The sequence below is a fragment of the Podarcis erhardii genome, assembly GCF_964252035.2.
Source record: "Podarcis erhardii genome assembly, chromosome: Z".
NCBI classification, from domain to species: domain Eukaryota; kingdom Metazoa; phylum Chordata; class Lepidosauria; order Squamata; family Lacertidae; genus Podarcis; species Podarcis erhardii.
The window spans coordinates 31,778,520-31,922,698 of NC_138504.1; the positions used below are offsets into that span (position 1 = coordinate 31,778,520).

At 46.3% G+C, this 144,179-nt stretch overlaps 1 protein-coding gene across 1 annotated transcript; it reads right to left on the reverse strand.

Annotated features, from left to right (window-relative positions):
* Positions 1-49,915: 49,915 nt before the first annotated feature.
* EFNB1 (ephrin B1) lies at positions 49,916-118,741 on the reverse strand. Its single transcript, XM_081847212.1, has 5 exons — positions 118,333-118,741; positions 75,294-75,571; positions 55,943-56,035; positions 53,043-53,171; positions 49,916-50,960 (listed from the first exon to the last, which is right to left on the reverse strand). Exons 1-5 carry the CDS (start codon positions 118,476-118,478, stop codon positions 50,572-50,574), a joined length of 1,035 nt encoding a protein of 344 aa, XP_081703338.1. The 5' UTR covers positions 118,479-118,741; the 3' UTR covers positions 49,916-50,571.
* Positions 118,742-144,179: the final 25,438 nt, after the last annotated feature.

Here is a 144,179-nt window from a genome sequence, read left to right on the forward strand (position 1 = left end):
TAACCTCCAAAATTTCTCCGATGAAAATAGGGATGTCCTATTCAATTATTATATATAAAACATAAAAACCTTCCCTATACAGGGCTGCCTTCAGATGGCTCAGGGGTCAGATACCTCCATACCCTCCAATTTTTTTTCCTGAAAATGGGATCAAATCAGAAACTGTGACGGCTTCTGTAAATCCAGGACTGTCCCTGGAAAATAGGGACAGTCACAAGACAGAGAAACCAGTAGGAGAACATTTCAATCTCCCAGGACATTCTATACAAGATCTCAAAGTAGCTGTTTTACTACAAAGGAATTTCAGAAATAGACTGGAAAGAGAAGCTGCTGAATTACAACTTATCACCAAACTCAAAACCATGGAAAAACCTGGTCTGAACAAAGACCTTGGATTCTTATCTCATTATACATGACAAAGCCATTTTTCACCTTTTCACCCCTTGCTTTTTCCTGTAAGACCTATTGCAGTCGTTAAGAGTCATCAACAGGCTCATCACAGCTATCTGCCAATCACCCATTCCCACCACCCTTCTGAGTAATACCCCTCCCCACCTCCTCACTATATAGAAGGGTCTGGAAACTTCTGTTTCAGTGTATCTGAAGAAGTGTGCATGCACACGAAAGCTCATACCAAGAACTGACTTAGTTGGTCTTTAAGGTGCTACTGGAAGGAATTTGTTTTGTTTTGACTCCTGGAAAATAGGGACATTTAGAGGGTCTGTGCTTCTGATTTTCTTCACTTGCTGGGTCAGGCAAAAGGCACACCTAGTCCAGCATTCTCTTCTCACAGTGGCCAATCAGATGCCCCAAAGGGAAACACGCAAGCAGAATTTGAATACAGGAACACCTCACCCCTTCTGCAGTGAAGGCCTGGCACCAGCTTCCAATCCAACAGAGCAGTCTGGCTGGCGAATGGAGCTCCAGGCAGCAAAGGCCTCATATAAGATTTCCCTGAATGCACCATTGCACATTTATTTGTCTTTTAAAAAATATAATAGGAGGTTAAACAGTTTCCATACCAGCTTCCCAAAAAGGTTTGCACTACCTCAATGGAGTGTCACACTGGAGCAGCTCATCCAGTAACTAAAGAGCTCATAAATCTCCTGTTACATCGGCACACATGCAGCAGATTCCCAATCTCAGCACTTCGAGTAAAAGCCTCTTGTAAATCTCTGCATGCGTGGAAACTGCGGAGGGGAGGAGGGGACCCCCCCCCCGAAACAACACCAGCCAAAAAGAATCACTTTCTCCCATCTAAATAGAGCATGGGATCTTGGAAAAGAGGCACGTCATATACCTCACACTTGCCACCAATTTCAGCAGTTATTTCACAGTGGTGTGATACTTGTAACCCATCTAGGAAGTGGAGCACACAGTCATAGAATCGTAGAATTGGGCATCATTTAGCCCACCTGCTGCAATGCAGAAATTTCAGCTCAGAAATCCCTGACAGATGGACATCCACCTCAGTTCTTAAAACTCCAATGAATCATAGAATTGTAGATTTGGAAGGGACCCGCAAGTTTCATCCAGTCAATACATTTCTCCCTGAAGAAGGGAGAAAACAGAGCCAGCAATTTTACTGGGTCCAGAGAGCCTGTTGGTGCATTTGGGGCAGAGGAAGAGAAGGGTGCCCAAATGGGTGTTTGTTATCTTTCCCCCTGCAGGGAAACAAATGGACCAGGGGATGCAAAATTCTCAGCCCCTCTCCCATCTGTTTCCCCATCCCAGTGGTTACCATGCAAAACTAATCAGTAAGGCCTGTATGTGATTTTGGAATTTTGATTAGAGAAATCTCCCTTACAATAATAATCACTCCAAGGCCTGGCTAAATAACAGAGGCTCCAGGTCTGTTGCCTTGATGAAGTACCATGAAGTACCCACTCGCCTCTTCATCAATCATCTGCCTTTGTCCCTATTGTGGTTCTCCCCTTCTCTCTCTCCTCTTCTTCCTCTTCCTCTCCTCCTCCATCTCTTCCTCTTCTTCCCCCTCCAGCTTCTCCTTCTCCTCCTCTTCTTCCTTCTCATTCCCAGCCTAGTGCCTCATCCTGCAATGATGTTTCTCCCGCTCCCCCTCTCGTGTTCCTTCTGTTTTCTTTCCCACTCTCCAAAGCTCTGGTGGAATCTCGTAGAGCACAGCCATGGTAGCTAATAGCCATCAATAACCCTTTCCTCCATGAATTTGTCCAATCCTCTTTTAAAGTCATCCACCTTGGTGGCCTTCACTGCCTCCTGTGGAAGTCAGTTCCATAGTTTAATTCTGTGCTGTGTTAAGGAATGCTTTCTTTTATCGATCCAGAATCTTCCAATATTAATCTTCATTGGATATCTATGAGTTATAGTGTTATGAGGGAGGGAGAAAGCTATCCCTATTCCCTTTCCCAACACCATGCCTGATTTTATAAACTTTGATCGCCATCAGCCTTACTTACTTTTTCTGTAATCTAAAAAGTTCCAAACATTGCAACCTTTCTTCATAGGGGAGTTGCTCCATCCTGTCAATCATTTGAGACAGCCACCTCGGGTACCTGGACCCACTGGGAGGACAGCAGATCTATCTGCTGCAGCCTCTGCCATCCCCTCCTTCTCCACCACTGCCTCCTCTCATCCAAATGCAGATTTTCACTCCCCACTCATCTCTAACTAGCAGAGGGGGCACCATTGTGTCATTCTCCTGAGGAACCAAAATGTCTTGGGCTCACCTTGGTTTCATCCTTTTCTGAACCTTCTACAATTTCTTTTTGGAGGCGGTGACCAAAACTGTATACAATACTCAAAATGTGGTTGCACTATAGTTTTGTAGAACAGTATTACAAAACTGGCTGTTTTATTTTCAAATTTGTTCCTAATAATCCCCACCAAGAAGTTGGCTCCTGCACACAGATTCATCAGGGTGTAGGATTAGAGCCACGTCTTCTCTCAAAAATGTGCTCTATTTTATATGTGAGGGTTTGCTTTCCAGGATGGATAAAAGAAAGTCCTTTGTGTGCGGCAGAATTAAATTATGGAACTGGCTCCCACAGGAGGCAGTGATGGTCGGTCACTAAGGGGGTTTAAAAGAGGAGCAGACATATTCCTGGAGAAGGCTGCCATGGCTACTAGCCATGATGGCTCTGCCCTGCTTCCACAGTCAGAGGCAGCAATGCTTCTGAAGACTGGTTGCTGGAAACCATAGGTTCAGATCCTGTAATCAGATCCTGCTTGTGGGTTTCCCACAGAGAACTGGATGGCCACTGTGAGAAGAGGATGCTGAACTGCATGGGCCATTGGCCTGATCCAGAATACTCTTCTTACGTTCAGTCTGAAGGGGTATCAGGCTAGGAATGCATTTTCTGCTTAGCCTCCCCCCCAGCTGTTTTTTGTGTTTTGTTTTGTTTTGTTTTGTTTTGTTTTGTTTTGTTTTGTTTTGTTTTGTTTTGTTTTGTTTTGTTTTGTTTTGTTTTGTTTTGTTTTGTTTTGTTTTGTTTTGTTTTGTTTTGTTTTGTTTTGTTTTGTTTTGTTTTGTTTTTGGAGAGAGAAATCTCCCTCTGGAGCACCAAGTCTTCTTCAGGAAGACTCCCTCTGGAGAACCAAACAGGAAGCAGCCTGGGTCAATTTGGACATCACACACATGTTGCAGAAGCCATGTGCTTCTTGGCAGCCAGCTGACCATGTCTGATTGCTGGGTGGTGAACGGCATGTGACTGACTAGAGGAAAAGGGCTATATCTCTTGAGCAGGGAGGGGATCACATGTTTGCTGTTCAGTGACAGCATTGTCAAGAATCTCGATCATATGACCACCGATATTCAAAACAGGTTCTAAAGACCTTGCCACAATTCACGCCAAAGCAAAGAGGTAGCACAAGAGGGCTGTGAGAGAGATGGAAGCACATCAGCTGCTGGCCACATGGAAGCGCAACTAGTGATGTGAGGTGAGAATATTCTCCTGAGAATCTTCTCGAGAATGAGAATATTTTCGAGAACATTCTCTGCTAGAAAATTCTCCGGAGAATGTTCTCCACAAACCGTAAATGCTAATGTAAGAACCAGTTTTACAACCCACATTTAAAAAATCTAGTAAATAATAAGTCAAGCTGTGATATTGCCAGCATAAGTAATGAATAATGATTTTTTTTGATCCAGTTACATTGTGCATTGGGCATTGTGTCATTCACCATTGGCAGTTCTGAAATGTGAGCTACAGAAAACATTTTATTTATTTATTTAGTTTTAAAAATGCTATTCATTTAATTTGATGAACATTTGAATTCATAGGTATTTCAACTATGTGTAATAGCCTTTTTTCTATTTTGGTATGACCTTATTCTTAGCAATTCTATACCCTTGGCCATAGAGTGTGATTTAAAGAACTAGAAGATCTCTTTGAAAATGTGATGCCTTTGAGACCCCTTACAAAGCAAGAAGAGAAACAGCTGAAAGAGGCAGTTAAGAAAAGAAAAGAAATGGCATTGCAGCCAATTCACTTTGCTGCAAATATCCTTGATCCCAAGTATAATGGGGTTCATTTATCACAAGATGAACAAATTCAAGGTACTGAGTTCATTGATCTCAAAATATCAGCAAGTGCACCAAATGTTGCACAAGATATTTTGGCAGAGCTGGCAGCACACCTTGCTAAGGGAGATTGTTTTTAGCAGGTCATATGTACTGAAGTGGGGACGTGGGTGGTGCTGTGGGTTAAACCACAGAGGCTAGGACTTGCCAATCAGAAGGTCGGTGGGTCGAATCCCCACGACGGGGTGCGCTCCCATTGCTCGGTCCCTGCTTCTGCCAACCTAGCAGTTCAAAAGCACGTCAAAGTGCAAGTAGATAAATAGGTACTGCTCTGGCGGGAAGGTAAACGGCGTTTCTGTGCGCTGCTCTGCTTCTTCAGATGCGACTTAGTCATGCTGGCCACATGACCCGGAAGCTGTACGCCGGCTCCCTCGGCCAATAAAGCGAGATGAGCGCCACAACCCCAGAGTCAGTCATGACTGGACCTAATGGTCAGGGGTACCTTTACCTTTACCTTTACCTTTATGTATTGAAGTCGGTTGAAAAAGTGGATGCAGTGATTTGGTGGAAGGGAACATGCTTTGGTTCAAATCTTAGCGGAGCGGCTGTGGACATTTTAAATATGCTACCAACGACAGCTGCAACAGAACATAGCTTCAGTACTTACGGACTTATTCCTTCAGCAAAAAGGAATAGGCTTACTGTAGACAGAGCAGGAAGGCTTACATATGTAGCTCATAACTTAAAACTCCTAGAAGAGAAGAAAATGCAGCTTCTAACAAGCTCATTGAATTTTACACAACCATCAAGTTCGTTCTATGATCTCGCAGATGATCAGTGTGGAACTGAAAGCTCTGTTACCAGTGGAGATGAAGATGGTGACTTATCCTCTTAAGATGTTTAAGGAGTCAATATAAATTTATAAACATTTGAGACTTGTTACTTAAAGCCTACTTTTTAAAAGAATTTCTTTCTTGTGACAATTTATCCGTTATAATTTAAATATGCTGTGTGTTGCCTTACTTGTCTAAGCAGGTAGTAATTTGCATTTCTGATGTTATGTAACTTGTCATTACTGATTATTTGTGTTTTATTTTCTGGAAATAATAGCATTTATTTTAAACTTTATATTGATTTTATTTGTGTTGCACTGAAAATGCTGTACCATGTAGATATGCTTATTAAAGAACGTACTCATGTAGCGGACCTGAGGTTTTTTATATATATTCCTTCAAAAGCACGTCAAAGTGCAAGTAGATAAATAGGTACCACTCCAGTGGGAAGCTAAACGGCATTTCCGTGCGCTGCTCTGGTTTGCCAGAAGCGGCTTAGTCATGCTGGCCACATGACCCGGAAGCTGTACGCCGGCTCCTCGGCCAATAAAGTGAGATGAGTGCCACAACCCCAGAGTCATCCGCGACTGGACCTCTTGGTCAGGGGTCCCTTTACCTTTACTTTAAAAGCTACATTTCATACACACATAACATAATTAGAAATCAAAGTTGATGGTAAATATATAGTTAAAGGCAGGCTTAGTGATTAACGTGAGTCATTCACGTTGAATTTTCAATTTTCAGTTTGGTGCAAAAAGAATCAAAGAATGTGAATTCACTGCATTGCCCCATTGAATAAAAGTATCTGTACAGTTTTTGGTTGCCATCTGAACAAGTTTACCCTTGAATAAACATGTATATTAACTAATTATATCATCTTCAATGCATTAAAATTATATCATTTTCAATACATTAAAATGAATATTCTCCCATTTTAAATGAAAATTCTCTAATATTCTCATTAATCGAGAAGATTACATCACTAAGCGCAGCTATGGAACTCACTCCTATAGGTGGAAGCAGTGGCGACCAACTCAGATGGCTTTAAAAGTAAAAGGTAAAGGGACCCCTGAAGGTAAGGTAAAGGGTCCCGTCATGACCGAATCTGGGGTTGTGGCGCTCATCTCGCTTTATTGGCCGAGGGAGCCGGCATACAGCTTCCAGGTCATGTGGCCAGCATGAGTAAGCCGCATCTGGCGAACCAGAGCAGCGCACGGAAATGCCATTTAGCTTCCCACTGGAATGGTACCTATTTATCTACTTGCACTTTGACGTGCTTTTGAACTGCTAGGTTGGCAGGAGCAGGGATGGAGCAACGGGAGCTCACACCGTTGCGGAGATTCGAACCGCTGACCTTCTGATCGGCAAGTCCTAGGCTCTGTGGTTTAACCCACAGCACCACCCACGTCCCTTTCGGCTTTAAAAGAAGATTGGACAAATTCATGGAGGGCAAGCCTACTGATGCCTAGCAGCCATGATGGCTATTCTCTGCCTCTATGGTCACTGACTGTAAGGCTTCTGAAAGCTAGTTGGTGGAAACCACAGGAGGGGAGAGTGTTGTTGTATGTACTCGGATCCTGCTTTCGGGGTTCTCTTTGGAGCATCTGGCTGGCCGCTGAGAGGAGGAGGATGCACTAGACGGACCATTACCCTGATCCAGCAGATCTGGCCTTCCGTTATCAGTCCTTATTTTTAAAACCACAATGAAGATGACAGCAACAACTCCAGGACTAATTCCCTAGTCCTTTTAAGATGAGACTCTTAAAGGAAAGCGATACGCTGCTCTCTCTAATGTGGCATGGCCTTATTCCCACAAAGGCACGAGGAAACCCTGCATGAGGAGAGCGAACAAGACACACACACACTTTTATATCTGATGGCAGCAGAAAAATATGTATTAGTTTTTCAGATGTTGAAAGGGAATTGCATCCAGATGGGTCCAGGGTCAGATGTGGTGACACCGGCTTCCTATTCCATGGTGAGCAAATGCAGAGAGATCCCTGGGCTTTTTCTTTCTTGCTTGCTTTAAAAGGGGGGAAAAAAGCATTCACGGTTTGGGGTTTTCTTTTTATGAGCTGTTTGTTTCAACCATCTCTTTGCTCACGACATTGGCGCTGTTGCCCCCTTTCTTGACCCCCTCCCCCCAAAAAATAATTCTTTCAAATGCATACACACTCCACCCCTGTGGCCAGTTTAGCTTTAGGGAAACCTTTCCTTTATTTCTTAAACCTCCAAATCTGATGCAGAAGACACATGAGATGATTTACTCTTTTCTTAAGCCTTCCTTGGGTTCTCCTAGCCACAATGGCCATGCGCTGTCCTGTTATGTTCTTATGTAGTCTTGCCATCACACCCTGAAAGAAGACTCATGACACAACTTTGGATGAAGCTTATATTTATCAAAATATCACAGGGATCTGCAAAAAAAACCAAAAACCGATGACCTGATTAACCAAAATATCATGATAGTGACATAACAGAAGTTTAGAAAGTGATGCACGGCACAGAGAAAGTTGACTGAGACAACTTCCCCCCTTTTTCATAACACTGGAACTGGTGGATATCCAGTTTGAAGCTGAACACTAGAAGATTTGGGACTGAACAAAGAAATCCTTATTCATGCAGTGCATAGTTAAACTGCGGAACTCCCTTTCCTAGGAGGCAGTGATGGTCACCAAGCTGGATGGCTTTGCAAGAAGATTGGACAAATTCCTAAGGGAGGCTATTGATAGCTACCAGCCACAACGGCTGTGCTCTTCTGCTTCCACAGTCAGAGGAAGCAAAGCTTCTGAATCGCAGTTCCTGGAAACAACAGGAGGGGAGACATGCTTTTATGTTCAGGTCCTGGTTATGGGTTTCCCATTTGGACATCTGGTTGGCCACTGTGGGAAGAGGATGCTGGTTTAGATAGGTCCTTGGCCTGGTCCAGTAGGCTCTTCTTATGTTCTTAGTCTGGGTAGGGCAGCTTACTAATTTGGAAGGGTGAAATCTGCCCGTATTGGGCATGTTTGCAGGCATTGCCTGTGGTGTCAGAGGAAAGGATTAGAAGCAATCTTCCCTCCTGGGCCTGAACATCTTGGGTATCTGGCAATAACAAGTGTGCTGCAACCCCACTGGTTCAGGTAACCAGTTTTAAAGCAGGGGTTATGTGAGATCTAAATGGAACCCAAGCCAGGAATCTGTTGGCTGCATTTTTGACCAGTTGAAGCACCCAACCAGCTGGAGCCAAGGAAAGGATTATCAGTTCTTGATCCAAAATGATTCTGTATCCAATCAAAAGAGGTTGTCCCAAAGGGTTTGGGATTAGGCCTTTCTCTAATTCATCCCTGCAAATTAATATTGTATCTCAAGGACAAGCAGCTTACTGAAAATAATCAAAATTTGAGCTGCTGCTTCATTTTCTTTCTTTCTTGTTTTCATTCCCCCTTCTAGTTTTTCTTTTGCGCCAAACTCTGCCAGGCCTCCTTAAGCCTCTCTACAACCATAAAGGCTAGCCACCTGCTTTGTAAGTAGCAGATACCAAGATTTCACATTTGCTCAGCACTCCAAATTGTGGAAACCACAAGACACCATAACTAGTGACTTGAGTGAATGGAAACAAGGAAATAGAAGCCATTACTTGGATTCTATACTTTTTACAGGCAGTGAACATTTTGTGCACATCCAACTGACACGCGACCACCAACATGTGTGGTGCTTTTGGCCCCGGAAGGGGGCAGAACAGGGCAGGGGCAGAATGGGCTTAAGCACAACCGCTGACACACACAATGGCCCTGCATATGTTGCTGAACCCTATCCTGCAACCCTGATGCCAGATACTCAAGACAATTCACTCTATCTGTGTTAACCAGAAAAGGCAAAATTGTGATTTACAAAAGAAACACAATTTGAAATGGCAAACTAAAAGGGGGTTGTGGTTGTTGCCTTCTTCCTTTGCTGATTCTCTGCTGTCGATATTGTCTGTTGTATTTTGCATTGCCTGGAGAAAGTGGATAGAGAAAAAACTTTTTATCATTCTCTCTTAACCCTTGAACATCCAATGAAGCTGAATGCTGGAAGATTCAGGACATATAAAAGAAAGTCCTTCTTAGTTAAAATATGGGACTTCCTCCCCCAGGAGGCAGTGATGGCCAGCAACTTGTATGGCTTTAAAAGAGGATTTGACAAGTTCATGGAGGAAAAGAGGGCAATTGGTGTCTACTAGCCACAATGGCTATGCTCTGCCTCCACAGCTGTGGTTCATCTAGTCCAGGGGGTAGGACTAGATGACACCATGGGATCCCTTCCAGCAAATTTGATGGTTCTCTGAATGCTCCCTGTCTGGGGTGAGAGATATAGAAAGGAAAATGATATCACAGGTGTGAAAGGCCTCTTTCTTTTACGCAATCATTTAATTGATTTAATTTCCTATTGAATGATACCCTAAAACCATCTTTTTTTACCCAGAGACAAAAGCAGCTTTCACACCTGGGAGAACCTTGAACCTTCTGAGCATGGCCCCAGAACTGGGAAAGGCCCAAGGATAATTGTTCACCGGCTGCCAAACATCAAGAGGTTAGCCTTTTCCAAACAGCAATTTTGCAATTAAACACCCACCAATAATGTCTCTTCCATTATTCCTAGGAAGCGTGGGACTCTACGAGGCAGGAGTGCTGAGGTCTCCTTCAATGCTGCAGTTGCAAAAGGGAGGGTTTGGCAATGGTGAAATCACAGTTGTTAAGTCTCTTAGCCAGTCTCCTAGTAATTTTCTTTCTGGAGCATCTCAGCTTTATTAACTTTTATTTTATTTTCAAGTATGCAGATGAATGCAGAGATCAGCTTGCAAGCACACATCTGGGCAACAATGCAGAAATCCCAGAAGCCAGACTAAGAAAGTCAGGATTAGGGGCTTCATTAAATTATAGAATCTTACCATTGGAAGGTACCGCCTGGGGTCATCTGGCCTGGCCCCTCTGCAATGCAGGAATCGAAGCTAAAGAATCCCTGTCATATGACTGTCCAAACTCTACTTAAAAACCTCATATCAAAGAATAATGGAATTATACAATTGGAAGTACCCCCAAGGATCATCTAGTCCGATCCCCTACAAGGTAGGAATTATAGAGAAAGAATCCCTGACAGATGGACATCCAACATCTGTTTTAAAACCTCCACTGAATCCTAGAATTTCAGAATTGTAGGGTTGGAAGGGAACCCGAGGGTCATCTAGTCCAACCCCCTGCAATGCACTGCTTTCTTTGACTTAGTACCTTCCAAGTACTGGCCACGCCAGTTGGGACTGATGAGTACTTCATGATAGACTGGCAGGTACTTTTGGCTGGCACCTGGTTAATAGCCCTATTCATATTTTATATTTCTGACAATTTGGCTGATTGGCCAGGCTAAAACAAATACAAGAGACTCTTCCCTGTGCAGGGGTAGGACTAGATTACCCTTGGGGGTCCCTTCCCACCCTAAAATTCTATGATCCTTTAAAAATGCTTTCAGATCCATTTACCTTTGGCTGGCAGCCTGGACAAGAGGCTGTCTACTCCTCTTCCCATAACCATGTGTTTATTTAATAAGGCTTAGAATATTAATTTAGCCAAAATGAAGGATAACTACCAGTAGTCTGAATGCAGAGACTGGAAGAAATATGCCCAAGTTAGAGTTCCCAAACTCTTACCCTGCTTGCAATCTATTTTCAAATTCTGGGGCTAGATGAGCAAGTTCAACAGTTGCAGATCTCAGACAGAGGTGGCTGTGGAAGGTGCAGTGCACAGAATGATTTCTGCCACTCCCCAGAAGAAGAAAACACATGTGGTGGGGGTAAGTAAGTGACTCCCCACTGAGGGGCACAGAGGCAGCAGTGTGCGGAGGTAACAGGATGTCCCAGAAGGTGTGCTGTCTTCCAGGTGGAAATATTCGTGATGTGACAGAAAAGTTGGCAAGACTTATAAAGCTCACTGACCAAAACTCCTTCCTTCTGATTCATTTCGGTATACAAGATACTGCCAGACACAGCCTTCAACATATAGCCTGGGACTGTGGGACTCTGGGCGGGAAGCTGAAGTGTCTTGGGGCACAGGTGGTTTTTTTCATCACTCCTTCCTATTGAAGGCCATGGCCCAAGAAGAGAGGGGAAATTATTGGAAATAAACCACTGGCTGTGCATGTGGTGCCACCAAGAAGGGTTGGGCCTCTTGGACCATGGTCTCTGCTTCCTGGAGGAAGGAATTGAGATGGCTTGCATCTTACAGTAGATGGCAAGAATGTGTTTGCTAAGAGTCTCGCAAACCTGATCAGAAGAGCTTTAAACTAAATCCTGAGGGGGAGGGATATACAGAAGGCAAGATCTACAGAAGACAAGAGAACATGTAGTATTGGAGATAATAGCTTCAATGATGCACAGGAAAATGAGATGGTGCTCCAGAAACCTACTGAAGAGCAGAGAACTACAAGAAGGAAGCAGCTGGAGGGAATGTCTTGTGGTTTCAGTTGTTTCTATACTAATGCACAGAGTGTGGCAAATATGCAAGATGAATTGCTGTTAATATAGCATGGCAAATATGACCTAAGAAGGCGTTGTTGAAACTTGGTGGACTGGATTCATGACATGGAATGTAAGAATTGAGGAATATAACCTGTAGGCCAAACAGGAAGGGGGGAGAAGGAGGATAATATGTAAAGGATGTGTGCACTTGTAAAGAGATCCACGACTTAGAATCATAGAATCAAAGAATTGTAAAGTTGGAAGGCACCCCAAGGGACATTTAGTCCAACTTCTGCAATACAGGAGTCCCATGGAAGGCAGATTAAGAGAATAATAATAATAGTAATAGTAATAGTAATTATTATTATTTATTTATACCCCGCCCTCCCCAGCCAAGGCCGGGCTCAGAGCGGCTTACAAGCAATAATAAAAACAAGTTGAATGATTACAACTTAAAAACAAAATTAAAATACAACATTAAAATATTACAACATTAAAATAAAATGTAGCCTCAACGCAGGAGGAGAAGGAAAGAAAAAAAGAAAGAGAGGGAGGGAGGGAATCAAATTGGCTCCAAGCCAAAGGCCAGGCGGAACAACTCTGTCTTACAGGCCCTGCGGAAAGAAATCAGATCCTGCAGGGCCCTGGTCTCATGAGGCAGAGCGTTCCACCAGGCCAGAGCCAGAGTTGAAAAGGCCCTGGCTCTGGTTGAAGCCAATCTAACTTCCTTAGGGCCCAGGACCACTAGGGTGTTGCTATTTATGGACCTTGAGGCTCTCCGTGGGGCATACTGGGAGAGGCAGTCCCGTAGGTACAAGGGTCCTAGGCCGTGAAGGGCTTTAAAGGTCAAAAGCAGCACCTTAAATCTGACCCTGTACTCTACCGGGAGCCAGTGCCGTTTGAAAAGCACTGGGTGAATATGCTCCCATGGCAGAGACCCCGTGAGGAGCCTCGCTGCAGCATTCTGCACCCGCTGGAGTTTCTGGGACAGCTTCAAGGGCAGCCCCGCGTAGAGCAAATTACAGTATTCAAGCCTGGAGATGACCATCGCATGGATCACTGTGGCCAGGTCGGGGCGGGAAAGGTAAGGAACCAACTGCTTGATGCGGCGAAGGTGGAAAAATGTCGCCTTGGCTGTTGCTGTAACTTGCGCCTCCATGGAAACGGAGGCATCAAGGATTACACTCAACCTCTTAACGGAAGGCACTGGCACTAATTGGGCCCCCGCAAGAGAAAGGAGTTGGTCCCTCATCCCTATACCATCCCAACCCAGCCAGAGGACCTCTGTCTTCGAAGGATTTAGTTTCAATCGGCTCCCACGAAACCATCCAGCCACAGCTTCCAAGCATCTAGTCAGTGTGTCCGGGGTCGAGTCGGTGTGGTCATCCATCAGCAGATAGAGCTGAGTGTCATCAGCATATTGGAGACAGCCCAGCCCAAAGCTCCAGACAATCTGGTCAAGGGGGCGCATTAAGATGTTAAAAAGCATTGGGGAGATGATTGCTCCCTGCGGCACTCCACACACCAAGGAGTGGCGCGACAACATCTCCCCCCCCCCCCAAGCGCCACCCTCTGTCCCTGACCAGAGATAAAAGAGCACAGCCAGTTACGGACTATGCCCTGTATCCCCACGTCTGTGAGGCGGTGGTCCAGAAGATCATGATCGACCATGTCAAAGGCCACTGACAAATCTAAAAGGATCAGCAGTCCTGACCCGCCTCGATCCAGTTGTCTACGGAGATCATCTGTTAGGGCAACCAGAGCCCTCTTGGTCCCAAAACCAGGAGGGAAACTGGACTGAAATGGATCTAAAGCTGATGTTTCCTCCAGAAACCTACCAAGCTGTTCAGCAACCGCTCTCTCAATTACCTTACCCAGATATGGAAGATTTGAAACTGGGCGGTAATTGGATAGGTCTAAGGGATCTAATGAAGTTTTCTTTAAGAGTGGACACACTACTGCTTCCTTCAGTTCCCCTGGGAATGTCCCCGTGTCAAGGGACAAATTGATAATTTCAACCGGGGGGGTCCGCGCAACATCTGGACACTCCCTAATCAGCCAAGATGGGCACGGATCAAGGAGGCAGGTGGTGGGCCTACCAACTTGGAGGAATCTATCCACATCAGCAGGGAGTATCCGATCAAAATGGTCCAACACTGGACCTGAAGTCAGTCGAGGGGCCTCCAGTTCAGTAACTGTATCTAAATTGGCAGGGAGGTCACGACGGAGCAACAGGACTTTCTCCGCAAAAAAGCTCGCGAATGCCTCACAGCTCTGGGTCAAATTTGTGCTTAAATTTGGTTGTCCTCCTAAGGACGTTATTGACCTAATTATTCTAAAAAGTTGTGCCGGGCGAGAGCTAGCGGATGCAATGGAAGCTGCAAAGTAAGATTTCTTAGCAGCTTTCAAAGCCATCTCATAGGCTTTCATAAGCGTCCTATAAGATGTTCTTGAGGCTCCGTCACGAGTCCGTCGCCATACTCACTCTAGCCATCTGAGATCCCGCTTCATTTTCCGGAGCTCCTCAGTAAAGCAAGGGGCCTGGTTTCGACGGGGTCGCAGAGGGCGCTTAGGCGCGATCTTATCAATGGCTGCCAAGAGCCGGTTATTCCAGTCCTCAACAAGGTCATCTAATGAGTCACCAGGAGGAGCAGGGTCCCGCAAGGCTTGTCGGAATCTATCAGAATCCATCTGTTTTCGCGGACGAGCCCAAATAGGTTCGCCACCCGAGCAGGGGAAGAGCGGGAAGTCAAACTTGGCTTTCAGAGCGTAGTGATCAGACCATGGCACTTCCACAGGGGGAAGCATGATCACATCTATGCCAGCCCCAAAGATCAGATCCAGCGTGTGGCCTGCTTGATGAGTGGGGCCCAAAACAAACTGGGAGAGCCCTAGTGTTGCCATGGAAGTCAGTAGGTCCAGAGCCTGTGAGGAGGGAGCGGCATCGGCATGGATGTTGAAGTCTCCCAAAACCAGTAGGATAAATATATGTGGAAACCAGTATGTGGATAAATATTGTAGGAAAGAGAAACAACAACAAGTATACTGTGGGTGTCTGCTATAGATCTTTGGCAGATTGAAGACTTTGATGATGCAGATGACCAAACATTCAAAAATGAGAGATATACAGTAGTAGCAAAGAGAGACTTTAACTACCACAATATCTGTTTGAATTCAAACTCTGGCAAGAATGTAAGTATGAGGAAGTAGGAAGTATGAGGTGAGATCCCATGGTCAGAAATTCTCAGAGAGAAAGTAGTCCAAAATGGATGGAAGTTTCTTAAAGGTGAAATATTGAACGCACAATATTTTATGCCATAAAACCTATTAAAGAGAGCTCAATTCCCCCCTTCCTTTTTTTGCTCCTGGATAAACCCAGGCCATTCTGGCATAGCAAAACCAAAGTATGGGCCAAGCAGTAGGAAGAGTGAGGGCCAAGGGCTGCCTCGGAGGGCAGTGAGGGTGTCCAGGAAGGAAGGAAGGAAGGAAGGAAGGAAGGAAGGAAGGAAGGAAAAGAGGGAGGATGAACCAAACAAGTGCCTGCTTAATCAGTCCAGTGGCCCATCTCTTCCAGCATCCTGTTCTCACAGTCACCAACCAGGCTCTGAAATTCCTTCCTTCCTTCCTTCCTTCCTTCCTTCCTTCCTGCCTTCCTGCCTTCCTGCCTTCCTGCCTTCCTGCCTTCCTGCCTTCCTTCCTCTCTCTCATCTTGGACAACTCTCTCCTCTATGCATTTGTCTAATCCACTATTAAAGCCCTCTAAACTGGAAAAGGAGGAGGAGGAAGAAACAGGAGGAGGTGATGGAGCTTCTCAACTCCCTCCAGCTGCAACACCAAATCTCACAGGGGTGAGGCTGCCCCATAGACAGACCCATAAAAAGGCAATTAGAGAAATTGGACAGATTTATATGCACCCCCACTCCACCCGGTCGCTCCAAGGTCACTAACCTGTTGGTTTTATTTGCCTTTAAATGCTCTGAGCAATCAGTGGCTGGTATGAATAATGAATACAGAGGATTGCTTGGGGTTGGGGTGGATTGTAACATTTTGTTGAGAGGAGGGTCCTGATGGATCAGGCCAACGGCCAATCTCATCCAGCAGCCTATTCTCACAGGGCCTTCCAGGTTTCTTTCTATCTCATCCTTTCCTTTCCATTCTTTCACTGCACTTTTGCCCCTGGCCATCCTCCTCCTTTTCCCTGCTTCCCACTCTTCTCTTCCAGCTCTCACTTTCTCCAAGTTTTTCTAGCCACCCATTTTAGCTGTGACTTCTGCATTGCAGGGGGTTGAGTTAGATTGCCCCTGGGGTTACCTTCCAGTTTTAAAAATTGTATGATTCATTTGAGGTTTCTAAGCAGAGCTTGGATGGCCACCTGCCAAGGATTCTTTAGCTGTGATTCCTGCCTTGCAGGGGGCTGGGCTAGATGACTCCTGGGGCTCCCTTCCAACTTGACAATTCTCTGATTCTATGAGAGTCAGCTGGCCTCTGTCAGGGCATGGCTGGGCCACCTCCGTAGCTGTGCAGCTCCATGAAGCACAATGAGAGTTTCAAAATGCAGACTCCCCCTAATGGAATCAGCACCGCAGAAACAGCTAATGTGAGGATAATGCATTCCCAGCATTCCTGTGGCTACACAGATTCTTTCCATCCTTTCATCCTCCTGCATTGTCTTCTCTTGGCAGTCATCTGGGAAACAAGTAAATTCTGGGCGTAATTAGACTTAATAATCCAGTGGTTTTCTTTCTGCCCATCATTTACTGGTTAGGGGAGATACATAGATGATAGATAGATGGTAGGTAGGTAGGTAGATGATGATAGATCAATCGATCAGTAGATAGATAGATGATAGATAGATAGATAGATAGATAGATAGATAGATAGATGATATAGATAGATCATGTATTTGTGGGGGTGGGGAGGAGAAGGAAATATTGTTTTCTCCCATCTTTTGCTGAGCCCCGCCCAGCCCATTAGATTTCAATTTGCTTTTCATGGTTGCTAGCCGTAATGTACATTTTCTGCCTCCACAGTCAGGAGGCAGCAATGCTTCTGAATACCAGTTGCTGGAAACTGCAGGGATTGATAGTTGCTCTTATGCTTGAATCCTATTTGTAGGTTCCAAATAATGTCCATCTGGTCGGCCACTGTAAGAACAGGATGCCGTACTCGGCAGGCAAATGAGCTCTCCTGTGGTTTCCGGCAACTGGTGTTCAGAATCATGATGCCTCCAGCTGTAGTTATCGACAACCCTTTCCATGAATATGTCTAATCTTCTTTTAAAGCCATCCAAATCCATGGACAGCACTGTCTCCTGTGGGAGTAAGTTCCACAGGTTAACTGTGCACTGCACATTTACTCCTCCAGCAATACACCTAAAAACCTTCTTAAAAACCTTCAGTGAAGGAGTCTACCACCTTCTGAGCTAGTCTGCTACACTGCTGAACAGCTCAGAAAATCCTCTGGAGCAGCAGAAATCAGCCCCTCAGATATTTTAAGGTGGGTATTTCCCACACACACCCTCAGTCTTCTCTTCTGCAGGCTAAGTACAAATGAGATAATTCATACACAAAGTACTCTATCTTCCATTTGACAGCCTTTTAGATATCTGAAGACAGCCATCATATGTCCTCTCCATCTTATATTTCGTTGCATCTTATATTTGTTGCATCTGATTATTCCTGCCTAAAGGGACCAATTGGGACCAATGTAAAGTTCTGCATTTAGGCAGGAATAATCAGCTGAACAATGATAAGGCAGAGGACACCTGGCTTGCCAATTGTACTTGTGAAAAAGATCTAGTGGTCTTAGTGGACCACAAGCTTAACAGGAGTCAACAGGGTGATGCAGCAGCAAAAAAAGGTAAGGCTATCCTAGCTGCATCGATGGAAGTCTAGTGTTCAAATCAAGAGAAGTCATAGTCTGGCTCTATTCTGCCTTGGTCAGAGGCCACCTGGAATACTCTGTCCAGTTCTAGGTGCCACAATTTAAGAAGAGTATTAGCAACCTGGAACCTGTGCAGTGGAGGACGACCAGGATGATCAAGGGTCCGGAAACCAAGCCTTACGGGGAACCTCAGAGGCATGATTCTTACATTGAAAGGGATTGGACTAGATGACCCTTGGGATCCCTTCCAACTTGACAGTTCTGTGATTATATCATTCAATGTAGTGCCAGTTGCTCAGGGAATCTGTTCTCCAGAAGCCTTCACTCAACGCTTTTGGCAAGTCTTTGTCCCATTACATTTGAAACATTAAAGAATATTGCTGTTTGGAATTGAGTTTGGCAGGCAAGCTCCTCTGGGAGGGATCAGATTGATTTCCTAAGTGAAATGAATTTTGGGGAGGGGATTCAGTCTTGTTCAACACACTAATTGCCTGGTAATGTGATTAAATAATCAGTACTTAGGATGATGCTAAGAGCTTGTTTTGGGTGTTGCCTCTGGTGGCCCTTAATATGTGGGGGGCATCTGTGGGCAGGACAGGGATGGATAAGAGCTGTTCAAAAGTGGAATAGATTCCCTTGGAAAGTGGTGGACTCTCCTTCATCCCTACATATTAAATCTCTGCTTCTTAAATTCAGGTATGATCCCTGCATTGCAGGGGGTTCAACTAGATGACCCTCAAGGGTCTCTTCCAACTCAACAATTCTATTATTCAATACCCATTGGGAACCAAAGCTGGATTCACCCCAACACAATTGCATCAGGGAGAGAGAGAGAGAGAGAGAGAGAGAGAAACAGTGACCCCCAGTAAGATGCACAGTGCAGGAATTATTAGAGCAGGAAATTGCAAGTGATTTAGAAATAATATTCAGGGCAGGATTTGTTGTGGAACCTTCAACTTAATAATTCAGAACTCTGCAGCATTGGAAAGTGAAGTGACACAGGTGAGGAGACAGCACTTTGGGGTTCACTGCCTTGAGCTTTCAAGCCCTTCTCATCCTTCCTGGAATGATTTCCAGCACAGCAGAACTTTGGGTGGACTTAAGAACATAATATGTGAACACAAGAGCCTAACCCAAGCCTGTTGCATCAGACCCATGGCCCATCTAGTCCGGCCTCCTGTTCTCACAGGGGGCAAACAAATGCCCCAGTGGGAGACTGTAAGCAGGATCTGAGCACAAGAGCACTCTGCCCTCCTCGAATACCTCGAGTGGTATTCAGAAGCATTTCTGCTTCTGATCATAGAGACCATCATTGCCATTATGGCTAGTAGCCCTCAGTAGCCCTCTCCTCCATGAAGCTTCACAGAGGCATCTCTGTGTTGTTTGCACCTGGGCAGTCCTCTGGCGACAAACATTGCCAGCCACGCTTAAGGCTCCATGGGCTTCCCTTCTGCTGATTCCCTCTCCCCAAAAAGCCCAGCTGGTAGTCAAAGGTACAGTGTGTCTTACACTGGATATTCTATATGGCTGTTGCAGCTGGTCATTGTTAAGAAATGTTCCCCCCTTCTCCTTTTCCATAACATCATTTTGTCAGGCAGGAGTAATACAGGTTCACCACAGGTTCAAAGAGAACTAAACAGGAGCCAGCAGTCATTTTCGTGCCAGGGCCCCAACTCCTGGTTTAGGACGTCTGGGATGCTTCCTGCTTATTTATCTATCTGTTTCTTTATAGAATTATTTGCATACCACTGTATCATGACAATATATATCACAGAGAGGCAGAGCAATAGAAAGTCACAAAACCATACAGTAAAATCATAAAAAAATTAAAAAGAAATTAAAAGAAATAGGATTAACAACAAACATATGCAGACCATTGTGGGAGGGTGTCTTCTTAATTGCCTGCACAGGCCTCATGGAATAGCAAACCTTTCAGCAGACATTTAGAAGAAGACACTCACAAATAGTTGAACTAGGTGGACCCCGTCCGACTCTTCAGTTCTATGAATCACTGGAGGTTTTCAGTTGGAAGTTGTTTGGCTGCCTGTCAGGGATTCTTGAGCTGCAATTTCAGCGGTTGGATCTTGGAGAACCCTTCCGACTCTACTATTGCTTGGTGGCTGGCCTCTTCCAACAGGAGCACAGAAAAGACAATATGCAGCAGTCACACAGAGAGACAGACATTCAGGAGTTGCCCCCATCACACCCCGTCAAGGTTTCCAACCTGGGCCACACCCTGGCAGAGATAAAGTACTGTGAAAGAAATTTCGCCTGTAGGCCAAAGCCTCAGCATACCATCATCAGCCTGATCCAGCAAAAGAGGAGTGTCCAAACCAAGAAGGGGAATTTCTTGGTGGAAAAACCCAGCAGAGTTTGCTGGAGGGCAACCTGTCCCATTTCTGTCAAATTCCATATAAGGTATGAGGATACACCATGCAAGGCAGACTTCCAAGGCTTATATTGCTCTACAATCATAGAATTGTAGGGTTGGAAGGGATGCTGAGGGTCATGTAGACCAAACCCTGAAATGCAGCGATCACAGGAAAAGAACTTGGTAACTACAGTGGTACCTCGGGTTAAGTACTTAATTCGTTCCAGAGGTCCGTTCTTAACCTGAAACTGTTCTTAACCTGAAACACCACTTTAGCTAATGGGGCCTCCTGCTGCTGATTTCTGTTCTCATCCTGCTGCTGATTTCTGTTCTGCCGCCGGAGCCTGATTTCTGTTCTCATCCTGAAGCAAAGTTCTTAACCTGAAGCACTATTTCTGGGTTAGCGGAGTCTGTAACCTGAAGCGTATGTAACCTGAAGTGTATGTAACCCGAGGTACCACTGTACGTGACCATTTAGCATCCTGGTCTCCCTCCTCTGCACAAGTTCAACTTAATCAACTTGCCAATATCTGCTCCTCTCTCCCAATTAACCTCCATCTCCAGGGTTTGCCCTGTGACAGCACCTGGGGCCACCTCCAGGTCTCCAGTTTCGGCCCTGAAATCTCAGGATCTGGGATGTTCCTGCCCTGGCAATGCTAGCTCTGAATAAATGTTGGAATTGGCTCTGTTGAATTTTGGCACATTTCTCTCCCCCTCCAGCCCCCTACATGGGTGTTGTGTGATTCTTGCAGTGAGCAGCATTTTGTGAACAGGGCTGATCTATTTCCATCCGATGAGCTCATTGCTGGGCTGGAATTTGCCCCCAGGGGATGTTCTACTCACACGCTGATGTCACTGAGCCAAATCCCCCCCAAAAAAACAACTCAAGAGGGTCTTCCCTCCCTGGAGCTGTCAGTAAATATCTGTCAAACAGAAGCAACACTGGACGTTTGCAGCGAGGAGGGAACTCTGGAACCCGAGACACTGTTTTCAATCAAAGCCTGCTTCAAAGACTCACCACAACCTCCCTGGATAAAATAAGAACCCAGCTGCCTGCAACAGTTTTAAATCCATCACTGAGAGATTAAATTCTAAAGGGATTTGAGCTTTTCAATATACACAGCCCAGCCTTAAGTACCTCTTCAGTTTCTGCATTTAGGAAGTGGGGAGGGTGGGAGTGGGATGGAGAGAAGGCTCAGAAAAGGCCTGACAAACTCTTCATATGATCTCAACCTTATTCTGGTGATAGTCATATAACTTGCAGAGTCATATAATTGCAGAGCTGGAAGGGACCCCAAGGGTCATCCAGTCTGACCCCCTGCAATGCAGGAATTGCAGCTAAAGAATCCTTGGCAGATGGCCATCCAACCTCTGCTTAGAAACCTCCAAGGAAGGAGTGTCCACCAGCTTCTGATAAGACTAGTTAATACATGAAGGGGTTAAGATCACAGAATTGTGCTCCTAGACTCTGCTAGGTCACACAACTCACCTGGAAGAAATTTATGTTTCCTCATTTGTTCATTCTCCTTTCACCAAGCAAACTGACCATGCCTAAGATTGCTCCCTACAAGCTAAGACTGCTTGTGTGGAGCTAGTTCACTATCTTTGGTGTCTCAAGATTTCTGCCTGTGTTTACTTGCGCTGCATGGATAAATGCATGAACCTGACTTTTGAAACTTTGCAAGTAAAGAATTTTTAAACTTACTAAGGTGTGTGGTAGAAATGAGGAAGCTCTTGTAGTGACTCAGGATGGGATATTTAAAAGGTTTAACAGCCTATATTCCCATGCTACACAGCTGCTCGCTTTTGTGACTTTAAAACTCTGATGTGAGCTCTCTCTGGCTGGAGACTGTGTTTAACCCTGCATTTTGAATCTAGGGATCCAGTCTTTTATGAATCCCCCCATGCAGGTGATTTATATATTTCCTCCCATAAGTTCCACTGTCAAGCAGCTCATGCTGTCAGGAAGTTCTTCCTAATTTTTAGTTGGAATCTCCTGTCATGTAACTTTAATCCATTGGTTCAGGTCCTCGCTTTTGGAGCAGCAGAAAACAATCTCACTCCATGTTTCCTGTGACAGTCCTTCACATATTTGAAGATGGCTCTCATGTCACCTCTCAGTCTCCTCTTCTCCAGGCTAAACATCCCCAACTCCCTCAACCATTCCTCACAAAGCTTTGTTTATTCAGGGCCTTTATCATCTCTGGGATCCTCATGACATGTCAACCTTAGGTTTTTAGATGCTTTTGAAAGGCACAAAAAATGAAGACACCTAAAGGCAAAATTTTATATGTGTGCGAGTGTGTGGATGTGTAATTGCTTTAGAGGCAGACAGGGTGGGTCATCTTCCTCTTCCTCTTCCAACTCTCTACCTGAATCCTTTTCTCCATCCATTCCTCCACCAGGTGGAGGTTGACGGGCCCCTTCCCAAGTGCCAAAATGCAAACCTGTCAACCACGGGGGGGGGGGGGGGGGGGCTTTCCCCACCAACAAAGCTGCCAGTGAGGGTCACTGACATTGCCCAGGTCTTTCAGTTGCCATTCCAGAGGAGAAACAAGGTCACTGTTTCTTCACAGCGAAGTAAGGCAAAGAGAAGTGCAGGGGAAATTTTATTTATTCATATATTTTTTAAAAAATAATAATAATTTTATGTGAGTTATGTGATCCTTTTACATGTTTTTGTTAATGCATTGTGGTATTTTATGTATTTCGACCAGCTGTTCTTTTTATTGATTATAGTTCAGTAATGATTTTCTGTAGTTGTTGAGAGTGAACGTCTGCTTAATTATTATTTGCTGATATTCTGAGAATTAAATTTATCATGTGTCTCTGATGCATAATAAATAAATAAATCTTATTTAAACAAGCCTGCCCAGATGTTCAGAAAGTCTGCATGAGTTTTAATTTGTTTTAGTCTATTCTATTGTGGTGTTGAATATCTGTATGTTTCAAATGGTGGTTGTAATTCTTTTTAGTGATTTTATTGTTTTATCTTTTTTGTAATCCACTTTCAGTTTTTTTTGTCTACAACCACAAAGTGTATAAATTTCATGAACTAAATTATTGAATATTACCGGTACTTTATTTGTTACAAGTTTATTTTAAATTTATATTTTTATTATGGTTTTTTTTTGTTTTTTTTTGGTATTGGATCGGATTGTTATGGGATGTGTGGTCATATAGAATAATAGATCTGTAGAGTTGGAAGGGACCGTGAGGGTCATCTAGTCCAGCCCCTGCAGTGCAGGATTCTTGCTTAACGTGGAGCTCAAACCCACGACCCTACAATTAAGGGTCTCATGTTTTATGGCATGGGTAGGCATTGGATCCGGCCCAATGGCCTTCTCAATCCAGCTCGTGAACGGTCCGGGAATCAGTGTGTTTTTACATGAGTAGAATGTGTGCTTTTATTTAAAATGCATCTCTGGGTCATTTGTGAGGCATAGGAATTCATTCATTCCTGCCCCCCAAAAAATAGTCAGGCCCCCCACAAGGTCCGAGGGACAATCGACCAGCCCCCTGCTGAAAAAGTTTGCTGATCCCTGATCTATGGACTGAGCTATCTTCATTGCATCTTTTGTTGTTTCTTCAGCTCATAAGCTGCATTGTGCATAGTGATGTATAAAGGTAGTAGACAAACTTAAAGTGATTAAAATATTAATGATGATGATGAAGGCTGGCTTCTGGAAAGTTGCTGAGTGAAGGGTAGCATGCAAAACTCATGCAGCAGCAGGCACATGACAAAGACCAGGAAAGGGAGCTTTCTTTCACCTTCCTTCTTGACCCATTCCTGCTCCTGGGTGACCCAGAGAGACCACCCGCTCTTCAGGAGTGGAGTTGCCAGTCACACCTGCCAGCTTTTGAAAATCTGAAACAGCAAAATCAAAGCATGCAAAAAATAATGTCAGTTGAAGCTGTCCATGCTCTGAAGAGGGATCTGCAGGCAAATGTTTTCAAGCACATTAATTTTGGTTCCTTCATTGCAGGGGCTTGGGCTAGATGACTCTTGTGATCCTTTCCAACTCTACAATTCTATTATTCAGTGGACGTTTTTAAACAGAGGTCTTATGGCCTCCAGTGACCAGGGGCTGATGGAACCAGGGCTGGTGGGAGTTGTAGTCTAATACATCTGGAGGGCACCAAATTGGGGGATACATTCTAGCTCCACCTTCAAGCTCAGACTGGAGCATTCTGAGCTGTGGAATCCACCTCCTCCTGGAATCCAGCAAGGTGGGTTTTTGAGGGGTCGTTCACACCTCATTAAGGAGGTGTGAAGTGTTGGGATTAATCCTCAATTACCCCTGAACACATGTGTTCACACTTCCATGGAGACCCTGGGGTTTTGGAGTAGGCTGCGGTAAGCCACAAGAGGAAAAAAGACCTTCAAAGCAGGAGCAGACCTTAGTGCAGGCTTCCTCAACCTCGGCCCTCCAGTTGTTTTTGGCCTACAACTCCCATGATCCCTAGCTAGCAGGACCAGTGGTCAGGGATGATGGGAATTGTAGTCTCAAAACAAGCGATTGCCAAAGAAGAAGAAGACTCTGTCCAGCTCTGGGTACCACAATTAGGAATGATATTGACCAGCTGAAACATGTGCAGGTGACCAAGATGATCCAGGGTCTGGAGACCAAGCTGGATGAGGAACGGTTGAGGGAGTTGGGAATGTTTAGCCTGGAGAAGAGGAGACTGAGAGATAACAATAAAGCCATCTTCAAATATTTGAAGGGCTGTCCCAGGGAAGGTGGAGCCAGAGGGGAGGACCCAAACCAATGGATCTGAATGAGAGAGAAAAGAGATTCTGACTAAGCATTAGGAATAGCTTCCTAAAGGCAAGAGTTCTTCAGCAGTGGAACAGACCCTTTGAAGGTGGCAGATTCTCCTTCATTGGAGACTTTTAAGCAGAGGTTGGATCAGGGATTCTTGAGCTGTGATTCCTGCATTGCATGGGGTTGGGCTACATGATGCGTAGGCTTCCAACTCTACCATTCTGAGGCCTGCAGCCTGGGTCTGAACTGGTGAATCACCAGGCAGATCACAGAGGACTTATGATCCAAGTTAAGAGCTTGGGCTCTGTGCTGAAGGGAGATAATTGTAGAGTTGGAAGGGACTCCAGGCGTCATCTAGTCCAACCTGCTACAATGCAGCAATCTCAACTAAAGGCCACCTCCTTTATTGGGAAACTCAGGCGGTGGGTCCTGCTAGCCCTGCAATAGCAAATGTCTTCTTGACAAACAGGAGTGAAGAGGAGGGCTGTCAACCAAGCTGGGCAGATGCAGCCACCTTCCTCTTCTGCTCCGGGAGGCAATTCTGATCTTCCAATCTCCGCTGGCAGCTGCTCACCTTTTCTCTGGTTCCTGTGAGTGATTTCAGCCACACACAAAGAAAAAAGGTCAGGCATGTATTTTTAGCTATGCTGCCTCCGAGGCTGAGAGATGAAAATCTTGCCCGCTCATCTCATCAGTTGCATGTTGCTGAACTTTGCGAGTTTCAGAGCGGAATTTGCTTGTGTGGACCAGCCACCCAACAGATGCCAAGAATGCTGGCAGGAGGCAGGGATGGCCACCAACTTGGATGGCTTTAAAAGAGGATTGGACAAATTTAAACTTGCTCAGCGCGTCCGTTTGGCACAGCTCATAAGGACTTCCATGTGTCAGGAGACCGCCTGGGCCTCTCCCAGCGCCCCTAATCCAAGCCTTTTTGCAAGTCGGAGCGGTCTGAATGAAATCTCACACAATGCCAGGGGGTTATGTTTACAGGCAGTGATTGAAGAGCCAGCCTGGATCCTGCGAGGCTGCACACAATGGCCTCTTTGTCCCACTCGAGCCAATGGACCTTGGAACAAGCATTCAGAAGAGAGTGTGAGCCTTTGTGCGAGCTGCTGAGGGGGGAAGCTTCTCTCCCAGCCCCCAGGATAGAATCATAGCATCGTAGAAATAGACGGTACCACAAGGTTCATCTAGTCCAACCCTCTGCAAAGCAGGAATCACAGCAAACGAATCCCTAACAGATGGTCATCCAACCTCTGTTTAAAACCTCCACATTCCTTGATCATAGAATCATAGAATTGTAGTATTGCAAGGGATTCCAAAGATGCAACCCACTGCAATGCAGCAATTACAACTAAAGCATCTATGACAGATGACCATCTGACTTCTCCTTAAAACCCTCCAAGAAAGCAGAGCCCAGGGCATGCCCGATGCCTCTGCAGCCAGTAAAAGCTTTCCCCATTGTGTCTCCCCCGATGGGCATGGAGACGGTTGCCCAAAGACAAGGGCTAAATCATAGAATTGTAGTGTCAGAAGGGACCCCCGAGGGCCATCTATTCCAGTCCGCTGCATTGCAGGAATCACAGCTAAAGAATCCCTGACAGATGGCTAGCCAAGCTCAGCAGGGAGTAGGGATACCCAGTGCTGCTTGTGGTATCATGTGCACTCTGAGCCACAATTGTGTTTGGCAAAAAATGCCAGCACAGAGGATGCCTCACAATTGTCAGGGTCTTCTGTGCAGTGCAATCCCCAGTAGGAGATACAAAGGCTGTATTGCCATCTTTCATGGATTGTTTAGTTGTGATTTCTCATTGCAGAAGGTTGGATTAGATGACCCTTGGGGTCCTTTCCCAACACTACAGTTCTCTGGTTCTATAATTCCAAGCCCCATATTTGGAATGCAGCAATCGAAAGCTAGAACTGGCTCAACAAAAAGAGATAAAGCAGAAATGGGAGGCAGAATAGAATTACATCATCTGTCCCCGTCCCCACCCTGGGAGGCTGTGGTGCAAAAAGACACTTCAAAAAGTCCAACACCCTCCTACCTGAGAGCCAGTGTGGTGTAATGGTTAGAGCATCTGTCTTGGACCTGAGAAGGACCAGTGTTCAAATTCCCACTCAGCCATTAAGCACTGCTTCTCAGCCTAGCCTATGCCACAGGGTTTTTTATTAGAGATTAAATGAAGAGGTGGGGAGCCATGTAAACCACCATGAGCTCTTGGAGAAAAGGCTGGGATATAAATTAAATAAATAAAATGTATTAATTGCTTAGTGAAGGAATGGTGACATTTAGAATTAAAAGACTTTTGGAATTCGAAGGATAAGGCTTAAGGTTTGAATGGCACAGATATTTTTGGCATGATAAAAAGGTAAAGGGACCCCTGACTGTTAGGTCCACTCTGGGGTTCTCACTTTACTGACCGAGGGAGCCAGCGTACAGCTTCCAGGTCATGTGGCCAGCATGCCTAAGCTGCTTCTGGTGAACCAGAGCAGTGCACGGAAACGCCATTTACTTTCCCGCCGGAGTGGTACCTATTTATCTACTTGCACTTTGATGTGCTTTCGAACTGCTAGGTTGGCAGGAGCTGGGACAGAGCAACGGGAGCTCACCCCGTTGCAGAGATTCGAACCATCAACCTTCTGATTGGCAAGCCCTAGGCTCTGTGGTTTAACCCACAGCGCCACCCATGTCCTTATGATAAAGTCAATGTAAATTATGTAAATGTGGATGTTAAGAACCACTTTATTAAATGTGTTAAATTACTAATCTGGAATAGATATAAACTTAGGTGATGCACCAAGATACCATTATAGTTTTCACTGCAAGAAGCTTTCTGTAGAAAAGAGCTGATGGGTAAAGAGAAATGGTTAACTTATCAAGAGTTATTAGAGTGGAACCACGGATATTGCAAAATTAAAACAAGGGAACAATTAACAGTGGGACATATTAACTTCCAGTGGTTTTTTCAGTTACAATTAGCAGAGAGATTTAAGTTGGATAAAGAGACTTGGGGTATGGAACAAAGTAAGATGGATTTTGTGATACAATTGTGTAATAATGATGAACATGTTAAATTAAAAATGTATAAACTGTTGCTGTAAATAGAAATGGAAGAGGAACAAGTTAAATAATGCATGATTAAATGGACAAAAAATGTTAATAATACATAGATGAAACAGTGGGAACACATGTGGACAAAGGGGTTAAAATACACACTAAGTTATGATTTAAAAGAGAATTTTTATAAAATGATGTACCTTTGGTATCTAACTCCTGATAAGTTATTTAAAATGCATAAAAATGTTCCAGATGTTTGTTGGAAGTATCAAGTACACAAAGGGGCATTTTATCATGCTTGGTGGATGTGTAAAAAGCTAAAAAATATTGGCTTCAAATACATACATTGATACAAATGATTTTGAAGGTAAGTGTTCAACTGAAATCAGAACTGTTCCTGCTGGGACTACTGGATATAGAACTAGAAAAAGAGTATAAAAGATTATTTCAATAGATGATCACAAGGGTGAGATTGTTCTATACATAAAGTCAGAAGGACTTATTGTTGTGTAGTTTAAATGATGGATATTTATATTTTAGTAGTTTGTGCGACTTGGTTTCTATACCTTGTGAATGAGACTATTTTGGCACTGAATGAAATATAAATAGATTAATCATGTGATAATCAAAAGACATTTCCAGAAACAAATGACAGATATGAGCTGCAATTCCCGCCTTGCCAGAGGTTTCTCCTAGATTACACATTCGGCCCCTTCCAAGTCTATGATTCTATTATTCATTGGAGGTTTTTATACCAAACTTGGATGGCCATCTGTCAGGGATTGTTTAGCCACAATTCCTGCATTACAGATATTTGGTCTAGATGACACTTTGGAGTCCCTTTCAATCCTACAATTCTAGGACTTCAAGGAAGCAGCTAGCTATGAGGGACATAAAATACCTTGATATCTACTTGGAGACAAGCACTCTTAAAGTGTGTCATCACCAATGATATCCCAATATCCTCAAACCTGCCCTGAACCCAGACTGAAATAGGTAAAGAAACTCCATTTCCTCCAAGCAGATCTGTAGCTGAAGTCACTACCCTAATCAAACACTTACCCCCACCCTTCAAATGGGGTATTTGTCATTGTCAAATGAAATGGATTTGTAAAAATGTTATACGGGGAAAAAAAATACACGAGGCATTACACTTACACTGTAAAACAAGAAAACCCTTAATAAAATATATTAAAAAAAATAAAAAAAATAAATAAAATGGGGTATTTGTGACGAGGCAGTTGTTTTCAATTACCTGAAGATTTAGAGAGGACTTCTTTAAAAACAAAAGAGCCATCTGGATCAGGCCAATGGCCAATGACCGACCAGATGCCACAATGGGAAACTAGCCAGCCAAATTCTAGCACAATAGCTCCTGTGGTTTCCAGCAACTGGTATTCAGCAAGTTATTGCTACCTCCAACCATGGAGGCAGAACATGGCCACTGTGGCTAGCAGCCATTAACAACCTTCTCTCAACAGCCATCTCCTCCATGAATTTCATAGAACTATAGTGTTGGAAGGGACCTCAAGGTTCATCTAGTCCAACCCATTTGTGCAATCCTCTTTTAAAGCTATCCAAGTTGGTGGCCATCACTGCCTCCTGTTGGAGAGAGTTCCACGGTTGAACTAAGAAGGACTTTCTTTTACCTGCCCTGAATCTTCCAACATTCAGCTTTCTTGGATGTCCTCAAGTTCTAGTATTATGAGAGAGGAACGAATAAATTTCTCCATTGGCTTTCTCCATTCCATGCATCATTTTATAAACTTCTATCATGTTGTCTCTTACTCACCTTTTCTCTGAACTAAAAAGTCCCAAACGCTGCATCATTTTGATTGCCCTTTTCCGACTCTACAATATGAATATGTTTGTGGAGCCAAATTATAAATTAAATTTCAATCTATTTTTGTTGTATCTGCTGGGATCTCTTAAGGAGCTTTTGGACAGAAGCTTTTGGCTTTCTGTTGTAATCTTCTTGCAATAAGATAAGGCCAGAGAATGGAGCTGAGTCTTCAGGAGGAGTTCTTAAATGACCAGGGAAACTCTTGACCCCACTGCTTTTCCAAGCACCCACCCACCACAACAGAAGGGTCCAACCAAGGAGACCTTTTCTGTTTCTAGGTCCTGGGATTCCTTTTTCTCCCCTTGTATTTCATAGAATTGTAGAGTTGGTCCCCTAGGGTCAACTTGCCCAACTCCTTGCAACGCAGGAACCACAGCTGAAGAGCTCAAAAGCCTCTAACAAATGAGAGTCCACCACTTCACTGTCAGGAATTATTTAGCAGTGATTCCTGCATTACAGAGGCTTGGACTACATTATCCTTGGGGTCTCTCTCAACTCCAAGATTCCCTTATTCTAAGCCTAGAGTGATGGGCTCTGCTCACCAGATTCCAGTCATAATCTGCTTAAAGTGATGCCTTACTTCACAAGGTTTCACTACTGGGAAAAGTTGTAGCCCAAACCTATCTTCATTGTTAGTTATCTTATTTTATCCTATCTTTCCTAAAATATCATCCTTGGATGCTTTACTGTGGAGTTTAAAAAGTTATATGTGATTAGTTGCATAGGCATAGCCAGGATTTTTGTTAGGGGAGGGCAGGACTTGGTTAGGGGGGCCAGAACAAATGTGATTGATCAGTTAGTTTTTTCTATTGTTTTACTTTATCTAGTGAGGGCAACTGCCCCCCTGCTCCCCCCTTGGCTATGCCCATGATTAGTTGTGATTCCAGTTAGTTGGACAAAATGACCTGTGGGGCTATCTTCAATTCTACAATTCTTGCACACATCAGAAGCTGAATGTTGGAAGGTTTGGGACGAATAAAAGGAATTATACAGTGCATGGTTCAACTGCGCAACTTGCTGCCACAGGAGGCTGTGATAGCCACCAACTTGGACAGCTATAAAAGAGGACTGGACAAATTCATGGAGGAGGAGAGGGCTATTGATGACTACTAACCACAATGGTTATGCTTTGCCTTGCACAGTTGGAGACAACAATGCTTTGGCATGTGAGTTGCTGGAGACCACAGGAAAGGGGACTGCTCTTGTGCTCAAATCCTACTTGATGGTTTCCTATAATAGGCATCTGGTTGGCCACTGTGGGAACAGGATTTATAGGAACAGTATTTATAGGAACTCAAACACTGAGATCCTGCTCTGTTCCAGTAACAAGAAGCCGAAAGCACCAGCCTGAAGATGACGAGTGAGACCTCGTCGAAACGTCGCCTAGACACCCCAACTTTTACACGGGAAGACACCCGAGGACACCAAAACCTGCATATATATATATATATATATATACACTGTGTGTGTGTATATATATATATATATATATATATATATATATATATATGGTTCACTGCTGTAGCATCATAATGCTATCCTATTTTTTAAAAAAGAAACTTTCCTAATCATTGCAATTAACTACATTGCAAAAATGGCAATGACCCAAGATATATTTAAAATATATTAATTACCATTACCGTGTAATGGTACAATTGTGTAATAGCACTGTTATATAAAAATTAACAACATGTTAATTTTCTATTATTATTCCTCTCGTTAAAAATATGTAGCTGGGAAAGCATTTTAGCAATAATTAAAATACTGATTTTTTAAAAAACCAAAGGTCTTAAAATAGCACTGATCTCAAGCATTTGGGTGAACATGAGATCATAAGGAGAGAGCCAGCTTGCTGGATCAGGTTAGTGGCCCATGGAGTCCAGCATCTTGTTCTCACAGTGGCCAACCAGATACCGCTTATGGGAAACCCACAAGCAAGACCTAAAGAGCTCTCTCCCCTTGTGTGTCTTCCAGCAACTGGTATTCGGAAGCAATCTTCTTTTAAAGCCATCTGAGTTGGTGGACATCACTGCCTCCTGTGGGCATGAGTTCCACAGTTTAACTTTCTTTTATCGATCCCGAATCTTCCCTTGTTCTCCTTTACTGGATGTCCGTGAGTTGTAGTGTTAGGGGAGAGGAAGAAAGGCTTTTCTTCTCCATGTCATGCATAATGTTACGGATCTAAGGTAATAGAACTTAAACCACAGGTTAAACGAGGAAATCACCTGGGAGAAGGGCCATCCGGGTGTAATTACTGGACAATGGCCAGTCATTGACCCTCGGTCTGAGCTCTGAGCAGAGTTGGAAGGGGGAGATTTCAGGAGGCATGATGTCACACAGGAAAAAATGTGTCCATTTGAAAAACAGAAGTCTGGATAAGGGGAGCAAGCTGTCAGATGGGGAGCAATTACTTGGAGCAAGGGTTATTGGGAAGAAGACAGGAAGTGGGTGGAACTGATGACTGAAGAATTGATGCTTTTGAATTATGGTGCTGGAGGAGATTCTTGAGAGTCCCATGGACTGCAAGAAGATCAAACCTATCCATTCTTAAGGAAATCAGCCCTGAGTGCTCACTGGAAGGACAGATCCTGAAGCTGAGGCTCCAATACTTTGGCCACCTCATGAGAAGAGAAGACTCCCTGGAAAAGACCCTGATGTTGGGAAAGATGGAGGGCACAAGGAGAAGGGGACGACAGAGGACGAGATGGTTGGACAGTGTTCTCGAAGCTACCAGCATAAGTGAGTTTGCCCAAACTGTGGGAGGCAGTGGAAGACAGGAGTGCCTGGCGTGCTCTGGTCCATGGTGTCATGAAGAGTTGGACACGACTAAATGACTAAACAACAACAACAACATGAAGGCCAGAACCATCATGGCTGGCTGGGAATGAGGCATGAAGAAGGCATGCAGGATTCTTCGGACTCCACTGCTGTGGGGAACAAGCCCCTCTAGAGATGCAACGCTCTGAACTCTCTCCAAAGTAGACCCTGGTGTAAATATGCATGCAAGTTACAACAATAACAAACCATATTTCTTAAAGATACTAATCTCTGCTGAGCCTTGATTTCCCAATGGAAACACAACCCTTGGTGAGCTCTGGAATCCCCTTGGAATATTGCTACTGCTCAGCAGATATTAGGGGTGGCGCACGAAACTCTGCAGCAATAATTTTATACTCTTCTACCATGTTGCCTCTAACGCGCCTTTTCCCAAAGCTAAAAAGTCCCAAACACTGCAACCGTTCTTCATAGGGGAGTCGCTCCATCCTCTTTGCTTGCATATGCCCAGTGCAGAATCAGCTAGCATATGCCTGGAAAGTTGCCAGCTTCCCCATCACCCGAGCAGGGCTTGCTCCTTGGAGCGGAGTCGCGCTCTGACACATGGCTCCCAGCTGCCACGGCTGGATGCCACGTGGGCTTGGAGAGCTTGTGCATGAAACGGAGCCAGCCAGGGATGAGCCAAGCCTGGGAGCAACACAAAGAGCTGGCTTATTTACTTCCGTTCGGTGTTTAACAAGCAGGATCTGGTGCAGCGCCTTGTTTACAAAGGATCTTGGCTCTCAGGTGGCGGCAGAGGCGTCTGACGCTTTATTGCATTTCCTCGCAACTGCTGTCATAGAAGCCTAGGGTTGGAAGGGACCCTGGCCCTGGGGGGGGTCATCTAGTCCACCCCCTGCAATGCAGGGCACAGCTAAAAGATTCCTGACAGATGACCATCCAACCTCCATTGGAAAGCTCTAATGAATCATAGAATTGTTGAGCTGGAAGGGGTCCCAAAGGACATCTAGTCCAACCTCCTGCAATGTAGGAATCACAGTTAAAGAATATCTGACAGATGGCAATCCAATCTCTTTTTCTTTGGGGTGGGGGGGTGGGAAGCTCACCCTTTACAGCCACACCTCTTCTGCTTGTAGGGCCCTCAGCAGAGCAGATGGTTTGTTTCCCCAACTTATTAAGGGCTAATTATCCCTTTGTTGGTTTTAGGGGAGGATACCAGTGATATTTGTGAATCAAGGCTCACCCCCCCCCTTTTCACCCCACCTGAGATTCATTTCCCCTTGACCCTCAAGCTGGATGACACACTTCCAGGGGGAAATTTGCTCACAGAGGAAGACAGTGAGGGCTTTGTTTGGACTGCCCTTTTGAACAGAGGATCACTTTTCTCATCAAAAGGTCCAAGTCCGCTACCGAATATCCAAGATAAGCAAAGGCCACCCAGCCTGGAGGATCATTTGAATCCAAGGGAGGAGGAGATCAAGCTCCATCTCAGTCCAGCCTCCACACACTCTATGCCTTCTAAGATTTAGGACAGATAAAAGGAATGACTTCTTCAACACAGCGCATAATCAAACTGTGGAACTCACTCCCACAGGAGGCAGTGATGGTCACCAACGTGGATGGCTTTAAAAAAGGGCTGGACAAATTCATGGAGGAGCAGAGAGCAATCAATGGTTACTAGCCATGATGTCTATGCTCTGCCTTAAAGGCCAGAGGCAGCAATGCTTCTGAATACCACTTGCTGGAAGCCACAGGATAGGAGAGCTGCTCTTTTTTGCAGGTGCTGCTTGAGGGTTTCCCATCTGGTTGGCCTCTGAGAGAAGAGAATGAGGGACCAGGTGGGCTTTTGGTCTGATCCAACAGGGCTCTTCTGATGCTCCTGTGGAACCTCCAGGTTCAGATACACTCTATCTAGAATAATCAAATCATAGAATTGTAGAGTTGGAAGGTACTCCAAGGGTCATCTAGTCCAACTCTGTGCAATTCAGGAATCACAACTAAAGCATTCATGACAGATAGTCATCAAGCCTTTGTTCAAAAACCTCCAATGAAGGGAGTCCGTTCCACTGTCAAACAGCTCTTAGCACCAGAAAGTTCTTCCTGATGTTAGTTGGAATCTCCTTTCTTGTAACTTGAAGCCATTGGTTCGGGTACTACCCTCCAGAGCAGGAGAAAACAAGCTTGCTCCCTCTTCCATGTGACAGCCCTTCAGGTATTTGAAGATGACTCTCATGTTATGTCTTAGTTTCCAGGCTAAACATGCCCAACTCCTTCCACTGTTCCTCCTAAGGCTTGGTTTCCAGACCTTTAATCATCTTGGTTGCCCTCCTCTGCACACGTTCTAGCATGTCAATTTCCTTCTTAAATTGTGGTGCCCAGAACTGGACCCAGTATTCCAGGTGTGATCTCACCAAAGCAGAATAGAGTGTTACTATTACTTCCCTTGATCTGGATGCTAACTTCTGTTGATGCAGCTTAGAATAGCATTAGCCTTTTTCATGCTGCAACACACTGTTGACTCATGTTCAGCTTATGGTCTGCTAAGACCCCTAGATCCTTTTCATATGTACTATTGGCAAGCCAGGTGTCCTCCATCTTTTTTCTTTTTCTTTTTTTGTGCAGCTGGTTATTCCTGCCTAAGTGCAGAACCTGACTTTTGTCCCTATTGAAATTTATTTTTTAAACAGACGTTTGGTGGCCATTTGTCATGGATGCTTCAGTTGACATTCCAGCATTGCAAGGAGTTGAACTAGATGACCCTCAGGGTCTTACCAACTCTACAATTCTATGATCTTATGGTTTGCTTGGAGGGACCTCATGCCTGAGGTTCAGTTCACAGGGTGACACTCCAAGGCCACACAAGAATCAGAACCTGGTCTTAGCTGTGATTCCTGAACTGAAGAGGGCTGGACTAGAGGACACTTGAGGGTCCGTCCAACTCTACCATTCTATTATTCTTTACTGGACCTTGGGGCAGGGTCCATCTGCAATCTCCTTCCCCACAGTGAAACACTCATGGGCCTTCAAGAGGTTCTTTGGACTAGCGTCTGAAATACTTTCTCTACTCAGGAGGACACTTGCAAAACCTGACCCCAGTAGGAGACCCCTCCACAATCCTGTTTCCTTTGGAATCAACCAACGTCTCTCTTCCTTTGCTGGAAGGAAGAGACCTGAGAGTCCTAACGACAGTCAATTCTGCAGCAAGAACGTGGCACTCAGCTCACTGCTGGGGGAAGTGGGTGGGGCAATTACACCAGCCTGCAAGAATTGGGAGTGGAGGTGAAATTCTAGATGCCTGCACTACATCCCACCAGAGTCTGAACAGAGCTGAGTTCCACAGCGGAGCAGAGAAACACAGTCCAAATAACTTCCAGCAGGATCAAATGGGTGAGTGGTGAGGTGCATTAGCTCTTTTGTCAAATTGATCAAGATGGGACAACCTGAACTTAATTAAGTGGAGGATAATCCTGCACCAGGAGCCCCCTAGTGCAGCAATGTAATAGGCAAGAGAGGTCACATCCACACCAGACATTCAGGCACTTGAAGAGTCACAGTTTCCCTTCCAGAAACCCCTGAGAACTGTAAGAACATAAGAAGAGCCTGCTGGACTAAGCCAATGGTCTACCTAGTCTAACATTTTGTCATCACAGTGGTAAACCAGGTGCCTCTTGTGGGAAACTAGCAAGCAGGATTTGAGGACAACAGCGGCTCTCCCCTCCAGCAGCACCTGAGCGAACTACAGTTCCCAGGGGTGGGGGTGACCAAAGTGATTGGGAGCGACTCCCCTATGAGGAAAAGTTGCAGCATTTAGTTTAGAGAAAAGGCAACTAGAAGTGACACAATAGAAGTTTATTGAATTACACATGGCTCAGAGAAAGTGGATAGAGGTAAGTGTTTCTCCCTCTCTCCTAACACAACCAATGAAGCGGAATGTGGGAAGATTAAAGACAATTAAAAGGACTTCTTGGTGAAGCTGTGGAACACGCTTCCACAGGAGGCAAAGATGACCATCTACCTGAATGGCTTTATAAGAGGATGAGACAAATGCATGGAGGAGGAGAGGGCTATTGAAGGCCAAGGTGGCTATGCTCTGTCTCCATAGCTGGAGGCAGCAATCCTTATGCTTACCAGTTGCTGGAAACCACAGGGAGGGGGGAAGAGAATGGCTCTTGGATCCTGCTATGAGTTTCCCATTGAGGCATCTGGCCATTGTGAGAACAGGATATTGGACTAGATGGTCCATTGGCATGATCAAGCAGGCCATTCTTACGTTCTTATGACTGGCCTGGAGGGCCTTGCTTACTTATTCATTTTCACTTATAGACCAGCTTTTTTTATGCAAAGAACTCAAGGCAATGCACATAGGTTCTCCCCCTTCTCATCCAGTCCCTGCAACAACCCTGCAAGGGTAGCTTAGACTGAGAGGCAGGGGCTGTAACCTAGCGTCACCCAGTCAACTTCATTGAGTCTGGATTTGAAACCTGGTCTCCCAGGTCCCAGTCTAATCCTCACAAGAACCCTATGAGGTAGGTCAGGCCAAAAGACAGCGACTAGCCCTCAACATCACACCCAGTGAGCTCCACAGCAGAATGGGGGGCTCTGCCCTGCTCTCTCACAGGTCCTAGTCCTGACACTCTATGCACTATGCCACACTGGCTTCTCCCAGGTTCTTCCACGCATGAACATCCCAGTGCAGCTTTGCAGGGTTGGCGGTCAGGTCAGGTCTTGCATGTTGCAAATGCACTTTACACCCCAGCCCTTACATTATGCTGGAGGAGAAAGGAGACTGGCCATCCTCATCCTTACTGCAACATCTGGCTTGGGGAAATTTATCAGCAGGGAATTGCATCATTTTAATCTTTAAAGCATCTCCCTCCTCCCCTGCTAAAACCTTCCCCCCCCCTGCAGAATTGCTCAAGGAAAGGAGGCAGGTTTTTTGGGGGGGGGGTGGAATTACTCCCCTCCCCAAATGCAGAGGCGGTAAAGGATCTCTTTACTGGCAAGCAATGGGGGGCTGGGAAGGGGCTCCCCAAATGCCACTGAGTGCTGAGACAGAAGAGGGGGGGGCCTGAACATTCATGTCAACGAGAGATTAGTGGGGGGAGCATTTTAGGTCTCTTGCCAGCGGCCAGGTTGCCATGGTGACCTGCTCAACCTTTCAACATCAAAGGGCTGCCTGTCAGTTTCCTGCCATTGAAGTGGGAGATGGGAGTCCCCCCTTTTTCCTCTTCTGCAAGCCCTCCTGTGGGGCAGGAGCGGTGTGTGGTGAAGAGCAAAGGACCCCCTCCTCCTTGAGCAGAAGGCAGACTAGCCTGGCACAAAGCCAGCCTCTACCCCCACCTTGAAACTGGCGGCCACTGACTTCTGGAAGCCCACAAAGGACCCTCACCTGCCAAGCTGGGGTGTTTGGGGGTGGGGGAATGGAAGAAAAAGAGCTAGCCCTGGGAATTGGGGGCAGGCTTTGTCCCTGTGACAGATGTCAGGATTTCCACTCAACTCAGCTTTCCACACCAACACAGGCCACCCCCACCCCCAAGGAACCATTTTTTTGCTCCTTTCAACCCTTTCTCTCCTCTCCTTCCTCCTGCTAAAGACTCAGGTTCATCTCGTGGGAATTGAGGGGGGAATGATGCTACTTGCCAGAAGAGAAGTAATGGGGCCCCAATTGGACGCTTGCAGCCAGAAAGAGAGAACAGCTGATCTGTCCTTAGAAGCACAGATCCCACTGTTGGTTTCCCTGATTGCAGGGTGGGGGGTGGCATGTGCGCATGAGGGTATGGCCACATTTTACATATAAGAGACATTCCTGCATTGCAGGAGGTTGGACTAGATGCCCCTCAGGGTACCTTCCCACCGTACAATTCTATCATTCCATGACATACAGATATAAGAAGAGGTTGATGGGCACATGTAGCCCAGCATTCTGTCCTCACACTGGTCAAATGCCCCAGAGCACCTAGGAAGCTAGGTAGGCTACCTCTTTGCCTGGAGCATCATAAGAGCCCTGCTGTGTCAGGCCAATGTGCCATCTAGTCCAGAATCCTGTTTTCACAGTGGACAACCATATGCCCATGGTGGGAAACTTGCAGGCGGGATTCAAGCATAAGAGCCCTTTCCCTCTTGCGTTTCCAGCAACTGGGATTCAGAAAATTGCTGCCTTCAACAGTGAAGGCAGAAAATGGTCATCATGCCTAAAGGTAAAGGTAAAGGGACCCCTGACTATTAGGTCCAGTCGTGACTGACTCTGAGGTTGCGATGCTCATCTCGCTTTATTGGCCAAGGGAGCTGGCGTACAGCTTCTGGGTTATGTGGCCAGCATGACTAAGCCGCTTCTGGTGAACCAGAGCAGCACACAGAAACACCGTTTACCTTCCTGCCGGAGCGGTACCTATTTATCTACTTGCACTTTGACGTGCTTTCGAACTGCTAGGTTGGCAGGAGCAGGGACCGAGCAATGGGAGCTCACCCCATCGCGGGGATTCAAACCGCCAATCTTCTGATCGGCAAGTCCTAGGCTCTGTGGTTTAACCCACAGCACCACCCACGTCCCGGCCATCATGCCTAGCAGCTGCAAATAACCCCTTTCCCCCTCTAATGTGTCTTTCTCCCTGGTCACCATTTTGTATCTCTGCACTCATTCCAGGGCTCGTTGTGGGGTGAAAATGGGAGCAGCCACAAAAATGAAATAATGAAATATTTTTGCAAATATATATATATTCTATGTGGGCCTTTTCCTCTTTTTCTTTTCCTGGAGGAAGGAGGGAAAGAAACATCTCTAAAATTCTAGAGAGTTTTCCAGAGGAAAGGACTTTCATGGAAGGACTTTGCCCGGCTGGTGAGCCTTGCACAGTGGACATTATTGAATCATGGAATTGTAGACTTGGAAGGGACCCCTAGGGTCATCTGAAAAAATGCTCTGCAATGCGGGAATCACAGCTAAAGCAATCATGACAGATGGCCACCTGACCTCTGCTTAAAGCCTCAAACAAAGGAGAGTCCACCACTTTCCAAGGGAGTCTGTTCCACCTTTAAACAGCTCTTCCTCGCAGGAAGTTCTTCCTTTCTTGTCATTTGAACCCATTGGTTTGGGCCCTCCCATCTGGAGCAGCAGAAAGCAAGCTTCTTCCATGTGACTCAGGTATATGAAGATGGCTCTCATGTTACCTCCAAACTCCCACAGCCGTTTCTCATAAGGCTTGGTTTTCAGACCGTCATCTTGAATCACCCTCCAGCTTATCAGCTGGGGCACCCACAACTGGACACAGTACTCCAGGTGGGATCTGACAAAGGCAGAATAGTATGGCACTAATGCTTCCCTTGATTTGGACACAATACTTCTCTTGATGTGGTCTAGAATTGCATTGACTTTTTTTTTGCTACTGCTGCTGCATCATACTGTTAACTCATGTGAAGCTTGTAGTCTAACTAAGACCCCAGGATCCTTTTTGTATCTGCTATTGACAAGCCAGGTGTCCTCCATCTCACATTCCTGCAGCTGGTCCTCCCTGCTTAAGTGGAGAACCTGACATTTGTCCCTGTCGAAAGCAGCCTTGGCAGACCTAAGGAATATGTGAAGGCAAATATGATTTTTGTCTAGTTATATTGATATTTTTGCAACCTCATTTTTCTTTCTTTTCAGCTCATTTCCTTTTATGAAGTAGAGGAGACACTAGATATTAATATTATCTATACTGCATCTGCTGTCCATCAAAATGTGATTCACCATTTCTCCCGCATTGTGTTTGTTTTATCGTTTTCTAAACTATGTGCAAAATTGATAAGATAGTATTTTTTTAAGAAGTTTTGTTAGTTTTGGCCCAGTTCTCCAATCTGTTAAGGTCATCTTGAATCCCAAATCTGTTTTCTGAGGCATTACATAGTTACCCCTCTCAGTTTGGTGTCACCTGCAAATTGGTTGAGCATCCCCTCAATTCCTTCACCTAGTAATTTATAAAGATGTTGAACAACAGTGGGCCCAGGACAGAACCTTGTGGCACCCCTCTTGTCCCTTTCACCATTAGTTTGGGTTCAGTCAGCCAACCAGGTATAAACCCACCTAACAGTTACCTCATCTGGCCCACGTTTCTGACACACAGCAGGAACCTGCTTTACACGAAACGAATGTGGCATCGTATATTCCCTCAAATCCTTTCCACCAAGATTGCATGTGACAGAAAACTCAGCCTTTCTTCACATCTTGCGTGGTGACTGCCATATTAATTTCGCATGCAAGAGCAAGCAGAGGCATGGGGGCTCTTCTCTGGATTGGTGTCACCAGAGACAGAGATGGATCTGGAGTGGAAGCGCAGCGTATGCTGAAGCAGGAGCAGAGGGCTGTTTACATTGCACAAACATCCCACTATGAGACAAAGAACGGTCTGTAAAATTGCACATCTAAAAATATGGGTTTTTTAAATATATTATTAGAATCATAAAATTAAAGAGCTGAAAGGGACCTGAAGGCTTATCTAGTGCAACCCCCTGAAATGCAGGGGGGTTACATGTAGTCACATCATTTTTTTCTCAACCCATAAGGGAGCAGCAAATCCAAAAATTCATAACATAAGAAGTTCCCTGCTCAATTAGGTCAATGGCCAATCTAGTCTGGAGTCATGTTTTCACAGTGGTCAACCAGATGTCTCTGGGAAACCCACAAAGAAGACCTGAGCACAAAAGCCCTGTCCCCTCTTGCAGTTTCCAGCAACTGAGATTAAGCATTGCTGCCTCCAACTATGAAGGCAGAGCATAGCCATCATGGCTAGTTGCCCTCAATAGTCCTCTTCTCCATACATTTGTCTAATCTTTTTTGGAAGCCATCCATGTTTGTGGCCCTCACTGCCTCCTGCCAAAGGAAGTTCCATAGTTATCGATGCACTGGGTGAATGACTTTATCTGTCCTGAATCTCCTAGCATTCAGGTTCCTGGGATGTCCATGAATTCCAGCACTAGGAGAGAGGAAGAAAAGCTTTCCCTATTCCCTTTCTCCAGGCTATGTGTATTTTTAGGATTTTTTATGATCCCCCTATTCGACTTTTTTTTCTAACCTAAAAAAAGTCCCAAACACTGCAGCCTCTCTTCACAGGGCAGTTGCTTCACCCTCTGTATCATTTTGGTTGCCCTTTTCTGAACCTTTTTCCCCCAACTCTGCATCATCCTCTAGATGCTGAGGCAACCCAAACTGTACTGAGTTTTCTAAATGTGGCTACACCATAGATTTCTATAATGGGGAGTCACTTTGCCCCCTTGATCATTTTAGCAGGCTTTTCCTATCACCACTGCACCTTGCTTTATCGTCTTTCTGCTCAAAGACTCATGGAGAGGCACAATTAAAATACGAGAGACAAATGATCCTTTAGGGATCTTAAAGTGAATGCAAAGGACCACAAGAAACTCACAAAGTGCCCTATAGATGTTAATTGTTGCTGTTCCCAAACCCCACTAATGCAGAGTACTGCCAATTAGGCTACAAATTATTTCCCAGGCCCAATTCAAAGTTCTGGTTTTGACCCTTAAAGCCTAATGCAGCTCAGGACCCCAATATCTTGACCCTTAAAGCCTAATGCAGCTCAGGACCCCAATATCTTGAGGGCCATCTCTCCATCTTCTCTGGCCTCTCTAGATCTGCAGGGGTGGCAGCTGATGTGTCTTGCCTTGGTAATGGACTGGATGAGAGCCAACAAACTGAAGCTCAATCCAGATAATACAAAGGCACTGTTAGGGGGTGGTTTCCTAGAATGGATGAATGGGAGGTTGCCTCCTCTTGGTGGGGTTACACTTCCTCTGAAGGAGTGGGTACATAGTTTGGGGACACTTCTGGATCCACTGCTGTCGCTTGAAGCTCAGGGTGGCCTCAGTGGTGCAGAGTGCCTTCCGTCAGCTTCAGCTGGTGGCCTATCTGAATAGGAAGAGGCTAACTGTTGTTAACTATGCTCTGGTAACCTCTACTGCAACATGTTATACATGGAGCTGCCTCTGAATATAGTTCAAAAACTTCAGCAGGTGCAGAATTTGGTGGCCAGGTTGCTCACTATACAATGCCAATTCTGGCCTGACTGCACTGGCTGCCAATCAGTTTCCAGGACCAATTCCAAGTGCTGATTTTGACCTTAAATGGCTCAGGACTGCAATACACCAAGAACTGCATCTCCCCATATGAGACCCAGACTCTGTGATCATCATCTTGAGGCCCTTCTTCATGTGCCTTTTCTGCAAGACCTGGAGGAAGGCAACATGAGAACGGGCTTTTTTGCAGTGGCTCCCTGACTGTGGAATGCTCTCTGGGGAAGCTCACCTGGCACCTCCATTACTTATCTTTAGGTTACAGACAAAAACATTCCTTTCTCATGATGCCTTTGTGTGCATGGGATGCTTTAATATTAAGCCCCCCCCCCCTTAAAAATGTTGATTCTAACATATATATGTGCTTGGATTTTGGTTGCTATGACCAAAAAAAAGGGTGACTAAGCATAGAATCATATAGTAGGAAAGCACACCAAGGGCTCATTTAGTCCAACCCCTTGCAAAACAGAATTCACAGCTAAAGAATAATAGAATTGTGAGTCTAATCTTCAACAGGTCATCTATTCCAACCCTGGCCATGCAGATACGACAGCTAAATTTATTATTTATTCCTTGACCCAGTTTCTAAAGGAGAACAACAACAACAAAAGACACAGAAGACCACCAAATTCCATAGGAAAAAATATTTTATTAAACAATATATCAGGCTCCATCATGGCACCAGGGAATCAAAATCCCGTTATTACTGATTTTACCAGTGACAATGATGTTATGATAACTGGGTGAGAACAGTGTATGTGTGTTTGTGTGCATTGAATGAATGTCTACGAAGTGACAAGAATGTCAAGGAAAAATTAAAAAGATGTAACTGTTCCATTAAGTTTGATGACACCCATAGGGCCCCCAGCATTCCCTGAGCCCCTGGCACAGAAATCTGACAATGCTGGAAGCCAGGATGGGATCAACCAGTGGCAGCCTAAGTTGCTGCATTCTATGCCCCCCACCCCACCCCCAGCATAAAAACCCAGGGGGGGGAAACCCTTCTGTGAGGGAGGGGTATTAAAGTAAAGCTTCAAGTTCCCCTACCGCCTGCCCACCCGCCCCCAGTGAAAACATAGTGAGGGAAATCACAAAAAAGGGGGACTGTTTTTTAAACCTGCGTCCCACGGGGGTGGGGGGCTGGCTGGATGTTACAAAATTAGGGTGGTAGAGTTGGCAGGGGTGGGCCACCCACCTGGACCACCCAGGCGACTGAAGGAGACTCACATCCAGGGGAAGGAAAAAACGGAAGGTAGCATTTATCACAGAACTGCAGGGTTGGATGGGTCCCAGAGGGCAATCTGGCCCAACCCCCTGCAATGTGGGAATCACAGCTGAAAGTGGCATGGGATGAGGTGGCTCACAAAGGATGTATGTGGATGGGTGCAAGGCATGGCACTCTCTCTTGAGAGGCTGTATGTACTAACACAGTAGACACTCAACCCCCCTGAGATGGGCTGGTTCACATCTCTGAAAGGTCAAAGATGCTGGGCTTGGAAGTGTGTGTGATGCTGTGAGTAGATGGCTAAGCTTTTAGCACACGTTAACACACACTCCTCTCTCAGCCTCATTGGCACAGCAGTCCTACCTCCCAGGGCTGGCATGAATGAAGGGGGTTCTGCAGTCCCAGGCGGGCATGGCTGGTGATATGCTTTGCTTAACATGTGGCCAGGGAATTGGGGGGGGGGGGAGAGACTAGCTGGATGCAAAAACTGCTGATTCAGGGAGAAGAGGAGACACTGTACTTAAGAATAGACCTTGGCTATCAATTACCAGAATTCAGGAGCCTTGCAGCTTCACAGTGCTCATTCGCACAGGAGCGGAATAAGGCTGTGGCCGTGACTTCTGCTCTCCCAAGTCTGACCTGGCAGGGAATGTGACCAGGACACAAAGCAGTATGTTGGAATTAGAGAACTGTAGGAAGGGACTCCAAGGTTCATCTATTCCAGCCCCCTGACCACTAGAAATTGTACAGAGCCAATTTATTTCTGAAGGGCAAGCAGGGAACCTAACAATTTCAGGGGGAAATGACCAGCATCCTAAAGGAATTTCAGCTCCAGGGAAGGCTGTAAATATTTATGAAATGCCATTCCAGCCCCATGCAAACTAGCCACCCACTTCTGCAGGGGGTGGGGGGAGAGGACTGTGACAGATGCAGGACTCCAAAATGAATCTGAAACAACCATTTTCAAGCAGAGGTTTTGTTTGCCAACCCAGAGATTGCGAAATGGTCAGTGCCCATCCAGTGTCTCCTCTCCTCTCTCTCACAGGACTGTAGAATTTGAAAGGACCCCAAGGGTCACCTAGTCCAATCCCCTGCAACACCATCTGATGATGCCCTTTTTTTGGGACTGGGACTGTTTTTTCCACTGTGGATTTCCCGCCTGGCTTTTGGGAGGGTAGCACACAGGCAATGACACCCCATGTTTGATGGATGAACCCTGCTAAGCCGGACTGCAGCATGACAAAATGTTTTACACCCGTTCTTGTGTGTTATTTTTTTTTTTTTAGGTTCTTATTTGTTTTGTTTTGTTTTTCTAAGAAAAAGCAACCAGAAAATAATCCAGAGTTTATACAAAACATCTTTACATTATATTTTTTTCCAAAAAAAGACTAGATATTTACACAAAATAAAACCTCAAAAATACAGAAAGAAATGTTCTTCTGAAGGGGCGGGGTGGGGAGAACAACAACAAAGAAACTGTTTTAGGACCCATTAAGTCAGACACACACACAAATATCTGATCCTCCTCCTCTCCCCTATTCCCCTTTTTTGGGGGGGCTGCCCACAACTGGATGAGTTTGTTCCCTTTTGGACGAGGACCAAAACTAACCTTGGCATTGGAACCTCCTGCAATTGATTGCGCACAAACCAATGGCGACAAGTGATATCAGGAAAGATCTTACTGATTACGGTGGCAAGGATCACGGACAGGAGGAGGGCAAAATTCCCTGCAAAGTCAGTTTTATGGAGGGGAACTGCCTCCCATGTTGTGGTGGACACGTACGTGTGTTTGACATATTTCCCTCTATATGCAAAGATGAAGAATATGCAATTTCCACGGTTTTCTTACAGGAAATCAAGTTTCTCAACGTAGCACATTCAAAGAGAGTGATTTCAGTTCTATTCAGCCTGCCATTTCATACCTTCCTGTTTCTTGTTTGCCTCCCCCCACAGGATCTGCTATCTAAGAAATGTATCTATAAACCCCCCCCCCTTTAAAAAAAATACCAAAAAGAAAAACCCTGGCCCCCTTTTTAAAATGTCGTTTTGAGTCTGACACAAACTCTCCCTGACTTGGAAAACAGTGTGATGACATGGTAAAGCCAGCCTGGATTTGGTAGTCCTTGATTTCCCAAAGTCGCTGAACAGACCCTGGGACCCCGCCTGACCTGCCAGTTAAATCAAGAAAATGGACAGATGTATTTGTCCAAGGCAGTATGATTTGAGAAACTAATTTGTGCTGCAGGGAAGGTAAGAAGCAAAATGCAAACCACAAAACCTTAGGCTGAAACCAGCATCATCCCTTCCAATCTAGACCTGGGGTTGGCATTTCCTGCAGATATATCTACCACCCATGGATGGCCCACGGCATTTTGCCGCTTGAGGCAAAACAGGAAACAGTTTTCCCTCATGCCATCTCCTCCACTGCTGCTGGAGGCGGTTTGGAGAAGCCCCAGTGAGTGGAAGATGAAAAAGGATGGAGAGAAGCAGGGATGGCAGCAGCAGAGACGATGGTGGAGGTGGGAGAGAAGCAGAGGAAATGGGTGGGAGTGCTTCTCTGGGCCAAATCTGCTGTCCCTTCCCAGCCTGCCACCTGAGGCGAGTGCCTCACTCACTATGCCTCATGAGTGTACCAGCCCTGCTACCACCCACATTCTAAGACAGAGGGTTCTCTCCCCTCAAACAAACACACACTGCTTTGAACAGCCTCAAAGGACCCTACATTTGTGGCACCAAGAAAGGGATCATTTGTATTAGGAGGAATGGAGAGATTTTCAAAAAGAAAGGAAGGAAGGGGGGAAAGCTTCAATTCTTTTTTTAAATAAAAAATAATAATAGCAATAACAACAACAACAATAATAATAAAAGAGACTGTTGGTTATTTGTGGAGTCCTGAGAAACCTGCCTCCTTGGCTGATCTCCACGGAGCATGCCTGAAAAAGTGCAAGGTTTACCTAAAGCCCTTACGGGGTTTCCCACCCACCAACAGCTTCCGGATCCTGCATAGAGATGGGGGGAGAGTCAGTGCATTGGGGGTGGGGGCAGTGGAGGTGGGGTGAAGGGCAGGAAGAAGCCAAACTGCATTGGACATGAAGAAGGTGCAGATGAAGTAGCCCAACTGGGGAGACCTCAAGAGATGGGTGTGTTTGGGTGTGGGTGTGTGATATGTGCACCTGCTCAATTCTTCCCAAGTCCATCAAGCCTCAGATTATTGCCTTGAGCAGGAGTTTGTATCAAAAGGGAAGGCAGAGAGGGTTTAAGGGCATAGCATGCTGGCAGCTGTAATGGGGGTGGAGGGCGCCCTGCTGCGGTGTCTCCAGCTCCCTTAAAAGGCCCTCCGAGACCACCTGGCCTAGTCAGTGTGAAAGCAAAATCTACCTATGAAGTGGAGAAATAAGGCTTTGATGCAAGCAGGGAGGGCAGGAAGCTACAGCCTCAGGCATGGGTGCTGGGCCCATAGGTGTGATGGAGGAACGATGTTTGTGTATCTCTCTCTCCCAGAGTAGTGGGGGCAAACCAGGCTTGGGCCTGGGGGCGGGGGGGGGTGTGTTCCTCCTCCCCTACACAAAGTAAGGCCTCTGGCATGACAAATTCAACTCAACAAATTGAGGGCAAATGGCTCTCATTTGGGGGGGGGATGCCCCAAAACCTTTAGAACATCACAGCCCAGTTGTGGATCAGGCAGATTAGGTGTGTTAGTAATCAAGTGGAATGCAGGGCTCCCCACCCATGGAAAATGTGCTAACCCATCTGGAGACATGGGACATGGGGACAGGTTGGTGGGGAGGTGTCTGTCGCCAGGCGACAAAAGGAAAAGGTTGGAGCAGGGTCTTTGATTGGCGCTTCTGCCCTGATCTGAGCACCCAGCTGGGAATGCTGGTGTGATCAGAGGAGGAGCTGAGCCCCGCTTCTAGTGCACAGCAACAGGGGCCAGGATTCCCGGAGTGCCAGCCGACCATCAAGATTTGTTCCCTCTCTTCCGCACGTGAGGCAAGCCACAGGACAGGCAAGATTCCCCACCCCAACCCCCAACTGTCCTAGGGGTTGTGGAAGCCACGGCTGTGGTTCCTTCCACTGGGGATGCGCCTCAAATTCAAGAAGTCTGACTGCAATGGGCTTCAGCTAGAACAGCCATGTTAAGTTGGGCTTTGTCCTATTGCAATAGTGTCTCATAAACTCAGGGCCCCTAACTGGATCTGATGAAGCTTGCTGTAATGCTCTTGGTTCTGTGTTTTATTTAAAAGCTGTTCCCTCACTTGGGTAATGAACTGGTGGTGGAGAAGAAAATTCTTACCACACCCTGGGCAAATAAGAACCTCAGTGCTGTTGCTAAATGGGCTAGCGGGCGACATCAGTGATGGGCTCTCTCCCTTCCACACCATACGGAGTTTGTCTGAGGGATGACATGGTCCAAAAGTCTGTCTTTTCCGACAGAATTTTTTTTGGGGGGAGGTGTTGCTGGGTTTAGATACAGACCTCTTGTGAGAACGGATAAGGTGACGGCTTTCTCTCTCTCTCTCCCAGCTCCCTCTTGGCCTCAGACAACTGGCTTTTGTCACTCAAAACCATTTGAGACTGAATCGCCCCTCCAGCCTCAAAGTTCGTCAACTCCTCTGAGCTCACTGCTTGCTGGACACACCACGCCAGCAATGTTGGGATGCCTGAGAGAAGCGCTTTTGCACACCTCAAGGCAGCTTCTGCAGAACAGAAAATGATTATCTGCACAGGCCTGCACATGCATCCCTTTGTTCTCACAAAATCCCTCAAAACTTAAAGCAGACTGTGTCATGTGGCATTTTAATTGGTGCCAAGAACCAGGAAGCAACGTGGTCTTCAGTGCCGGAGCCCCCTGCCTCTGAAAAAAAAAGGTTGTTAACAGTCCCTATCTGTACAACTTCCGAGAGAGATTAAGGGCTCATCCACATTTTTGCTTGACACCGTATTTTGATCATATCATGGACCGATTCATTCCCTCAGGTCTAAGAGCTTTTCTCGCCGTTCTGCGGCTGTACCTTGTGAAAATCCGGTCTTACCCAGTGAATCAGATCTTATCAGATATGTGGAAAATCTGAAGAGGGATTTTGCTTACCTGAGCTTCAGATCAGCGGGTGAGATTGGATTTTTGCAAGGCACAGCTGTGGAACAGCAAGGAAAGCGCATAGACACAGAGGAATTAATCGGGACAAGACGCATTCCAAATAAGGGCCAAGCAAAAGTGTGGACGAGCTCTAAGAAGCAGGATGAGGACACTAGAAAGGGTAAAACAGGGGGCTTGATTCCTAATGCCTAGGGTCACTGGGTTAGAGAGCAGGTGCAGGCCTCACTGTACAGTGGTACCTCAGTTTACAGACACTTCAGGTTACAGACTCCTCTAACCCAGAAATAGTACCTCGGGTTAAGAACTTTGCTTCAGGATGAGAACAGAAATCGTGCTCCGGCTGCGCGGCAGCAGCTGGAGGTCCCATTAGCTAAAGTGGTGCTTCAGGTTAAGAACAGTTTCAGGTTAAGAACGGACCTCCGGAACGAATTAAGTATGTAACCAGAGGTACCACTGTTTTGGTTTTTCGTCCATGGAAAACGGAAGTGCTGAACATTGTGATTCTGCTTTCCTTGCGGCAGCAAAACACGCCTTGTAAGCCAGTGGCTCAGTTCTCCCCGAACGGACCCTGCAGAGGAGGAAGGTGGCAGCCCATGTCTCGGACAAGATACAAGGCAGCATCCCAAACGACCCTCCCCAACACCCATTACACACATGATCAAAACTTTGACCCTATTGCCTAACAAGCCTGGAGGTGAGGGCTCTTTCCTGTTAAGGTTCCTTTCCTGTTCGTTACAGAACCTGGGCCTTTTTCTGTCTGTCTCTCGCTGACTACTGCAGACCTTTCTTTTTATTTTTTAAATCTTTTTCTGTTTTCTAAACTAAAAATAAAGAAGACAGACCCAAACTGGAGAGAGACGGGGAGAGAGAGAGAGCTGCCCCAAACGTCCAAGAGCAGAAGCTCAAAATGGCAAAGAGGGTCATTGAAGGAGAGGGGAGGATGCCAGTCTCCAGGGCCCTGGTGCAGCTCCCGTCTGGGGGAGTTATGTGTGTAGCAAATAGTTAAAAAAAGCTTGGGAGGCTGGTGGCAGCGACTCCAAAAGGAAGTTACAAAAAAGTTAATGTCGCAGGAGAAAGTCAGGACCAGACACCTCCCCTCGCTTCGCAGGTTCTCCATCTTTGCCACACCGGCAAACAGCTCCCTTTCCCAACTGATCCTGGAGACCAGGTTTAAGGACAGCTGACCTGGCGTGAACAAACACACACACATTTACACCCCACCCTGAGAACACCTGAAATCATAAAAGCTTGGAGTAGTGGAATCGAAAACAAAAAGGGAAAGAGTAAGTGACGGCGACGGCAACGGCAACGTTCCCTGGACATGTCCGAAGAGCAAGGGAAAAGGCACAAAGCCCAAGCACGGACAGCAGTACGTGCTGGGGGGGAGGGTGGCGGTGAAGACCTCGGCACTCCCGAGGCAGGAGGGTCTGCTGGCGAGGTCCTTCTTCCTCCTCCTCCTCCTCAACTACAAAATCTCCGAACTACAAAACTAAATTACTGGAGAAGAGGGAGAAGGGCGTGAGGGACAAGGGTGCTCTGCACTTCACCGTGGCAGCGGGTGGACCGCCTCTCGCCCTCTGCCGTGCAGTGCAGTCGCAAGCACGTTTCGGGCAGGAGGGGTTCCTGGCAGAGGCTGCCCTGCCCTCCTGAGCCCCAGTTTCTAGAAAGCATTTCCAAGGCTGCTGCTCCCTCAAACCTTGTAGTAAATGTTTGCCGGGCTCTGCGGGGGCATCTCCTGGACGATGTAGACGGGGTGCCCGTAGTCCCCGCTCACTTTCTCGTAGTGAGGGCAGTAGTTGTTCTCTGTAGTCCGCAAGGGGATGATGATGTCGCTGGGCTCCGAGCCGCCGCTGCCGCCGCACTTGGGACTGGCCAGGGTGCTGAGCGACAAGGCCTGCGCCCGCTGCTGCGTATGCTTCCGGTGGCGCTTGCGCAGCTTGATCAGCAGGACCACGAGGAAGATGATGATGAGGATGAAGATCACGCAACCCGCCCCGATGGCGGCGAAGACAGCCACCTTGGAGCTGAAGAAGCCGTTTCCAGGGCTCTGGCCATCCTGGCCGTCCTGGTTGACGTGGTCTGCGGGTGCGAGGGGAGGAAAGAGAAAGATGGGGGGAAAGAAACTTTGGTGAATTGGCTCTGGGCTTGGAAGAGGTTTCTAGAACAGCAATCAACCTAAATCTACTTACAAAACAAAATTAACCTTAGCGATCTTTAAAAGAAGCTGGATTTATTTCGAACCGAATTCATAGTTTTATTATAAAGGAGCATGAAAAAATGCAAGCTCTGATACCCTTAACCAAGTTTTGTTAAGCACAATGGGGGAGGATATGTGGCATTTTGACTTGGGAAGGGTTTGTGTGCCAACATCTCATTCCAGTATCTTTTTAAAGGGCTGAACTGATCCATCAGTTACATTAAGCAATGTAGAGTACAATTTAGAAACTAATCCTCTACTACCTAATTGTTGGAGGGGCTGTAATAAACTTGGTACAGGCATCCCCTTCCCACTAACCTGCATCCTATTATGTTTCAAAACCTCCAATTAATCATGGAATTGTAGAACTGCAGTCAGAAGGGACCCCACAGGTCATCTAGACCAACCCCCTGCAATGCAGGAATCACAGCTAAAGGATCACAGGATTGTGTGTTGGCAGTAGGCCACAGTCAAAGGGGCTGCAAATTTGCTGTGCTGGATTCAGTTTGGGATCTTGCAATTTTGACGAGCTCATGTTTGTTTGTTTGTTTTTCTTTTAAAGGAAAGGAAGTTACTAGTTGACATGATTGTGTGTGTGTCACTATATTACAGTTTGTCACCAAAACTATTATGTATTACCCATCCTTGTTTCTCAAGAAGAAAAAGAAAACGAATGCAAGAAAAATAAAATATAATGGCATGGGGTGGAGAAGGATCATATAAAATTCTATAGTGCTGTGAATGAAGTAAAAGGAAACTTGATTGTCATTTACATTGTCATTTTTTTTATGGTTGTGAGAACTAGTATGTTCCTTTCCTTTAAGAAAGACCCCCTGCCTGACCACTTTCCCCTTCTTTTCCTGCCACCCAGCACCAAGCCCCTCTTGCTTTGGATCTCACACCACGGCACACCCTCTTGACCAAGCTACTGGTTTCCTGGTTGCCGCTTTGCACAAATAATAAGGCAAGGAAGGCAGTAAGAACGCTCTAAATAGGGAGGAGCTGATCCAGAAAGCGTGTAGCATTGAAATGAAACTGCGGGATCCAGGGACTGATGGAAGATCCGGACTGCAACAGGGACCAAGAGGTGAACTTCCTGGAATATGTCACTTTCCTGGGTGCCTTGGCAATGATTTATAATGAAGCTTTGTGTTCGTAAAAGTGGGTCCCAGTGGTGTCATGGTTTCACGTCCAATAAAATGTAAGTTTTGAAAAATTGTTTTTAAAAGATGAAGAATACCCTTTCCTGAAACCATGGAGAGTCACTGCTGCCAATCCATGTAGACAAGATTGAGCTAGATGGATCAAGACTGTGACTCTATACCAAGGCAGCTTCCTATGTTCCTATTTAAATTGGGCCTCTATTCATGAGGACTGGAGCCTTATTTTTAAAAGAAGGGTCATGGTGAAAGCAGCTATCTCTATTCCTATGGGGAAGTAGCTCAGTGGGGACACAGCACTTGCTTTGCCTGCAGAAGGTCCCAGGTTCAATCCCCAATTGGCATCTCCATGTAGGGCTGGGAGAGAGACCAATTCCTGAAACCCTAGAGAGGAGTTGCTGCCAGTCAGTGTAGACAAGGCAGAGTGAGATGGACCAAGGGTCTGACACTGCAGAAAGTAGTATCCTATGTTCTTTTACAGCAGGAAAAACAGTTATTTTGTGAACAGACAACGTACATAAAAATGACTCTGTGGACTAACGCAGAAATGCTGCTTTGGAAACTAGAGGCAGGCAGACCCAAACTGACCATGCTGAAGATCCTAGTGGGCAAAACCTGTATTTTCATAACTTTATACTTGCAAAGGGCTGGGTGTTTCCAGGAATGAGTACTTTTGTTTCATGGAAACACTGCACCATGAGGTGTATAGTCTGAAATATCTCCCTGCATCATGGGATTTATAGTCTCAAACATTTCCCTGCATTGTGGGGCTCATGGTCTGATTCCTATGCTCCTGCTCTGTACCTGGCTTCCCAGGGTCCTCCACAGGTGGGAGCCGGTTGCGTGGGCTCTGTGTGGCAATTTTGACTGTATTGTCAGAGTCCTTGCTGGGCCGGCTGGTCGTCAGCTGCTCGGGCATCACAGCATTCGGATCTAGGTACAAAGACAGAAAAAATCGGGATGATAAACTGGGCCCAGAAAGAGGACATAATCTCTCTTGCTATGCACCTGACCCTTTGGGAGGTAAGTACCAGGCCGGATTATTTTATCAGCAGAGGAGCATGCAAGGTTAGAGCATGCAAGGTTTGGTTGCTGCTGGGTGTCATAGATCAGGGGAGTCAAGCAGGCAATATAGATCAGGGAAGTCAAGCAGGTGACATGCACTTAAGAGGTGGAAGGAATCCATACAACACTAAAGGATAGGAGTCTGACTTTGAGTTTGACCTGCCACTCTAAAATCACATGATTCTGTGGCCTCTGTGCTTCTAGTTCTCATGATTGCATATTCAATAGCTTAGAGGGCTGTGCAATGTCTATGAAGGTCTCAATGTCCCACAAAGCAATGGGGCTGATTCATTTGGTCTGAATTCTGGGGTCTTAGTGTGTGTGCCATGCCTCATACACCGGTGGCTATATTCCCTTCCCTACTTGATATATCAAAGTCTCACTGAACTACCAACTTTCATTTCAACCTGTTGAAAAATAAAAATAAAGTTTCAACGATTGATCCTTGGAAGTCAGTGTGTACCCATGAAGCTGAATCATAGAGTTGGAAGGGACCCCAAGGGCCATCCAGCCCAACTCCCTGCAATTCAGGAATTGCAGCTAAAAAATTCCTAACAGGTGGTCATCCAACCTCTGCTTAAATACCAACAATGAAGGAGAGTTCACAATTCTGGCAATGAAATTAGGTTTTGATGCAAGCCCAAATATCCTGAGCCACAGTGCTCTCAAGCCCATGGACTTCCCAGTTGGTGGGACCCTCTCTTCTGAAGGAAGCAGGGTTTCCAGACAAGGGGGTGGGCAACAGAGGTGGTGGAGGCAGCACTGGGAAAAGTCTGGTGTCTAGCGGCAGATCTGATTGCATGCGGTTTCCACTTGGCAGGTCATCTGGTTCCTCTGCCCTCTTTTCTTTTTTGAGGAGCAAGACAATTTCTCTGCTATTTCAGAAACTGCTGCGGTCTCGCCTCCCTGCCTCCTCAGTGTCCCCTGAGCCTGAGCAAAGGGAGTGTCAGAGAAACAGGAATCTGTTTTTTTGGCTCCTGCAACTGCGGCTGATACTTTAAACAATGAAAGAACACAAGAAGAGCCTGCTGGATCAGGCCAGGGGTGGGGGTGGGGGGCATCTAACACAGAATCCACTTCTCACAGCAGCCAGGCCCATTATGGGAACCCTGAAAGCAAGATGTGAGCACCCTTCCCTCCTGTGGTTTCCATAGCAGCATAGTAATGTAAGAAGAGCCCATCTAGTCTGGCATCTTGTTCTCACACTGGCTGCCCAAAAGCCTAGTATGTGAAACCCACAAGAGGGATCCGAGAACAAGAGCATTCCCACTCCTGCGGTTTCCAGGAACTTATATTCAGAAGCATTGCTGCCTCCAACAGCGGAGGCGGAGGAAAGCCATCGTGGCAAGCAGCCATTGCTAGCCCTTCCCCCCATGGATTAGAGCCATCCAAGGAGGTGGGCATCACCGCCTCCTGTGGGATGGAGTTCCCTGGTTTAACTATGTGCTGTGTGGAAAAGTACATGCAGGTCCCCCTATCCGCCCGCTTGTTAGCCGCAAACATAAACGCCCAAATATCGCTCTATACACACAGCAGATTCAGATATTTGAACAGCCAGACCTTTGCCCACTTCCTTACTTCCTTGCTTCTTAGTTGGCAGAAGCCATTTTCAGGCAGAACCCACAAGGAGGGAGGGAGGGAGGACGCAAGATCGGGTGAATCAGGGAGCAGGAGAGCGAAGGCAAATCGTTTCTTTCCCCTTTCTCTCTCTTTTGCTGGTTGGCTGCAGCCATTTTAGAAGTCTTCAGTCAAAATACTCTGAGCCTCCTCTTAAGTCAGTAAATAAATGCAGCCGGTGAAGAAGAAGAAGAGAGCACAGGGTTGGGGGAAGTGGGGGGGCAACGGCTGCCTCGTCCTCCTCACCTGCCTGCTCAGAGTGGAAGACTGAATCTGTTCCAGATTCCAAAGTCCGGAGGGAGGAAAGCCTTCAGCTGCTGGTGGGGGCCCTGTTGCTTTGCCTTTTACACATAACTGCCCTTCAATTGCTGCTAGTTTACTGTGTGGCTTTAGCTGTAATCTCCCTCACTCTTGTGAGGTATTCCTCAGATTCCCCAGAGGGCAGGTATGTGCAATACAAACAGAACAATTAACGAAATGAGGTCTTCCTTATGACACCTTGGACACACGCATTAAGGCAGAAGCTCCCACCGACTCCTCAGTATTCTTATTAATATTGTTATTTGCATTCCTAATTGGCTGCTTACATTTGAGTAGGGTGAGTGGGTTTACAAGCATGCATTGTTTTTGGAAGGAAGGAAGGAGCCCTTCTTCCCAGCAACTTCCTCGATCGAAGTTGTGCCTTCAGAAGGAGAGGAGAAACCAGCAGAGCTACCACCCCAGAAGCCCCAGCAGTGCAGATTCCCTTCCTCGGAGCTGGCTGTGGAGTCACCCCGCAAGGATGCTGCAGGATAGAGCGGCCTGCAAACTGCCCTTTTCCCTGGTCCACAAGAAAAGGCCTTGCATGCATGTTAAACCACCCTGTTTTATAGAATCACAGAGTTGGAAGGGATCCCCAAGGGTCATCTAGTCCAACCCCCTGCAATGCAAGGATCAGGTACCCACAGCCAGCCCCGAGGACCGATTCTTGACCAAGTTCCTGAACCACAGGAGAAATCACATGCAAAGGCTTGGCAACTCACCCTGGCCCACTTTCATTATGATCTTCATGGAGCGTGTCTGGCAGACCCCGCCTTCCCGGTTCTCCAAACCCTCCAGAGACCCATTGGATGTAGCTGCAAAGCAAGAGGAGATTAAGTAAGGGTTAAGGTGATGCTACACACCCCACCCACCCATATTATTACTAAGTCAAATTTGTTCGTTTGTTTACTTCAGAATTTATACACAGCTTGCTTGCTTTAAAAAACTCTCAAAGGGGTTTACAAACCCATAATAACACCATCAGGGAAAAGAACCTTAAAAGTGACTCATGTAATTCTTTCAAAACATAAAATCAACAGTAAACTGAAAACAGAATTAAAAACATCCCTCTACATTCTACAAAATTAAGTCGCCTTGCCTAAACAAAAAATGTTCCAAAGTGTATAGGTTCTACCATACTAAAAGAACAAATTCTCACAGGCGCTGAATGGGCATTATGTGACAGCTGTAACGGTGCCATTTCCGCCGATTGAAGTGGTCAAGTAAGTGGGATATGGTGATCTCACAGGTAAACTGGTCCTCAGTTCTTAAGGACTTTATATATTAATAGTAACGCCTTGAACTCAGCCCACATAGAGTACATAACTGGAAATGATCAGCCATGTGTTAGAGAAATTGCACATCACTGACTCATTCATCCACAAATGGTGGTGTTAAAAGTGGCAATGCCCCAAAGTCTTTTTGTTTTAGGAAAAAGCTTTTTTTGTGAAACATGCCTTATCACAAAACAAAATATCGCTTTGGATGCCAAAATAGCACCTCTATTGTACTACTCAGAAACGTCTCAACAATTTCCCCATAAGGATCTCATTGCTCATCTGATCGACTGCTGCACAGCTTACTATTTCATGGTAATGAACAACAGAATTGTATAGTTGGAAGGGACCCCAAGGGTCATCAACTCCAACCCCCTGCAATGCAGGAACCAAATGAAAATGCAGACCTGTTTACAATCAATCAACACACGTGCAACGCAGGAAAACATGGTTATGGGCCTCTGAGAACAGATACATTATCTTAACAACTGAAATGTAATTAAATAGACATTTGGTGCTTCTGCGGCAGGTGGGGTGGTTGAAAACAGACTGTTGCTTCTTGCATAAATATGGGAAAATAACAATAATTTAAAAATTTGGGGGGGAGAGATGGTGCAAAAGAAGGAGAGATCTCAGGTATTGATCTCTTGCAGGTGGCACCAATGGAGGCACTGCATGGGGCACAGAGACACTCACAGGTGTGGTGTGCAAAGGGAGAGGAGGTATGGCTGGCAGCAGTGGCACTGGCGCTCCAGGGAATGGTGGATTTCAAATGGTACACCCAAGCGTCATCTAGTCCAACCCCCTGTAATGAAGGAACCACAGCTAAAAATCCCTGGCAGGCGGCCACCCAACATCTGCTTAGAAACCTCCAGTTTCATAAAAAATGCTTTCTAAAAAAAGAAAAACCCACAGGTAAAACACAGAAAATGAAAAACATGTAAAATATAACAGTTCAAAAGTAACTAAACCACAACAGAATCGAAAAGATCAATTTATTGAAATAACGTTAGTAAAAACGGCAAAGCACTATTAAAATGCCCTTTCCTTAAAAAGAACTCAGTTCCCACAAACCCAGAAGAAGGGCTTTGCCTGCTAGTGGAAGGATAGCCAGGAGGGAGCCAGCCTGGCTTCTCTAAGGAGGGAGGTCCTAAGTTGCGAGAGAGCAGCCACTAAGAAGGCCCTGTCCCACATCCTCACCAATCATGCCTGTGAGAGGGGTAGGTCTGAGAGAAAAGCCGCCTCCAAAAATCTCAACGCCCAGGCAGATTCATGAGATACCCTGCTTTCCAGATATAGGTCATAACTATCCCTTTGAATTGTGGCCGGGAGCAGACTGGTAGCCATTGGAACGGTTGCAGCAAAGGAGCTCCTATAATCAGCCCCAGTCAGTTTCTAAGCACTTTTCAAAGGCAGTCCCACATAGAATGTGTCACAGTAGTCCTGACGGAATGCAATTAAAGCTTGGGCCAATTCAGATATCTCCAGTTAACTAGGGCACTGAAGCAGATGGAGCGCCAGGTACTTGGGGTGGGGTGGAAATCTAGGTTCAAATCAGAATCTTGTTGGGATACCTTAAGGTGTAGGAAAGTGATTTTAAAAAAACAAAACAAAACAAAACCCCTGCAAATACATTACAGGCGGCAGCCATTTTTGCACGTGTGACATCCACTGACGCATACATCGCTTTCGGTCCTGGAAGGGGGCGGAACTGAGTTACGTGAGACCACTGATGCACGCAACGACCTGGAACGCAACCCCCGCAAAACACACAAACACAACCCAACTCATGCTTGCATTCACAATCAACAGCATACACACATCCATCTCAATTTGCACATGCAGGTCAATATATATGCCATCCGAAAATGAATCCCAATGGTGTCTAAGTTCATTCAAATGCAGCAAAAATACAAGAGAGAGGTTTTCTTTAAAAAAGCGGGTGGGTGGGGAAGCAACCAACCTCTCGGTCAGCTTCCAGTATTATTGTCCGTACACTCCAGGCTCCAGCAAATGCATCCCAGACACAGAACTAAGGGTGGGACTGCGCAGAGAGGAGAAGGAGCAGGAGGAGGAAAGGGCCAGTAGAGGCGTACAATTGGAATGGAACCTCCAAGGGCAATCTGGTCCAACCCCCTGAATCGCTGGAATCATGGCTAAGGATTCCTGGCAGACATGCATCCAATCTCTCTTTTGAAAATAGAATTGAGTCCTGCTCATGGGCTTCCCAGTGGGGCATCTGGGTGGCCAATGTGAGAACAGGATGCTGGACTAGGTGGGCCTCCTTTGGCCTGATCCAGCAATGCTCCTCTCCATGGTCTTTTGGTGCTGATTTCACACTAACGCAGGGGGTTGGACTAGTTGACTCTTACCTTCCAATCCCACCATTCTATGACTCTAAGAAGAACTCCACTATATGTTAGCAGAAACTGACCTGTAGCTTTCTGTGGAATAATAATAATAATAATAATAATAATTTATTATTTATACCCCGCCCATCTGGCTGAGCCTCCCCAGCCACCCTGGGCGGCTCCCAACCAGTATCAAAAACAATACAGCATTACATATTAAAAACATCCCTGAACAGGGCTGCCTTAAGATGTCTTCTGAACGTCAGGTAATTCTTTATCTCTTTGACATCTGATGGGAGGGCGTTCCACAGGGCGGGCGCCACTACCGAGAAGGCCCTCTGTCTGGTTCCCTGTAGCCTCACTTCTCGCAATGAGGGAACCGCCAGAAGGCCCTCGGCGCTGGATCTCAGTGTCCGGGCTGAACGATGGGGGTGGAGACGCTCCTTCAGGTATACAGGACCGAGGCCGTTTAGGGCTTTAAAGGTCAGCACCAACACTTTGAATCGTGCTCGGAAACGTACTGGGAGCCAATGCAGATCTCTCAGAACCGGTGTTATGTGGTCCCGGCGGCCACTCCCAGTCACCAGTCTAGCTGCCGCATTCTGGATTAATTGCAGTTTCCGGGTCACCTTCAAAGGTAGCCCCACGTAGAGCGCATTGCAGTAGTCCAAGCGTGAGATAACTAGAGCATGCACCACTCTGGCGAGACAGTCCGCGGGGAGGTAGGGTCTTAGCCTGCGTACCAGGTGGAGCTGGTAGACAGCGGCCCTGGACACAGAGTTAATCTGTGCCTCCATGGACAGCTGTGAGTCCAAAATGACTCCCAGGCTGCGCACCTGGTCCTTCAGGGGCACAGTTACCCCATTCAGGACCAGGGAATCCTCCACACCTGCCCGCCTCCTGTCCCCCCAAAACAGTACTTCTGTCTTGTCAGGATTCAACCTCAATCTGTTAGCCGCCATCCAACCTCCAACCGCCTCCAGGCACTCACACAGGACCTTCACCGCCTTCACTGGTTCTGATTTAAAGGAGAGGTAGAGCTGGGTGTCATCTGCATACTGATGAACACCCAGTCCAAACCCCCTGATGATCTCTCCCAGCGGCTTCATATAGATATTAAAAAGCATGGGGGAGAGGACAGAACCCTGAGGCACCCCACAAGTGAGAGCCCAGGGGTCTGAACACTCACCCCCCACCACCACCTTCTGGACACGGCCCAGGAGGAAGGAGCGGAACCACTGTATAACAGTGTGGAACAACCTCGACCATTGTATTATGGTGCCCAAAGTTTAGCTTGCACACAATCACTGCTAACTCTGACAACCTTTGTAAACCCTCCAGTTTTCCAAAGTGGCTGTAATTGCAGAACAGAGGGCAGCTCAACTCTCTGTCACCCCTCTCCCCTCCACAATCACCAGTCCAGACCGGAGCAACCCAGATGGAATCTCTCGTTCTTGATAGGCTGGACGGAGCCACCATCCACAGACCGCAGACCTCCTGGTTCGGGGAAGCAGAACTAAAACCACAATGCCAGTGCGGTCGACAAAGGCTCCTTCTCTGATTACAAGCTCATCTGCTCAATGCCCAGGGAGGGAGAGGCAGAGAAACAGGGTCACAGAGAACTGGAGAAATGGGGTGGTTCCACCGATATGGACTCCTTCCAAAAGATTTCCCAGACAGAAGGCAGATCTCGACCAAAGATCTGAATGGTAAGCAGGACTCCCTAGCTGGGAGCAACAGAGAGAGATCAGTTGCTGTTTTGCTCAAAGCAGCGAAGTACATAAGATCTTGCTGAATCAGGCCACTAAACCACCTAGTCCAGCATGCTGTTCTCACAATGGCCAAACACACCAAGAACCTAGGAATCAAGATAGTCTGCCTCTGGACCTGGAGGTTCCATAAGAACATCAGAAGGGTCCAGCTGCTGGATCAAGCCAGTGACCCATCTGCTCCACCCTCCTGTTCCCACAGAGGCCAACCAAATACCTTAATGGGAAATCCAAAATCAGGATTTAAGCACAAGAGCACTCTCCTCACCCCCAAAACCTAGGTCTCCAGCAATTGGTATCCAGAAGCATTGCTGCTTCCCACGATGGAGGGAGAACATAGCCATCATGGCTATAGCCACCAGTAGCCCTCTCCCCCATAAATGTGTCCATTCCTCTTTTATAGCCATCACTGCCTCCTGTGGAAGCAACTTCCAAAGGTTAACTATGTGCTGTGCCAAGAAGGACTTCCCTTTTATCTGTCCTAAACCTTCCAACCTTCAGCTTCATGGGATGTCCACAAAGTTCTAGTGTTATGAGGGGGCCAAGGGAAAAAAATTCTCCATGCCATCCATAAGCTTATAAACTTCTATAATGTTGCCTCTTATTTGCTTTTCTCCAAAATGATCATTTGGGTTGCCCTTTTCTAAACCCTTTCCAACTCCACTATTTCCTTTTTGATGTGAGGTGAAAAGAAATGTGCACAGAATTCCAGATTCACCCCCAGAGCTCCCCTCCCCACCCTGCCCTACCCAATAAAAACGGGATCCGTTCCGGAGCCCCATTTGCAACCTGAGCAGAACGCAACCTGCGTCTGCGCATGCACGGGTCGCGACTCACGGCTTCTGTGCATGCGTGTGATGTCATTTTGAGCATCTGCGCATGAACGAGCAGCGAAACCTGGAAGTAACCCTTTCCGGTACTTCCGGGTTGCCGTGGGACGCAACCTGAAAAGATTTAACCTGAAACAAACGTAGCAAGAGGTATGACTGTATTCAGAATAGTGGTCTGCATGCCCCACCCACTAAGGAAGGTAACAACACAATAAAACTCAGGACAGTAGCAGTTGTTTGCACATGTATCCCAAAAATGAATGTGTGAAAAAATAAATATATACACTCATCTAATCTTGCAGCAAAAAAAAAAAAAAAAGGATAGACAGCAAAGAACGTTGCATTGAAATTACATTTATGCATTTATATTTCATTTATAATTGTATCTATATTTGTATTTTTATATAACTTCTATTTAGCTGTGATTCTTGCATTGGAGGGGGTTGGACTAGATGGCCCTTGGGGGTCCCCTTCCAACTCTACAATTCTATGCTTCTATGACCTCAGAAGGTGGTGGACTCTCCTTCCTTGGATGTTTTTAAGCAGGTTAGATGGCCATCCATTGGGGATTCTTTGGCTGCAATTCCGACACCGCACATGGTTGGACTACGTGACCTGGGGGGGTCCCTTCCAACAATTCTATAATTCTAAATCTAACAGCAACAACATAAGCAATTGTTTTATAAGGTCATTTGGGTGGAAAACAGTAGCTGGGGGAGATGGGACAGTGGATTTCTACCATAATTGGCTCACTGCTAGAGCTTCACATTTTAGCTTTTTTGCTGGACGCTTTTCCTGGTGGCAGAAAAAGGCAGCTCTTCTTGCTAGACACTTCTGTTAGAGAACGCACTTTTAAGTTAGAGGTTGAGATAAAGGACGAAGGCTCCCGAAGGCAGGTAGGGTATTCTTCTTCTTCTTCTTTTTTTTAAGGCTACAGCGCAAGGCATGAAATGAATTCTAGCCAAATCACATGGGTCACTTCTCTTCACTTTCCCTGCTTGGAAGCACCGGGGTGATAATTCTTCTAGACACGGAAAGCGCACAGGGCAGAGGCAGAAGCAGGAGGGAGTGCGCTGGGCCACACAAAGCATGGACATCAGCATTGTTGATGCCTGAACTCGCAGAGCTGGAAAAGGTTCGGAAAAGGGCAACCGAGATGATACAGAGGACGGAACAATGCCCATGTGGGGGGAAGGTTGCAGCATGTGAAGAAAGACTACAGCGTATGGGGCTTTTCAGTTTAGAGAAAAGGTGCTGGAGAGGCGACATGACAGAAGCTTATACAATGATGACCAGCCTGGAGAAAGTGGAGGGAGAGAAGCCCGCCCACCCACCCACCCTCATGCAGCCGCTTCCTAAAACTGCAACTCATGGACATCCAATGAAGCTGAATGTCGGAAGATTCAGGACAGAGAAAAGAAATCACTTATTCACGCATAAACTATGGAAGTTGCTCCCGCAAGAGGCAGTGGTGGCCACCAAGCCGGATGTCTTGAATAGAGGATTAGACAAATTCATGGAGGAGGGGAGGGCTATCAATGGCTCCTAGCCACAGTTGCTAGGCTCTGCCTACATGGTCAGAGGCAACAATGCTTCTGAACACGGGTTGCTGGAAACTGCAGGAAGGGAGAGGGTCTCTTGGGCTCAGATCCTGCTTGTGGGTTTTCCATTGGGGCATCTGGCTGGCCCCTGTGAGAAGAGAGTTCTGGACAAGATAGGCCATTGGACTGATCCAGTAGACACTCCTTATGTTCTCACAAAGAAACCTGCTAAGTAAGCATCATGCTATCATCCACAGAAGCACTTTTGCCTCCCGAGAACTACATTAACGAGTAAGAACATACTACCTGTTTTATTTTATTGCATATGTATGTAGCCCTCCAGGGACATGGGTGGCGCTGTGGGTTAAACCACAGACCCTAGGACTTGCCGATCAGAAGGTCGGCAGTTCGAATCTCCGCGACGGTGTGAGCTCCCGTTGCTCAGTCCCTGCTCCTGCCAACAGTTCAAAAGCACGAAGTGCAAGTAGATAAATAGGTACTGCTCAGGCAGGAAGGTAAACAGCGTTTCCATGCGCTGCTCTGGTTCACCAGAAGCGGCTTAGTCATGCTGGCCACATGACCTGGAAGCTGTACGCCGGCTCCCTTGGCCAATAAAGCAAGATGAGCACCACAACCCCAGAGTTGGTCACGTCTAGACCTAATGGTCAGGGGTCCCTTTGCCTTTTATGTAGCCCTCCTTTTTTCCTCCAAGGAGCTCAAGGTGGTGCACATGTTTCTCTTTTTCCTTTCATCCACACAACAATCCTGAGAAGTAGCTTAGGCCGAGAGGCAGAGACTTGCCCCCAAGGTCACACTCAGTGAGCTTCGTGGCCAGGTGGGGATTGGAACCCTGGTCTCTCCCAAGTTCAAGCCGGACACTCTAAGAACTACACCACTTGGGTACCACATAAGAACATCAGAAGAGCCTGAATGGCCCATCTAGTCCAACACCCTGTTCTCACAGTGGCCAACCAGATGCCCCAATGGGAAACCCACAAGCAGGATCCGAGCATAAGAGCCCAACTCCTTTTCTATGGTTTCCATAAAAATGCAAGAGGTTGGATGGCCATCTGTCTGGATTATTAACTGTGATTCCTGCATTGCATGAGGTTGGGCTAAGTGACACTTGGGTCCCTTCCAACTCTACAATGGTGCCATTCCATGAGTGCATCAGTGCAGACTTGCACAGTCCCTCCTCCCCACACACTCAGCGAAACTGAAACTTTGGGGTGGGGTTTGCGTGTGTTATTTCCATCTTTCAAAGCAAAATGTGATCTGGGCAGGTTGGAAGATTTGGAACGTAGAACGCTTGGCGAAAGATAAAATGTAAGGGGGCTCTTAAACAGTAAGCTTTGGACAAAATTAAGCATTCTGAGCTGCCTCCCAGGTTCCCTTTAGCAGGTCTCTGTTATGATTTGGGCTCCAGCGCACCATTAACGTGCCGTGGCTGCAGCAAAATCCAAGCTGCTGGCCTTTTTATGGGGCTAAATGACTCTTGCAGCTGTGCAAGCTGTCTGGGTACTTTTAAAGGCGCAGGTAGAGCAGAAGCAAAACTCCACACATCTTTCCCTTTCCTTTGCATTCAGATCAAACCCAACAAAATCATTAAGTAAATCATATGAAATTCTTTCTGAGTTTAGGTCCTACAAGAAATCTGTACCAAAACAGCTGGGGGGAAAGGTATTTCAGACAGGAAATTCCTTTGGGCTCCCGGACCCAAGAAAATAAGAAGAGATTGCTGGATCAAGCCAATGGCCCATCCAACCTGTTCTCACAATGGCCAAATGGCCCAAGGAATCTAGGTAGACTGCCACTGGACCTGGAAGATCCATAAAAAGAAAGGAAGAGCCTGCTGGATCAGTCCAATGGTCCATCAAGTCCAGCATCCTCTTCTCACAGTGGCCAACTAGATGCCCCAGTGGGAACTCCACAAGCAGGATGTGAACACTAGAAATCATGGCATCTAATGAAGCCGAATATTGGAAGATTCAGGACAGATAAAAGGAAGTCCTTCTGAGTTAATGTATGGAACTCACTTCCACAGGAGGCAGTGATGGCTACCAACCAAGAGGATTGGGCAAATTCATGGAGGAGAATCACACTATCAATGGCTACTAGCCAGAGAGAAAAGCCAGTGCCTCCAAAGCCAGAGAGAAAATAAATGTTTCTGAATACCAGTTACTGTAAACCACAGGAGGGAAGAGGGTTCTTGTGCTCAAATCCTGCTTGTGGGTTTCCTCTTGAGGCATCTGGCTGGCCACTGTGAGGACAGGGTGCTGGACCAGATAAGCCATTAGCCTGATCCAGAGGGCTCTTCCTTTAAGCAGTGTCTTCTGCTTTGCCCATTTTAAAGCGTGTTCAACAATTCATTTCCTGGGCTAGATTCAGACATTTGATAGTTTAAATGCCATGCTGACCGTTTTCATAGAACATCAGCCTGCAAGCTATTTAATTAAATATAAATACACTACATTTCCTCACCAGTTGGACTTCAAACACCCTGATGGGCACTGACATTTGCATCTGCCTTCAGGAGCCTTCATCCTTTATCTCATCCAACTGAATATTTAAGGAGGGGTGCGTGCAAGCAAATACTTTTTCTTGGTGATTTAGCAAATTTTTCATTTCCATGTTCTGCATCAGTTCCAATTCCGTTTCTACATTCTGCAAGGCACCCTGGGAATTTTACCAAAAGGCATGGGATGAATCCCTTAAAACACACACTCACAGAACAGTAGAGTTGGAAGGGACTCCAAGGGTCATGTAGACAATGCAGGAATCACAATTAATTGCAAATATGTAAAATAATTTTCAACATTAGAATTGCAACATTGCAGTCCATTTTGAAAGGACCGTGGCCTCTCAGCTTAGGAACCAGAGATGCTCAAAATGCATTTCGGCACAGACAGATTATTTCTTAGGCAGAAATAATCAGATGAACAACTATATGATGGGGGACACCTCCCTTGACAGCAGGACAGGTGGAAAGGATCTGGTGGTCTCAGTAGAGACTACAAGCTTCACATGAGTCAACAGTGTGATGCAGCAGCAAAAATGGCTCATGTAATCCTAGGCTTGATCAACAAAAGTTTAGTGTCCATATGAAGGGAACGAATAGCAACCTATTCTGCCTTGGCCACACACCACCTGGAGTCCTATGTACAGTTCTGGGCACCCCGCTTTAAGGAGGATACTGACAAGCTGTGCAGAGGAGGGCAGCCAAGAGTTGGAAAGGACCCCAAGAGTCATCTAGCCCAACCCCCTGCAATGTAGAAATCACATCTCATGAATACCTGACAGGTGGCCGGCCATCTGACGTCTGCTTAAAATCCTCTAAGGAGGAGAGTCCATGACCTCCTGAACAGCTCTTACCCTCAAAAAGTTCTTCCTAGTATTTAGTCAGAATCTCCTTTCTTGCAATTTGAATCCATTGGTTTTGGTCCTCCCCTTTAGAGCAGAAGAAAACAAGTTTGCTCCACCTTCCACATGACAGCCCTTCAGATATCTGAAGACAGAGACCTTTAAAAAGAAGAAGGGGGCAACTTTCCAAACTCATAAAAACCCGCAGTTTGCCTTTATCTTATTTTGTGGTATCTGAATGCTTATTTGTTTTCCGGTAATTTTCACTTTTGGAAAGCTATGCCGGGAACCTCTTGAAGGGGGAGGGGATCCAAAATAAACTAAAAACCGGGGCGAGAGGGAGTGCTTTTCCTCAAAAACCTCGGTATCTCACAAAGCAAAGCCTTCGCAGAAGTTCAAGGTGGTGTCAGCCAGAACATCTCGTTGCAGGGTGCATTATTTGGGGCCATGTTCAGAAGGGCAGGGAACTGGGAAAGAATAACAGAACTGAAGTGTGGGAAGGGATCTCCAAGGGTCCTCTAGTTGAACCCCTCCATACACAATGCAGGAATCCCAGCTCAAAAATCCTGACAGATGGCCATCCGACCTCTATTTAGAAACCTCCAAGGAAGGAAAGAGACCACCTTCCCGGCAGGCTTAAGCTTCATGGTTCCCTTTCAGGAACTGACCACCGGACAGACGTCCAAATCAAGCATCCTCTCACACTTGATCGTCTTGGCTCCGTCGAACCACTTGGCCCGTGCGCTCACTGCAACTTGCCAGAACCTTTGCATTTCTTTTCAAGGAAGCAAATTAAAAAGAAAAATCCTCTCCCTTGCCTCCTTGCCTAACACCTTGGAGAAAAGAAGCCTTTTAATGAAAGCCGTTTAGCATTCAGAAGCTTGATGTTTCAGGGACTCCAAGAGGATGGGGAGAAAATGTCACATGAGGCTTTTGCAGGCCTTGCCGGTTGTTTGGAAATCCAAGCTCCAAGCAATGAAAGAAGAAGGAAGAGGAAGATGCGCCCCCAAACACGAGAACATAAAAAGGGCCTGCTGGATGAGGCCAACTAGTCTAGAAAACTGTTCCCACAGTGGCCAGATACCCCTAAGAGCCTCAAAATCTAGATAGACTGCCCCTGGGACTGGAGGTTCTGGAAGAACATAGGGAAGAACTTGTCTGCTGGATCAGGACAATAGCCCATCTAGTCCAACATCCCTTTCTCAGTCCCCAAACAGACGCTCCAAAGGTAGACCAACAAGCAGGACATGAGCACAACAGCTCTCTCCTCTCCTGTGGCTTCCAGCCACTAGGATTCAGAAGCATTGTGGTCGATAGCCCTCCCCTCCTCCGTGAATTTGCCTAATCCTCTTTTAAAGCCATCTATGCTGGTGGACATCACTGCCTCCTGAGGTTAGGAATTCCAGAGTTTAACTCTGCGCTGCAGTGAGAAGGGACATTCCTCTATCTGTCCAGAATCTTTCCATATTCAGCTTCATGGGATGTCCACCAGTTCTAGTGTAATGGGAGCTGTTTGATAGTGGAACACACTCCCTCAAGATGCAGTGGGCTCTCCTTCATTGGAGGCTTTTAAGCAGAGGTTGGATGGCCATCTGCCAGGGCTTGTTGATTCCTGCATTGCAGGGGGCTGGACTAGATGGCCCTTGGTGATCCCTTTCAACTCTACAATATTCTATGATTCTATGAGAGAGGAGCATTTTATAAACTTCCATGCATAATTTTATAAATATCTATTGTGTCCCCTCTTCCTCACCTTTTCTTTAAGTTAAAAAGTCCGAAAAACTGCAAGATTTCTTCATATGTCGCAACGGTTTTTTTATTTGCACTACAACCTGTTTTCAAATGCTGCAACTATTCTTCATAGGAGAGTCTCTCCATCCCCTTGATAGTTTTGGTTGCCCTCTTCTGAACCTTTTCCAACTCCACAATATCCTTTTTGACGTTCTCGGCAGGAGAAGAGGGGTAACAGTTGTGCCCGGGGTGTTTGGCAGCAGGTGAGAGAATGATGAGCCCCAGGAAACTGCCATGGTCCAGAAAATGCAGCAGATTCTCCACCTGGGTTTTGGAAACCAGGGGCGGGGGGGCACAGCGGAAGAGAACAGCCCCCACCCACCCTCCTTTTAAGCTTCCTCTGGGCTTAAATCCTGCCAGTAATAGAAAAGGCAAGGGGAGAGGAGCTTACATCTCTCGAGGTTTCAGGGGAAGACAAAAACGTGGGTGGTCCAGACTTGCTTTTTACGGCGATCTCTGGAAGTTGGCAGCAGAGAGGTCTTGGGACTCGCGGGGGATCCGAGATCAGACGAAGATCTTTGGCCCACCCAGAGGCTGAGGATCAGTGCTCAGTGGATGCAAGGAGGAGAAGTCAAGGAAGATTAAGGTCAGGCATGAGACAGGACGAGAGACAAAGGAACACAGGAAGCAGCCTTATATTGAGTACTTGGTCTATCTTGCTCAGCACTGTCTATGCTTTCTGGCAGCAATGGCCCTCCAGGTTTTCAGTTAAGGGGTCTCTCTCCCGGCCCTATCTGCAGATGCCACTGGGGATTGAACTTGCAAGGCAGATGCTCTGCCACTGAGCTGTGACCCTTCTGCTAGGAATAAAGTAAGATTCCAGTCCTCAAGGTTCTCAATAACAGGTTCAGCTGACTAGGAACATAGGAAGCTCCCTTATACTGAGTCAAACCTTTGCTTCTCTTGTCTACACTGACTGGCAGCAATAGCTTGCCAGGGATTCAGGCAGAAGTCTATTATAGCCCTACCTGGAGATGCCATTGGGAAAGAGATTTTTCTGCCTTCAAGATCAATGCTCTACCACTGAGCTATGGGGGCCTTTGTTGGGCAATCACTGCCATGGAGGATCCACTCACCCTGCTTCCCTTTTGCAGGGCTGCTTAAACTCTTGGGTTGCCCTTAGAGGAAAGAATATACAGGCATTCCCCCACTTAGCGCGCATTCTACTTGCACACGACTGCTTTTACAAGGGTCGCCGCAAAGTAAGTAAAGAATTTGAATGAAACGGCATGCTTTCCCTTGCTCAGGTCAGCTGCCTGGAAGTCGCTCTTGGCCACTCGCTTGCTGCGATGGCACTGAATGGAGGGAAGGCATGCTGGGCAGAGGCCTCAAGAAACTTCCAGGCAGCAGCCCCAGCTGCCCACATAAGTCTCTCTCCTCCCCACACATGCTCTCTATTAAAGGGGGGGATCCCCACTTTATGCAACTTCAGTGATGCACGCAGAGGCCCAGAACATAACCCCCATGTAAGCAGGGGACACCTGTATACAAAAGTATACAGGGCCTTCAAAACAGCAGCTCAGCTTAATGGATTTCACCCGATAAACACCACAACGCAGGGTGAGATTTCAGCCTACAAACGCCATGATGCAGGGTTCCTGCAAAGCAAAAGGCCTGGAAATTCCTGGAAATGTCCAGCCCCTCGCAGTTGTAAAGGAACAAGTTATGAAAAGACAGGTTTTCTCCAGTAAGATTTGGAGCATTACAGATTTTGGCCTGGCTGCCATCAGCTCCCAAAACAGCATTTCTGCTGTTCTGGGTGTATATTATATGTTAAGTAGTTTTTGCTACCTTTAAGATAGCAAAGGAAGATAGGAAGTTTCCTCGTACTAAGTCAGACCACTGGTCCATTTAGTTCACTACTGTCTACACTGACTGGCAGCGATGGTGCTCCAGGATTTCAGGCAGGGGTCTCCCTCCCAGCCACAACTGGAGATGCCAACAGGGACTGAAGATGGGAGTTTCTGCTTGCAAGGCAGGTGCTATAGCTCTACAGAAAGTGTTCAGGGGTCCCGTTCAAGCTTCCGACTCCTTCCCATCTCCTAAGCCCCTTGCTGTCCATTGCCTCCACTTAGCCCTGCAGAAGGCAGGAACCGCTGGCTCCAGATTTGTTCCAGATTTCTACTGGTCTTGAACAGAAAGCCTGACATTACACAAGTTAAGCTAAATAGATTGAGCTACTCCTGCAAGCAGGATTTGAGAACAAGAGCCCCTCCCTTCCTGCGGTTTCCAACAACTGATAATCAGAAGCCTTACTGCCACCAACCATAGAAGCAGAGCAGAGCCATTGTGGCTGGTAGCCATCAATAGCCCCCTCTTCCATTAATCCAGTGTTTCCCAACCTTGTGCCTCCAGCTGTTTTTGGACTACAATTCCCATCATCCCTTGCCACTGGTCTTGCTAGTCAGGGATGATGGGAGTTGTAGTTCAAAAACAGCTGGAGGCACAAGGTTGGGAAACACTGCATTAATCTATCCAATCCCCTTTTAAAACCATCCAAGTTGGTGGCTATCCCTGCCTCCTGCAGCAGCAAGTCCCATAGGTTAACAAAGGAGGGCTTTCTTTTGTCTGTTCTAAGTCTTCCAACATTCAGCCTCACCGGAAGTCCACAAATTCTGGAGTCACAAGAAAAGGAGAACAGCTTTTCTCTGCCCGCCTTCCTCAGGCTATGCATGATTTCTTAAACCTTTATTGTGCTTCATCGCTTTTTCCCTGCGCTAAAAGGTCCCAAATGCTGCAACCTTTCCTCTTGGGGGAGTCATCTGATTGTTTGAGGGTGCCCTTTTCTGATCTTCCTCTTGATATCGTGAAGACTGGAGAGGAGGCATTTGACAGGGATCCAAAAGGCCAGCTTCCCAACCTTTCACATCAGACCCTTCACCTTTCACTGCTCCCCCTCTGCCTGAGGATCCACCTGCCCTTTGCGAGGAAGTGACCTACTCACAGCAGAAAGGGCATCGTTCTACTTGGAGCAGACAGACAGAGACAACAGGCCACCAATCACCCACAGGTGTGGGGAGAAGAGATACAACAGCTGACAATAGAGAATCCTCAGCAATGAATATCTGAATGTAAGTGCTGGATCAGGCCAAAGGCCCACACAGTCCAGCATTCTGTCCTAAACAGCCAGATGCTCCAATGGGAAACCAGCAAGCAGGATCTGAGCAGGAGAGGCAATGCTCTCCCCTCCTGTGGCTTCCAGCAACTTGCGGTATTTATTCAGAAGCATTGCTGCCTCCATCTCAACAGCCCTCTCCTCCACAGATTTCTCAAATCCTCTTTCAAAGCCATCCAAATTGGTGGCCATCCCTGCCTCCTGTGGGAGGGAGTTCCAGAGATTAACTAAGCTCTGAGTAAATAATGGATTTCTTTTTAGGTGTCCTAAATCCTCTAAACAGTCAAATCCTGGGATGTGGGGCCCAAAATGAAAGGGGAGGTGATGCCCTGCTTGCCTCCACGGAAGCTGTTCTGATTGTTCTACCCACATACCTCTATGGCCATTAAGTCCCACATCCTCCCCCCCCCCATTGCAATCAGGCTCATCACATTGAGCCCCCTGGTGCTGCTCTCCACCCCAAACAAGCATCCCAACAGGCTTCACCCCAGGATGTAGGTGAAACTGACAGGCCCGCTTTTCATTTTCACGACCGCCATAAAGTGTTATGTTGTTAATGCAATCTTGTTATATTTACACTGCTGAAATGTTGTTCGTTTACAATGTGTTATATATTTGCTCCTGTGTTGTTTTCCCATGGTGCTATTATGAAATTGCATTTGCAATGTTTGATTCTGAGATGCGTTCCTGTTTTTCTCTGCTGCTTTGAAAAGCAGCAAACAAAGAAATCTGGAAGATTCAAGAAGTCCTAACACAGCACATAGTTAACCTGTGGTACTCCCTCACGCAGGAGGCAGTGATGGCCACCAACTTGCTTGGCTCTACAAGAGGACTGAACGAATTCACAGAGGAGAGGGTTGCTGATGACTAACTAGAAACAATAGCAATGTTCTGCCTCCGCAATCAGAGGCGACAATGCTTCAGTGCCAGATGCTGGGAGCTGCAGGAGGGGAGAGTGTTATTGTGCTCGAATCCTGCTTGGGAATTTCCTATAGGCATCTGGATGGGCCACTGTGAGAAGAGGATACCATTGACAGCCCTCTCCCCCATGTCTAATCTTCTTTCAAAGCCATCCACATTGGTGGCTATTGGGGCTTCCTAGGGGAGCAAGTTCCACAAATTAAATATGTGCTGTGCTAAGAAGCCCTTCCTCCTGTCTGTCCTGAATCTCCCAACACACCGCCTCAGTGAACGTCCATGAGTTCTAGCATTTGAGGGGGAGAGGGGGCTTTTTTTCTCTCCACTTTCTCTAGGCCATGCATAATTTCATAAACTTCTATTGTGCTGCCTCTTCCACACCTTTCCTCCAAACTAAAAGTGAGCGAGCAGCAGGCTGTGTCTTTGCTCCCGCCTAAGATGCTCTCAAGTCCCCAGGCAGGCTTCCTCGCTAGGAGGGAAATCCCAGATCTAACAAGTCCTTGTTCCTCCCATATAAAGGAGCCCTTGAGAGAGATGTTACACGCTGGGACTCTTTGCTCTTGAGAAGCAATGGCAGCTGTGGGGAAGCCGGCAAGCAGAAGTGGGGGTGGGGCGGGGGCGGGGGCGGGGGGGCGGGTGAGACTCTCTCCGGAAAAGCATCCCTCGGCCATATAACTGGAGCAGGTGGCGGGGGCTGAACGGCACGGCAGCTGTGCAAACCCCAAGGAGCAACACAAGGCTCGGGTCTGTTCTAGACCTCACGACGGCCTGGGAGATGGCTCAACGCGGCAGACTTTTTGGTTTGGAGCAGAGGCAGCATGATAGAGATATTGTGTCCGGTTCTGGAGGAGGATAATGACCGGCTGGAAGGTGTGCAAGAGGAAGGCAGCCAAGAGGATGAAGGACCTGGAAACTAAGCCTTTCAAGGAATGGTGGGAGTTCTATCATGACACCTTTTCTCTAAACTACAAAGTCCCAAATGTTGCAACTGTTCTCAGTCAAACACATATTCAATTCTCTCCCGAGTTACCCCTGCTAAATATGTGGAGACATTTCGCCAAAAGGAAATGACATGGACTCCCCTATGAGGAACAGTTGCAGCGTTTGGGGCTTTTCGGTTTGGAGAAAAGACAATAGTAAGAGACGCGATAGACGTTTATAAATGGATGCAAAGCATGGAGGAAGGGGACAGAGAAATGTTTTGCTCCCTCTTTTCTAACACTGGAACTCGTGGACATCCCATGAAGCTTGTGTTGGAAAATTCAGGACAGATAAAAGAAAATCCTTCTTCACACAGTGCAGTTAAACTATGGCACTCACCCCCCGCCCCGCCCCCTGGAAGCAGTGATGGCCACCAACTTGGATGGCTTTAAAAGACTGGGCAAATTCACGGAGGAAGAGAGGGCCATTGATGGCCACCAGCCATGAGAGAGTCTCAGCTCTGCTGCCAGAGGCAGCAACCATCCTAATAACAGTTGCTGGGAACCACAGGAGAGGAAAGGGCTCTTGTGCTCAAAGCCTACCTGAAGGTTTCATAGAGTCACAGAATTGTAGAGCTGGAAGGGATCCCATGGGTCATCTAGTCCAACCCACTGAAATGCAAAAATCTCAACTAAAGCATCCATTGAGGCATCTGGTTAGCCACTGAAAGAAGAGGATGGCCTCTTTTGGCCTTGTCCAACAGGGCTGTTCTTATGTTCTTATGGAAGAAAAGCCAGCATTCAGTCTTCTAGCCCAATGGGCTTTAACTGGTCCAGACCTAAAACATGCCTCAGACCCACAGCCTGCAACACGAAATCCACTTTTACATTGTGACTTTTGATTAATACTAGCAATGCACACTGGTCGTGCCAAAATTGTGACAGACGGAGCCGCACCCCTTAGCGTTGCTACAGAACACAAAGAAATGATATGGTGCGTTTTTTATGCTGAATCTGAGTGGAAAGGCTGAGAGGCCATTGAAAGTCAGTGATTTTTGCATTCTGGGTGGTCTTGATAGCTAAAGACCGGCCCCATTCAACCTGTGCATGGGGTGCAGGGGGGACAACAGGGACCTTTCAGGGACCCAGCCCAGAGACTCACTCTGGACCCTGCCTGCAAGCATGGTGACATAAACACAAATTTCAGCTTGTGAATAGGGGTGGTGTTACATCTGATTTAGGATTAGGACTGGGATTTGGTTTGGGGCTGGGACAGGTTTAAGGCCAGAGCTGGGGCTTACCAGGATTTTGGGAACAGAATGTTTTTAAAGAAAGGGCTAGTGCTGTGATATTTTTATTGTAACAATACGTGTGTGTTTAAAAAAATATTTGATAGATAGACAGACAAGAGATACAGGCGCACACGCACACACACACACCATTATGCGCATTCCACTCAAGTGCAACTGCATTTACATGCGTCACTGCGAAATAAATAAATGATTTGAACCAGGAAATGGTGCCGAAAGAGCAGGAGAGAGCAGGGGAGCAGGGAAAACAGCTTGCACGGCCGCTCCAAGTGTCTCACTGCCGGCCCCCCCACTCACTCACTCTCTTTGGCCTTCTTCTTCCCGGCTATCAGGGTTCTCTTGCGGGGGAGGGGCATGCTCCATGCCTTCACAAGCCCCTCCCTCCCTTGCTCGTATCAATTGTGTTCCTTGGGCAGGGTTCGAAAGGGAAATCACTGAGAGGCCCCGTAGCGGCGCTGGGCACCTGGAGCCACCCAGCTACAAACCCCCAGATCCAGTTTCTGATCATCAGAAGCAGGCAAGGGCAAACTGCAGCCCGGGTGAAGGCGAATGGGATGGACAGTTATCAGCTGAAAGAGTGCTGCTTCCCAGCGTCTCTCAAAAGCACCCCTCCCCACGTTACACAAATTTCCCATATACGCGCGGAGTCCCTGAATGTAACCCCCGCGTAAGTGGGGGGACGCCTGTATATAAAAAAATTACACTAATGTTTGATTGCTTTTTTAATGGTTCCTTTCCCCCTCTCTGTTTCTAGCTATTTCTCTTTTAGCTATAAAGCCACCTTGAGTCCCTGTCAGTGGGAAAAGGCGGGATATAAATATGAATATACTAATGAAAAGTAGTTGGGCAAAATAAGACCAGAGGGCAAACACTGCAGCCGGGGAGACTCACAGGTGATGAAGTAGTCCTGGTGTCTCTTGAACTCCAGGCCCATGTAGTTGGGGCTGAACTCCTGGAACTTGATGGTGAAGCGGATCTCCTGTTCAGGCCGGTTGCAGGTCACCAACACATTGGGGTCCATGATGGTGCTGCAGGCGTCTGCCTGGCCGCGCTTCACTAGGTACAGCTTGTAGTACTCATAGGGCCTGGAGGACTCAGCCTTCGGGCAGATAATGTCCAGCTTGTCCCCAATTTCTGGGTAGATGATCAGTCCCTTTCCAGACACAAACCTGAGAAAAGAGAAGGAAAGATATTACAGCAATGATGATTATGATGGTTACAACCCAACCTCCTACAATACAGAAATCACAATTGTTGTTGTTGTTATCCCACTTTTTGCCTTAAGGTCCCAGGGCAGGTAACATCATTAAAACAAAACATTAAAAGCAGTTTTTATAAATGTCCAAAATGTTACAGGAGGGGAAAAAACATTTTTGACATTTTAAAAACTGCTTCTAATGTTGTGCTCACATGTACATATCTGGGTATAGATAACCTAATTGTCATAGGGGCTGCAATAAACTTGGTGCAGGTGATCATTTATGGTGGACTTGCTCAGTCAGTACAGCATGAGATTCTTAATTTTGGGGCTGTCGGTTTGAGCCCCAAGTTGGGCAAGATTTCTGCACTGCAGCAAGTTGGACTATGACGATCCTCATGGTTCCAACTCTACTATTCTATGATATGATTCCATGGCAAGAGTTATCGAGGGATGAAGGCAAGGAGAAGGAAGAAGTGAACATCAACTTAGGTTCTCAAAGGGTGTGACTCACCACACTGGTGTGGCGGGAGAGGATGACAAGTGTGGAGGGGGAAATTCAAGGGCAATCAAATAAACATTTGAACATTTCAGTGTAGTAGTATAGTATGAATACACACACACACAACCCAGAAACAGTATGAAAGATCAGAAGAGAGGAAGGCTTCTTTGTGTTGAAGAGGAGATGAGAATTTGTCTGCGTCAAATTAGACCTAATATAAATGAGATTACCTGGCAAATGCAAGTTCACACCTCTCATGGAGTTTGTAGATGTACTTAAGGTACATATGGAAGAGGCTCATTTATAATTACATTTTGGGAATGATTCATGTTCTTATGTCGCCAGATTGTTTTATGCTTTCTGCATATCCTATGATCATATTATAAAGTAATCCTGTTCTATGGTATAATCAAGAACTGCTAGGAGCTGTTTCTTTTTTGCTTTGCAATGCATTTCTTATCAATAAAAAATTGGGTGTGGCACAAGCAAATTTTTATTCTGAAAGTGTGACCCAGAGGAAAAAAAAGTTTGGAGAACACAGACTTAGGCTAACGACCATAATCTGCTCCTGGTGAAAGATAACTCAGGAACAGATGTGAAGGCAAAATTATCCTGACTGCTGCAGGGCAGAAACAGGGGGCTCCAGGAAGGTGGGGGGAATAGTGGTGTGGGCCCAGACTGCTGGCTGCATCCTCCCAGTCAGGCTGCGAGGCATTGCCTCTTTCCTAAAGCAGGGGGGATGGGGGAGAAAGGGAGAGGAGGGGGAGAGAAAACACTTTCCACAAATGCACAACAAGGATGCAGAACTTAAGAATGGCTGAATGTAAGAATAGCCTTCTGGATCATGCCATTGGTCCATCTAGTCCAGTTCTCACAGAGGCCAAATGCCCCTAACATCTTAGGAATTGAGATAGACTGCCTCTGCAGCTGGAGGTTCCATAGGAGCTTGAGAAGAGTTCTGCTGGATAAAGCCAAAGGGGGACTATTCAGTCCAGCATTCTCTTTTCAAGGTGGTTCACGAGATGCCCATTATGGGAAACCAGAAAGCAGGGTCTGAGTAAAAAAGGCCTCTCCCCACATCAGTTTCCAGAAACTGGACTTCAGAATCTTTTCCATAAGGTAAATATTTTATTATCTGTTTGGAGCTGAGCTGTGCTTGTATTTCTGCTCCTCTAGCCTGTGATTCAGAATATGTTCAGAATGTCTAGAAGGGGATGTAGGAATCCTATAAAAGTAGAGTTGGAAGGGACCCCCAGAGTTATCTAGCCCAACCCCCTATAGTGCAGGAATCACAGCCAATTGCAGAGAGGGCAAGAGAAAATAAGGTCTAAGTATGCTATGTTGCAGGTAACTATGACACGGAGCCCGTAACGCTGCCCAGAGCTTTTAAAAGGAAGTTGTTCAGAGTGTCCCCTCCTCACTGCCTTCCGACAAACCCCACCCATGTACAAAGGTCCCCTTCCATGCCTTTTGGCAGCCTGGTGACTCACCCACGAAACCACCCCGCAGATCATGGGACTGAGGCCCGTTTCTCAGAAGCAGCTGATAAGGTGCGTAAGCATTCTGTCCCAGCTCACAAGACTGAACACTCCTCCGTCCAAAGAAATGAAAGAAATAAAAACCCAGCAGTGGGAGAGATGGGATGCAGGAGCCTCATTCCATCAGCTTTGCTGAAAACCCAGCTCTATCAGTCACTGAATAGTTTAGAAATCAATGCCAGAATTTTTATTTTTCCTCTTCCCTCCTCCTCCCTTTTTCTTGCGTGTGGTTAAAAAATAAAGACTGTAAGCTTGCGTGGGCAGGGACTGTCATTTTCACTGACTGCATGTAAGATGAAGAGCAGGGTGCAAATGCTCTGAATAAACAGATTAAAAATGCTTTGTCAACCCATGCATGTAGATGAAACACACTGGATATTCAAAAAACTCAATCTAGAATGCCAAATGCAGGAGTTGCAACACTCACATCCACAAAAATTAAGACAAATTTAAAGTAATTGTGGAGAGTTATACTCTGCAGGGATTATATTACACAAATCCACAGCCCCACCCCTTGACCCAAACCCGTGGGGCTGGAACACAAGGAAGGAGAGGATTCTTTGCCCACCCACCCAAGGGTGGGTCCTATAAAGGATTTTTAGCTGGGATTCCTGCATCGCCTCATCGCACTAGATGAGCCTTGAGGTTGCTTCCAACGCGACAGTATTATTCTTCTGACTTTATGCATCACAATCCTGCGTGATTAACACCAGGGTTCCGTCCTGGGCCCAATGTGTGCACAACCTGAAAGAAGGAATTGAGAGCAACCAAGATGATAAAGGGTCTGGAAACCAAGCCTTAAGAAGAGGAACAGTTGAGAGATCTGGCGATGATCAGCCTGGAGAAGAGGAGACAGAGAGATGGAATTACAGCCATCTTCGAATATATGAAGGGCTGTCCCATGAAAGTTGGAGCAAGTTTGTTTTCTGCTGCTCTGGGAGGATCCGAACCAACAGATTCAAATGACAAGAATGGAGATTCTGGCTAAATATTAGGAAGAAAACCTCCTAAGGGTAAGAGCTTTCTGACAGTGGAGTTTTTAAGCAGAGGTTGTATGGGCTACCTACCAAGGATGCTTTAACGGAGATTCCAGTTATGGATGAGATGGCCCTCAGGGTCCCTTCCAACTCTACAATTCTATGTTTCTGTGTCCCAAAATCTTTGCTCCAGGTGATAAAACTCTGGCAGAAATGAAGGGAATGTAGACTGACTTAAACTAACTGGGAAAAGTCCACTCAGGCTTCCGGACATCAAATCCCACCCCCTTCAACGCAGGAATCCCAGCTAAAATATCTTGGAAAGACAGCCCTTAACCTTTGCTTAAAATTCTCCAAAGGAGGAAGGTGTGCCTCCTTCTTCAAAGGTTGTCTGTTCCAAAGTCCAATGGATCTTACTGGGTCAACATATTCCTCAAGCTGCCTACTAGCAAAGTTCCCTTATATGCTTATGTCCCCTCTCCCCCCCCCAAAAAAAGGTGTGGAGGGGGCTCCTTGCTATTGGTTTTGGCCAGTGCTTGTGCTCAAGACCAAGAGCCCCCCTTCCTCCAAAGACTCCTTTGTGCTCAAACTTGGGGGGCAGGGAACAGATATGGAAGCCTCTTTCACCTTGGAAGGAGGTGTCAGGTGCCAGGTGAGGATTTTCATGTTGTTCTTAGAGGTGTTTTCTGGTGGTTAAAGTGAAAGTGCCCCTTCTGAGACCACTGAGTTGAGTATACAAAGAGAGCTCTGTTGGCCAAGGGGCCTTGGGGGGCAGGCAGCAGACACTCTTGCAGAGAATGGGGGTGGCGTTAAGGGCAATGGAGAACCTCAAGCTCACCACAGGCAACCCGACCAAGTGGATAATAGAATCATCCCTGCATTGCATGGGGCTGGACTAGACGACCCTAAGGTTCCCTTCCAACTCTACATTTCTATGATTCTATAAAAGCACAGAAATTCACAGATTATTTAGCTGTGGTTCTTGCATTGGAGAGAGTTGGACTAGATGGCTCTTGGGGGTCCCTGCCAACTCTATGACTCTGTACCTAAGATCTATACCTTAAATCAATGATTTCCAATAGTGGATCTAAGCAACCCACCCAGGGTCCATGGCACATACCTATCAACTGCCCAGGACATCCTTTGGGGTGGGGAGATGCTCTCATGTGAGAGCACGGTGCCAAAAAAGCGTGACTTGTGCGGTTTTGGGCACCGTGCAATCACAGGGGACGTGGGAGCGCAGCCCAAAAGTTGTGCATCTCAGTTTTTACACTTGCATTTGTTGGAGGGTATGGTGGCACCATTCACATAAAAACTACCACAGAGATAACAACATTTTAAAAAGTAGGGGATCCATAGCCTGGCTTTTGAAAAACAGAGGGCCCACTGCCCTAAAGATAGCAAATGGGGCCCAACAGCTAATGGCTTATGACCATCAGCTTCTCATGGGGGCTCAGGATGAAATCTCTGAAGAGCGCTGAGCAATTCAGCTTTAATCCCCACTCACTCCACACAGTGGTTTACAGATTCCCAGAAGGGGCTTAAGCGGAATTCGATCTCACAGCCTAAGTGCTGCATCTGGCTTGATAATCTGGGGACTCCCAAGGATATACGTTAACAGATTGCGCTGGGACAATCCTGTCTCCATTAATAGAATCACAGAATTGTAGAGATGGAAGTGACCTCAAGGGTCATCAAGTCCAACCCCCTGCAACGCAGGAATCTCAGCTAAATCATGCATGACAGATGGTCATCCAACTTCTGCTTAAAAACCTCCATGAAAGGAGAGCCCACCACCTCCCGAGGAAGTCTGTTCCACTGTCAAACAGCTTGTGCTGTCAGAAAGGTCTTCCTGGTGATTAGTCAGAATCTCCTTTCTCATAACTTGATGTCATTGGTTTGGAGCAGGAGAAAACAAGCTTGCTCCATCTTCCATGTGAAATCCCTTTGGATAAGTGAAGATGGTTATCATATCTCCTTTCTTTCTCCTCTTTTCCAGGTTAAGTGTGCGCAACTCCTTAAATCATTCCTTATAAGGCTTGGTTTCCAGACACTTGATCATCTTGGTTGCCTTCCTCTGTACAACTTCCAGCTTGTCAATATCCTTCTTAAATTGTGGCGCCCAGAACTGGACCCAGGACTCCTGGTGGGGGTCTGACCAATGCAGATTAGAGCCGTACTATGACCTTGGGATGCGGGTGGTGCTGTGGGTTAAACCACAGAGCCTCGGACTTGCCGATCAGAAGGTCGGCGGTTCGAATCCCCGCGACGGGGTCAGCTCCCGTTACTCGGTCCCAGCTCCTGCCGACCTAGCAGTTCAAAAGCACGTCAAAGTGCAAGTAGATAAATAGGTACCGCTCCGGTAGGAAGGTAAACAGCATTTCCGTGCGCTGCTCTGATCTGCTAGAAGCGGCTTAGTCATGCTAGCCACATGACCTGGAAGCTGTACGCCGGCTCCCTTGGCCAATAAAGCGAGATGAGCGCTGCAGCCCCAGAGTCGGTCACGACTGGACCTACTGGTCAGGGGTCCCTTTACCTTTACTATGACCTTGATCAGGACACAAGACTTCTGTCAATACAGCCTAGAATAGCTTCCCCCTTCCCTCTTCCCCCAGCTGCATCACACTGTTGACTTGTGTTCAGTTGTGGCCTATTAAAATCCCCAAGATTATTTTCACATGTCCTACTGGCAAGCCAGGTGTCCCCCATCTTATATTTGTGCAACTGGTTCTTCCTGCCTAAGTGCAGAATCTTACATTTGTCCCAACCGAAATTCGTTTTGTTCATTTTGCCCCATTTCGTATGTTCTTATGGATCCAGGCCAGAGGCTCTCTCTCTATTCCTAAGTTGTGTGGAGCATTTCACCACTGTGAAAACCAGATGCTGGGCTTGATGGGCCATTGGTCTATTCCAGCAGCCTCTTCTTACATTCTTATGAAACTGGGGAGCTGTTGCTCTTAAAAGCATCCTATTTCTATAGAATTCTTCCAATGCTTCTGCCTGTCCTTGGGTCCAGGATGCTGGGTTTGGGAACCACCAGAATGAATCAGAACAGCAACACTGTTTGATTTTTTGACTTCCTCTTCAGGCAGTTTGCTGGCTCCAAGTTCAGGATCTACCTAAAAAAACCTTCTTATCCCCCTTTCCTGCCACCTTCTTCCTCCTCTGAGTCACAAACAACAATGGCATTATTTGATTTTTTTAAAAAAAAAAATCTTGGAATTGCTACCTCACCCGCTGATTTTCCATCTTCCTCCACCGACTCAACATTAATCCTCAGTCCTGCTTATTTTAGGGTGCTAAACCTCCCACAAAAGCAGCTACAATCACCCAGCAGGTGACCATGTGTTTGTAATCAGCTCATGAATATTCACTGGCCTATTAGCATAACTGTACGTCTTGGGAATATATTTCCTAATGGGAATGAGTTTTATAAAGGGCGGGGCGGGGGGAGATGTTGAATCAAGCTCATCCAACAGGAAATAATGTCTCCAGAGGCAGCCCCATATTTTATACTGCACTGTAAAGAGCTTCTCTCAGCATTTCATCAGCACCTGATTTGAACACAAAGAGCTGAAAGGCTTCTCCCATCCATTCTCCTGCATTGCAAAAAAGGGTTAAATCACAGCAGCAAATGCCTTCTGAACTAAAGGCTTCAACACATTATTTCTGAGAGATGGCCCTTGGGATTCCTTCCAACCATGCAACCATACGACTGCCTTTCCCCCATTTGAACCAACCTAGATTCTGCGTTTATCATTTGAGGTCCGTCTCTGTGTGCCTCCTCTGCGAGAGGTTTGGAGAATGGCAACACAAGAACAGGCCTTTCCTGTGGTGGCTCCCAGCTTGTGGGATGCTCTCCCCAGGGAGGCTTGTCTGGCACCTATCTTTAGACACCAGGCAAAAACATTCCTCTTCTCCAAGATTTTTGGCTACAGCCTTTAGAATGCGATGGGAAGGGAGAACTTTTGTTTGTTACTATGGTATGTATTTTTATACAGCCCAGTGATCTTCAGATGAAGGGAGGTTGGGAAAGAAGGAAAGAAGGAAAGAAGGAAGGAAGGAAGGAAGGAAGGAAGGAAGGAAGGAAGGAAGGAAAGACAGGCAGGCTTTGGAAGGTAGAGGAGTCTCCTTCCTTGGAAGCTTTTCAACAGAGCTCAAATGCCCGTCTCTCAGGGCTTCTTGAGCTATGATTTGCGTACTGCAGAGGGTTGGACTGGAAGACCCTTGGGGGTCCCAATCTACAGTGCTATGATTCATTTGAGGTTTTTAAACAGAGGTTGGGTGACCATCTGTCAGGGATCCTTTAGCTGTGCTCCCTGCATTGCACAGGCCTGGATTATATGGCCCACGGGGACAATTCCAATTCTCCAATTGTAGGTGAAATGCTGCTAGGTGTGGCAAGACACAGAGACCCTGCTCCAAACCCAGCCCTCCAACCCCAATGCTCCAGTTGTCTGGGGAGCAAGGGTGGTGGTTAAATACTCCTCTATTAATAAAGTCCAGGGAGCTAAGGAGAGGCTATGGGGCTGCCTTTGTCCCCTGCTGCCCTCTCTACTCGACCTGGACCCCTGGACCCCTCTGAGACACACTTTGAGGCCATTCTTCCCCCTCCATGTTTTTTCACTTTTAACGAGGCTCAGAGACAAAAGGGGCCCACCTCCACGTCCTCCCTAAATGGATTTACAAGATGCATCAATGGGGCACAAAAGAGGTTCCCTTGGCAACCCCTAAGCTCCCCCCTACACCCAAACTCAGCTCCCCTCCTCTTCTCAGCCCCAAACACAGAGATGTTTGGAAATCTGGGAGGAGGAAAATCCCTCGGTGGTTAAGGAAAACCTGATGCTTTGGTTAACCCCAGAAACCTCCCCCCCCCAATAAGCAGCTGCCATTTTGTTACTTGATTAAACCAACAATGCTCTCCATCCCCAGTCACATTGGGGTCCCCTTTGTGTGCTTGAAAGGCACCTCATTTAAAAGGAAAAAAATAGGCATTGGGGGTGCCAGGACCGACTCGCCTCTGCCCTCCCCCTGGATGCCCAAGCAAGAGAATTCTGGGAAAGGAAGAAAGAAAGAAAGAAAGAAAGAGCATGAAGACCTCCATAAGAGCTTCAGTAAGAGGGATAACAGCAGTGGAGGTGGACGCACAAGAAGCTGCAGCAACATATAGCACTGATTCCTGCATTGGAGGGGGTTGGACTAGAAGACCCTTGGGGGCCCCTTCCAGTTCTAAAATTCCATGATACACAGAAAGTACCCAAATGGAACACCCATGTGGAACAAGGGTTTGGAATTAGGGCCCAAGGGCTGACTCGTAAAGCCGTTTCATAGAATCCTAGACTTGGAAGGGACCACTAGGGTCATCTAGTCCAACACCCCGCAATGCAGAGGGGAATACCAGCTCAAAAATCACAGAATCCTAGAGTTGGAGGAGAACTGGCCTAAGGGACAGAAGATTTGGAAGGGGTGATTGTACCCTTCACGTAACTCGAGGGCCGTCAGATGGAAGAGGGGAAAGACGAACTATCTCGGCAAGGGTAGGGAGACCAAGGACCCAGGAGAGAAAGGGGCAGATCACGTTATTGGAGAAAAAAAATGACAAAAGGGATGCAGTGGTTAAAGCTGGGTTCTCACAAAGATAAAATGAGGAATGGAACCTGGGAGAGACCAGGGTTCAAATCCCCCCTCAGCCATGAAGCTAACCAGGAGTTCTATTTCCAGGGTGGTGGCAAATCTTGTTTCTGGGCTTTGCATTGTTTTGCAGACACCACCAACCACTTCAGTAAAATTCACACATTCAGAGAGGCAACCACACTGCAGATGACATAGATATAACATAGACACATGCAAACACACCCTTCCTAAGCAAATCCAGGCAGTTCCCAATGTCATTCCAGAACACACACTCAGTAAAAAAAATTAAAATTAAGCCTTAAGGGCTTTCTTCTGCAAAGGACCGGGGCTGAGACGCAGAGCGAGAGAGGATTCCCAGGCCAGGATCACACCCTCACGCCACAAGCCAGTCAAAGCCTCTGGGTAGCACAGAACCTCACTGGGGACTAGGACCAGGGAGGAGAGACCAGCAGCTGCTTCAATAAGACCTGTGGATCTTTGTGTAAGGCAAGGACATAAAAAGAGACCTCTAGATCAAGCCAGCTGCCCATGTAATCCAGAATCCTCTTCTCACAGTGGCCAAATGCCATAGCAACTTACATATCTGGGTAGACTGCTTCTGGGCCTAGAGGTTCCATAGCAGCACCAGAAGAGAGCTACTGGATCAGACCAAAGGGGCCCTTTAATGCAGAAATCACAACTTAAGAATCCCTGGCAGATCACCTTCCAATATCTGTTTTTTTTTCAGAAGGAAAAAAAACCACCAATGAAGGAGAGATGGAGGTTGAAAATATTCCAAGAAACTTCACAAGATTATCTTCCAAGAGGCTGTTTTTGACCTGAAAGCAACTCTGCTTTGAAAATGATGCACTGGATTTAAGAAACGTAATTTTTTTAATGACATAGTAGAGCCAAGTATTGGAGACCTCTGAATGTGGATTAGAAATTTTACTCCCTGGCAGGTTGCCGTCCAACCTCTGTTTGAAAACCTCCAATCGTATCACAGAATTGTAGAGCTTCATTCAGTTGCACACAGTGGCAGCATTAAGGGCAGGTGCTTCCGTCTTCCCATGGGCCTCTTAGAGCTGTGTGGGTGTCCTGGGTGTGGGGAAGGGTTTGGGTTTGACGAGGCAGCACTTTGAACTTTGCAAACAGGGTGTGAGCACGCAACGCATATATTACTACAAGGGTTTGGCAACAGCATGCACAAGTCTTCAAAGTGCTGAAGGGCCATTTGATGGAGGACTGGAAACAGGTTTAAAAATAAAGCAGTGTGAACTTGATTGGCTGTGTGTCTCCTTTTCCAGACAAGCATTGAGTAAGCCGCCTGAAGATGGATCAAGACCAAGAGAGGACCAGTGCAGGCTTGCAAACTCACACTCCCTTGGGGCTGGTTCCGACAAAGATCTGTACTCAGCCTTAGCAAAGCCTAAGTTGGAATGCTGTCCTCCCCAATGGAGTCAAAGAACAAGGGGGGAAAGCTGGAAAGAACAGCAGTATACTTGACTGGAGGTTTGGAGAAAGTGATGGTGTATGTGCACATTACTGAATATTACTGAAAAAGAGCCTGTTGGATCAGGCCAACGGCCCACCTCATCCGGCATCCTCTTCTCACAGTGGCTGAATACATGTGGGGAAGCTGCAAGCAGGATTTGAGCCCAACAGCAACACTTTCCCCTCCTGTCATTTCCAGCAACTGATATTCAGAAGAATTGCTGCCTCCAACAGTGGAAGCAGAACTAGTAGCCATTTCATAACCCTATTCTCCATGAATTTGTCCAATGGTCTTTTGAAGCCATCCAAGTTGCTAGCCATCACTTCCTCCTGTGGGAGTGAGTTCCACAGTTTAACTATGTGCTGCATAAAGAAGGACTTCCTTTTATCCATCTTGAATCTTCTAATGTTCAGCTGCAATGGATGTCCATGAGTTCTAGTGCTATGAGAGAGGGACACTAGACTTCTGTGGCTACAGCCTAGAATAGATTAGCCTTCTTTGCTGCTGCATCACACTGTTGACTCATGTGAAGCTTGTGGTCTCCTAGGACCCCGAGATCGTTTCTGCATGTCTTGCTGTCAAGCTGAGAATCCCCCATCCTACATTTGTGTATCTGGTTTCTTCTGCCTACTTGTGGAATCCTCCCTCTGTGCTTGTTTTTTCCTTTACATCCCAGTCTGGAGAGGGGACTCTCCCTTCTTTAGCAAGTTCTCATCTGCATCCAGACTCATGAATAAAGGGGAAAGAGCAGCCTGGAACTGGTCCCACAACCGCCCAGTATCAGTGAAAGTGCTTACTCCAACGTAAGCTCAACAACACATCGGACACCCAGACATAAATAACCATCACTCTAAGTGCCTTGTGTAAGAGTGAGATCATTCACAGGATTTTTAAAGCACCTGAAATGTGCTTCCAGACTGGATTGCTGCAATGCACTCTATGTGGAGCTGCCCTTGAAGACGACTCAGGAACTTCAGTGGGTTTGAGGTCAACAGTCAACATTATTTTCTCACTGCATCAGCTGCAGGAGAAATGCCGAGAGCATAGACGCCCTTTGTACATCGCCTTCATAGACCTGATGAAGGCCTTTGACCTTGTCAGCCAAAACGGGTTCTTGACGCTACTCAACAAGATAGGGTATCCACCTAGGCTTCCACAAAAACATGTGCCGCACCGTCCAATATGATGGCCCATCCTCATCCACCTTCCCTGCAAAGAGTGGTGTGGAACAGGACCATGTTCTTGGCCCAACCCTCTGTGGCATATTCTTCTACCTGTTGCTCTCATATGCCTTCAGCTTGACAGAAGACAGTTTGTACATCTATTCATAGAGGTTTGTTCAACCTGGCACATCTCTGCATCAAGACGAAAGTATGGCTGGTCCTTTTCTGAGAAATGTTTGCAGATGAAGCAGCCTTGACAGCACGCTCCAATGAAGCTCTATGGAGGCTTGTCAACCATTTTGACTAAGCCTACAGAAAGTTTGGCTTTACCGTCAGCCTGACAAAGACCAACATCGCCGTCAGCACTTCATGCATCAGCATTGGTGACCATATGCTTGAGATGATAAATGATTTTGTGCTTCTGGGCTCCACCATAATCAGCAGCCACTCCACTGATGCTTAGCTGGGCAAGAGTACTGGCACGGCAGCTCTGGCAATGGCTCGCCTCTCCAAAAGGGTATCGGAGAATATGTTGCTAATGACCAATACCTAGATGAAGGTCTACCAAGCTTGTGTCTAGAGCATGCTGCTTTATGGAAGTGAGTGGTGGGCAACCATCAGGAGCGATGCCTCAACACCATCCCCAAGATTTGGGGTATCGCATAGCAGGACAGGGTTTCAAACAAAGATGTGCTCTCCCAAGCCCACAATCCCAGCATGTTTACACTCCCGTCTCAGTAACGTCTATGCTGGTTTGGTCATGTCCAAATGGAAGATGTTCTATGGGGAGCTAGCTTCAGGCACCAGGTCCATTGGCAGATCACCTCTGTGTTACATACATGTCTGAAAGCGAAATATGAAGGCTGGCAACATCAACCCCACCATTTGGGAATCCCTTGCAGACAACCACAGTGCCTGGAGACAGACAGGTTGTGTATCTGCAGCAGTGACCAAAGGAGGAATGACCACTGGGAGGAGCACAGACAGAAGAAACTCCATGGTGCGTCTCTAATGGTGAAACCAGATGCCTTCATCTGCCCCAGCTGCAACAAAACATCTCTCTCCCTTATCAGCCTCTAAATTTGGCTTGAATCCTAAATACCTGAAAGTATTCCCTAAAGTACCTCTCAGATGCTGAGATTGGCAGAGCTAGTCTTGGTATCCCTCCACTTTGGGTGGCAGGGCTGGCCAGGGGCCTTCTCTGTGGCAGCCCCTGAGCTGTGGAACAACTTTCCCACAGAGATGCATCAGGCACCATCATTGTACAGCTTTTGGAGAAAGATGAAGAGGCACCTCTTTACCCTGGTCTTTAAAGATCCTAAGAAGAGCTGCTGGATAAGGCTAAAAGGGGCCCATCTAGTCCAGCACCCTGTTCTCACAGCAGCCAACCAGATGCACATTATGTGAAACACACAAGAAACACCTGAGTGTAAAAGCAACTGCCCCCTCCTGTGGTTTCCAGCAACTGGCATTCAGAAGCATCGCCGCCTCCAGGCCTGGAGGCAGAGCATAGCCACTCTGGCTAGTAGCCATTGACACCCGAGATGTGTGTTTTCTGAACCCACCCAATTCTTGTGAACATAATGCAGTTTAACAGCTTGTAATTCTGTATTAAAAATTCTTGCAACCCACCCTGGGGCCCTGCTGGTGAAGCGTAGGTTAATAATTCAACAGCAACAGCAACAATTGACGGAGATCCACTTGAATCCCAAGGTTCCTGGCACGCCGTCAAACACACTTTTTCTTAGACCTCCAAGCTGTGCAGTTGCTCTTTAACAACTTCTGGCCAGCAGCCCCACTACTTCTCCCTTCCTCCCCAAGTGAAATTCCAGAGCGCAATCCGCCTCCCAAATAAAGACTGGGTCCCTTTCCAGCACCTAACAGGCTAATTTCCTGGCCCAGCTACCAAGGGCTAATGACCACCATTGTCCACTCCGGATCCCCAGATTCCATTTGTTCAGTTCTCGGCCTCCAAATAACCCAGCAGTTAATTATTTTCCGGCCCCAAACAAAGAGCTTCGCCTCCTGAAACTGGTCCAAAGTCTTTAGCAGCACCTCAGAAGAAGGTGGCATGCTCTCCTTTGTTGGAGGCTTTTAAATAGACTTTGGATGGCCACCTGTCAGGGATTCCTGAGATGTGATTCCTGCACTGAAAGAGGTTGGAATGGATGACCATTGGGTCCCTTCCAACTCTGCAATTCTCGGATTCTATGATTAATTGTAGGTTATTCAACAGAGGTTGGATGGCCATCTGTCAGGGATTCTTCAGCTGTGACTCCTGCATTGCAGAGGACTAGACTTAATGGGGGGGGCGCTTCCCAACCATACAATCCTATAACAGGAGTATGACCTCTCCATTCCACCTTTCTCAGGTAATTCCCTCCCCCTCCTGATCTCCCCCCCCCCAAAGGAGCTGGCTGCACAACGACCCTGCATGGAGTACAGCCCAATTAAGACTGGAGCCGGCTTCCCACCCCACCCCATCCTGACTTTCCTCCCAACGGGAAAGTGGGGGAGAAGTGGAGAGTGTCCGTCTGGCTCACCCCCTACCACATCCAGCAACCCCCTCACACACAAAAATATAAAATGGGCATGTCAATGTGATTATCTCCATCAATGGGTCCCCCATGCTGAGAATGAGGTAACAGGCAATTCAAAAGAGAGGCCTTTGTTAAGAGGTTTTGTGGGGTGTGGGGTTTAATGGGGGGGAGAACAAAAGAGGCTGATGAGAACTGACGGAAGCCTGAACAAAAACCGCCTGAACAAAACCCGTAAGGCAGCTGAATGCCGACATGGGGCGATAATTGGAAAAGTGAGACAATGAGGCGCTGGGCCTGGTTTTAAAGTCCCAGCCTGCCCATGGAGGTGGTGGGGGTGGGGATGGGAGAAAAGACCCCAGGGCTCTGTTGAGATCGACAAGGAGGGAGGGAGCCCCCTACCCAAATACACAAAAGACTGGATTACTGCAAAGAGCTCTATGTGGGGCTTCCCTTCAGGATGCTGCAGGGTGATTGCTGACAGGAGTGAGGCCTTGTCAACATATGACACCTGTGCTCCAGAGATCTGCACTACTTGACCACTGGCTACCAGGCCAAGTTCAAGGTGCTACTGTTAGTTTATAAAGCCCTTAACAACTTGGGACCAGATTACACCTGTGCGATTGCCTGATCCCATATGTCCTCCCTCAACTGCTTCAACCAGTGGAACTGGCGACGGTACAGGTGCTACGTAATCCTCACTCTGCTTCTGTAAAGACTTGATCCTTTAGTGCAGTGGCTGCTACACTTTGGAACTCCCTGCCTATTCATATCAGGTAGGTTGCACTCTTTTCAGCGCATGCAAAAACACTCCTGTTTATGGACAAGCCTGCTTGTCTTTGCTTACAAAGTTTACAAGTAAGCCTTGATTACAAAGTTGATGCATGTTGTAAGCTGTTCTCAGTCTATTGTTACTTTAACTTAATGAGAATTAAATTATTGTTGTTGATTTGTCTTATTGATAATTCTATTGTTTTATAGTTTTCTGTAAGCCACTTTGAAGTGTTTCTTCTTCTTCTTTTAATCTTCTTTTAATTATGCAGTGCATAATTTTATGAAATAAATAAATAAATAAACAACATTTCTCCCCTGCAAATGGGAACTTGCTGAAGAAAGGAGATTCCCTACTCCAGACTGGGAAGGAAAGGAAAAAGCAAGCAGAGAGAAGGATTTTTGCACCTGGGCAGGAATAAATCAGATGCACAAATATAAGATGTGGGGCCACCTGGCTTGATGGAAGGACATGTGGAAAAGATTCAGGGGCCCTATTAGGTCACAAGGTCAATATGATTCAACAGTGTGTTGTATCAGCAAAAAAAAAAAAGCTAGTGCAATTCTAGGCTGTATCATCAGAAGTGCACTGTCCAGATTAAAGGCAATAAAGTCCAACAGAAATAGTAGTAGTAGTAGAAGAAAAATCTGATGATTCCAAAATCTGGCTACTACTGTCCCAAAGGAATTGACAGTATGCTCATCAAATTTTCAGGGGACACCAATCTGGGAGGGGTAACCAATACTGCAGAAGATAGAATGAGGACTCAAGATGACCTTAACAGTTAATAACAATAACTCTCCTTCATTGGAAGCTTTGAAACAGAGGTTGGGTGGCCACCTGTCAGAGAGATTCGTGAGCTGTGATCCCTGCATTGTAGGGGGCTTCTCTAGATGACTGTTGGAACTCCCTCCCAACTCTACAATTCCATGACTCTATATTCTATAAGGGAAACCAGAAGTCCTCTTCTCTTTCCACCCTAAACTGCATCCAAAAGCACAAAGCTTCCCAAGCTCCCTGGTTATGCTTTCAGAAAGCACAAAGGAGAATGTGCTTTACGCACACGCACACATGTTCTGGCTCTTCTTGCAGGCTCCCCGCCAGAGAAAACCTTTCCCCGTCCCACCACCCAAAATTCCAAATGAGCATAGATTCCTTTGCAAAGCAGCAGGGCTCCAAACACCAGTTAAATGATCTGACAGAAGGGGATCAGGTTCCTCTGTTTGCATTTGGCTTATGAAGGCCTATGGAGGCCCTTCTCCAATGATTTTTGGGAGGGGGGGGGAGGGAAGGTTAGATGGGAAGACCCAGTATGATTCCCACTCCTTACTTGACCCCCAAGAGAAAGCCAAAGAGGAAGGCAGCACACACACACACACACACACACACACACACACACATATCCAGCTTCCAAAGCAAAGAATTTCTTTGGCATCTAATGTCAGCACTGGCAGCTGAGCGCCTGGTTTGGAAGATGGGGTGAGTCTCGGCAGCAAAAGTAGTTGGGGAACTTGATTAGGAGTCTAGTCTCCAGAGTATTGTAAGAACATAGAATCGTACAGTAGGAACTGACCCAGTAGGAACTGGCCAGTGGCTCATCTGGTCCAGCATCCCCTTCTCACAGTGGCCAAATACCCCAAGCGACCTAGGAACCTATGGGACTAGAGATTCCACCACAGCAGGTGTTGGCAACCTAAGGCCCATGGGCCACAAGTGGCCATGGGGTCATTTAACCGACCCCCGAGCCACCCGTTCAGCGAGTCCCCATGCCAATCACATCTGCGCATGTGCAGATGCCAAAAACCGCGGGTGCGTGCACCATCCGGCCCACGGAGGGATCTCCACTGGAGTGAACCGGCCTAGGCAAGGTAAACCTTGCCGACCCCTGAACTACAGCATCGTAAGAGACCTGCAGAACAGGGCATCCTATTTTCACCATGGCCAAGCAGGAATTGAGCAGAAAAGCACTCTCCCCTCTTGTGGTTTCCAACAATTAGCATTGCTGCCTCCGAGCTAAGATGTCCAACATAGTCCTCCCCTTCCTCATCCAATCCCTACAACCCTGCAAGGTAGCTTAGGTTGGGAGGCAGTGACTTGCCCCAAGTTCATACCTAGTAAGCTTCATGTCCAACTGGGGATTTGAACCCTGATCTCCAATGTCCGACCTAATCCAAAACTCTGACCACTACACCACACTCTCTCTCATTTTACCTCTTGTTGTTGTATGTTATTTTAAACTACTTTTAATGCTGCACTGCCATGAAACATTTAATGTAGCAGGGTGACAAAATTCACTGGAGTCATTTCCAAATAAAAAAAAAACTCCAACAGCCAGCTGTGGGGGGGGGGAGCAGTGTTAGAAACTCAATATATTTAAGCTAATTGCCAAACGGCACCTTAAATCTATGTGTTACAGCTGCCAGAATGAGATGTCTTGATGCCATTTTTCCCCTGGTGAAATTTGTTTTTGTTCATTTCATTTCTATGCCACTATAAAGAAAAAATCTCAAAGTGGTTTATAACACATTAAAACACCAAATCAAACCATTCAGAATATTTCAAGATAAATATTTCAGTTCCTTCTCTAAATGTCATTTTACTTTCTCTATATTGATTTACCTAGTTAATTTATAGAGCTGCCCCATAGCAGAAATACCCTAGGGAGTCACTGTGGTGTAGTGGTTAGTGTGTTAGACTAGGACCTGGGAGATCAGGGTTCAAATACCCAGTCATGAAGCTCACTGGGTGACTTTGGAGTGAGTCAGTCACAGCCTTTTACCCTACCTCAGAGGGTCATTGTGGGGATTAACCTGGGGTGGGGTGGGGTGGGGTGGGGTTGAACCCTTTACTTCTTGGAGAAAACGGTGGGGTATAAATGCAATAAACAAGCTCTTCTGCTTACCTGCTTAAGAAAGCTAGAGGGGAAAGGCTAGATGGAGATGTCAGTCGCCAATCCAGCATCCAGAGATCTCCGTGTGGTCGCAATTGAACCCACACCAGTAGCAAAATGCACCTGGTGCCTGGCTAACTACAAACACTGGGGAGGAGATCCATGTGTGTGCACCCCACCCCAAAAAAACTCATTGCAATTCAACAGGTGGGATAAAGCGGCAGGATGAACAACTCCCTCTATAAGAGCAGACCATAATACCCCTTTTTGTCCCCTCCCTGAAGTAGCTTATGGCTTCTGATTTGGGAAAGGAGAGAGAAGAGAAGGGAAGGAGTGCAGAATTCAGATAGGAGAAATGAGATTTATTCCAACACAGGGGAGAGTGGTTTGTGGGGTTTTTTTGTTTTTTTGGCATGCCAAAGAGTCCTCTCCAGTTCTGAGGCCTCTCAGAGCCTCAATGGGAAAATGGGGCAGAAACCTTTTTTTGCTTCTGCATCACACTGCCGACGAAAGTTACGTTTGCATTCCATTAAGACCCCCTAGATCATCTCGATCTCCCTCCGGTGTTAGAAATTTCCCAAGTGCCAGGTGCATTTTGCAACTGGCATGGGTCCAACTGTGACCTCATGGAGATCTCTGGGTGCCAGGATGGTGACTGACACCTGCATTTTGCAGGCCCCTCCAATTTTCTTAACCAGGTAAGCAGAAGAGGTTATTTATTGCATTCCTCTCCCACCTCTTTCTCCAAGGATTACATGGTTCAAGCCTCTCCCTACAAAGACCCTGTGAGGTAGGTTAGGAAGTTCGAAGTGGCCCAAGGTCACCCAGTGAGCTTCATGACTGAGTGGGGACTTGAACCCTGAACTCCAAGGTTCTGGTCCAAAATCAAATCACATCACTACACTACACTGGCTTCCTGGAGTACTTCTGCTATGTGGCAACTATATAAATTAAGTAGTTAATAAATAAGGGAAAACAAATTGTCACTTACAGAAGGATCTCAAATATGCTCCTTGAAGCTTGAATTTCTTTTATTCTGAATCATTTTGTTTGATGTTTTAATATGTTGCAAACTGCTCTGAGATTTATTTTAAAGTATATAAAGTGATATATAAATGAAAGAAGAATTTTCATCCATGGGGAAATGATGCCTAGACATTCCATTGTAGTGACCATAACTTAGGCTTAAGGTGGCATTTGGTGATTAGTTTATGTACCTGAGTTTCTAACACTGTCTCCTTCCTCTAACCACCTTGCAGCTTGTCAATATCCTTCTAAGGAGAAGTAGGGTGGCCACCTGTCAGAGATTCTTTAGCTGTAAATTCTGCAATGAAGAGGGTTGGACTACATGACCCTTGGTGTCCCTCCACAATTCTATGGTTCTTAAAATGGAGTGACCAGAACTGAACACAGGACTCTTTATGGACTTGGAGGTTAAAGCCACCCAAAGTGCAGGTTCACAAGAAGCCAGGAAATCTGGTTCTGGGTTTTGCACACATCTCAGGTGCATGGAAACCTTAGCAACAGTGAAGTGACACATCACAAGTGGCAGGTTCTTACCAGAGAGGACTACAAACATCCAGATTTACTAGCTGCTCTTCCCTCTGTCTCCCCAAGCAAGTGTTGGGAACTCTGGAGGAGGCCAAAAACCTCCTTGTTTGTTTTGGCAGAGACAGGCAGGAGACACACAAGCTGCTGATCTTGTCACCATTTTGGCCTTCCCAGAACACCTATAAATTCATACTGAGCTCCCTCAGAAAACAGGAGTCACCCGTCTTCCTGGAGGGTGGCCAGGCATCCCCAATTGCAAAAAAAAAACCCCAAAACCTTTCTCCTGAAGCAGAAAAGGGCTTGATTCCTCAAGGATACACTGAACTGGCAAGGAAATAAATACAGCCTTTTTCACTTAGCAAAGATTATTCGTACAATCAAATTTTTTGGCGATGCACCCGTGGCTTCAGATTTCAGCCTCCTGTACGTCTTTTGTTTCACTCACTGCGATTTGTGATCATGTAACAGTATCATAGGGTTCTACATGTGGAAGGGACCCCAAGGATCATCTAGTCCAACCCCCTACCTTGCAGGTATCACAGCTACAGCAACATGACCACATGGTAGCACTGAGCAATTGCAAATCATATCTGGGTGTGCCATCAACCCCTCCCAGCCATTTGGCTTGATCTTTGGGCAGTCCTGTTCGGTTACCAGGTTCCATTCATTGCTTGTTTCATTCATTCACTGGGAGTTCCTGGATTGACATCACTCCATATGGAAAGGATTTGTGGGTCTTCTGGTAGACCAAAAAACTTAACATGAGTCAACAGTGTGATGCAGCAGCAAAGAGGATGGAGGAGAGGGCTATTGACGTCTGCTGTCCATGATGACTGTGCTCAGCCTCCACTGTCGGAGGCAGCAATGCTTCAAAGTACCAGTTGCTGGAAGCCACAGGAGGGGGAAAGGGCTCTTCATTTGGGTCCTGCTTGTGGGCGTCGCACAGGGATAAGTGTGAGATCAGGATGCTAGACTAGATGGCCCAGTGACCTGATCCAGGAAGGCTTGCCTTATGTTAGCTGTGATTCCTGCATGGCAGGGAGTTGGTCTGGATGACCCATGAGATCTCCTTCCAGCTCTCCAGTTCTTGTTACTTACAGCAATTGTGCCCCACTCTTCAGCCAAGAAGGCTCCCAGGGGACCTTACATGCCATCAAAGCAGGCTTACAATCAAAAAGACACACAAGGGAAGAGAAGAGAAAAATCAAAGTTCTGCATATGTGATCCAACCAAGGGGCTGCCCATTCAGCTATAGGGGATTTCTTTCTTTTCCCCCCCTTTTAGTGCCCAGCAACAGATTTTAAAACTGACTCTCACAGTTCAAAATAAAACAAGCAAGTTTTCCTATAACCTCTGTAAGGCAACAGTTGCTGCACCTGCAACCATTCAAAAGCTCAATAAATCCAGCCATAAATACAGATTAAAGGACAGTCAAAGGGAAAAACAGCAAATGGCTTTGAAGGCTCATGAAATGGACTGTCCAGATAGTGAATCACTCTCCCCATCTGCAATGCTGAACCCTGATGGCCACCTGTCAGGGATTCTTGAGCTGTGATTCCTGCACTGCAGGACTTTAGGCCACATGACCCTTGGGGAATCCCTTCTGACTCTACAATTCTAGAATTCTATGGAGGCGCTGATTAATCATGTGCCTCAATATACGTGTAAGAAATAAAAACATGCAATAAATTTAAAAAGCACTTTGTTTCAGGGCGTTATTGCGGACTATTCTGCTTCCCCGCGTAGCCAAATTTAAGGAAGGAAGCAGGGGAAAACCTCAGGTCACATTTCTGTTCTGCATTCTCTTGAGGCAAACACAAACAGGGTTGTTTTTCTTTTTGTGAAATCCTCATATCTGGGCAAGCACCTTTTAAGCCAGTGTGTTATAGTGGTTAAAGCATTGGACTAGGACCTGGGAAAGACCAGGGTTTAAATCCCCACTCAGCCATGAAGCTCACTTGGGTGACTGACCTTAGGGGCCAAATCACTGCCCTTCTCTGCCTAACCTCCCTCAAGGAGCTGTTGTAGGGAGAGAACTACGTATGCCACCATGAGCTCCTTGGGAGGAAAAAAGGTGGGATATAATTGCAATGCAAAGAGTCTGTCCACATGAGTTACAGACAGTGGTCCTCAAATCAATGCTATTAAATATACTGGGCACTTGGTCTCTTGCCCATTTTCCCCATCTAGTCCGGCATCCTGTTCTTACAGTAGCCAAAACCTCTAGGAATCTAGATATTAGCAACTGGTATTTGGAAGTATTTACTGCCTCTGCCCATGGAGGCAGAGAATAGCTATCCTGGCTAGAAGCCAACAATAGCCCTCTCCCCACGAAATTGCCTAATCCTTTTTTAAAGCCCTACAAATTGGTGGTCACCCCTGCCTCCTGTGGGAGAGAGTTCCAAAGTTTAGTTTGAAGTGCTTCCTGGGCTGGATTCAACCAGAGATAGTGAGTGAGTGGGAGGGAGAGAGGGAAGGGAGGGGGAAAAGAAAAAGTGGGAGACAAAGAGAAAGAGGAAGAAAGGAGGGAGGGAGAAAGAGAAAGAGAGAAAAGAGGTTTCCCAAAATGTCCGCCACCACACAGAAAACAACTTTGCATGTCAACAAATCCAGCCTTCTGTCGCAGCCGTGAACTGGGAGGATTTTCTCCATGGCAACCATTTCCCAGGAGAGGCCTTGTGAAGTGGAGGCCGTGACCATTCTGAGCCTGCCGTTTGCAAAACCTGATCCCCAGCGAGCAAGAGGCTCCTTCCGGTCCTTGCAGGCGCCGCTGCTGGCCCTTAGCTAAGATCCTTACATTCCCTTTAAAATCAGCTCCTTCAAGACTGGAATACCTCTGCTTACGTATCCCTCTGGATACGTAAACTTCGGGTTGCGAATGCGGCAAACCCATAAGTGTATACTTCCAGGTTTCGCCACGCGCGCATGCGCAGAAGCGCTCAATTGTGCCGCATGCGTACATGCGCAGAAGGGCACCTCCGGTTATGGACTTTTCGGGATACGGCCAGGCCTCCGGAACGGATCCAGCCTGTAACCGGAGGTACCACTGTACTGCAATGGGCTCTCAGTGGGGTTTTTGATGTGCTGGATCCAGAAGCTGCAGCCAGAGCAGGATTCTGCAGCCCAGTTGCTGCAAGGCCTTGTGGTATATATAATCGTTATACAGTACTCAAAAGATCTGCACTGGTTCTCCATTTGCTACTAGGGTGAGTTCAAGTGGTACAGGTGGCGACCATTATGCATGGGGGTTTTGTTTCTGACCCCAGTGCGCATCAGTGGAAGACACATAAACAGCACACCCACCCATATTCCACCCCACCAAATTTTCGGTCCATTTCCTTGTCAGCAGCAACAAGTGTGTGATTGCATATCAATTGGACATGCATAAAATGGTCACTGCCTATATACAAAGCCCTTAATAATTTAGGACCGATTTACCCCACAGGAGCCCACACAACTGCTGCAGTCCTTTACAGGTACCACATAATCCCCATTCTGCATTTGTAAGAACTCAACTCTTTTATAGTGCTGCCACCTATACTGTGGGACTCCCTGCCTTTTGATGCCTTCACTACACCATTTACTGTTTCTATTGTTGTTGCCCATGTTTCTAATGGATCTTTCTCAATATCATTTTAATTTCTATTAGTGTGCAATTACATTTTAATGTAATTTCCTGCGTTTTGAGCTTCTTCTATTTTATCTTGAATCCCGGACTGGTATTAATAGTAATAATAGTAATGGTAATAATAAATCAAAAATTTAGTGTGGAAGCAGCCAAACTTTGGAACTCCCTGCCTATTGATATCAGGCAGGCACCTTCGCTGTACACTTTTCAATGCCTGCTAAAAGCATTTTTTATTTAAAACAAACCTTACCCTGTTACCTGGAATGCTGATGTGGGGTTTTTTAGTTTAATTGAATGTTTCAACCATTTTTACCAATCATCCTATCGATTTTTAGTCTTTTTGCAAACCGCTTTGAGGTTTTCTACAATCAAGCAGGGCTTAAATTTTATGGAAAGGAATACATTTAATTGGCAATCACGACGATGAGAGCTATTATTGGCTCCGACTGCATGTGCTCAGTTTCTTTCAGCGGGAGAGGTCTCTAACCTGCCTCTACCTCTGTGAGGTCTATTTTTAAACCTCAGACATCCTTTCTACCTGAGTGGGTTCAGCAGATCTCCAGGGAACAGGAAAATGGGATTGCTGAGCTTGTAAAAGACAAAGACAAGACTCGCCCTCAGAGAGACAGCAGAAATTAGAGGTTAACACAGTTCTCTCCTAACCAACCCAAACCAAAAGCATTTGGAGAGGTTCCAAACAGTTCCAAGCAAATACAGATATCCATGTGCAAATACTTACAGTGTTAAAACAAGAAGGATATTGATAAGCTGGAAAGTGTGCAGAGGAGGGCAACCATGACGATCAAGGGTCTGGGAGCCAAGACTATGAGGAATGGTTTATCTGTGGGTTCTGCATTGTAGGGGGTTGGACTATTAGATGACTCTTGTGGCCCCATCCAATTCTATAACTCCATGAATGAGACAGTTGGGCATGTTTATTCTGGGGAAGAGTTGGCAGAGAGGGGATATGAGAGCCACCTTCAAATATCTGAAGGGCTGTCACACAGAATATGGAGCCAATTTACAGTGGTGCCTCGCAAGACGAAATTAATTCATTCCGCGAGTTGCTTCGTCTTGCGGTTTCTTCGTCTTGCGAAGCACGGCTATTAGCGGCTTAGCGGCTAAGCGGCCATTAGCGGTTTCGTCTTGCGAAGCAAGCCCATAGGGAAATTCGTCTTGCGAAGCACCTCAAAAAACGGAAAACCCTTTCGTCTAGCGAGTTTTTCGTCTTGTGAGGCATTCGTCTTGCGGGGCACCACTGTAGAGAACTTTTTTATGCCTTCCCAATGCTTAACATGGATCATCACAAATCTATTGCAAAAAAAAAAAAAAACCCAAAACAGAACAAAGAAGTTTCTTTTAAATGTTTATATTTTTATATGCACTTTCTGGCTAACTGTTTTCTTTTCCTGTTCCATGTTTCATTTGTATAATAAGCAGGGCATAGTTGTTTGGAGTGGGGGCTTGTACATCAATACAAATCCCACGTAAGGGTTTTTAGCTAGTCTGCACTTGTTGGGGAGCCTGGAAGCAGGGGAATTCACCCGGGCCCAAACCCACTCTTGGGTTTGGTGCGAATGACCCTCCCCTGGGATCTGTGGCTTCTCAAGGAACAGGCTGCTTGCTGATGCATTGAGCTGAGACAGCCTCCTCCTGCTTCAATGTAGTTTCCAATTTTTATTCCTCATTCTACAATAAGTGACTCATTGGCCATGTGCAACGCTCAAAGCGAATTCCAGGCTTGTACTGGCACGAAACATTCATTAAGCAAATCAGAGAGTTGCAGATTCAGCATAAGCAATGTGGGGATAAATTTCTAAGTGGAGATACCCAGGTCAGAATGACCCACAGGGACCTCCAAGCCCAAATGGAGCGAAGGAGTCCCAGACCAGAGAACTGGGCTACAGCTCATCCAATTACTGTATTTTTCTGTGTATAAACTAGGTTTCTTTTTACCCAAAAAATAGGTTTAAAATTGGGGCTCGTCTTATACACGGGTAGTGCTGAGGGGGTGTTTTCCTTAATTTGGAGTACCCAAAAATAAGGGGCGTCTTATACACGGGGGCAACTTATATACGGAAAAATACGGTAATTTCAATAGGGGCAAATGTCAGGTTCTGCACTTAGGAAGGAATAATCAGATGCCGAAATATTGGGGGGGGGGGCACCCGGCTTTATAGCAGGACATGTGAAAAGGAAGATGAGGTCTTGGGAGACCACAGGCTTAAAATGAGTCAACAGCAAAAAAAGGCTCATGCAATTACAGGCTGCATTAACTGAACTCAAGTGTCCCGATCAAGAAAAATCAGAGCACTACTATATACTGCTTTAATCAGACCCCACTGGGAGTGCTGTTTCTGGGCACTACAAAATTCTAAGTATTGTAGAATTGTAGAGTTGGAAGGGCCCTAAGGGTCATCTAGTCCGACCCCCTGCAATGCAGGAATCTCAATTAAAGCATCCTTGACAGATGGCCACCCAACCTCTGCTTTAAATCCTCCATGGAAGAGGACTCCCAACAGAGTCCATTCCACTGTCAAGCGGCTCTTACTGTCAGAAAGTTCTCCCTGATGTACAGTTGGAATTTCCCTTCTTGTAATTAGGAATCCATGGGTTCAAGTTACAAGGAGGATATTCAAGAAGCACATTGGCAAGGTTGATCGTGTGCAGCAGAAGGCAACCAAGATGATCAAGGATCTGGAAACCAAGACTTAGGCGGTTAAGCTGTGATTCCTGCATTGCAAAGCATTGGACTAAGATGATTCTCAGGGTCCCTTCCAGTTTGTTTTCTGATGCTCCAGGGTAGAAGACCCAAACCAATGGATTCAAGTTAAAATAAAGGAGATTCAGACTAAACAAGAAGAACTTTATTGATGGTAAAATCATTCTGAAAATGGTGTGTTAAGGATATTCAGAATTATCAAGTATTCAGAAGCATTCCTGCCTCCAACTGTGGAGGCAGAGTATAGCCACTGTGGCCAATAGAAATTAATAACCCTCTCCCCCATGAAGTCTAATCCTGCTTTAAAGCCATCCAAGTCTGAGGCTGTCATGAGCTCCTGCAGAAGTGAGTTCCACAGTTTAACTAAGAAGTCTTTCCTTCTAACTCTCCTGAATCTCCCAACATTCAGCTTTGCTGGATGCCCACTTTCTCTAGGCCACGGATAATTTCATAAGCCTCTATCATATTTGCATCTTACTCACATGCCCTCTAAACTAAAAAGTCCCAAACAATGCAACCTTTCTTCATGCACTGCAACTCTTCTTTTTTGGAAGTTTTTAAGCAGAGGTTAGTTGGGTGGCTGTCTGTCACAGGGGAGTCATTCCATCCCCTTGACAGTTTTGGTTGCCCTTTCCTGAAACTTTTCCAAATATCCTTCTTGAGGTGACGTGACCAAATATTCCAAACACACCAAATATTTGTATAATGCATTGCGATACTGGAAGCTTTATTTTCAATTCATTCCCTAATGACCCCTAGCACCAGGGAGTTTGCGCCCATCAAATAAAGGGGACCCAGAGTTGCCCTATTATCTCCAGGTTTTGGGGAGGGAGGGCAGCAGCACCTGGAGTGGGGGGAGGAAGGAAGAGGGAGCAGGCCTCATCCAATCACATTTGCCTCATAGACAAAGAAACGAGGTCACACAAGCTCAGAGCCTCTGAAAAGGAAAGGGAGTTCATTACTTGTCAAGCCCTTTTCAATGGGGTGGAATGTGGGAGGGCCCCCTTTTCAAGGGCCAATCCATCACCCAGAGCTGGGGGGCAGGGAGGTGAGAGAGAGGAGGCCCTTTGCAGACAACACACCACCCTGCCAGCCTTGACAGCTGGGATGCTCAGAGTGCAGATACAGATCCAGGCTCGCAGGGCAAAACATATTCTGGTGCGCCTCGAGGGAGAATGGCCCAAACCATGTAAATCAGGGTGGTCCGACGTACAGCTTTCCGCAACATTTGATGCCCCCCTCCTTCCTTCAATCTGCCTCCCCAAAGCCTGGTAAGTGGGGCAGGCTCTGGGCTTTGGAAAGGAGGTGGGAGGGTGTCAAATTCTGGCCGCTCTCCAGCACCACCAGCACCACCATAGTGAAACAAGGCAGTGTGCGGCCCGCAGGTTCTATGATGAAGTAATCTTGTGGCCTAGTTGTTATGAAAACGTGGACCACCCTAACGTAGAATGTAGAACTGTAGAGTTGGAAGGTAACCTGCAATGGTCATCTAAGTCCACTCCCCTGCAATGCAGGAATATCAACTAAAGCATCCATGACAGGTAGCCATCCAGCCTCTGCTTAAGAACTTCCAGCGAAGGAAGGCGCACCACCTTCCAAAGGACCCTGTTCCAAAGGAGCCTGTTCCACTGCCCAGTGGCTATTGCCCTCAGAAGGTTCTGCCTAACGCTTCGTTGTTTGCAGTTGGTTGGACTAGATGACCCTTGGGGGTCGTTTCCAACCCTAAAATTCTTTGATTCTGTGCAACAATTCTAGAGTGTTTCTTTGCAGGGGGTTTAGAGCTCTTAAAGCAGAAATATGATCCCACTGGGTGGAAAAAAATAATAATTGCTGGAATGAGGAAGGCTTCAGAAATTGAGAGGGGAGAATGAGCAATGTGTTCAGCAGACTAAGCAATCCAGCAGGACCCTGTTAAAGTGGGAAATGATCTGCAATAATTATTCCAGTCGTCTCTCTGGAACCAAAGTCCTGCTCAGAGAGAAAGAGTCTGAAGGCAGGAATGGATCAGGGACGCTCTACAGGTCTAGAGGGGCTGGAGGAGATCCCGGAAGGTATATGGGGATGCCAGCAGCAGGCTCCCAGCAAAGAGAGGGGCCACAGCAGGCTGGCAACCCCTTGTGGAAAAACAGTTCAAATTCCAACATGCCAGTATTCAGGTAGGGGCTGGAAGGCAGGTGGAGATGCCCTCTGATTTAGAGTCTGCTGGATCAGACCAAAGGGCTATCTCGGCTAGCGCCTTCATCTCACAGCGCCTAACCAGACAGATGCCCTTAATGGGAAACCCACAAGCAAGATTTGAGCACAGCAGCACTCTCCCCTCCTGGGGTTTCCAACAATATGCTGTCTCCATCTTTGGAGGCAGAGCACAGCCATTGTGGCTATTGATAGCCCTCTCTTCCTCCATGAATTTGTCTAATCCTCTTTTAAAGCCATCCAAGTCGGTGGCCGTCACTGCCCTCCTGCAGGAGCGTAACTAAGGAAGAATTTCTTTTATCCGTCCTGAATCTGCCAACATTCAGTTTCGCTGGATGTCCACAAGTTCTGGCATCATGAGAGGAATAAAACATTTCTCTCTCCAACTTTCTCCAGGCCATTAATAATTTTATAAACTGCCGCCATATTGCCACTTCCCTGCTTTTCCTCTGAACCAAAAAGTCCCAAACGCTGCAATCTTTCTTCATCAGGGCATCACTCCAACCCCTTGATCATCTCAGCTGCCCTTTTCTGAACCTTCTCCAACTCTGCAGTGCAGTTGCGAATTCCTACGTTGCAGGGGGTTGGACTAGATGAGCCTTGGGTTCCCCTCAAACTCCACAATTCTATGATCCTTTTTGAGGTGAGTTGCCCAGTACTTTGCACAGTAACTCACAGATCAGATTAGGGGTTTCTGAACTTTCTCTCCCCGCCCCCCCATCACAGCTGGGTAGGAAATCTATAACTGGTTTTATCCTGGACTTCGCCTCCAAGATCATTTCACTGACACTCACCCTAAGTGCGTCTGCCTACTTTGAAGTATTTGGCAACAGTTACGCAGAGATACAACCTTTATTGCATTTCCTATGAATCACTGTAACTGCATATATATTTTTCGTAACAAAAGTAATTTTATGCTTTTTACCCTTTGCGGGGGGGGGGGGGTTCTTCCATTTTTAATTGGGTGAGCTTTCTTTCAAGTTACTGGTTCAGTCTCCCATTTCTTCCTTCCAGATATATTTTACTGGCAGACAAAAAAAGGACTCTGAAAGCAGGAATTGCCGGGGGGGGGGCGACCAGATGCAGATTCATTTCAATAGCCCAGACACAGTGTCCTACCCTGTAGAGGAGTCGTTAGAATTACAGATAGCCAATATCATACAATTTCAGCACTTTAGCTCAGAGAAGAGCTGAGAGGTGATATCATCATCATCATCATCATCATCATCATCATCATCATCTATTTCTTTATCCCCTGCCCTTTTTCCTGAAAGGAACTCAAGGCGGCTTACAAATAAAATAAGAATAGCTAAAAACACAGGGAAGGAGAAGCAATAATTTAAAAACACTTAAACATTAATATAATTAAAATGACATATATAATTTGGAATAAACGGTATTGCGTCTAATATAGATATAAATAAAGCTCTATTTAAAACATATAAGCACAATAAAAGCAGCACAGCACCAGGCATTTCACTAAAGCAGCCAGTCCCCAAGCAGGCTGTTGAAACAAGGTTTTCACCTGCTGGGAGAAGGATAGCAAGGAGGGGGTCAGTCTGGCTTCTCTGGGGAGGGAGTTCCTAAGCTGTCTGAGAGGAGCCACCAGCGAGAAGGCCCTTTCCTGCAACGCCACCAAGTTGAGGGTGGTGAGACTGAGAGAAGAGCCTCCTCCAAAGATCTCAAAGCCCAGGCAGATTCATATGCAGGAATACAGTCTTCCAGATAGCCTGGGCATAAACTGTAGATATAAGCCACCTGAAGATGGAACAAGCTTGTTTTCTGAAGCATCGGACGGGAGGACCCAGATTCAAAAACAAGGAGATTCCAACTGAACATTAGGAAAAAACTTTCTGAAGGTAAGAGCTTTTCCACAGAGGAACACAGTCCCTTGGAAAATACTGGACTATCCCTCATTGGAGATTTTTAAACAGAGGTCAGCTGATCATCTGTCAGGGATTCCTTTAGCTGTGATTGCTGAATTGCAGGGGTTTGGACAATTCTAAGATTCTTTTTAGGAAAAGAGAAACCAGCCTCCAGGATCACACTTTCCCCCTAACACTTTTAGCTGCTTGCACATTTTCAGGAGCATAAGCAAATTATGGGGACTTCTGAGTTAAGGGCAGCTTTTCAGTGCTGCCTCGCTGACAAGTCAGGCATCTGTGTGCCTTTTGGTGGCCTCTGGTCAAGCTATTTCTGCAGGGCAAAGTCTTGGCCTGGGGGAGGCCAAGACAAGCTTGTACAAAAGAGCTTACTGGGTCAGGCCAGCGGCCCACCTACTCCAGTGTCCTGTTCTCACAGTGGCCAAACAGATGCTCCTCGTGCAAAACCCGCAAACAGGATTTGAGCACAAGAGTCACTCTCTGCTCTTGTGGCTTTCAGCAGCATTTGCTGCCTCCAACAGTGCAGGCGGAATACGTAGATATCCTGGCTAGTAGCCACCAATAACACTGTGCTCTCCTCCTTGAATTTGTCCAATCCTCTTTTAAAGCCACCCAAGTTGGTGGCCTTCATTGTCTCCCGTGGGAGCAAGTGTCGTCATTTAACTACGTACTAAGTGAAGAAATCCTTCATTTTATCTTCCAACATTCATCTTCATGGGATGCCAATGTATTCTGGTGTTCTGTGAGAGGGAGAAGAACTTTCCCCTACCCACTTTCTCAATGCCAGGCATGTCACCACCTACTTGCCTTTTCTCTAGGCTACAAAAATCCCAAATACGGCAACATTTCTTCACAGGGGAGTCGCTCCGTCCCCTTGATAATTTTGGTTGCTCTTTTCCAACCATGCACTATCCTTTTTCAAGTGAGGCAACCAGAACCGTACATAACAGTATATTGCAAGTGTGGTTGGCACCAAGAGATTTATCTAATGGAATTAGGTTACCAGTAGTTTTATTTTCAATTCCTTTCCTGATGTACAGCCATTAAGCTCCCTTAACTGGGAGGCAAACCTTGCTCCGAAGGGAAAGAAAGAAAGAAAGAAAGAAAGAAAGAAAGAAAGAAAGAAAGAAAGAAAGATCGTCTGGGCATACACAGAGTGAGCAACATCTTAAAAACACACTTCTCTCCTGGGAGAGTAAGGTGGCCTGAAATGGACTCCCTGCTTCCCTCTCACGGGAGACCGAGATCATGTTGGTGGCAAAACTAAACAAAGGAATCACACTCCTCACAAAAGCCAAGCTGAGTTTGCAGGCAGGCCTGCAGGCAATTGCACACTCTTTCTTTTAATTAGCATGGACATTTGCAAACTGCCCTCCTGTTCCAAGTGAAGACCAATCGCTCCCACTCCTGCATCTCCACACACACACATACTTGCCCTGTCTCAGCCATTTCAGGGGCTGCTTGCTTAAGAGACCATGTTTTTAATCAAAGGGAAGGGAGAGCTCACCAAGCAGTTCCCTCGCAGCCCTGCCTCTTTGGGGCCCAGGCAGAGACGGCAGTTTTGCAGAGCGAGAAAGAAGAATGCAAATGTTCAGAAAGGCTTGCAAAGACAGGACAGGACCCGGCTGGAGCAGAGAGCATCAGAAGAGCTCTGCTGGATCAGGCCAATGGCCCATCTAGTCCAGCCTCCTGTACCCACAGTGGCTGACCAGATGCCCATTATGGATTTGAGTGCAAGAACAAAAGAAGGTGATTTGTTAATGAAAATATATGGAACTCTATCTCTTCCTGCCATTACATGCCTCACTTTCTCAGCCTCCTTTCCTACAGATATTAAACAGAGAAACATAAGAAGAGCCTGCTGGATCAGGCCAGCCAGTTGCCCTAATGGAAAACCCCCAAGCAGGATTTGAGCGCAAGAGCTCTCTCCCCTCCTGTGGTCTCCAGCAACTGAGATTCTGTTTCCAGCTGTGGAGGCAGAGCATGGCCATTATCCTGGCTAGTAGCCATCAACAGCCCTCTCCTCCAGGAATTTCTCTCATCTTCTCTTAAAGGCATCCAAGTTGGCGGCCATCACTGCCTACTGTGGGAGTGAGTTCCATAGTTTATGTGTGAATAAGTACTTTCTTTTATCTGTCCTGAATCTTCCAACGTTCAGCTTCGTGGGATGACCCCACTGAGTTCTCATGTTATGAGAGAGGAAGGAAAACATATATCTCTCTCTCTGCTTTCTCCAGGCAACGCGTCGTTTTATAAACTTCCATCATACCTTCTCCTCACCTTTTATCTAAACCAAAAAGTCCCAAACTCTGAAACCTTTCTTCACAGGGGAGCCGCTCCATCCAACAGAGGTTGGAGAGCCACCTGCCCGGGGTTGGGCTAGATGACCCTTGGGATCCCTTCCAACTGTACTATATGCAACTATGATTAAGGAGCACCTTGCAGGGAATGGGAGGCTCTTAATTCTGAATCAACACATGGGGGAAGGGGCTTACTGACATAAGGGGGGCTCTCTCTTGTCCTCATTGTCTGTAAAAAGCCAAGCTGGGCAGCTTCCCAACTCTGGTTGCCCATTGAGATATTGTGCACCGACAGCATTCAGTTGCGCAGGATTGTGCCCATTACTGTAAAGAGACCTTTGTCAAGGGCCTCTGGCAAACGGCGGAGAGCAAATCTGACCTCAGTCCTGAGGGGGCTCAGTTGTCCGCCCTCAGGCTACTGGCCGGCAGGAGGTGTGGGATGTTCAGCAATGACAAACAGGGGAGGAGGAAGCAGGCTGTAGAACTTTAGAGTTGGAAGGCAGCCTAAGAGACATCTGGCCCAACTGGTAAAAAATAAAATATTATTTTAAAAAAATAGAAATCTGGCCCAACTACTGCAAGTTAGGAATCACAGCTCAATAATCCCTTCACAGGTAGCCGTCCTGCTTTCAAGGAATGGCATCCACCATCTTCTGAGGGAGTCCACTCCACTGCATATCAGCCCTCCATGATTGCTCAAGAACTTCGGATGGAAGCAAAAATCCATCCAGCCCACAATATTCTACTTTCCACAGTAGACAGGAGGAAGAAGGAAATAAGGAAGAATTCCACCCCCAACCACTTGCCAGCTTCCAAGCCCATGGCATTTAGTGGTAGAATTTTCCTGCACATGGAAGGTACGCTGTGGCTACTCAACTAGCTTGCAATACAACTGGGAAGTGGGGAGAATGGGGAAGGGGATCCAAGGGCCATCTAGTCTAACCCCTGTTTCCCTGCCCTGCCCCCCCAAAAATTCAGGAATCATAGCCAAGTTTATTTTGGCTTGCCTGGCACCACCATTACTCATCTTTAGGTGCCAGGCAAAAAATTCTTTGCCACGCCTTGGCTTTTAATCATCTATTGCCTTTTTGCGTGGGTGGGATGTTTTAACATAGGGTTTTTTTAAGGAAAGGACACACCTTTCTCTCTCTCTCTCTCTCTCTCTCTCACACACACACACACAAATGCTGGTTATCATATATGTATGTGGGGTGGGGGGGTTAGGTTGTTGTTGTTTTTGCTTAAAATACTGTAAATCACTTTGAGTTGCCCTTACACCAGCTACCTCAGTGGGAGAGATGTGGAGAAGGCTTATTCCATCATTTCTGTCAAAAATGCAGACCCATCAGCCCCTGAACTGTGGCAGCTGCCCACTGCAGCAACAACAGTTTAGAAACTGCTGTCTTGAGTTCTAATATTTCTGGTCCCTCCTTGTCACTTTTTCCTTGTGTGCTGTGTTTGTTTGTTTGTTTGTAAGATTCTTAGCCTCCATGGGCAGAGACTGTCTCATTTTTATTTTTCATTGAAGCTGCTCTGGGAGCCTTTTTGGCTGACGGAAGGGGATGAAAATGCTCTGAATAAATGAAATGAAAACGAAATGTAATGTAATGTAATGTAATGTAATGTAATAATATAATAATGGTTTCCCCAGGCTGCAACACCTCAACCTGGAGGCAGAAACTTTAAGGACCTGCTGTCTCTTGTCTCCCTGATATGGGGAAAGGTAGGGCGGCCACCTGTTGGGGATTCTTTAGCTGTGATTCCTTCATTGTAGGGAGTTGGGCTGGATGACCCACAGGGTTCCCTCCACCCCTAAAATTCTGGTTCTATGCTGACAAGGCCTCGCTTCTTTCAATAATAGCACCACAGCATTGCGGATTCAGCACAAGGGAAGCCCATATAGAGGGATATAGGGGGAGCAGCCAATCCTGCGATCCCACCCACCCCTCTGCCTGCAACCTGACAATGGTATGGCCCAGGTACACCTGATGTCTCAGGTGAAACAACACCCTTTTCCCAATCCCAGGCCCAGGAGCCCTTGGGTCCTGTCCAGCTCCTCCTCCACCAGCCGCTTTTCTAAAGTGGAGCGAGGCCGACATGAAGCCCTGCGCTCCTCTCAGCACCGTCATGGCTGCTGGATGAGGGAGGCATCCTGGTCTCATAGAGGCCAACCAGATGCACCAGGGTGAAACCAGCAAGTACAAGCAAGGGAGCCACTCTCCCGCTGTGCGGTTTCCAGCAATTGCCATTCAGAAGCATCAGGCTTTGTAAGCACACAATGAGATCCCATGTAGCCGAGCATCCTGTTCTCACAGTGGCAGACCATATGCCGTCTGCTGGGAAACCTGCAAGGAGGATTCGAGTAAAAATGAACTCCCCCTCCCGAGGTTTCCATAAGAACACAGGATGAGGCTGACTGGATCAGGCCAAGAGGCCCAACCGAGACAGTATCCTGTTCTCACAGTGGCCAAACAGATTTTCTCCATGCTGCGCCTAACTGAATACACCCTGTTTACTGACTAAAATGGCAAGAAGGAACTTTGAATTTTTGTGAATAGTGAGGCCAGTCAGGTGGGGAACAATCTCTGCGTGAAACCAGGTAACAGGACCCGAGCACAAGAGTCCTCTCTCCTGTGGTTTCCAGCAACTGGGGTTCAGAAGCAGTGCTGCCTCTGGAGGCAGAGCATAGCCATTGTGGCTAGAAGCCATCAATAACCCTCTCCTCCTCCACGAATCTGCCCAATCCTCTTTCAAAGATATCCCATTTTGTGGCCATCACTGCCCCCTGTGGCAGTGAGTTCCATAGTTCCACAGTCCCGAATGCTGCAACCTTTCTTCCTGTGTGAGTCGCTCCACCCCCTTGATCATTTCAGTTGCCCTATTCTGAACCAGCCTGAAACCTATTCTTTGTTCAGAGTCTTTACTTCTAAGAAGGGACACATGGAAGCCCATGTGGATCAACATTTACCCGATGCAAAACAGTGAAGAGCCTTGAGGAAGATCCTTAGGAAAGGAGTGGAAAACAAAAATGCCACATCATATTTTTTTTAAAAAAAAAAACCTATGATCTGTCCTCATTTGGAACAGTTCTGCTCACCTCAAAAACGGAATTGCAAAGATGAAAAAGGTTCAGAAAATCAAACAAGCAAGGAGGTGGAGTATCTCCCCATGAGGCAAAGTTGCTGGGATTGGGGCTTTACAGTTTGGAGAAAAGGTGAGTAAAAGGTAACATGACAGATGTTTCAAAAATTATGCAGGGCATGGAGAAAGTGGAGAGGGAGAAGTTTTCCTCCCTGTCTAACACTAGAATTCGTGGGCAATTTGGTGAAGCTGAATGTTGGAAGATTCAGGGCAGATGAAAGAAAGTCCTTTTTCACTCAGTGCAAACTACAGAACTTGCTCCCCCAGGAGGCAGTGATGGCCACCAACTGGGATGGTTTTAAAAGACGAATGTACAAATTCATGGAGGAGAAGACTATCAATGGCTACTAGCCGGAATGGCTATGCTCTGCCTCCAGTTGGAGGCACCTTCTGGGTATCAGCTGGTGGAAACTGCAGGAGGAAAGAGGACTCTTGTGCTCGGATCCTGCTTGCTGGTTTTCTGCAAGAGACATCTGATTGGCCATTGTGTGGACAGGATGCTGGAATGGAAGGATGGAACCTTATCCAGCAGGTTCTTCAGACGTCCTTATGACTTCTCCACAAAATTTCACCCCTTGGCTCCGAGATGTTACCCTGTTACCCCGAATTGAGCAACCCCGGACGTCTGGCATTGCAGAAAAAAGTATGACTGAAATCACCCAAGCAAGGCCATTGTTCTCCTTTCCCCAGAAAGATATTTGCTACGCAGACTTCCCCCTTCAGGCACGAGGGGATAAAATTAAAACCAGACCAGCGTCTGTCTGTCTGTCTGTCTGACACACTCACAGACACGCGCATATATACAGGGACTTTTCCTAGAAGGAAAATTCCAACAGACGATCAAGAATCAATAGCGAATTTGAAATGCAGAACGAATCGTAAGTATTTCACGAATTATTCGAGACATCTTCGCCCTGCAACTACAAAGAAATAAATGTTTAAATATGATGAAAAGGTAGAGAACTCCGATTCCATTATCTCTACCAAAATACAAAACAAATGACTGCCTGCTTACCTAGAAGCAATGCTAGATGTCCCCTTCCAACTCTACAATTCTATAAAACTGAAGATTTAAAACAGGTAGTAAAATCTGGTAAAGCAGCGTTTATTCCTTCCATCAGATATTTAACTCAAAAATGTTAGCCAAAGGGATGTTTTAAGAAAAGCTAAAAGTTCCCCCACAATCCTGGCTTGGGTGGCATTCAGACAGTTATAAACTACTGTTTTAGAGTAGCAGAAGTTATGTTGGAGCGAGGAAAAGAAAACTGGAGGCAGGAGTAGTGCACAGAAATTTGAAACGATTTCATTTTTTAAAATGATTTTTATTACAGTTTTCACAATACAATAAAATACTATTTGGAACACACAGAATCAAAAAGACAAGAAAGAGGATAGAGAAAGGGAACAAGACAGGAACAAGAACGGAAAAGAAGAAAAAGAAGAAAAGAACAGAGAGATAAGAAACATTAAAGATAAAGGAAGAAAACTTCTGGTTTTCCGTCTGCTGGTTACAATAGAAATAGATTATTTAAAGTGTTAGTATCCATCTTTTCTACATTCTGTTAAATCATATGAAATTTTGAACCATTTCAAGTCAGTTTCTCAACACCGCAAAGTGCAACACCATTTCTACCAGGTTGGAAAACTCCACACTTCTTGTTTTTCTTTTTAAAGGATATAGGCAATTTGTTCTGAAAACAAATATTAAATCACAGCACTTGTGGAGGCCAGTTAGGTGGGGGCAGAGAAGGCAGAACCACCATTATGTGCTCCAGAGAATCTTCTGAAATGAAGCACAGAATCAAAGGGTTGGAAGGGGACCCCCCCTCCGAGGGTAATCTAGTCCAACCCTGGCAATGCACAAATTGCACAGCTAAAGAATCTCCTACAGGCGACCATCCAAACTCTGCTTAAAAACCGCCAATGAAAGCAAGTTAGTGCAAGGTTTTTTGGAATTTGATTTTGACAGAAGTGATCAATATTACTAAAGAAGCTGCTATTTCTTATCCAGAATGAATGCTACTGATTATTTTCGATGATACTAGTATCAACAGAACAGCTTTTATATATGATCTTGGCAGCTCAAACGGTCATTACAATTCTATGGAAATCAGCCCAAAATCTTAACACTGGATGCTTAGTAGCTAGCACTTGCTCTGTAATAGAGCTATAGTGGAGAAAAATGCACATAATTTGATTTTTCAACAAGGGCAAGAACCTCCAGGCTTTTTTTTGTTGTTGTATGATTTGGCATTTCTATATGACATATACAACAGAAGCATCATTTCCTGAACAACCCTTGTCACAAGCCTGGCAAAACTGGAATAATCAAATAAAGGGGATATTCTTTAATTGGACATCGTTATTTTCACCCAAGCACAACCAGTCTCATTCTATGTGCCTTTTTTATAGCTTCACTTTTTGTCTGTCAATCTTTACCTGTTGTTATAACTGTTCTCTGTTTTATAGAATAAAATGGAAAGCTTTACAATAAACAAACCTCCATAGAATTGTAGAATTGCAGAGTTTGAAGGGACCCCCAAGGGTCATCTAGCCCAACCCCCATGTTTTCATGACGGTCTTCTCAAGGCATCTGGGAAGGGGGGTGGAATCCAAACTCCAGGCTTATCCACACTTCCTTTCCCCCATGCTTTCCACGCATAGTCCACACTTTAATTCTTTTTGTTTTCTCCAGAGCTCTCGCTGTGAAAACCCGCTCTTTGAAAGCTAAATCAGAGCAAACAGCAATCCACAGAAAACCCGAATTGCTGTTTGCTCCAATTCAGCTTCAAACAGTGGGTTTTCACAGAGGAAGCTCCAGAACAAACAAACAAAAAGAGTGGGGGGAAAGAGAGACTTTACAGCGCAGTAAGTGTGGAAAAGCTGGTCTTTAAAAGGTAAGCAGTTTGCTTGCTTTTAGTACACACACTTCCTCAGCTGAAGTCTCTGACCATATTTTGCTGGGAACTTAACAAGATCTCCAGCCACACAGAAGGGCAGGATGTTCCCCTGCAAGGTATTCCCTGCCTTGCCGACCTGCCCTGCAAGACAACCACAGACTGCTCCTGCCACATCCTCCAGCCACCCCAAATCCAAATGTGGGAAAGCATGGTGAATGCAACGTGCCACTGATTACAGTTCCAGCCACCTTGCCTTTAAAGTATACTGCAGAGTTGGGAAAGGTTCGCAGAAGGAGAAACCGAAATGACCGTAGGGATGCAGCGGCTCCCCTACAAAGAAAAGTTGCAGAATTCGGGATTTTTTAAGCGTAGAGGGGAAAAGGCGACATGACTGAAATTTAAAGAATTACGCCTGGCTAGAGGAAAGTTTTCCTTCCTCTGTCCTGACACTGTAGCTCATGGGCATCCAACAAAACTGAATGCTGAAAAATTCAGCAGAGAAAAAAGAAAGTGCTTCTTTTAAGTACATAGTTAAACTATGGGACAGGATGCACTGATGGCCACCAACCTAAATGATCATGGCAAAAAGTTCTCCATCTTTTGGGAGACCCTAAATGCAGGCTTGCTTTGAGAACCAGATCTCGCAACTCTGGGACTTCATGTTAACTGGACAAACTGACAACCCAACGTCCCGAGAGAGTTGAACAGCCTAGAAAACCCCGACTTTTCAATCAACCTGGTCTTGTTTTATTACATATGCAATATCGACAGAACACAGAACCCTGAATTGCATTGGAAGGGGTTCAAGGGCAATCTAGTCCCAAAGCATTCAAAAGTCACAGGCTTCTAAACACATTTACCAAACTATTTTTTAAAAGGACTTAAAATCAAATGCAATTAAATAGGCATTTGGTCTCCAGGCAGTGGGGGGGGGGCACTGTTCAATACTGATGGAAGTTTATAAAATTATGCGTGATCTGAAGAAAGTGCAAATAACACCTGGAACTCATGGATGCCCAGTGAAGCTGAATCCAGGAAGATTCAGGATAGAATCAAAGAAAGAACTTCTTAGTTAAATTGTGGGACTCGCTTGGCAGGAGGCAGTGATGGTCACAAACCTAGATGGTTTTGAAAAAAGGGTGAGACAAATTCATACAGGAGGACATAGCTATCAATGGCTACTAGCCACGATGGCTAAGCTGTGCCTCCATGGTCAGGGGGAAGCGACAATTCTGAATCCCAGTTGCTGGAAACCGCAGGAGGGGAGAGTTGCTCCTGTGTTTGAATTCTGCTTGCAAGCTTCTCATAATGGAAATCTGGCGAGCAACACTGATAACAGCAAGCTCTTCTTATGCTCTTATGTTGTATGAATAAGTAAAGAAAATAAAATATTTGGCAGAGAAGGTCTCCTATCACAGAGACACTTTCTAGCTGTTATTTGGCATGCTATCCCTTTTTTATTTGGAAGCGATGACCAATCATCCCACAAAGGGTCTCAAAACTTCAAGACCCACATCGGTCCAGTTGTACAGTGGTACCTCGGGTTACAGACGCTTCAGGTTACAGACTCCGCTAACCCAGAAATAGTACCTCGGGTTAAGAACTTTGCTTCAGGATGAGAACAGAAATCGTGTGGCGGTGGCGCAGCGGCAGATCCTATTAGCTAAAGTGGTACCTCACGTTAAGAACAGTTTCAGGTTAAGAATGGACCTCCAGAACGAATTAAGTTCTTAACCCGAGGTACACCTACCCCAAAGAAAAGAAACCCTCCACTCCCCAAAAGAGACACCCCCCACGAGAAAGCGTGAAGATTTCAGGCTCTTCCAGAATCCTGCTCACGAATTCCAGTTCCACCCTTAAAAACTGATCTGCTGGATCACTTGGGGGGGGGGGAGTTCTTCAATTTCATCAAAAAGTTTCCTCTTTTCAGGGATATCTAAATATGTCTTCCAACAACTTGATGCAGAATAATTCTTTTTGTCGCGCTCAGAGAAAAGTAGCAGCTAATAAATTTAATAAATGCTCATGATGATTTTGAAGGCTGGAGAAAAGGGGTCCTTTCCCAACTATGTGACTTGAAAAGAATATGACCCCCCCACACACACACCTCTCCTTTCCTCCACCTTCCGGGCTTTATTCCCAGACGGACAAAGTGGGGGTGCCGTCCAGAGGGTTAGTTCACCCTTGATTTTTCCCCCCACCCTAAAAGAGATAAACAGATTTATAAGATAAAGGATAGCCGCTCCCAAAACATCCTGATGAAATCAGTCTCCAAACGTCTCTGGATAATTAGCACTCCAACCGGGAATCTAAACATCTCTCAGAGGACTTTTTTTTTTACTGTCTCGCAGTTGAGAGGACTGTTTGGAAAGAAACATCTGCCATTGTTAACATTTCTTTTGCACAAACCAAGTACAGAGGCAGGCCTGGAATTGCACTGCAATTATTTTAATAAAAAGGAAAAATGTGAGGTCCCAACAGTGGACTTACAGGAACCCAGAAACAATGTTATTTATTTATTTAATACGGCTACATTATCAAAGCTATTGACAACAATATAAAGATAAGCAACAGCGCAGCTTTTTTAAGCGCTCCCAAGTTGCTGAGCCAACCCCCCCCCCTTAACTTCCATTAGCGTGGGTGCAAAAAGATGCACTTCCTATCATTATCACTTAGTTTTTAATTTTTTGTACGTCTTGCATTGTTGTTGGTAATTTTTCTTAGTGATCATTTTAGGAAACCACTTTGCTTTTTGGAAATCAAGCGCCTGACCACATATATTATTATTTACATTATTAGATTTAATGTGGCAGCACCTACACTTCGGAACTCCCTGCCTATCCTCCGCTGTCCTGTTTTCGGTGCCTGTCAAAAACATTACTGTATAGACAAGCCTCTCGAGATGTTTAGAATTTTAATCTGTTTTATTGTTATTTCAACTTTTCATCAGTCTTAAACTATCGTCCTCCTTTTTACTCAGAGATCATTTTGTTATTTTTGTAAGCCATTTTGAGGATTTTTATTTCTTTTACAATCGAGCAGTGTGTAATTTTTATGAAATAAATAAAAAATAAATATCACATGGAGGGAGGACCCACACATTTTTCTCTACATCCAAGGATGCTTCTTGCCACTATTAAAGTATTTTTTCATTATGCTGCCATGTGCAGGGCACTCCATGGAAAATTGTATTATGGGGACAGAGAAGTCTCTGCCCCAGGGAGGTTCCAATTTGCATTTTGATGAGGGAGAAGTGGAAGGGCTGAATCCAAAACCTGTCCTCCTTGCCCAGCACAAGCTAGTACAATAGGTATCTCAGGTTAAAATTAATGGGGAAAAGGAGAACCGGGAAGACTGGAAACCAGGCACTTAGTGAGACTTTCTGCAAAGTCAAACTCAGGAAACCCCACAGCCCAGTAAAGAGAAGTGGGTGATGTTTTGTGTCTGCAAACGCCTGGCAAACATTTCTGCAGCTGGGTCTGACAGACAGAGGCCTGCCAAGGCGGCATGCAGAAGGCCTGCTGGACAAATCAACACTACGCTGGCACCAATGTTTACCATCTATTCCTGGGTGTCTCAGTGGTTTTTCCAGAGCACAGTGGTTTTTCCAGGGTGCAGCTTCGACTCACTAAAAACTCAAAGTCTGGGTTTTGGGGTTCAGCTACTCTCGACAAGCCAGGTTTAGGGGTAGCCCCACAAACCACAGAGGTGCAGGGGATAAACCTGACCCCAGGGGTCGCTTGGTGCCAGACGAGGAGAGGAATAAATATTCCATTTGCAGTGGGTCAATTTCCATTATCAGAGTGGGTCAATTTTGGGCGCCCTATTCAACAGCATTCACCAGGAACAACTACCTTCCCAGCCACACCCAAGAGTGGGCGCCAGCATCCAGTTTGGGTGCAACCTGAGATGACACTCCCCCCAGGTGAAGTGCTCAGTGCCCAAACAGAAGCCAAGGAAGGAAGCAGGTCCCTTACGAAAACCCTCAAACACCTTAAGAGTGTGGCACTTAGGCCCCCCACCTTTAACTCAGCTCTCTGCCCCATTCCAACTCAGCTCCCTGCACACACACATACGCCAAGCCAAAATCCACTTTCCTGCAACAAAAGAACCCGTCACCCAATTTGACCCCTGCATCACAGGGGGTTGGACTGGGTGACCCTTGGGGGTACCATTCAACTCAAGAAGCCTAGTTTTAAAGTGGAGAGGAATGGGTGAAGAAGGGGTTTCCTGAGTGTAGCATTTAACAGGGGTGAAAGTTAGACAAGTCCTTGGAGGGGAAAGAATTAATCCGTCGCCTACTAAGAGAAAGAAACTCCCGACTGGCAGAGAAAAAATAGATGGATAAGAGGAGGCGCCCCCCCCCCCTTCCAACACACACCAGGAGACTCCTTTGTCTTCCACAATCTGGACAGTGCTGCCTTGATATTTCCTGTTTGCTCATTACGCGATTGAAAATCAATTAAAAATACATTTTTAAAGAACACACAGGCAATTCGGACTCACTTGGTTTTCTATTTCAGCAACAAAGAAGTGCCATTCTCCCCAAAGACAATAAATGAAAATTGGAGAGAGGGTTAAAAAAATTAAGAGGGAAATGCAACCACCCACTCAGGTGCCCTTTCTCCTCCCCGGGGAAAAAAACCCGAAACCGGACTCGGGACACGCCGGCGCCTTTCAGACGAGCGGGAGCGCCCGCTTCGCCCTCCGAGGCCGGTCAAGGGCGAAGGAACAACGCGGGGAGGGGAGAAGGGGGCTCCAGCGCCCGCCCTGTCCAACTCAGCCCCGGCAGAAGGGATTCCTGGACAGAAGAGCCCGACGGAGCCGCTCCCGAGTTGGGACTGAAGATGCAGCCGGTGCTCCCCGCTCCGGCCTCGGCCGGCAGCCTCCCCAGCCCGCCCTCCGTCCCCGTCGAGGCTGCACGTACTTTGGGTTGGCGGCGCTCCAAGCGACGGGCTCGAGGCTCTTGGCCAGCAGTGGCGGCGCCAGGCGGCACAGGGCGAGCAGCAGTCCCAGCAGCAGCCGACGGCAGAGGAGGCGGCGGCCGTCGTGGGTCCCCTCCGGGCGGCCCATCCTCCTCCTCCGCCGCCTCCGCCGCCGGCTTTCCGGCGCCTGCGCTTCCGACTCCCCCTGTTAAATCCACACCACGAGCGAAAAGTAAATCCCCGATCCTCCACGGCGCCTCCTGCGGCGGCTTCAGGCAGCTCCTATAGCCGGCTGCGATCCCTCTTCCTCCGGCCAGGCTAAGCAAACCCTCCCGGGCTGCTCCTCCTGCTCGCTGCGCTCCAACGCCGCACACTCTCCGGCCGCCAAACCCCGACTGGCGCGCCGCGCACCCCTTGCCGCCCTCTACACCCGCGAGCAGGCGGTCACCGAGGACAGCCCCCGTGCGTCGGCCAATGGCGACGCGGCGGAGAACGGGTCCTGCCGTGAGTGACGGCTGCTGGAGAAGGCGGGAGGAGCCGGAGGCCACGCCCAGCTCGGGGAGGCGCGGCCGCGGCAGACGCTCCCGGGGACCGATCCCGCGCCTGCTGTTGCTGCTACCGCTTCTGCCGCGACGGCGCTGACTCGCGCGCTGCACGGGCCGGCTCACGAGGAGACCTATTCCTACTCCGAGTCCTGACAGCTGCTGCTGCTGCTCTCACAGGAGCTTGACTAGCGAGGGATAAGGGGAATGGAGGCAGCCGAGCTTTAACATCATTATTACTGTTAATAATTTATTAGTGGTATTGTGTCATTGGGATTAATATAATAATACTAATTAATTTTGATATCTATTGTTTTATTATAGATTTTATTATTGGTGTCAATATATTGTTATTTATTAAGCAATAATAGTGTCTATACAAAGCATTTGTGAATATATTAATATTGATAAAATGTTTAAAAGATTTCGTATAGTATTGATGTATTGTTAATTTATTTACTGCCCACCCTTCACTGTCATGGTCCCAGTTGTAAAGGTACCTCTGCCCGTACGGGCCAGTCGTGTCCGACTCTAGGGTTGCGCGCCCATCTCGCTTAAGAGGCCGGGGGCCAGCGCTGTCCGGAGACACTTCCGGGTCACGTGGCCAGCGTGACGAAGCTGCTCTGGCGAGCCAGCACCAGCGCAGCACACAGAAACGCTGTTTACCTTCCCGCTATAAAGCGGTATCTATTTATCTACTTGCACTTGGGGGTGCTTTCAAACTGCTAGGTTGGCAGGAGCAGGGACCGAGCAACGGGAGCTCACCCCGCTGCGGGGATTCGAACCACTGACCATGCAATCGGCAAGTCCTAGGCACTGAGGTTTTACCCACAGCACCACCTGCGTCCCTTGGTCCCAGAGGAGACTGCAGCATTAAAACACAATATTTTTTAAAAAAAAATAAAACAACTTACAACCATAAAGGAGGAAACATGTCCTTAGCTTCCCTCACACTTGCCCTGCAAGGTAGGCATGGCGGCGGCACCAAGGTGCTTCGACAGATGTAGCAGCCTGCCAGGCCAGAGTGGAGACTTTCCTGCTTTAGGGAAGGGGGGGGGCTCGTACTCCCTGCTTCTTTCTTTTCCCCTTCCTTGAGTAGCCTTTGCTACCTGGGGGCTCTCCAAGGCATCAGAGGTAGGGGGTGCAGGCCCAGGCCCACCTGAAGATGGTGCTGTGGGGGGGGGGGAGATTGAGCTCTGGGCCTCCTGAAAAAGGTGGTCGGTCTGTCTGCCTCTTCCAAATGGGCCTAGAGTCATAGAATGGTACGGTTGGGAGGGACCCCCACAGGTGTCACGTAACCCATCCCTCTGCAATGCAGGAACCACAGCTCACCTGGTTCCTTTCAGGAAGCTTTCCTGAAGAGACAAGAAGCCTGCTCTGCTCCCACCTGGCTAGAACGCACTGCCTCCACTTTATTCATAATCACGTTTTTAGGGGTGAGCTGGGGTTTTCTCAATGGGTGCAGGGGCTAAGTCGCAGTTCAGATGCAGCCCTCTGCCCACCTGGCCAGGTCTCTTGGTACAACATGTCCCTCCCTCCTCTACATTCCCACCACCACCACCCCTTGGATGTCCCAAGTTTGCCAGTCCAGATCACACAGCATAGAATCATAAACTTGTCAGCTTGGAAGGGACCCACAAGGGTCATCTGATACAACCCCTTCAATGCAGGAATCACAACTAAAGACTCCCTGACAGGTGTCCACCCAACCAGATGACGTGACCTGTAGTCCACAGAGGCCTCTGCTTGGACAAAACCTGAGCTGCCTTTTTTCTCTTTGCAAGGAGACTCCCAATGAGGGGGGAAGCCTGGAAAAAAAAATCCTTTCCACACCTGGAACAACCTGGATTATACATACACAGTACTGATCAAATTCAGTGGTGAAATTTGGGGGGGGGGGAGGCTGTTCCAGACCCACATTCCCTTAAATTTTGGATTTTGCCTCTTTCCAAGCAAGCTTGCTTATTTATTGCATTTCCATCCTGCCATCATTTAGCACCTTTATAATAGCACCTCTTTACTCTGGTTTTTTACATTTGAGGTTTGTATTCTTATTTATTTTATTTTATTGCATTTATTTTGCGCTATTTCTGTGAAAGGGTGTATGTGGTCTTTTCCCTCATTCAATCCCCACAACAACCCTGTGAGGTAGGAGAGGCTGAGAGTGAGTATCTGGCCCAAGGTCGCCCAGTGAGCTTCACTGCCAAGTGACAATTTGAACCCCGGTCTCTCCCAGGTCCTAGTCCGACACTCTAACCACTGCACCACACTGTCGTCCTACAGAATGGCTTCTCCCCTGCAGAACTACACTACTCTGAAGCCCTGAACTGTGTTTTTCTTCAGTGAATAACTTTTTTGAGGGCAATTTTAACATGTAAAAGTGAAAATTTTCAGTGGCTTGTTGCTTACATTTGTATCAGGGATGTCCCATTTAAAGGGGGTCTAGAAATTCATCCCCCCCCCAAAAAAAAAATTATTGTTAGTGGGATTATCAAAAGGGAAGCCAATGGCACTCCTCAAAAATGAACCAATACCTCCCTCTCGTGGCCAGGAACAGCCACTACTGGCTTCACTTCTGCTCCCCCTTCAGGTGAGTCATTCATAAAAACCGTGGAAAGAATCAAAATATAAAACAAAAATACTTGTCAAATTACCTTCTTGCTGCCGCATGTCTATTGATTGCTCCAAAGAATATAGGGGAAATCATGACATGAAAAGCTTGCCTGGTACACTCATTTCTTGAAAGAAAAAACAAAGGCAGCCACTTTTTTCTCCCTTTGTTTGTTTGTATCTATTTCTTGTAATGGTAAAAAGATACAAGTTTGTAACATCTTATAAAAACTACAGTTTAAAAGTGCCAGGGTAATACACACCCTGCCCCAATTCCCTCCCATATAGCAAAATAAGTGAATTATTGAATACATTAGAAAAAGAATATTGGCATATGTCTCTTCCGCAAACTTCTTGAAAAATTAGTGATAAGCAACATCTAAAAATTGGTTGACAATGTTTCTTGATGTAGAATCATAGAATTGTTGAAAGGCACCCCAAGAACCATCTAGTCCATGCAGGAATCTATGTAACACAGACTTTTTTATTCTTGGTGCTGTTTGTGTCTGTGATGGTTTCAGGTACAGGTTTATGTTTCTGTATATCTTTTAAGTCGTGTGCATCACACCTCTTTCTCTCTCATTTCTTGTGATGGTACCCTCCACTGTCTGCATCTCATCACAAATATCCAGATAACCTGCTTTACCATTTATTCTGGTGAATGCAACGTCCCATGCTAGGCTTGTACTTAGTAAATCAATAGTAAGTAAGTAAATAAGTAATCGTAAGTAAATAGTAAGTAAATAAATAGCAATGCTTCCTTAATATTTACTTCCTTACTATTTATTTACTTCCTTACTATATATTTATTTACTTGCTTACTTACCGGTACTTACTATTGACTTACGATTACTTATTTACTTACTTATTTACTAGTAAGTTAATAGTATGTAAACAATAAATAAGAAAAATAACTAAATAATACATAACCAAATAATTAAATAACAGTCAAAGGGGATATGTCCAATGCTAATCCTACTCAGAGTAGAAACATTGAAGTCAATGGATGGGACTGAGCTGCCAGGAGTTGAGAAGTCTTCCACTCTGGGATGGAGGTGATAAAATGGATGAAAAGCTGATTGGGTAATTCTATATATATATATATATATATGCTTTCGTAGATTTTCACGGGTACAGGAATGCAGGTTTTGGTGTCCTCGGGTGTCTTCCCGTGTAAAAGTTGGGGTGTCTAGACGACGTTTCGACGAGGTCTCACTCGTCATCTTCAGGCTGGTGCTTTCGGCTTCTTGTTACTGGAACAGAGCAGGATCTCAGTGTTTGAGTTCCTATAAATACTGTAGAGGGGGTGTGGTGTATAGCCTCCAATGTTCTGGGCAGAGAGGAAGTTCCCAGGTTAGTGTGCCTTTTCTTCTTTTGTTCCTTAATTACTTGAGAGATATCTTGAGTGATTTCTTGAGTGAAATCTACTCAGGATATCACTCAAGAAATCACTCAAGATATCTCTCAAGTAATTAAGGAACAAAAGAAGAAAAGGCACACTAACCTGGGAACTTCCTCTCTGCCCAGAACATTGGAGGCTATACACCACACCCCCTCTACAGTATTTATAGGAACTCAAACACTGAGATCCTGCTCTGTTCCAGTAACAAGAAGCCGAAAGCACCAGCCTGAAGATGACGAGTGAGACCTCGTCGAAACGTCGCCTAGACACCCCAACTTTTACACGGGAAGACACCCGAGGACACCAAAACCTGCATTCCTGTACCCGTGAAAATCTACGAAAGCATATATATATATATATATATATATATCCCTCATTTGGATAAGAGTAAAATCGCCAGATTCTGTGACCTCAGAAGAGCCTCCTGGAACAGGGCAATGGCCCATCTCGTCCAGCATCTTGATCTCACAGGGGTCAGCCAGATGCTCCAGTGGGAAACACACAAGCAGGATCTGAGCATAAGAGCCCTCTCCCATCCAGTGGCGTCCAGCAACTGGTGTTGAGATGCATGGCTGCCTGGCTCCCAGAGGAGGCCATGTCTACTCCTCAATATCAAGCAGGTGCCTTACCTGTACTCTTTTTGGTGCAGGCTAAAAACATTCCCAGATGCTTAGGAAGTTGAAGCAATTTTAACCTGTTTTAGTATTTTAACTTTTGTACGTTTTAAAGTAGGGTTGTGGATCTTTCTGGATTTTATTTGTCTTATCTTTTGTAACCTGCTCTGAGGGCTGTTGTTGCAATCAAGGAGCATATAACAAATAAACAAACAAGGATGGAGCAAGTTTATTTTCTCCTGCTCCGGGGGCTAGGACTCAAACCAATGGATTCAAGTTACAAGAAGGGAGATTCCAACTAAATATCGGGAAGAATTGGCAGTAAAATCTATCTTAGAGTAAGACATACATCTTTGGAAAGTGGTAGGCTTTCCTTCCTTGGAGGTTTTGAAACAGAGGCCAGATAGACACCTGTCAGGGGTTCTTCAGCTGTGATGCCTGCATTTCAGGGGTTGTGCTGGATTTCAGGGGTTGTGCTAGGGGGGTCCTTCCAACTCCACAATACTTTGATTCTATCTCTTTGTGCACACAGCCTAGGAGGACTCAAAGGCACCTCGCTGGCCCCCCATCCATCCATTAGCTAATCTGTCCGCCCAAGCCCCCCCCCCCCCACTCTGGGATCCTCAGTACAGAGACTGGCTCAGAGCGACCCAGACAGGCCCAGCCTTGCCAACGTCAAACATTTCGGGAAGCAAGTCATAAAACCCAGCCAGGCTTCACAACAAGTTCAAACAGACCAGGCAAGGTCTGGCCACCTCATAAACATCCAAGATAAAAAAAGGGGGAGGGGGAAACACCTAAGTTCCTTCTATGCTGGTCTGATCTTCTCCCTCCCCAATAAACATCTGTGAGGGCTGCATTTGCAGAAACCTCATATGCGCTAGGATTCCCACAACCCTGTCACGGGGCCGATATGTAGCAGCTGAGTCTGGAGGACCAGAGAAGGCAGCAGGATTATGTAATGGGCTCTCCCCCCCCCCCCATAGTAGTCATAGAATCCTAAAATTGTAGGGTTGAGAGGTAGCCCCAAGGGCTAACAGGCCAACACCCTGCAATGAAGAAATCACAGCGAATGAATCTCTGGTGAATGGCCATCCAACCTTAGCTTAAAAACCTGCAATGAATCATAGAATCACAGAATTGTAGGGTTGGAAGGAACCTCGAGGGTCCTCCAGTCCAGCCTTTTGCAATGCAGGAATCACCACCCACCTCTGTAGTGCTGCAGCATTTTGGCCAAGCAGGATCAGGGCTATCCAGGGTTTAGGAAAGGAAGGTTCTCAGTGAGGGGAGGCCTGGCCTGAAAGCTCCACCATGGCCCCTTTGGGATCTACGGCATCTCTGTATAACAATATGAAAACATAAGAAGAGCCCTGCTGGATCAGGGCCAATGACCCATCGAGACCAGTACAGTGGTACCTCAGGTTACATACGCTTCAGGTTACCAACCCAGAAATAGTACCTTGCTTCAGAATGAGAACAGAAATCGCGTGGTGGCAGTGGGAGGCCCCATTAGCTAAAGTGGTACCTCAGGTTAAGAACAGTTTCAGGTTAAAAACGGACCTCCAGAACAAATTAAGTTCTTAACCAGAAGTACCACTGTATCCAGTTCTCACAGTGGCCAGCCAAAGAGAAACCCACTATCAGGAACTGAGCAAAAAAGCACTCTTCCCTCTTGTGGTACTCTAACCGCTATGTCCTGCCAGTTGCCCCAGTGGGAAATTGAGGGTTCTAGCACAAGAGCAACACACACCCCCTTTGCAGTTTCTGATATTCTTGCTGTCACAAGAATGTAATAATAACATGAGGATCAGGTGGATCAGGCCAAGGGCCCATCTACCCCAACATCCTGATTATAGATTCATGGGATTCATAGATTCATAGAATTGTAGAGCGGGAAGGGACCATGAGGGACGTCTAGTCCAATATTCTGTAAGGCAGGAAGGTGGGACTCAAACCCCAAAACCCTGAGATTAAGAGTCATGCTCTATTGATGGAGCTATCCCAGTCTTTCTCACAGGGGCCAACCAGATACCCCAGTGGGAAACCGGCAAGCAGGATCCAAGCACAATAAAAGCTCTCCCTACCTGTGGCTTCCAGCAACTGGTACTCCAAAGCATTGCTGCCTCCAACCATGGAGGCAGAGCATAGCCATGTGCTGTGTTACTTTACATGCTCAATTGTTTTTTCTTTCTTTCTTTCACACTGTGAATTGCTGGGATATTTGGCTAGTCTTGTTTGTTCTTCATTAAATTATATATATATAAACACTTTCTGGTTGCGAAGAGAGACCACAGGCTGCCTTGCCCGGCCAGTCACTCCCATGCAAGACAGAGTTCTCTTTTGTTCTTTTTTCCTGGGCAGGTCCCAACACCCGTAATGATAAGGTTGGGGCAGGTGAAGGAACGACAGAGGCAGAACTGGCAGCAGACCCAGATCCCGGCAGGAAGCTGGAAGGGGAAAGACTCCCCTCCTAAAGGATACGGAAGAGTTGGGGATAAAAGAACCAGTTCAGAAAAGGGCAACCAGAAAGTTCAGGAGGCTGGAGCAATTTTCCATACAAGGAAGCATGTGAAGAAAGGCTGCAGCGTTTGAGACGTTTGAGTTTAGAGAAAAGGCGGGTGGGAGGGGCCATGATAGAAGCTTATGAAATGAGAAAGGGGTCAGTTTTCCTCCCTCTTTCCCAACAGAAAATACTTCTTCCCACATCGCATAGTTACCATATTTTTTGCTCCATAAGACGTACCTGACCATAAGACGCACCTATTTTTTAGAGGGGGAATGCAAGAAAAAAAAATTTCTTTAAAGAGAGCACTGAGCAGAGCCTGTATGCACCCCAGACTCTGCTCAGCGCTCCCTTTCGCAAGCCACGTGGAGCATGTGTGCGGTGCTTGTGGGCTTTTCCCCGAGGAGGGAGGAGGGCAGCCCATCACTGACAGGCTGCCCTTCTCCCTCCTCAGGGAAAAGCCCCCAAGAGCCACACACACTCCGTGCAGCTCTTTAAAGGGAGTGCGGCTCTTGGGGGCTTTTCCGGGAGGTGGGGGAAGGGACTGAGGGGCTAAGCCAGAAGCCAGAACAACAAGAGGGAGCGCTGTGCAGCGATCTCTCTCGCTGTTCTGGCTTCTGGGATAGCAGCACAACCTGCATTCATTCCATAAGATGCACACACATTTCCCCTTACTTTTTAGGAGGGAAAAAGTGCATCTTATAGAGCAAAAAATACAATAATCTATGGAATTCCCTTCCACAGGAGGCAGTGGTGGCCACCAACTTAGATGGCTTTAAAAGAGATTGGACCAATTCATGGACCCAGACCTCATGGAGGAGGAGAGGGCTATTGCTTGCTACTAGCCAGGATGGATCTTGTCTGCCTCCATGGTCTGAATACCAGTTGCTGGAAACATACTCTCCAGCATTCCTCAGGTGAAAATAAGGACATTTCTCACTCTCCAAACAACTGTCCCTCCTCGACCCCCATTTTTTTGCCTCCCCTCACCCTGATAGAGCATTTTGCATCAGAAGAAGGGCGACAACACCAATGGGAAACAACACACACAAGAGAGAATTCCACAAGCACAGAGCCACCTCTAGACTGTCCCAGAGGTATTGTGGTCCTGAGCCATTTAAGGCTTTATAGGTCAAAACCAGCACTTGAAACTAATTGGCATGCAGTGCAGTCAGGCCAGGATCGGTGTAATATGTTCAAACCATCTTGCCCCGGTGAGCAACCTGGCACCAGCTAATTTAGAAAAAGGGAAAAAAAGAAAACACTCTAATTGAGAATGACACACAAGTTCCCCCCACCCACCCACATGTCTTTGGGTCCTGAGCCAAACGGGAGCACATCAGAAGAAGATTTAACCTGATATGAACCCTCTAGGCTGACAGTCAAAGGGACGCCCAGGCAGTTTCCCCTCCAACCTCTTCTGACAGAGCATAATTGGCAACGCAGGAGTCACAGCTAAAGAATTCCTGACAGGTTTTCCTTTCATGTGGCAGCCCTTCAGATATCTGAAGATCGCTATCATGTCACCTCTCAGTCTCCTCTTCTCCAGGCTAAACATCCCCGACTACCTCAACTGTTCATTTGGTGAGTTTGGGCGCGGTCCTCCATTCTAGTAAGGTCAAATTGAATCCCAATTCTGTCTTCAGGCTCATTAGCTCCCCCTCCCAGTTTGGTGCCATCTGCAGATTTGTTGAGCATCCGCCTCAGTTCCTTCAATCAAGTCATTTATAGAGATGTTGAACAACATTGTGACAGGATAGAACCCTGCAGCTTAGGAAACAACATAAGAAGAACCTTGCTGGATCAGACCAGTGCCCCATGTAATCCAACATCTTGTTCTCACAGTGGGAAAGCAAATGCCCCAAAGGGAAACCCATGATCAGGATTGGTGCACAAAAGCATTTTCCAGCTGCTGGTGTTGAGAAGCATTCACTGCTTCCAACCGTGAAGGCAGAGCTTAGCTGTCCAGCCATCAACAGCCCTCTCCTCCATCAATTTTCCTTTCTGGATGATCCCATACTCAGTCATGGACATAGCCAGGATTTTGTTTGGGGGGGGAGGCTTTATGATGGGGGGACAGAACCAAGTTATCTGTGATGCAATTGGTCAGTTAGTTAAGTGTTTTTATTTATTTACTTGATTTACACCCCCTGGCTACGCCCATGTGCTCAGTCCTAACAGATTGCGTGAGTGGAGGGAGTCAGGTGCGTGCATGCAACTGCTGCATACAGAAACTCATGGGGGGGGGGTCTGTCCCAGCAAGCAACCTGCCATGCCAAGCCCTCCCCTCCGGGCCCAGGGACTGCCACTCCAGGTGCCTGGGAACAGGATCCAAGCCTGGGAGCTGGAAACGCTTCAAAGCTGCCTGTAGGGTGGAGCAAGGAGGGGGGGCCCTCCTGGCGACCGCAGGCGGGAAGACAGGAATGTTGTGGGGTGTTGCTGTGAGAAAGGGTGTCGGCATCAGGAGGGGCCTGTCACTCAGGGAACAAAGAGGCAAAGAGCGGAGGCTTCCTTTCCAACTCCCAGGCCTGTGGTAAAAAGGGCAGTGGCAGCCCTGGGAGAGGTGGGGCTCTCAGAACATAGGAGCCCTACTGGATCAGGCCAAGGGCCCATCCAATCCAGCACCCTGTTCTCACATGGCTTTGAGAACCTAGGAATTGAGATAGACTTCCTCTGGGCCTGGAGGTTCCACAAGAACATCAAAAGAGCTTGCTCCCCACCCTCTGTGCTTTTAAGATTCCCCAACAAAAGTCCTTCCATCTTAAGGATTGTTCGTGGAGCTGGCCACCCTTCTGGGGACTTTTCCTGTGAACAATTCCCAGTCCTGTCCCATCCACTGCTCAGCGGGGCTTGGGATGTCACTTGACAATTGCTTGCAAAAGAGAGAGAGAGGAGGAGCTGCATGTCGCAGCGGCAGACTTTCTGAAGCAGTGCCTCAGCCAGAAGAAACTTTCTTCATGGTCTGGGCCAGGAATGAGCAGGTGGTGTCTAGGCAGGCATGTGAGGAAGAACCGAAGGTCATCATCTCGTCTCCCTGCAATTGCACTGAGGAGCTGGATGTGCGCAACAAATCACTCTCTTCTCACTCATCTTTGTTGATGCATGAACACCAGGATGGGCATGTCTCTGGAGGTTGGATATTGTCCCCATTTACGTCTGAGGAATGTTGGAGAGTATGCAAATGGCACTGGTTAAATGGCACTGGTTAATTTTTTTAAAAAGAAATAAATCCTGCTGTCAAAACTCAGCCAAGTAGTCTATAAACAAGGCTGGTTTACTGGGTCAAACAGGACATGGCTGGCTGCTTTGGCTATTGGATCTTTTCTTTCTCCTCCCAGCCTCTCACCCTGGGAGACCAACTTTTCCCTGCTCCCCACCAGGGTCCCTCCATCAGTCATATCATCATCATCATCAGTTTATTGTTTGTATAACGCCCATCTGACTGAGTTGCCCCAGCCACTCTGGGTGGCTCCCGGCAGAATATTAAAAACACAATAAAACATCAAACATTAAAGGCTTCCCTAAACAGAGCTGCCTTCAGATGTCTTCTAAAAGTCAGACAGATGTTTATTTCCTTGACATCTGACAGGAGGGCATTCCACAGGATGGGCACCACTACCAAGAAGGCCTGCTGCCTGGTTCCCTGTAACTTTACCTCTCACAATGAGGGAACTGCCAGAAGGCCCTCGGAGCTGGATCTCAGTGTCCAGGCTGAATGATGGAGTTATACAGGGCCGAGGCTGTTTGGGGCTTTAAAGGTCAGCACCAACACTTTGAATTGCACTCAGAAACGTACAAACAGCTAGTGTACATCCTTTAGGACCAGTGTTACATGGTCCTGGTGGCTGCTCTCATTCACCAGCCCAACAGTGTACAATCTCTGGAACCTAATAAAGAAAAAGAATAAAATGAAGAGAGAAAAAGAAAAAAGAAGAAGAGAAATAGAAAGAAACAGGCAGAAGAAAGGAAAGAAAGATGTGTCCATAAGACCACCCAGCAAGCAATGCTGAGCAGGAGTTTAATTTGGCAGGTCTGTCCCCAAAATGCTTGCCTCACCCCAGACCTCCTTGTCAACCTGGGAGGCTTCTTGGCGCAGCCACCTCCTCAGCTGTGCAAACGGAAGACTGTGTCTTCAGGCTTCCAGCCTGCAAGATGGGACACTTGTTTTACCAATTCTCTGTCACCAACGGCCTACCTGCTAAGAACAGAAGAATGTAAAAAGAGCCCAGCTAGATCAGGACAAGTACATCCCGTTGGCTAACCAGGTGCCTTATAGAGAATCCAGCAAGCAGGACCCAAGCACAAGAGCCTTTTGCCTTCTGACGGTTCCCAGCAATTGGTATTCAGCAATGTTGCTGCCTGCAACCAGGGAGGCAGAGCATAATCATCATTTATTGATGGTCCTCTTGTCCTCCCATCACTGCCTCCTGCGGCAGTGAGTTCTACAGTTTAACTGTGTGCTGTGTGAAGAAGTACTTCATTTTATCTGTCCTGATTCTTCCAACATTCAGTTTAATTGGATGCCCACCAGGTCTAGTGTTAGAAGGGACCCATCTCAGTCTCCTGCCTGCAGGGTTGGTGTGTTCCATGGAATCCCAAGAGTGGCCTTGCACAGTGCTGGTGCCCTAGAGGTGGGATGCTCTCCCTCCATATGTTTGACTAGAGCTACACAGGGGGCCTTTGACACCAGCTTAAAACAGGATGCTATAGAATGAAGGGGGACCCTCCCCTAAACCCTAGAAATTAATAAATGGTAGATTTTCGATTATTTGGATTATTTGGATTATTTGAAGGGAAAACGACAGGCCAAGCCAGGGCCTCACCTGGAACAGAGGTGTTAAAAGGCGTTGATGGCCTATCAAAGCAGATTCTTGGGCCTGGGCATACAGAGGTTACCATGGTGATGGGGTATGTTTTTGAGGCGACAGGAAAAGAGAGTCTTTGGGGCAAGGTGTGCTGGGAAGAAGAAGGGACAGAAGAAAGACTGGGATCCATCTTGGGCAGGCTGGCTGAAGGCTGGCTGGGAAGGATGCTTTGGACTTCAGGGCTGCACTGCTGTGGGGAACAAGCTCTGCTTGTAAGATGCCGTAAGATCTGGATGCCCTCCATGCAGACTGAAGGTGTGACTAGGTGAATAAACCATATTTCTCAAAGTTATGACAGTCTCTGTTGTGTCTCTATTCTCCAAAGGAAACACAGAGCCTGGGTGAGTGCCTGGAACCCCCTGGAATCTTGCTACCACTCAGCAGAGACTGGGGGTGGCACCCAACTTCTGTAGTACTATTTATTTTTCCAAGCTCTTAAGCACTTTATTGGGTATTGAGATTATCTCTAACTTCTGGCATTAGTATACTGATATGCATTGTCATTCTTGACCTGGGGTCAAGAATGACAGAGGGCAGGATCAACATTTCCTTAACAAATAAGGCAGGGGGATTGGAGGAAATTGGACACAGAGCTGGGGAGTGCTAACCCCTTCCCCGACCTCCTTATCCTCCCTGAACCCCCCAGGCTGAACAATGATTGCATAGATGATTGGGGGGGGGGGATAGCCAAGTAGGGTTCTCCACAATAAAAGAAAATGTGGGTGTGAGTGAAGTTTGCACTCAGGTCCTGCTTATTGGTTTCTGATTGAGGCATCTAGTGGACAACTGAGAGAACAGGATGCTGAGCAAGATTCTGACCCAGCAAGAATCTTATTAGTTTATTGTTTCTTCATGTACCTGTCTGGAAAGGGGAATGACCGAGTCAAGGAGCACTAGGTGCTGTTCTGCTTGGGGTCAAGGCCCTGGGGAATCCTAACAGAGAGGCTGGATTTAAAATAATCAAGAGATAAGGTGACCTCTGGCCTCATATGCAAACTCACCAAGGTCCTACCAACCCAGGTACTGATAACCTAGAGAAGATGCCATCATTGCAGTCTGGGCAAGAATGCAGAGAATCAGAATCTAAACTAAAGCTGCAGTGTTGCCTCTTCCCTTAGAAACCTACTGGGGAGCAGTTTTGGGTGGAGTCGTTTTTTAAAATAAAAAAATACAACTAATAAAAAATGACTCCACCCAAAACTGCTCCCCAGTAGGTTTCTAAGGGAAGAGGCAACGCTGCAGCTTTAGTTTAGATTCTGATTCTCTGCATTCTTGCCCAGAATTTATTAATTTGAGACATAGTTTAGAAAAAAAATAAAAGAAACAATAGGGAAGAAATTGCGAATCACATTTTGGTGGACAGATGATATAAAGAATAATAGAATCATAGACTGGTAGAGCTGGGAGGAACCCCAAGTCCTAACTTATACAGTGCAGGAAAATATAAAAAGTAAAAATGACTGGTGTGCCTTCACAAAAGGAATGCAATGACAGCAAATGAGCTGAAAGAAAGGAAAAACTGGGGTGCATGAAAAATGTCACCATAACTCTGCAAAAATTGTACTGTTTTCACACATTGCATATATCTGCCAAGACTCGCATCCAGAAGTGTTAATTTTGATTTGATTTGATTTTGATTTGTGTTCTGCATTTCCAACAGCAAATGTTGAGCTCAATACAGCTCACAGCAATCCTGATAACACTGAAGAGGGAACACGTACGTTGTGTCTCTGCCACAATATAAAACACAATGATAGGTAAATGCAGCAAAGAATGTTAGAATAATTAATGCAACTCAGTCCAGTCATGACTTAGTTCAATGCTGAACCGATGATCCAAGTTGCAAGGAAGGAGGTTCTGACTAAACATTAGGAACAACTTCCTGAGCCATTCAGCTGGAAGGTGGCAGACTCAGTTTTCTTTTCTTTGAAACAGAAGTCCGATGACCATCATCTGTCGGGGATTATTTTGCTGTGATTCCTGCATTGCAGGGGGTTGAGCTAGATGATCCTTGGGGGGCCCTTCCGACTCTATGATTCTATGATTCTATAAAATACCTAGAGGGCTGCTACAGGGAAGTTGAGCAAGCTTGTTTTCTGTTGCTCCAGAGGGGAGGGCATGAACCAATAGACTGAAAAGACAAGAAAGGAGATTCCCACTAAACATTAGGAAGAGCTTTCTGACAGTGAAAAGAACTCCCTTGGAAGGTGGTCATTTTGGTTGCCCTTTTGTGAACCCTTTCCAACTCTGTAACCTCTTTTTTTCAGGTGAGGTGAGCAGAACTGTACGCAGTATATTCCAAATGCAGCCATGCCATAGATTTCTATAACTGTGTGATGATATTGGCAGATTTATTCTAAATCCCTTTCCTAACAACACCTTCTGCATCCAGCCAGCGTTCTTGCAAGGTAGTGATGCCAGTGTGAAGGAGACAAGCTAGTTGTGATTCCTGAATTTAGTTGTGATTCGTGTATTGCAAGGGGTTGGGCTGATGACCCCTGATGTCCCTCCCAGCTCTACAATTCTTTAAGGCCCACTTTGGTGCCTTCCTGGCTGTGACTGCAGGATTTTTGTGTGTGCGTCTCATTGTTGTTTCTCCAAGAGTGGGGAGGGCCTTCCTGTAAATCTTCTCCCTTGGCCCATCCTGCCTAATTTATGCTCTCCATGGGGCCCTTTGCACTCTTTCATCCTTCCTCCTTAATACAAACCAGAAATTTTCTTTGGCTCAGAAAATCCTGCTGCATTTCCTCCCACTGGTTCTCCCTTCCCCACCCTCGTTCCCGTTTTTTTCTTTGCAGGGTGCGATAAGGACAAGATTTATACGGCAGAGGAAGGAGGCAGCGGGCAGGGGGTTAAAGACCCACATTTTTTTGAGATGCAGGTCAGGGAGGGGGATCTTTGAAGATAAATTTAACTGCCTCTTATCTTTTTGCTGGGGAGGCATCAGGAAAAGGTTCACGGTGAGGGAAGGGAAAGGAGATGTGAGACAGGCTGCGAAAGTGGGGACTGTTTTTAATAGAATCAGAGAAGTGTAGGTAAGGAAGGGACCCAGAAGGATCATGTAGCCCTGTCCCCTAGTCTGTGCCAGTTTGGGGTTCATTATAACAGCATAGACCAGGCTTAATAGCCCATGCACAGGTTAATAACTCTTCCAATGGATTCAGATGGCAAGAAAGGAGATTCTGACTAAACATCTGGAAGAGTTTTCTGATGGTAAGAGCTGTTCAGAAGTGGAACAGACAGTCGCAGACTCTCCTGCATTGGAAGTTTTTGAACAGAGGTTGGATGGTCATCTGTCAGGAATTCTTTAGCTGTGATTCCTGCATTGTAGGCGGTTGGGCTAGATGACCCTTGAGGATCCCTTCCAAGTCTTCAATTCTCTGATTCCATGATTCCACTCTGCTGTGGCCTCAGGCTAGATAAACACAACTCTCATGGCTTGTAAGGAGCTGGGGAATTTGAAACCTAATACCAGATAAAATGCGGGAGAGTGGCGCATGGAAGCATTTCTGACAATTCTCCAGTGTTTAATTGTCGGGGGGGGGGGGTAGGATGGTGTTACCACAGGTGCTAGAGGCAGATGCTCATGACCTTACTCTTTTCCAAATACAGTGGTACCTCGGGTTACAGACGCTTCAGGTTACAGACTCTGCTAACCCAGAAATAGTACCTCGAGTTAAGAACTTTGCTTCAGGATGAGAACAGAAATCGTGCTCTGGCGGTGTGGCAGCAACGGGAGGCCCCATTAGCTAAAGTGGTGCTTCAGGTTAAGAACAGTTTCAGGTTAAGAACAGACCTCCAGAACGAATTAAGTTCTTAATCCAAGGTACCATTGTAATTCTACAGCTGGAAGGAACCCCAAGGGTCATCTAGTCCAACCCCCTGCGATGCAGGAACCACAGCTAAAGAATCCCTGACAGGTAGCCACCCGACCTCTGTTTAATTATCTTCAGTGGCAGCCAGGTTCTGACTTGATGGACAAACATCCCCCAAACCTTTGGAAGCTCAGAGGTTGCATCCTGCATCACTACAAAGGTCATTTCCCTCAGGTTTCCTCAGAGGTTTGAGGTTCAATCCCCTGACCTCTGTTTCAGCAGATATTAGTGATCTGCTCATGTGTTTCCTTTGTGCTGACAAAGACAGCGACCTTTTTTTCTTTTTTGGAAGTCTGCCCCCCCTCAACAAACTCCTAGCAATATTCAATTAACATTCATTTTGGACAGCAAATAATAGTTTATATAGCAATTGTCTTCACCCAAAAGGAAAGCATTGTCCAACCTGGTGATAACAGAATAAACAATGCCAGGACGGAGCTGCAGCCTCAGATAGGAAAAGAGGTGGTAAATGAACAGCTAGCTACTTTAAATGGATCTGATGAGGGTATACCAAGGGTATTAAAGGAGCTTGCGGATGTAATCTCAGAGCCTCTGTATATAATCTTCGAGAATTCTTGGAGAACAGATGAGGTCCCTGCAGACTGGAGGCAGGCAAATGTTGTCCCCATCTTCAAAAAGGGGTGGGACAAGAAGACTCAAGTAACAACCAATTGGTGAGCTTGACATTTATACAGTCAATCTTTGAGTATTTAGAAAAGGATGCTGTGATTACTAAGACCCAACATGGGTTTCTCAAAAACAAGTCATTCCTGGTGAATCTCATTTCTTTTTCTGATAGAGTTACTAACTTGCTATGGACATAGTGTAACTTGATTTCAGTAAGGCTTTTGACAAAGTCTCCCATGATAATTTTTCCAGAGAAGCTGAATATGGTAACTGTTGGGTGAATTTGTAGCAAGTTGACAGACCAAACCTAAAGAAGGCTCACTAATGGTTCCTCGTTATCTTGGGGGAAAGGGACAAGTGTGGTGCTGCAGGGTGTTGTTCTGGCCTGTAGTTGTTCAACATCTTTATGAACAACTTGGATGAATGAATTGAGGGGATAATAATAAAATTTGCAGATGACACCAAACTGGAAGGGCTACCTAATGCCGCAGAAGACAGAATTGTGATTTAAAATGACTTTAACAAATTGGAAAACTGGGCCCAAACTAAGAAAATTAACTTCAAGTGGGACAAATGTAAAGTTCTGCACTTAGGCAGGAAGAACCAGCTGCAGAAATATAACATGGGGGATACCTAGCTTGCTTATAGTACATGTGAAAAGGATCTAGGGGTCTTGGTGGAACACAAGCTGAACATGAGTCAGCAGTGTGATGCAGCAGGAAAAAGAAAAAAAAGCAAAGCTAATGCTATTTTAGGCTGCACCAACAGAAGTCTAGTGTCCCAGTCAAAGGAAGTCATAGTACTACTCTATTTTGCCTTGGTCAGACCACACCTGGAATACTGGGTACAGTTCTTATATATGTATGTGTGTAGATATAGATATAGATATAGATATAGATATAGATATAGATATAGATATAGATATAGATATAGATATAATTTTTATTGGTTTTACATATAATCACATTACGGAACACCATACCCTCTTGTTTTATCTCTTTGGCTCGACTGAGCCTAACGATTTCCCGCCCTCCCATCTGATAGTTTACAAAATTAAACTTTACATCTTTACATTTCTCTTCATTTCCTATCCTTGTTATATCATTACCTAGAATATTATATTACTCAACCTGAATATGTAGCAATTTCACCTTACAGATCTTCAGATAACCCTGCTAATGATGTTAATTGCTTACAGTTGTCTTTCAAATATAATATAAATTTGTTCCAGTCCTTTTGGAATGTTTAATCTTGTTGGTTCCGGATTCTTCCCGTAGGTGTCGCCAGTTCTGCAAAGTCCATCATTTCCATCTGCCACTCTTCTTTTGTTGGTAACTCCTGTTGTTTCCATCTTTGGGCTATAAAATTTTTTGCTGCAGTTGTTGCATATAAGAACAATTTTTTATCTTGTCTCGGTATCTCTCTACCCACTATACCTAATAAAAACGCTTCTGGTTTTTTAACAAAGGTGTTTTTTAACATTTTTTTAACTCATTATATATCATTTCCCAGAAAGCTCTTACCTCTTTACATGTCCACCACATATGGTAAAGAGTACCTTCCTTTTCCTTACATTTCCAACATCCATTTTTTGTTCTATACATTTTGGCCAGCTTAACTGGTGTTAAATACCACCTATACATCATTTTCATAACATTTTCTTTAAGTGTACTGCATGCTGTGAAGTTAAAACATTCATTTCATAACCTCTCCTAATCTTCTAACTGTATATTACAGTACTTGGTCCAGTTCTGGGCAGCACAATTTAAGAAGGATATTGACAAGCTGAAGCATGTGCAGAGGAGGGTGACCAAGATGATTAAGGGTGTGGAAATGGAGTCTGACTGAGGGAGTTGTGTATGTTTAGGCTGCTGAAGAGGAGACTGAGAGATGCAATGGCCACCTTCAAATATTCAAGGGAAGGGCTGTCACATGGAAAACAGAGCAAGCTTGTTTTCGCCTGCTCTGGAGGATAGGACCTTAACCAGTGGATTCAAGTTGCAAGTAGATTCTGACTAAACATCAGGAAGACCTTTCTGATGGCAAGAGCTGTTTCACAGTAGAATTGACTCCTTTTTAAGGTAGCGGAATTTCCTTCCTTCCTAGGTTTTTAAGCAGAGGTTGGATGGCCATCTGTCATGGATGTGTTAGTTTTTATTCCTGCATCGCAGGGGGTTGGACTAGATGACCCTTAGGGTCCTTCCAACTCTACAATTTTATGCTTCTATAATATTTATCATTTCTGTCAAATCTTGCAGCAATTTAAATTCCCTCCATCCATGATAATACATTCCAAGTTTATCGCAGCCCCTCCAACAATTAGTTGGTATGGGGGGCAGGAATTACATTGGCAAAGGAATGTAATGATTTGAGCGTAGTAATTCCAAGGAGTTTTTCCGAAGAAAACTGGAAAGAGATTTTAAGATTTCAAAATTTTATTCCAATTCTTGGGAATATTTCGTTTGCAAGTATCAAGTTCCCATGTCTTTTTAAGGGGTTCCGCGGTCAAAGCAGCTCATGTTTTTTCAACTAAATTTACGTTAGCAAACATCTCTCTTACCCACCTCTCCCCCCCCCCCCACCCCCACATCCTGTGACATTCAACTCTGGGGATTCGGTCGAACTGTGCTCCGGTCAAAAGTACACTCCCTTCAACCCCAACCTACCCCATGATCAAAACAGATGTCCTCCCAGGCACTCCAAACCGTGTACTCTCACCATGGTATAGAAGCTTTTGGTTTGGTTTAGTTTTCATGTGTATGTCTCATGAAGTTCTATGTTGTTGTTTGCCTTATATGGCTAAAATTGAATAAAAATACTTTTAAAAAAATACAGTGGTACCTCTGGTTAAGTACTTAATTTGTTCCGGAGGTCCGTACTTAACCTGAAACTGTTCTTAACCTGAAGCACCACTTTAGCTAATGGGGCCTCCTGCTGCTGTCTTGCCACCAGAGCACAATTTCTGTTCTCATCCTGAAGCAAAGATCTTAACCTGAAGCACTATTTCTGGGTTAGCGGAGTCTGTGACCTGAAGCGTATGTAGCCTGAAGCGTATGTAACCCGAGGTACCACTGTACTATGGAAAAGAGAAAAAGGAGATTATTTGTAAAACCGAATGAAAGATCTGCTATTATTATTATTATTATTATTATTATTATTATTATTATTATTAAATTTATGTATCACCTTTCATTCCCTGTTTAGGGAAGTTTTTAATATTTAATGCTGTATTGTTTTTAACACTCGATTGGAAGCCGCCCAGAGTGGCTGGGGAAACTCAGCCAGATGGGTGGGGTATAAATAATAAATTATTATTATTATTCAAGCAAAGGCAAAAATGCATAACAACATACAAAACAATAACCCGGGTCCCAGACTGACACCCTTAATCCCTACACCACACTAGCGTATCCCACCTCACAGGGTTGTTGTGGGGATTAAACGAGGAGGGGGGCATCACATACATCTCCTCAAAATCCTTGGAAGGAAAAAACAAAGGTGGGATACAAATGCAACAAATGGACAAAATAAAGAAAAACTGAGCTATGGGGTTAAGAGAGACTTTTGAATCTGACTTGTGGATTTACACCCAGCTGGCTTTTCTCTGTCTCAATTGGCTCTAGGACAGGAGGCCATATATCTGCCAGAGAGTTATCTAGGGATTTGAGCCCTGCCTCCCTTATCTCCATGATATAAGCCCCTGGTCCTTTCTAGGTATCTTGCCCTCTTTTGAACCAGGCCCCGTCTTATCAGTGGGGCCAAATCCAGGCTCTGCCCTCCACCACGCTCCTTGGTCTCTGCAAGACTGATGGGCCATACCTTTGATGAGGCAGCGGTGTTTCTGCCATAGGCTTGCAGAGCTGGAAGGGATCCCAAAGGCTCAGCTAGTCCACCCCCGTGCAATTCAGGAACCCAGCCTAAGAATCCCCAACAGGTGGCTGTGCAACCTCTGTATAAAAACGTATAATGAATCAGAGTGTTGGCAGGGACACCAAGGGTCATGTAGTCCTTACAATGCAGGAACTGGAGCTAAAGAATTAAGGTAGGCAGAAAGGATCACTGGAATACCTGGGAGAGATAAAGATCCAGCACTCAGCCATGCTTTCGCTGGACTCATATTTTGATCATATCCTGTGCTGATGAATTCCCACATGCCTGATAATTTTTCTCATTGTTAAGAATATATGAAGAGGCTGCTGGATGAGGCCAGTGGTCCGTCTAGTCCAGCATCCTGGTCTCACTCGCCTAATTACCCTAACAGCCTAGAAATCAATATAGATTGCCCCTGAGCCTGAAAGTTCCACAAGAGCACCACAAGTGGCCTGCTGTAACAGGCCAATGGCCCACTTAATCCATAGTCTCCATCTGCCCCCAAAATGCCAGGACCATCACAAAAACCCTATCACTAGGGCTGTGCAATACCTGTTCTTCAACATTGTGATATATTGCCAGCTAACCATTGTGATTTAGTAAAATATCACTACATCTGAAATAAGGAGGGGCGACTGGGCTGAAGAGGGAGGGAGCAGGAGGAGCAACCAGGAGGAACAAGGCAACCCACTTGCTCCGGCAAAGGCACAGGCAGATAAATGGGTGGGTGGGCTACACCTTCTTGGGCTGCTGAGGCTGTGGGAAGGAGGGAGTGGGAGAGCATCAAGTGGCCTTACAGGGCACAAGTGTCACTCAGGAGTGAAATCTACTGTGCTGGCAGTGGCTGGGGAGCCAACAGGGATTCACGATATATTGCTAGCTCAAAATTCTGAAGCCGTTACCACAATCTGAACTTCAAACCGGTTTCAGACAATGTATTGATATATCGCCCGGCTCTAGCCTTCATAGATCATAGAATTAAAGAGTTGGAAGGGACCCTAAGGATCATCTAGTCCCACCCCCTGCAATGCAGGAATATGCAGCTGTACCATATGGGAATCAAACCTGCAACCTTGGTGTTATCAGCACCACGCTCTAACCTACTGACAAAGCTTCTCTCTTTGTTACACAGTCCTGAATTCCCAAGTCAGAGTGGTCCAACACCCAGCCTGCAAGACCTTTTTGCTGGTCCTCAAAGAAGTGTCATTAGCACCAGCAGTCATTCTCTTCCGTTTTTATCTCTATATTCATTCTAGGTGTAAAGAGGGGACAAGTTGCAATTGGCTAAGACCTGAAGAGTGGGGCAAACTCTCAGCAAAAGGGATCTCCAATCTGAGGAGCATCTGCGTTGCTGCCTTTGCATGCAACTTACTCGAGGGCTTTGCAGCTGAAGGAGGGAGTGGGTGGCATCCTGCTCCATGGCACTCCTAACTGAACTCTTGGAACCAGAGCAAAAAAGCACATGGAAGGCCACAGGGAAACCTTCTTGGCTTCCTGCCAGCTGAAACGGGATCCTTGCTTGTTTCCCTGTCCTTGTGTACCCTCTAGTGGCCACTGGTTCAATTGCAGTGGCTGAACTCTGCACCAGAGAACCAGGGAATTATCCAATTGGAAAGAACATAACAAAGCAGAGTCAATATGCCCATGAGGTGGACTGAACAGTGCCGGATTTATGTATAGGCTAAGTAGGCTGAGGGACGCGGGTGGCACTGTGGGTTACTGTTTACCTAAGTAGGCTGAAGCCTAGTGCCTCTAAATCTAGGGGGCCTCCCCAGCCTGCCTGCCCTCCAGCGGGCAGTTTCCCCTTTCCCAAAATTGCAAACCCAAGACTTCATGTGAGGGCAGGGCAACTCAGGCCCAGCAACTATGAGACTCAGGGCCAGCCAGTGGGGCCCTATTTGAAACTCTAGGGCCCAACTTGAAATTTTTTGTGGGGCCCCAGTTCACAGCCAAAGTCTGCAGAATCTTAGGTAAAGGTAAAGTGACCTCTGACCAGTCGTGGACAACTCTGGGGTTGCAGTGCTCATCTCGCTTTAGTGGCCAAGGGAGCCGGCATACAGCTTCCGGGTCATGTGGCCAGCATGCACACGGAAATGCCGTTTACCTTCCTGCTGGAAGGTATTTATCTATTTACCTATTTATCTACTTGCACTTTGGCATGCTTTCTAACTGCTAGGTTGGCTCCCCCGTCACAGGGATTCAAACCCCTGACCTTCTGATCAGCAAGTCCTAGGCTCTGTGGTTTAGACCACAGTGCCACCAGCGTATTAGAGATATAAATAAAATAAATAAAATTGGTCCAATTGCTCCAATTGCCTTAAGGCCAGCCCTGATGAGACTGTGCAGGGGCTGGACTGACAATACCTGCCCCTTCTAGGTCCCGGGTGCCACTATTCAGAGTACAGACTCCAGAGCCAGCAGGCACAGAGTCAACAACCAGTTGCACAGCCTTCCCCAGCTCAAGGGTTAGGTCAGTAGTGGTACATACTGCACTTTAATCAGTGGGAGAGTGGGGGGCCGGCTGGGGGAGATAGACGAGGCAAGTAAGCTCTCCCAAGTCCCTTCCATTCCTTCCCTCCTCCTTGGCTTGAACAGAGCAAGGCAAGCACATGTGACTGGCACTGGCCTCACCCCTCCCAGGCAGGGAAGTCTATCTTTCACACTTCACAGAGACCTGTGGGTGCCTGCAGCATGCTCTGCAGATTGCCCACAGGCAGTGCCGGATTTATGTATAAGCTAAACAAGCTATAGCTTAGGGCCCCACTCTCTTGGGGGGCCCCCAAAAAAATTAAAGGTGAAAAACCTAGATGCACTTTTCCAAAATATGAGATAAAAAACAAATAAAACCACCTACATACAGCAACAGTGTTTGGTGTTGTGTAGGCTCCTATGATGTAAGTAATGGGCCCCGCCTGTTAGCCTGCTCCCTAAAATATCACTGGTTTTAGATACCTATTAGGTCCATAAATTACAATATAGCATATATTCAACACAAAAAATAGTGACAATTTTTTGTTGACAAAGGACAGCTGGACATATAAAGCGCCCCATTACCTTCAGTAATGGGACGCGGGTGGCGCTGTGGGTTAAACCACAGAGCCTAGGACTTGCTGATCAGAAGGTCAGCGGTTTGAATCCCCGTGATGGAGTGAGCTTCCATTGCTCGGTCCCTGCTCCTGCCAACCTAGCAGTTCAAAAGCACGTCAAAGTGCAAGTAGATAAATAGGTACCGCTCCGGCAGGAAGGTAAATGGCATTTCTGTGTGCTGCTCTGGTTCGCCAGAAGCGGCTTAGTCATGCTGGCCACATGACCGGGATGCTTTACGCCGGTTCCCTCGGCCAATAAAGCAAGATGAGCGCCGCAACCCCAGAGTCGGTCTCGACTGGACCTAATGGTCAGGGGTCCCTTTACGTTTATTAATCAAATGAAAAACAACAAAACCACTGGACCTGATGGGATACCTGCTGAAATCTTCAAAGTGGGTGGAATTGAAGTTACTCAACTTCACATGCTCATCAAAAAAATCTGGGAAAGAGAAGTGATCCCAGCAGACTTTAGGGATGCCAAAATTATCAATCTCTTTTTTTAAAAAAGGTGACAGAACTGATTGAGGAAACTATCAATGCATCTCTCTATTAGCTGCGGCTGGCAAAATTCTTGGAAGGATCTTAGCAAACTTAGCAATATCTGAGGTGACCCTTCCTGAATCCCAAAATGGTTTTCGGCCTTTTAGGCGGACAGTGGACATGTTCCTCACCACTCGACAGCTTCAGGAAAAATGCAGAGAGCAAAACCAACCCTTGTATATGACGTTTATTGACCTGACTAAGGCTTTCGACACTAAATTGTAATGCCCTGTGGACTGTCCTTCTGAAAACTGGCTGCCCGGAAAAATTTGTAAACATCATTCAGCTCCTCCATGATGATATGACAGCAACAATCACAGATAACAATGGCTCTCAAAGTGAACCATTCACAGTGGGATCAGGTGTTAAACAGGGTTGTGTTATTGCCCCAACTTTATTCATTATTTTTATTACCATGATCCACCAAGGGTTAGCAAACTTTTTCAGCAGGGGGCCAGTCCACTGTCTCTCAGACCTTGGGGGGCGAAATATTTTTTTGGGGGGGAATGAATGAATTCCTATGCCCCACAAATAACCCAGAAATGCATTTTAAATAAAAGGACACATTCTACTCATGTAAAAACACACTGTTTCCCGGACCGTCCGTGAGCTGGATTTAGAAGGTGATTGGGCTGGATCCAGCCCCTGGGCCTTAGGTTGCCTAGTAATGTCCTACACTTTGTCGAAGGGAAACTCACCACTGGGGTAGAAATCATATATCAAACAGAAGGAAAGTTCTTCAATCTGATTCTTTTATTAGATGCACTTGAAGCCAATTTAAAAAGAAGAAGTAATGTGTACAGTGATGTTGCACAATTGTTTTCCATTCTTGCTAATCTGACAGCATCTAAGCAAGAAATTCAGCAAGGTGTTGAACTGTTGATGGAAACATACCCAGAAGATATTGACCTGAAACTTCTTGATGAACTTTTGCACTTTCACCTGTACATGAGACAAAGCAATAGGCTTACAGCAGAGCACTCTCTGTCTCATACAGACCTTTATCAAATTATATACAGTCATACCTCGAGTTAAAGACGCTTCAGGTTAAATCTTTTCAGGTTGCGTCCCGCGGCAACCTGGAAGTAATAGAATGGGTTACTTCCGGGTTTCGCCGCTCGTGCATGCGCAGATGCTCACATGCACAGACGCGGTGAATCGCGACACGCAGGCACGGGTTGCGTTCTGCTCGTGATGCGAATGGGGCTCCGGAATGGATCCCATTCGCATCCAGAGGAACCACTGCACAAGGAAAAAATTCAGCTGGCTTTTCCTCATGTGGAAGCAATCTTGCAGCTATTTCTTAGCTTTATAG

What these genes read in the sequence shown, in the direction of transcription:
- EFNB1 (XM_081847212.1), bottom strand. Translation starts at nt 118,478, where the DNA reads ATGGGCCGCCCGGAGGGGACCCACGACGGCCGCCGCCTCCTCTGCCGT. An exon ending in CATAATGAAAGTGGGCCAGG is followed by an intron (nt 53,172 to 55,942) that starts GTGAGTTGCCAA and finishes CTTTGTACCTAG; the next exon opens with ATCCGAATGCTGTGATGCCC. An exon ending in GGAGGACCCTGGGAAGCCAG is followed by an intron (nt 50,961 to 53,042) that starts GTACAGAGCAGG and finishes TCGCACCCGCAG; the next exon opens with ACCACGTCAACCAGGACGGC.